Source organism: Balaenoptera musculus, chromosome 14 (assembly GCF_009873245.2).
Source record: "Balaenoptera musculus isolate JJ_BM4_2016_0621 chromosome 14, mBalMus1.pri.v3, whole genome shotgun sequence".
Lineage (NCBI taxonomy): Eukaryota > Metazoa > Chordata > Mammalia > Artiodactyla > Balaenopteridae > Balaenoptera > Balaenoptera musculus.
In genome coordinates, this window is record NC_045798.1 from 89,249,539 (window position 1) to 89,393,717 (window position 144,179).

Here is a 144,179-nt window from a genome sequence, read left to right on the forward strand (position 1 = left end):
GGCTTCATTCTTTGCAATAAGTTGTTCTATCATTTTATGATGTTGTTTAATCTTTCATTTAGCTTTTAAAATAATTCACATAGATCAAATTCAAAAGGAGCAAAGCCACACAGCAGAGTTTCTCCCACCTGTTTGCCAGCCCCTCTTCCTTCTCCCCAGGGGAAGCCAGTGGTGACCGTTTCTCCCAGAGCAGCTCCAGAGACACTCCAGAAAACGTGTGTGTTAGTCCTCTTAGTTTTCCTCTTGCCCTTGACTCCAGACTCCAATTAGCCTTAGAGGAAAAACTTTCCTGTTCTATTGTAGAGAGAGTTACAAAACTATTCTCCATAACTCATGAATGTTTATCATTTATACATCATTTAGCTTTCTCTTCTCCAGGGTGAGTAACCCCAATTACTTTATTTCTACTCACTGGCCATATCCATGGGGAGGACTTTATCTTCTCAGTGTCCTCATCCCAACTACCTGGTAGGTCACAAAAATGGGCAAGAAGATTGAAAATATGACAATGGTTGAGCTGATAATAACTACCTTAGAGCCCTAATGCTGGCTGTTATCTTCCATCGGGGGGTGTAACATCTTTGGCGGGGGGTGGTGAGACTGATCTCAAGATGAGTTTTTTTGGAAACTTTACTGCCCACTCTGTGGAGACCAGTCTGACTTGTACTGAGTCTCTCATGATCACTGGCACACAGACAACTGGGAAGTGAGTGTTTGCTAAAGGGACAGAGCTTGAGAAGTGTCCCCCAGTAACCTTACCAAGACGGTCCTGACTGGCGTCACAGGCGAACGTTTCCCAGTTCTTCGGGAATGGTGGTGGGCATCCTAATCCATCCACACTCTTCTATCTGCCCCCGCACTGGTGATTGGCAAGGTCCGTCTAGAAAGTGAGCAAGTTCCCAAGCCCCATTCCTTCCACTTACCCAAATTTCTGAAACTCCAGCTTGTGAGACTAAAAAACAAAACAACAGTAACTCATTGCTGAAGAAAGTCACAAGATTTTGATTCAGCCCTTCAGAGACATTTCCATCGGGAAAAGTGGATAAACACTGATTTTCAATTTAATTCAGTCCCCAAAGAAAAATTATGGCTTTGGGTTTGGTTTTGAATTCACTGAGTCTTTCTCTAAAATATTCTTCCAGAAGGGTCTGTATTCAGCAATGTTTTTCTGTCTTGACTAGTTCTTCTATCTGTGGGTGACCTTTCCCTTTCCTTGGCGATCTCTCCTTGAACTTGCACACAATGTTTCCTTAGTTAAGTGGGACTCTTTGATCTCAATGCCGCCTCATCCAGCGAGGGTCCACGGGGCGTATTTATGGGCACAGCGGCAAGCTGGAGCTCTCCAGCACCTCATGAGATTTCTGTTTTTGACGAAAATTAGATTTTTGTTGTTGCTGTTTCTTTTCATTCAGTCACCAAGATGCCGATTTTGATTCAGTAACTTTCATTTGGGGAAAACAAACCTTCCAAACTCTGAGGAGACTGAAGATGGGTGAAGAGAAAAAACGGAGGCAGAAGAAAGTTAAGGAGGCTTAATGGAAAACTGCAAGTCGGGAAGAAAAGCTTTTTAAAACGGAGGAAATTGTTTCTTTTGTATTTCCAGAATCCACGTGACGTGTGCAAAGATGTATCTAGAAAAGAGACAACACAGCCTCCAGAACACGTTTGCTCTGTGATCAGAACCCGAAAATGAGAGTCAACACAGATATTACACTCCACCGCCCTGAGTGTCGTCTCCATTAGGTAAACAATACGCACACAGACACCCGCCGTGTGTTTTGATCCACAGACTATGGGGCACATTCTTCTTTCCATGTCTGGTTCATCCTCGGCACTTACGCAGCTATTTGAACTGGCCTCGGTGGGCCTGTCCTGAGGGCACACCCGTTCTGGACCACCTGTACCTGCAGGACAATCCAGGTGATCTGCTAACGGCCCCCGGCCTGAACTAAGGACACAGAAGCAACAGGGGGTCTGAGTCTCTGTGCTAGAAAATTAATGGTAAAGCAGGAATTCACTTGCAGTCCCAGGGACCTTCCAAGGGCGAGCGTTTCTCCAACTTTAACATATACAAAAATCACCTAAACGGCTACTGAAAAAACTCAGACTCCTGCGCCTACTCTGAATGCCTGATTCTGTAGATCTGGTGAAGGGGCCAAGCAATGGCATTTAAACAGATTTTGTGGGGGTTCATGTGTGGCTTGTACTCAGGGCTCTGAGAAACCAGGGCTAGTCAGCGCCCCACCCCACCATTGCCATCTCCCCAGGACCCAGCACGGCCCCCCGTGGGAGACACCCCGTGTGCTTGCTTCCAAAGAGTGGATGCTGAGAACACAATGGGCCGAAGACCAAGTAGAGGGTACGCGGGCAGAGAGCCCCGTGAGGAAGGGTAGCGGGGCCCAGCTCTGAAGAGGGACCCCCTGCACCCAGGCCTCCCACACATCCTTCCCCACAGAGGCAATGAGGGCGGGCCCTGCACATGACCACACTTTACAGACAGGGGGAGGGGCTCGGGGAAGCAGACCTCTTGCCCACAAGACACAGAAGCGGCTGGAGCTGGAGAGATGAGATGCGGACCCGGGTCTACACTCCACAACACGCGGTGTGTTCTGCCTGCAGACGGCAAGACCCCAAAGGGCGACCGAGCTGCGAGCTACGTGATCGGCGTCTTGAAGCTGGCGGGTGAAATGTGCGCAGGGTCAGCGCCCCGGCAGGCCTGCGGAAACAACATCCTTGCCGTGTTCTGGACCATCCTGGGGGGATGCTGCAAGGTTTTCTTTAGCGTCCTTTCCTAAGAATACATTTGATTCGGGTGGAAGCCAAAAAAAGAGACGATCTATGACTCAAGCTCCTGGCGTGGTGAAGACGGAAAGAAGCAGCAGGTGACAACGCACCTGAGCAGGATAATAGGTGGTCTGCCACCGCTGACACCTGGTGCCACTTTGGCAGAGAGCGCTCGCGGCTCTGGCACTAAATTGCAGCCGCTGAGAAGAATGGCTGGAGCCGCAGTCAAGGCCCTGGATTAATGGAGCTTGAACAACTTCAAATACCGCTGAACAAGTTCTGACCACCTCTTGTAAAGTTTCTCCTCTGCGGGCTGGGTAAACAGCACACTGTCTCTTTAACTGATTTTATTTTTTTTTCCTTTCCTTTCCTTTTTTTTTTTTTTTTAGTTTAAAGATTACATTTAATATCTATTTCCCAGCAGTGTACAAACTGACATCATCTACTCATAAAAGCGGAATGCTTTGCTTTTTTAAGCTTCAAGCTGAATAACAAATTGCCACGGATGACAGCATAAAAGAATAACAGAATGGAATCAGAAGAAAATTCATTGCCAACAGAAGCCCCCCGCTGAGGAATTTCAATTTCATATAGTTAATTATCCCTGTCAGTTGGAAGAGCTGACAAAAAGCAGCCTTTGTTCTCGTTCTGCCTCCTGCTTTTCGCTCTCAATGAATCCCGGCATACAAATATGACTAATTGTCTTTGCAGCGCTCAAGAGCGCTGTATATAAATGTTCACGAACTGAAAATGATTTGGAGGGTATTCACACACTGATTTATGATATTTGAACACAACAGACATGCATAATTCAGGTGACCAGCGTTAGCACCCTCACACACCCGTATTACCGAGATTAAGCAAGATTCTCTTTTCACGTCCCTTTTTCACATCTGCTTTGTGAGAGTAACTCACTTTGCACCTATTAAAAGAGGAAGCATTATATGTCTGCTGTGGCTCATTGAAATTAGCATGAACAAGATTATCAGCATTTAAATAACATACGGGCAGTGAAGTGACTTGGGAGCGGGGGGTTTAGTGAGAGCAGAAAAATATTAGGGACTTTTGCAAAGCATGACAAGATCTCTCTGTGAAGGTTAAAGTTTGAGGTTTTTATCTCAGTTTGTTGGTGTGGTTTGGGGGATTTGCTTTGTGTTTTTGCTTTGTTTTGTTTCTTTTTTTTTTTTTTTTTGGCCCCTCGATCTTGATCAATGTTGTCAAAATGCTTTTCCATTAATGTAGCTAATGCTTTCATTGTCTTCTTTTAGTCAATGAAGGTAGAGTTTTCTCTCACTTTTTTTAACTTCAGCAACTTAAACTTTACGCTCTTTGTGGCAACAGCTGAACAAAATGTAAATGGGATTCAAAACATAATAAAGAGGAAATAACATTTAAGAGGACAAAGGCTTTCATCACTAGTAAATGAACGTTTCTAAAAATTATGTTTTCTCTGTTTTTTAACAAAATCATTTTTGCAATTATAATTTAAAGTTAACTCTAATTCAGAAAATGAAAGTTAGAGTTCTGCCCTAATTATGGCAGCCAAAGAGTCTGTTCAAACAAACCTACAAAACTACAACATTTATTAACTGTTACCAGATATGTGTAATTGCATGCTTGATCTAAACATATATTTTATTATCATCTGTGCTTTTTTGTTGCAAAAAATTAAAAAATGAAGCATGCTTTGGTCAGAGCTGAGTAGCCTCTTTAAAGTTTAGAGAATGAAAGCTATTCACTAACAAGTAGACATTTTTTGGAGTCTAATCATACTGTCAAGGTTACTAATAAAGGACCAATATGACATTCTAAAGGGCTTAGTATAAATTACTCCCCCAAAAAAGTGCTTTTGAGCAGTGAAAGAGATTTTTTTGTAAATTGCTTCTCCTGAATTTTTTTAGTGTGGGAACTTTAAAAAGTGTGCTTCCGGGGTAATTTTTATAGGAAAAGCAGCAATTCGAGATACATGCTTTTTACTCAAACACTGTCAGCTGCTGCTTACCTGTTAGAAACAGCTAAACGACCACCAAGCTCACATGCTCTTCTGTTGTCCAAATATGCGTTAGCTAGACTCCCGCCCAGATGCAGAAAATACCTCCTGGACCCGCCCCTCCAGTTACCCCACCCTCGGAATATCCATCTGGCTCTGAGGTGTTGGCACATTTTGTGCTTCTGTTCACGTCAGTGGCATGGCCCACAGAAGGGCCTCAGCACTGACTACAGAATTCTCTGTTCAGGGAATGAGGAGTAGTTTAACAAGAATTTTTAAAAATGCGAGCAGCAGGGTCTCATCAAGATCTGACTTTGGACGTGAAGTTGTACGTGCTGGCCCACTGCCGATACTGCAGAGGGAGAATCTCGTCATGTCGGTTCAGAATCTCTATCTCTGTGCTTCTGTATTTCCGCAAGGAAAAAACTACACGTGTGTGTGTGTCTGTGTGTGTATGTGCACCTCAGTACAAAAGATGTTTTGAGACAAAATGTAACTACATCCCTGAATTCACTACTAAATCCAAAAAGGCAACCCCCTTGAAAAAGAAAGAATATCATGAATCCAAGTGGCTCCTAAGTAGGGGTGAAGGTGCAGGACCGACAGTCATCACAGGTCTGAGAGGAAGCGCCCGCCGGCTGTTGAACGCGCACTAGCTTGAGTGTGACATTTGACAAAGTGTTCTCAGGATGGACTTAAAGGAAGAGGGCATCCTTCGCCGACTTTCCAAAAAGCAAACACCATCCTAAGTGTCACTGTCAAGTCATTCATCTCTTTGATAGAACAACAAATATTCATGAACTTTGGGGAAACTTTCTGAGAGCTCAAGTTATAAATTCCCAAAATGACACATTAAAACAATACAGTGAATTAAAGCTCAATCAAGAGAAAATAGGTTTGTTTGTTCTCAAAAGATATTTCAAGTTACCAGACGGAGTGGCGAGTTTGAGAGAGAAGAGTCTACGGTCAGAGGGAGACTCAGGGCAGCCATGGAACCAGCGGCGCCCGGACCATTCTCAGCTCCTGTCTTCCACCCTGAGCACAGCGCCATCTCCCACCTCCACAGCCTGAGCCTGGCCGTGGTGACACACCAGCAATGTGAACTGGAGGCCAGCAGTGGCCAAAGGACTAGGGCCCTGGACCGTCCAGGGGACCAAGAAGGGAAGCCCCAGCCAAGTGGGAAAACTGTGGGGAAAAGCACAGGGTGACGACCGTCAGCAATGGTAGGCGACCAGAGCAGGCGCGGGGAGGGGCAGGGGTGACCGTGGGCAGGATCTTCCCTGAGTCCCCCAGGACACAGCTCCTGCCATGGGGAGCTGGGGGTGCCCACAGGGTCCCGGGAGCTGGGGGTGACCAGCAAAGTGAGCGAGGAGGAGATGCTCCGTCTCCCTTGGTGTTCTCTGCGCATGATATTTCATACGTGGGCTATACGGAATTTTCTGTTAGTTAAGCTTTTTGTATAAACATATAATAAATACACTCAGATTTGCCTAGTCCCAGATTTGCTGGGCAGGGGGAAGCATGGCAACTGCTTCTAATCGCCTGGGAAAAGTCAAGTAAAAAAATGTTTGATTAAGGTGCTTTATAAAAGTTACACACTTTCAACTCTAAGCAGCTAGAAGGAAGGTGAGCCCTCCAGGCAGATCCTTCAGAACCTCCACATAGACAAGCGATGTATCTAGTTAAATGCCGTCACAGAGCTGCTTTCACCACACACAACATATGATGACGCTGACAATCAGTTTTACCAAAACTGACGGAACCTGGTTCTGGCCATTTTATTTGCATGGAAACTGTGGTTACTGGAAATTGTGTTTTCTCCTGAGGCAAGAATAGTGCTTAGTAAAGATGAACTCGTGAGAGCAATGTATTCCTTGAGAAAAACCTCAAGAATTCACAGAATCGTAGACTGTTTTTGTCAGAAGGTGATTGAAGATTTAGCTCACTGTGTCCAACTATTTTTTTTTACAGACTAGGAAACTATGGTCTGGGGGTAGTTCCCAAAAGCCACACCGTTGGCGGCCAACTAAACTCCATCCCAAGGTTCTTAATTTTTAGTGCAGTAAGAGCCCCGCAATGACGTTCTGCCTTACATTGCAGTGACAAGGACTTTAAATCAAACTGCGCTTATTTTCAAAGCTAGTGAAACTCCCATAGGTTTTGCGTTGCAAAGCTGCTTCATCACTTTCTCTGCCAAGATTTTAAAAATTTAAGGTTGTAATAGAACAATTGATCGCTGGGCCCCTCCAGGACATATCGCATTATGGCTGTTAGCAACACGAGGGCTGAGTGTCCAAATCCGGGCAAACACAGACCACAGCTGGAGAGAGAGCAGGCTGTATTGGGGGTTTTATTAAGGTACCAACAATTTTAATGGGACTGACTGCATTTTGGAATTTCATCTCAGGATGTATGTAGAGATGGGTGCGGTTCTCCCACACGGGGGTCACTGAGGGTCTCGTGAGCATGAAGACACAAGATGCCCCATTTCTGCCCCTGGGAGAAGCCGGCTGTTTGAAGGAGAGACTGACAGGGCAGCTCTGGGTCCGTGAGGACCACGGCAGCAGGCGATGCCCCGGCCCCTCCCCCAGGGCAGCACCAGAGGTCTCTGCTGTGGGAGGGGAAAGATTAATGGTGGGGAGTGGGGAGAAATAGAGAGACCGCTGAAGCCTAACTCATTAGCTGGCAACCTCCAGATGTTTTAACTGCCAAAATAAAAATTTGCTTTTCTTAAAATTATTTAAATTTTTACGTTGTGATCGTTACAGATTCATGTGCCATTGTAATAGATAGCACAGAGAGATTCTGCACACCCGTCCCCCAGCTTCTCCCAGGGATAACGTCTCACACACTCTAAAACAGCATCACAACCAGGAAACGGACATTGATGTAACCCATCCGTCTGCTTTTAGATTCCACCAGTTTGACATGACTTAGACCAGTGCAGTTTTATCATATGAGCATGTTGGTGTGACCAGGGCTCAGTCAAGATCAGAACAGCTCCAGGACCTGAGCTTGTCGCCTCCCTCCGTGACCCCAAGCCCTGAAACCACTAGTCTGTTCTCCAGATCCACGGGTTTGCATTTCAAAATGCCACGTGAATGGAATCAGACAGCTTGTAACGTTCCGAGATGGACTTTTCACACTCAGGACAATTCACTCGAGATCTGCCAGGCTGTTGCACGAATCAGCATCTTCTCTTTATTGCTGACTCGTGTCCCATGGCCCAGGGGTGCCATACTGGGTTTAACCTCTCACCTGTTGAAGGACACCTGGGTTGTTTCCAGTTTTTGCTGTTAAAGGGAAAGCTGTTGTGAACATTCGTGTACCGGTACCAAGTGAATGCAAATCTCCTTTCTCTGGGGTAAGTGCCCAAGGGCAATTGCTGGGCTCATGATAAGCATAGGTTTTGCAAGAAAATGACATCTTTTTACTTTCAGTCTGCCTATGTCACTGTATTTGAAGTGAGCTTCTTATAGACAAATGTTAGTTTGTGTTGTTTCCTTTTTTTAATCTCTTCTGCCAATCTCTGATTTTTAATTTTTGTATTTAGGCTGTTTACACTTAATTATTGATCTATTAGGGCTCAAGTGAGCCATTTAGTTTGTTTTTTCTTCTGTTTCTCATTTTTCTGTTTCTCTTTTCTTATTTTCCCATGGGCTACCTGAACATTTTTAGGAGTTCATCTTGATTTATTTACAGTGCCTTTTAGTATATCACTTTATATAGTTTTATTTGTTGCTCAGTATTATAATAGACATGCATAATTTATCGCAAAACTGGTATCAGTGTTTTACCACTTTAAGTACTGAAACTTTAATTCCACTAGGTCCCTTTAAATATAATTATGTTATTTTCTCTACATATATTGAGCACCACATCACATAGTGCTATAATTTTGCTTCAATAGCCAAGTATGATTTAAGTGCTCGTGAAGTCAGCATATTACATTTACCTTTATTTTTCTCTTTCTGGTTGTCTTTCCTTTCTGATGTCCCGAGCCTTCTTCAGTTATCACTTCCTCTGTTTGGAAAACTTCCTTTAGTCGTTCTTTAAGGGTAGGTTTTCTAGCAACAAATCCTCTTAGTTTTCCTTCGTCTGAGCATGGCTTGATTTCTCCTTCATTTCCAAAGGATATTGTCACTAGACAGAGAATTGAAATGTGCTGTGCCTCTTCCTTCTGGCTCTGCGGTTTCAGATGGGAAATCTGCTGTCCTTGGAGCCGGTGTGACCCCAGAGTAATGTCCTTTCTCTCTGGCTGCTTTCAGGATTTTTTCTTTCTCTTTAGTTTCAAAAGATTAATTAGAATGGCTCTTGGTGTAGATTTCTTTGGATTTATATAACTTAGGATTTGTTTAGCTTCTTGAATTTGTAGGTTTGTCTTTTGCTAAATTTGGGGGGTTTTCAGCAATTATTTCTTCAAATACTTATTCAGTTCATTCTCTCCTCTCCTTCTGGGAATCCAGTGATATAAATGTCAGCTCTTTTATTATTGTCCCACAGGTCCTGGAGGTTTTTTTTATAGTTTATTTTCTTTCTTTTCAGTTTAGGTAAATTCTATTGATCTGTCCTCAAGTTCACCAATTCTCTCCTCTGTCATCCCCATTCTACTATTGAGGCCATCCACCTGTTGTTTCTTTTTTTTTTTTTTTTTTGTATTTTTTAGTTCTATTATTTCCATGTGGTTCTTCTTTATAACTTCTACTTCTTTGATGAGATTTTCTACTTTTCATTTTTATCAAAAGAACTTGTAATGATTTGTTGAAGCATTTTCATAATGGCTGTTTTTAAATCCTTGTCGGATCATTTTAATATGTGATTCATCTCAGTGTTAGTGTCTGTTGATTATCTTTTCTCATTCATGTTACGATTTTCCCAGTACTTTGTACGCTGAGTGATTTTCAGCTGTATCCTGGATATTTGGGAGACTATATCATGGCCGTCTGGGTCCTGTTAAATCTTCTGTTTTTAGCAGGCAGTCCCACGTTGAGATGTAGTGCAAGGGCCAGGTGGCTGTGTGTGGTTTTTCCCCTGGGCCCCGCCAACACCACCCCTGCAAAAGTAGGGAACTGACTCCCACTGTCTTGCTCCTTTCAAGTGGGGGCTTGAGCTCCGGTCTGTGCTGGCTGCTGGTGACACCAGGTGGGGATTGGAGGGCATTCACACTGCTGAGCAAGGTCGAGTCTCTGCTCCCTCCTGAGTCCCACTGACATGATCCCAGCAGAGCAACAGGAACACACCCTACCCCCACTGGCTGGCAATTGAAAGTTAGCAATGTGTTCATGTGCTCAGCCTCACAGACAGCACCATGCAGCCTGCTTCATGGGAGTGGGTGATGGGGGTAAGGAGGGTATAAAAGGTCCACAGTCTCAGGCAGGAAGGAGCCTGTGTGGTTTTTCCTGGTTTGGCTGGAGTAACATTTTCTATTGCTGGCCATCCTTCGGCAGCCCTTTGGCTAAGGGGAACTGGCTTTTCTTGGAGGCTTTTTGTCCGTGCTTTTTGTCTGTGCCCATTGGCAGTTCTGGGCTGGGGGCTCTGAAGTGTCTGCCCATCCTCTAGGATGTCAAGTAGGCAGTAAGGAATTCACTGCCACATCACCCCAAGTCTCAAGCTCTCTAGCCAGTCTCACCGGCTTTCTTCTTTCCACCCTTTAGAGTCTTCTTATACTTATTTGTTGTGTTACGGTCAGAAATTTTACTTGTAAGAGGGGGAAATTAGGAGGAATGGAACTATTTCATCTTGGCCCAAACCAGAACATTTCCTTATAATTTTTAATCCATTAAAATAAAATGCAAAGGAAATAAAGAGATGTTGCCCATGAGTTAAATTTGCTACAGAAAAGCATTTCCAAATCTCAGCAATATTGACATTTGGTTATAACTGATTCTTTGCATGAGGCTGATCTGCATCCTCGACCTCCACCCATCTGATGCCAATAGCACCCGCCACCCCCACTGTGACAACCAGACATGTCTGCACACATCGCCAAGTGTCACCTAGGAGGCAAAATCACTCAATACTGAGAACTATGAACTCTGATCGATTGGAAATGTTTTATATACATACAGACATATATATCTAGGGTATTTTATTGATGCTCCTGGAAAAACTAACAAATTATGGCAAGTTTCTCAATATTTTAAAAATGTATGATAAATCGTTATCTTGCCAAGTTATCTGAAAAATGTTGTACGATGCAAGAGCTCTCTGATGGTTGCCTCTGAGACTGTGATCCCCCCATCAGGGACCCTAAACCATGTCCAACATTAGGTAACACACTCAACGAAGGGTCGTAAGTTTCCTTGCATGTCTAAGCGAATGGTGAGTTCAGCTCTCCTCTTGACATGAACCGTACCAGCAGTGATAACTTGTCTTTAGAGCCCAACTTGCCCACCACCTGCCCCCTCCCTCTGTCCCCAGGGCACCTGGGTTTATCTTCACTTGCACCATCTGTGCAAATGGGACCTTCCCTACTAAACAAATCTGAGATGTTGCCCCAGAGGTTTTCACACCAACTCCTGCAGAAGAGATTTCCACACAGTAGTTTATTTAAAGTTGCCAGTTTCCAGAGAACTTCTGGTCTAAACATGTTACATGCACAGAAAAAAAAAAATACACTCACAACCCCTATCAAATTATCAATCCCCTCAGCTCTGTCATATCAAAAGAGCCAGAACCTGAGGAAACACACCCAAAGGTAAACAAGAGCCACCCTGATGAAGCAGAATGGACCCTGCATTTGGGATCAGAAGACCTGGTTTTGTGTTTGTCTTTACCCCTGACTGTATGACATTTTTTTCCATGAGCCCCACTATCTTCATGTGTAAAAGAGCATAATAATACCACCTCCATGGCTACAGTGACATTTAGATTAAACAGCAAAGGTGACAAGATGGTCTAATCCATAGACAATTGTTCAAGGTGGGTTATTCTCACCCCCTCTTCTCAAAGCCCCTACACATTTACATTGCAGCGTATTGGTGGCTAAGATATATTATTGTATTTAGGTAACCAACGCATTAATTAATTAATTAATTAATTAATTAGTGATGTCACCAAAACAACATTTTTAATGTTTCAAATGCAGAGAGTTGTGTTAAGATATCTGCTAGGCTTGGGGATATAAAGTTACATAAGTCACAGTCACCGTCTCAAGGAGGTCATAACCACTCATTCATTTGTCTAAACTAATTATCATTGAGCACTATTGTTTACGCCTATGAGCACTGTTCTGGTGCTGGGAATGGATAGAACAATGGTCAAGACAGAGCCCTCTCCACAGAGAGCTTACAGCACAGGAGAGGAGAAAGGCAGCCTGGTGAGTGTGACAAGAGCGGGACCTCACGGTAAGTACTATAGGAACACCAGGCAAAGGGACAGGCCCCAGCTCAGGGAGTCAGGGAGGGCTTCCTGTAAGAAGGGAGACTCTAAATACAAACAGGGTTTAGGCAGGTGACTATAGGGGGACAGGTCATCTGGATAGATGAAAACCAAATAAAATGTGTAAACACAGAAGATACCCAATAAATGTGAGACAAATGATTGATTTGACTGACTGATTGGCTGACAATCAGATAAACTTTCTTTCCAGGAACTGGAGGAGAGTAGGGTGGGGAGGGAAAGAAAACAGCCTAGGGTCTCAGCAGCTACTGACAACATAAGAGCCTAGATTAAAGACCAACAGCATGAAGGATCACAGGGCATGAGTACCTAGAAAAAACAAACCAAAAAAATACAGAAAACCAAAGGGTCCTAATCTCCCCCATCTTCTCCCCCCAAAAGTCAAGAACCAGTATCTGCCTGGAGAAGATGCTGTCCAAGTCACTGGGGGTGGGAGTTCTTACTGAAGAAGACACATGGCAGGAAACCCAGAGGCAGCAAAATCATGTTCTTAGATGTCTAAGACTGAAATACATTAACATAAATTCAGGAGTCAGGGCAGGAAATCAGAGAAGAAGAGCAGGCCGGGGAGGCTGGCACCAGCGCTTGAGCAGGTGAAGAATCATTGAGAAGAAAAGGGATCTCGCTCACCTCGGTGGGTGGGCAAGTGTGTCCGCGTGTCTGAGAGAGCCCGGGCTCTGTGTCCCCCACACAGCCAGGGCCACTGAAATCCCCCTGGACAGAGACCCGCTGCACCAGCTCAGAGCAGGTGCCAGACGGGAGCAGGATGGTAACAGCTTACGTTCACCGAGCACTCACTGTATATCAGGCACTTGTCAAGGTGCTTTCATAAATTATCTCACTTAATTCTCACAACATACTAATAGAATGGTACTACTCTCACTTTACAGATGAGGAAACTAAGAAAAATGCTAAGTAATTTGCCCAAAGTCACACAGAGGTAGGCGGCAGAGGAGGGACTTCTGTCCAAAGAGACTGACATCTCTACATATATTCAGACACACACAACATTTGTACGTACACACCAGGCACATTTAAAAAGGAAAGAAGAGGAAACCAGAGAATCCCAGCAGCCGATAACCAGGGGCGTGTGGAACAGGAACAGGGCACAGCTGGTAGAGGCATAAGTCCAGAAGGGCGCCCCCTGCCCCCGACCCAGTTATGCTGCTGTCCATGGTCCTGGAGAGTGTGGCGTCCCGGGGCAGAGCTGTGCTTGCTAATCCTGCATCCCTAGGGGTCCTGCCCACAGGAATGCAGAACCAGATGAGGGAAGAGCCGCTGCAGAGAGAAAAGCGGGAGCAGGGAGGGAGGGTCCTGAAGGCACGGCCACTGTCGCGGCACACGGAGGGACAGCTCGTTTTCAAATACCCACGTGCAATATTTATTGCTGGAAAAATTGGCAAGAGTGCATCTTTGCTTTTCAGTTTCACTGTCGAAAAATAAAAATTAAAAAGGTGATCCTGAGCAGCACACTCTGAGAGCTGTGTCTGTGGGAGTTTCCTAGTTTTTCACCTTAGTCCTTGTCTCTCCTCCACGTATTGCCTCTGACACAACATCGTCCTAGTAACTAAAAAGCCAGGATAACACCCCGTTGGATGCATCCGAATGGCTGATTGCAGCCGCTCTGCCTGCGTTCCCGTTCCCAGCCCATCTTCAGTGCCTCGAGAGGTAAACGTTCCTTGTCTCTGTCCTGGAAACAGAGGTTCCCGTCCAGGCAGCTCGCTGAGCAACGGAGCACAGGAGGAGGAGCGGGAAAGACAGCGGAGCCTCGCGGACGGCCCACAGCTCGCGCTCTGGACACCGGGCAGATGTACGGGTACAACGGTTGGCAGTGGAAACACAAAGAGAAAGACTGCTCTTTCTATTATCCACACTCTTCCCAGGAGCTGTTTGCCTCGTTGCCATGGCACGGGCGGTGAGATTTCATAACTCTCCTCCTGCCTGCCATGTGCTTCCCCGCAACAATGCGAATTTAATCAGCCCAGACAGTCGGTCGGGTTTTGTCCATGTGAGTGGAATAAAACTTTTCTCACCAGCTAAACCCACAAAGTATCTAAAAGCCATAAATAATCGGTAGCCCTCCTAACTTGCACCTGCCTGCTCTGTTTGATCAGGGCTGCGAGGGGCAGAGAACAACCGCGGTTCCCATGCACTGCCTGCCTCTCCCGGCTGTGCTACCAATGTGTTTGCAGTGCAAAACATCCATTTTGGGTAGAGAAGTATTATTTCTGAACGGCAGAAATAATTCTGCTCCAAGCGATAATTTTCAGTGGAAAAATCTTCACAAATATTCCTTACACAGGGCAAAGAGAGTGACCAAAGAACAGAGAGATGAGAGGAAAATACATCAGAAAGATCATCTGAAAGGTTAGAGATGGCAGGAGTGAATTTCACTTGCATCATTAGAAATGGAAAGAGAGCACTGAAATTCCACCCTTTCCTTTAATGGTAAAAGATGCCAGTACCACTGGTCAGAAGAGCTGGTGACAGAGGACCCAGAACTGAATTTATTCGTCACACCTGGAGAGGTTATTGGAATTTTTTACGTCTTTTCAGAAAATAATCTGCCCTGTTTTGAAATGATACCATTACAATGTGATCAAGAGAAACTTCTTCTGTAAACAGTAACCTGATATTTGCATACATTAAAAGTATGGTGTTAGATTTAAATTTACAGTAGTGGATATTTAGATGTGTTTATTTTTATCTCTGTATTCTGATACAAGATTACTAAGTTTCCAAGACCCTGTTGAAACTATATTCACTTTATGGTCAAGTGACCATGAAATTCTTTACTGTGTTTTTAGTGGATTAAAGGGCCGAAAAATTATAAGACATGAAAAACACTTCTTTGACACAAAACTAGGAGATAGGATTATAATCAGTTTATCTGATGATCCATTTTTCAAATTAATAAGTGCATTTCCATTATAGATTACCAAAAGTCATTTTGCTTCTCAGTGAAAGAGCAGGAGAGAGAATTATTTAAGCTGTTTCTCAGTTCAGCTACAATTAAAGAATAAGAAACAAATAATGCGATATTTGAAAAATCATTTTTCTAAGGTGGTAGGCTACTAATCTAGAGTTCCACTTCAACAGAAGTCTTTGAAGGAGTGAAAGGCGTTATCAGAGGTTGGGAACCAGTCACAGCGGTCCGTGTTGCTGTCTTGTTACTTTACTCATAGCTGCCTCGCCTCCCCCGAGGCACAAGCCACCGTTTCCACCCACCTCTTCTGACCTTTGATGTGGCTGCCACGGGTTCCCTGTGGGAGACATTAACAAAAAATATCCTCATTTTTGAGTTGAGATCCTGCCCAGGGGATGTTTGTAAAGTGAGGGAAACCCCTAAGCCACCTGTGCATCTCACCTGGAACCTGGGCGCAGAGCATGGGGGGACCCTGTCGGACCCCCATGGGCTTGAATCCTGGTCATACCTGGGCAAGCATCTTGCAGACGGAATGCGGTAATGATCAGCCTCCCACAAAGCTACAGGGATTCTGTGAAATTAACCCACTGATTAAAGCAAAGGGAAGTCAGGGACGGTACCCTGAGTGCACCTCTCAAAAGACACTGAACAATGTTTAGTGACCTTGAATGAACAGCAGGTCTCAGGGCGAACACTGAGATTAAATACTTAATATCTGGCACATAGTACATGCCCATCATGGACTCTGCTTTCCCCGTAGAGTTTACATGCAAGTGAAAAGAAATAATTTCACCGGTAAGCGAGCTCTCGACTCCCATTTTGTTTGTGTTCAATAACCAGGAGTCTGGTGAACTGTATCGCCGCGGGGGAGAGATATACGTATTTAACATTATTTCCATTGGAATGCACCAGCTTTAACTTGTGGATTTTTTGAGCAACAAGAATAAAAAGGAAATTGGTCTTCATCTCTCACTATCACCTTGGCCAAACTCTGCACTGAGCAGAAAGGCAGAGAGGGAAGGAGGGGGAGAGAAGAGAGGCGGGGCCTCCCAGGCCGGAGGCAGGTGCTCACTGACGGCCCTGTCAGCTTGAAGAGGCATCATTATTCCCACCTGCAAAGGACGGAGCTGAGACTCCAAATGGTTAAATAGCAACACTCTGGGCCACAAGTCACATTCAACCAAAATGTCTGAAAGCACCTTGATCTTCAGTTCAGACTTGCTCCATCCCCCCGCGGGCCTGTGTCTCCAGCCGTCCCCTGGGCAGACCTGCTTCACCCGTTCTAGCAAACACTGCCTGTCCAGGTGGCGGTCTGGCTTGGCTCTTGGGATGCACAGGGTGCTGCCTTTTATCAGCGTCTTGGAGGATGAGGCAACACCGAGACAGTCGGGAGGGGAGGGGAGCGATGGCTCTGCCCAGATGCAGGTAGACACGGAGCGACGCGCTTCCAAGGCAGGTCTTCTGCTCGCACCTCCTCCAGTCAAGGTAAAACTCTTCCAACTCCGTCCCCCGAAAGGCAGCAGCCGCAGGGCCTCGCCGCTGGCCTCACACCAGCGCTGGGCAGCCAGAGCTGCAGCCTCCAGGGGCTCTGGGCCCGTCAGGCAGGCCAGGCAGTGAGCCCCCAGGCCCACCGGTGGCCCAGTTTCCTCCTACCTTGTCATGGGTGCCCAGAAGGGGTGCAGCAGAGACGCAGACCAAGGTGCCTGCACTTCTGGGGAACGTGTCAGAGAAGTGGGGGAGATGAGCTCAAGACAGGCCAGTGGAGGCTGAGAAGACCACCAATGAGAAGCAAAGATGTCCATCTCCCAACACCACATGCCATCATAGGAAATAATTCAGAAAGATGCAGTTAACAGGGGAAGGAGTGGGGGAAATTCTGTCCTAAAGAAGCACAGTCCTGTCAGCATAGGTGCTGCCCCTTTGGCCGACGAGGACAGGCAAGCCCACAGGCCGGTCCTGCCCCCAAACTCCACCAGGACACAGCCTCCAGGTGGTCTGCAGGAACATAATTAGCGCCCCAGCTTCCCACCAGGGACACCCGGCTGCCTGGAATGGTCCAAGGGTGGCACCCTGTCCCTTTTGTGCTTTGCTCTAGCACCTGATAAAAACAGCCCCCCGGGCACGGTCTCCACATGCACAGACGCTCTGAGTGAAGAAGCAGCAGCTCTAACTCAGGGACTCGCCTCTTCCATAGGCCGACCGTGATTAAAAGCAAGAGGAAATACCCCTACACACCTAGCCACTAGTCTGGTCTCACCCATCCCCTTGCTGGGCATGAAATCCAAAGAGCCCCATTTGCTGGCGGCCTAAGGAGACCCCACATCTGGATGCATGGCCGTGGTCTCCCTGAGGCTTAAATGGGTGAATTGAGGCTCTCAGAGAAGCACTGCTGTCTGTGATGGGAGCACAACCCTTGGCCACAGGACGCTCCCTGTACAGAAAGGATGCTGTTCCCTGTACAGCAAGGACGCTCCCTGTAGGGACTTCCCTGGCGGTCCAGTGGTTAAAGACTTCGCCTTCCAATGCAGAGGGTGCAGGTTCGATCCCCGGTCGGGGAGCTAAGATCCCACATGCCTCACGGCCAAAAAACCAAAACATAAAACAGAAGCAATATTGTAACAAGTTCAATAAAGACTTTAAAAATGGTCCACATTTTTTTTTAATCTTTAAAAAATAAAAAAGAATGCTCCCTGTACAACAAGGATATTCCCTGTGCAAGGATGATCCCGTAAGTAGAGCTTTGCTTTGCCAGTGCCTGGATGTCAGCTGCTGGGGTTCTTTTGCATAAACTTCCCTGAGCTGGGATTTCTGACAATGTTATGTCTATGTTTTGGTTGCTAGGGCTGCAGTAGCAAACTATTTCAAACTGTGAAATGTATTCTCTCACGGTTTGGAGGCCAGAGTCTGAGATCAAGGTGCTGGCGGGGTTGGTTCCTCCCGGGACTGAAAGAGAGAACGTGTCCCAGGCCTCTCCGCTCTCTGCTGGTCTGCTGGCTGCGGGATGCCTCAGCCCAGTCTCAGCCCTCACGGCCGTGCAGCGTGCTGACTTTGTGCGCATGTGTGTCTCTGGGTCCAAATATCTCCTTTTTATAAGGACACTGTCATGTCGGTTTAGGGCCCACCCTAATGACCTCATCTTGACCATCTGCAAACACCCCATTCCAAGTAAGGTCACATTCACAGGTACTAGGGGCAGGACTTTTGACTCATAAATTTGGGGGACACACCTGCACCCATAGCTGGAGGTATGAAAGACCCCTGAAGTAAGAGAACAGAGACGCGTGTGAGGGATTTCCACTTCAGAGATACCGGGGGGGGTGTTGAAGGGGCCCCTGGGTCTGGGAAGGGCATCCTGTCTGCCTTTCAGGCCCCTGCACTTTGAGGGGCTGCAGCCCCACACCCTGAGTCAGCCCACTGGTAACACAGCACCTTAGTGACAGCAGCCTGGCGAGGGCAGGACACCCAAAGGAATACGAGAAACCCCAAACCAGCTTCAGACGCTCTGAGCACAGCAGCAAGGTGGGTCCCAGATTCCAGAAGGATGGCATTCCCATCTTGACACCGCTTTGCTATTTATGAGATTCTAGTGTAAAAAGTCAAAAGAACCTGTGAAAAAAGAAAGGGGCCCTTTCCTGTGGAACTGTTCCTTTTTCACTCTTTTTACCCCACCTGCTCCTCCAGATTTCACACCATGAGGACCCATTCATCACCAGGGAGGGTTTGGGGGCAGCCCTGTGGCTTTTAGCGTGACAGGCACGGGAGGGGAGGAGGCGTCCGAGGGCCCAGCGCGGTGGCCAGCGGTCAGCGCTGCTGCAGCGCCCACCACAGGGTCCCACGGGCCCCCGCAGCTGCCCTACTGCAGACGCACACAGTCACAGGATGGGCACCCCACAGGAGACTCTGAATGGACGAGGAGACGGGAAGAGGGTCTCCTAGGTGGGCTCTGAATGGGCCCAGCCCCTGCGAACCACGAAGTGAGATTAAGGAACGGTCTCGGACACAGCAGCAAAGACCTAGAAAAAGAAATCTGGGGCCCTGGCAGGTCCGACTGTGAAAATGTGAGGCCTCCCATCTAGGCCCACTTCACGCAGCCTCCGGGCCAGCCAGGAAGACTTACCAGCCACAGTCAGGAGACTATTCCCGTATTAGCAATTCACTGTCAAACGGTAAAGGGTTTGCCAAAGAATAATAGATGCTTTACATTTTATGCATAACTAGTTCTGAGACCAGGGCTATAAAAGTTTTCTATTAACATGTAAGCACTAAGACAAGTTTTTTTTTAACTTGATAAATATACATAACTCCTTTACAATGGGGCTCTTGTATTGCTAATGGGGACCCTTAATGGAGAGTTATATTTCCAGGATTATATCTTTATTCAGTTGCAAATGATTTTTTTGGGGGGGGGAGTTTTAATACTCTGCTCCCTCTATGAATAATAGTATCATTTGAATGCAGGGGACACCTGGTCCCGGGAGGAGGACAGAGGGGGCCTACACGGACCTGGCAGCGCTGCCAACTTTGCATTTTCCCAGCCTTCCCTATCCTCTCCATTCAGCATCTAATTTCATTCTCCCTCAGCAAAATGCTAGACACTTGTAACTTTATTCTCCCTCTGCAAAAACTTGCTCTCTTGTAAGGAAAAAATCCTGGAAAAAAAAAAAATTCTCTTATCAATCTCTTCTTATATAGAGTCTAGTAATTTGAAGGCTGGCTAAAGTTTCAGGAAAAACCTTCCAATTAAATACTGTAAAAAGATAAAATAACAGTGGCCTTGCCTCTGCCCAATAGCTTTATTGAAGCGCTCTTTTGTTGATTTATTGTACATTAGCCACTGAGCCGTGCAAAGAACATTACGTTTCAGAAAGAGCTATTCGTACGCGGTCTGCATCCACTCCAAAAACAATCCAGCCTGTATTGCGTTTTGCAAATTTATACCAGGATGTTGGTTTAGAGTGTTTCCCTGAAAAGTTTTTCAAGTAAGTGTCTGCTTTCATGGGCGAGAGCGATTGAGGCACACAAACAAACCTTTGTTTCAAAACTCACAGATGTATGGCCGGGGCTGGGCTTTGTTTTCTCTTTAAGAAGTATTCTCAGATTTTTGTTTTGAGCACAACACAGGATTGTACCAAAAAAAAAAAAAAAAAAAAAAAAAATCAGCTTGAGGATGAATGTCTTGTATAATCTTCAGCTTTCCCAGATTTTCCCAGGGTTAATTTTTCTGCTCCAAACTTTGTGTGTTGGGTTGTCTTTGGGTGCTTTTTTGGTTTGTTTGTTTGTTTTGTTTTTTAAACTCAGGCCCACAGTGAAAAAGGAATTCTAGCTACTTCAGCTTCTAATGGCTTCGGGAAACTTCGTTCCAAAGCCATTCGGGGGTTTGCAAGCTCCATAAATATACTTCCGTTGGTGCTGTGATCTGCGTGCTGCTCTCCCCCTGCGCGGAGCCCTGCCCGAGACATCTATGAACACCAGGTTGGATGTCCTGGGGGCAAAGGAAAGCGGGGGTGACAAAATGTTTACACTCCAAGCCAGGCGTCCCTGGGGGCACAAAAACAACTCTCCCTCCCAAAGAGCACGTGAGCTGTTTTTATGTTCCGCGTGGTCACACGTTCAACTAAAAAATTCTTGTGCATAAGTGGTCGGGGGTGAGCAGTTAGGAGAAGAATCTCAAGGAGGCAAAGCCAGGCAGCGGAGGGTCATCCGCGGAGCAGGGAGCTGTCTGATGGGCCGGGGACTGGCACGGACGGCGGCCACCCCAGGCGGCCAAGGCTCAAGTCTGCATCCAAATACAGGTCAGGCACCCTTCCTCCTTCAGGTCAGGTCTACAGGACAAGCCTGCAGAGGAACAAGATTCTTGGGTGTCCAACCCACGGAGCCCGGGAGCCTGCAAATCCTGGCTGTGTTCACCTCCAGCTGACTGGGGGGGTCTCCCTTTGAAAGCATCCAGGTGTGAAAGGATGTCCCCACGTGTCAGGGTGGATGGAGGGGGAGGGCAGGTGTGGGCAAAACGCAGACACCAGACAGCCGGTGAGGGTGTGAGTTTAGGGGCAGCCGACTGAGCTGGGTTACAGCTGAGTTAAGGTTGGGTACTGTTCAGTTGCATTACACTTTAGTGACCACTGCTCATGTCTGTTTCATACTCCTATTCTATTTAGTTATTTTTATTTTATCTGACGCTCACAGCAACCCTACAAAGCTCAGATTTTCAATCCCATTTTCAAGATGAGGAAGTTGAGACCCGAGGGCACTTAAGTAATTTGCCCAAGGTCACCCAACTGGTATTCAGCAGGGCTGGCTTTCAAACCCAGGTCCTTCTAAGTCCAAATTCAACTTCTGTCCACGATGTGAACTCCCTCTGAGCTTTCCAAGTCCAAGGCAGTTGGGCAGTCATCCTCATTCCTCAGACTAAGGACGTGTTGGCTTTCATTCGTGTAGGCTCTTCCTTTTCTTCCTCACCCCTCACCCCCCGAAAATGATTTACTCGGCTCCTAGCTCTCATTGGGACGGCTAATTCTGGCTCTCCTCATTGAGACGGCTAATTCTGGCTCTCCATCAGCCTGAGCCTCTGCTTTTATTGTTTAAAGACCATGACTAAGTCGGGCTGTGCAAAATTGTACTGTGGTGTGAAAATTTAGTGTTGCTTTGTGACTCCAAAACTTCAACTCCATCAACTAGCAGAAGAGTCCTGTTCTCCTGGGACAGTCAAAGACATTGGTAATCGTCTTTGTGGTGTTACCTGGGACAGAAGGTTACGTCTAGAAGTGGGGTGTTGGGTTAGTCTCTCAGGAGAAGAGACAGGGACCCGGCAGGTGGGAGGTGGACCACCAGGTGAATGTACGTGATCAGAACCTGAAGGCTCTAGAGCTGACGGAGCCCACGGACGCAGAGTTGTCTCAAAGGAGAGTATTTCCACACGTGTCAGATGTGGTAGCACCCGCCCCTCACACCCGCAGCCTTCGCCGAAAACCACACAGGGGCATTCACTCCTCAGTTACTGATGGCAGTGCCATGAAATCAGTGAGTCTGAAAACAAATATCTGAAATTATGAATAAAATTTCAGAAGAGTCAAGGGCCCCTGGACGCATTTGCAAAGTTAAAGCAAGGCCCCTCCCACCCACCCCCCCATAAGGGGCTTGTCCAGGAGTCGCGAGTGGGGCTCACATTCCTAGAATCACCTTCAGAACCATTGGACGCTGCACGTGGCCGCCCTGTTGCCACATCACCTGCCCTTCAAGTCCTGCCAGCTTCGCTGAAACACCTGCTCTCCTGATCTTCACTCTCTGACAGTTTGGGGCCTGACACATCAAGTGATCCTAGCCATTTAAAACACTTATTGCCTCAAATCTGAGACTCATGGCCTACAATCTTTCTCTTCAGGAAACTCACACTCTTTCTGTGGGAGGTTAAAAACATAATTTTGTACTTCTACATTTTATAATATGTTGTTTTCGAAACCCCAAATCTCACCACCCTCGTCAGAGTCTCAGAACCCCCATGGCACTTCCAACATCTCCCGAGGATCAGAAGGACACAGGCAGCCCGAGACAGTGGAGACGTCACAGAATGCAAATCTGACCCCTCCCTCGAGCTCATACTCAGAATTCCAGGATTGCGCTTGGGAAATACCTCACCTGACATAATTTTCTGAGTTAACTTGCACTATTTCCAACACAAAAGCAAGGAGTTTCTTATCAGCTAAAAGTCAATTTTCCAACCATGAGCCATGTAATGAAAACCCCTTCTGAGCGCCGGGTAAGAATAAGGGCGGATATCGGGAGCACAGAAATCCATAATTACTTTTTTATTTGTCCCTTTCAAGGAAGAAACCAGGGTTCGCTCTCAAAATCATCACTCATCCTCTTTGGTGACAGCCCCCCTCAAAGCCAAGTGGTCACACAGAACGGGCTGGCTCGCAAGCCCCCAGTCACACCCGGCCGGACTCTGGCGCCAGGGCAGCCGATGTGACCGTCACAGCCACACACGTCCTCCGTCAGCTTCTGGGTCTGGGGACTCAGCAGCCACCGCCTGGCTCTCCCCCGGGCACCTGAGCCCCTGCCACCACCACCCACTGCTTCTGCTGCATCCCGCCCCCCCCACCCTGGAACGTTATGATCCTATGTCACATCCCCTATGCCTTTCCAAGGTAACACTTAGCCAATCCAGCAGACCGATCTCTGAGAATGCAAAAGGCCGAGGAAGCCACCAAGCCCCCAGGTGACACCTGTGTAGTGTGTGCTGTTCCCTCAGACTTGCTTTCAAACCACACGCCCAGTCATATCACCCAGTGGTCACCTGCCCCTGTCATCCTCACCCCTGGCTGCTTTCAGTTCTCAGCGTGTTATCAAGTGGATGCATTCATCCAGTGGGTCCTAAGAAAAGCCAGGATGGGAAGAACCGGGGTCATGGGGGGAAGCCTGGAGCAAAGCAGGCATCCTCACCTGCTGGGCGGAGGGGGGGGGATTCCCAACTTTTGGGGGGCCCTCCCCAAGGCTGCGTGCCAGTAAAAGAGTGGGTCGTGTCGTTTGCTGAAGCCTGGGGCCTTGCAGCGGTGTCTCGAGGCTGTGACCCTCTGGGGCCTCATGTTAACACGGGAGCGTGTTTTCTTCTGCCGAGGGTCCCTCGTTCCCCAGCTGAGTGCCGTGACGCTCACCTGTTCTCTGTCCTTATTCCCTCCCTGATGTACAGGAAGGCCACAGCTGGGGGCTTATATAAAACAGACATTCCTTTCTCCCAGTTCTGGAGGCTGGGAGTCTGAGATCCGGGTGCCGGCAGATTCCGTGTCTGGTGGAGACCCTTCCTGCACCCTGGGCGGCGTCTTCTTTCTGTGTCCTCACGTGGAAAAGGGCGGGTGCTCTCTGTTATCAGGGCACAAATCCCATTCGTGAGGGCCCCACCCTCATGACTTCATCGCCTCCCAAAGGGCCCACCTCCTGACACCATCACCTCAGGGGTAGGGTTTCAGCACAGGGATCTGGGGGGACACAGATGTTCCTTCCACAACAACCCTCACTGCCCTGACTGCCTCACGCCATCCACCCCCTCTCAGAGAGGAGGGAACGGAAATTTATCAGTATTATGCCTACGATTTTCAGCTCTGATAAACACAGATGTCCCAAATGATCCCGTGATCCTGTGGCATCACAGGAACCCCCGTGCTGGGTGACAGGTGACTGGTGGGTGCCCCGCCGAGCAGGGCTTCTTCTCAGGATGGAGAGCTTCATGCGGGGCTATCAGCATCTTACACTGAATTATTGGCTTCTGCCCTGATGCCTGTATTTTAGCCAACTTGAGTCCTGAAAAATTATTTTTATTCAGGTGACATCTGTGATAAAGAGCCCATCAATAAATATTTTCCACCTGAGAAATGTGCTCAGTCCACTCAAGGAACAAGAAAACCACGCCTGGTGCAGCTGTCCTGGAAGGTTCAGGAGAGGGAGCCTCGTGGGAACACAGGAGCTGGCCTGTTCCTCACCCGGGGCCGCTGGCCACTGAGGCGGTGGCTGTGTGGCACCACAGGTGGCAAGCCACAGTTCCTTGTCCACTGAGGACAGGCCGAAAGAAAGTGGTCTTCAGTCACCATGTTGAACCTCATGGGGCCATCATCCTTGACCCAGCGTCCTGGGTCCCTGGGACCTGTGAGGTCCCAGCACTGACCCCATGTCCCCGGGTAGGAGCTCCCAGCAGCACTCGGACTGGCCTGGGTCAGCCTGTGCCCCGAGGAGTGCTGCCCCCTCCAGACGGGGTGAACACCAGGTGGCTTCCAGGGTCCCTCCAAGCCTAGAGCCTCAGGCTCTGGAAAGAAGCAGGGACGGGTCTATCTCACTCCCAGGACTGCTGAGCCTCAGCACCCACCCCCACCTCCCCGGCCCACCTCCTCACAGCAACGGGAGCCCTGCTCCGCTTTGCAATGGCCGTCAGGGGCCTGAGTCCATGCTTCACAAACCTCACGGGCTGTGGTTGTCCTTCGGCGGGTTCCCTGACAGCCCAACTGCCTACAGACCACCCCCCCCCCACCTCCGTGCTTCCCAAGTGGCCTCACCTGCGCCTGTGGTCGTAACTATCCCAAGATCATGTCTCCAGCTCCCATCTCTCACCTACACTCCAGTCTCAACTGCCCTATCACGTCTGATACCTCCCACCCCACCCGCCCATCCCCTTCTCCCCGGCCACGCCCAGCTCATCAACAGCAAATCCCCTCTTCCTGTTCTGACCCAAAACCTGACGATCAGCCTCAGTTCTCCTCTCAGGCTGCACAGCAGATCCCATGCTGTTTGTCTCCAGATCACATCCAGACTAGCACCACCCCTCACCCACCCCGTCCAGTACCGCCTGGCCGCAGCCAAACCCCTCTCTCCTAAATATTCCAAACGCTGCTTGACCTTGCTCCACACGGTGTCTCGACTATCAGGTCTCCCTGCTCCGCAGCCAGACCCTCCAGCTACCCCGTCTCCCCACCCTCCCTGACCTCAGTCCCTCCCTTCCTGCTCTGTGGTTCCCCAGACTCACCAATCACGTTCCCCCACCCCGTGTCTGCACCTGCTCCCCCCCGGCTCAGGTGCCCCCGATTCCCCCGCGGCTCACTCCCTCCTGCCTGGAATGTCACAGAGCCCTGCTGACCACATCCCAAGCCCACACATCTCTCCCCCACAGACCGCCTGTGTCTCTCACGCTCATCACCACGGTCCTGCCGTGCGTTCCTTGGCCTGGTCACGTACAGCTTCTCTTCCCTGTGGGAACACAAGTTCCAAGAAGGTCGGGACATACTCCGTTCACTGCTAACTCCTCAACACCTAGGACCTGGCCCCTCCGCGGAGCTCGGTAAGCATCTGCCCAGTGGACGGATGGGTGGACGGAGGGAGGGAGGGCGGGTGGCGATGGAGCTGGTGCTGTACACCCACGTCACAGGCAGCCACCGGGCGGCGCAGTGGGAGGGAACTTCGGGGCCTGGGTGGGAGAGGTGTGGGGAAAACACAGTGGCGATGGACGGTGCGGACTGGGGGAGGGCGCCCCTGGGGCAGGTCCACGGGGAATCCGCTCAGGGTCGAGCCCCAGATCAGGCCCGTGTGCACAGCGAGCTGTGTTCAGGGGACACTGGGGTCCGATGCTCCAGGCCAAAGTGGGGAAAGGAGGACCTCCATGCCTCAAACTACCGCCTGAGAGGGTGGCTTTGGTCTCGGCCACTGGACTCACGATCTTTCCACAGTTCAGGTAGAGGCTTGTACCCAGCACCGTGCCCACGCTCACAGCACAGCCTTGCTGCTCACCTGTGGAGCTTTAATGAAAGATGCAGAACACTTCCTGGTCAATTCAACTCTTAGAAAATCCCACATTAACCAAGAAGCTGGGCAACCGAGAAGTCATCCCAGCTGTGGTTCTGTAGTGACCTTGCTGAGAAACACAACGTCCCCAGGGCCAGGCACCAAGACCCTCTGCCCGTGTGCAAACACCTTCCTGCTACCCTCAGGATTTAATTGGGAAAAGCACAAATATTCCAAACAGAACCACTTCTAAGAAACGAAGTTGATTCACTGAAAAACTTGTTCTTACAGCCCAACAATAAATGTCCAGAGAGCGGTTGGTCATTTCCTAGATGTTGTCCAGGAAATAGCTGCTTCTCCAGTCCCTGTTTTATATTGATTATTTCATGATTAACAACCTTAGATCTACAGGAATGGATATTACCATTTGTTTATAATTCTTTGGGTCCAGTTTGGGGAAGAAAAAAGGAGACGCGTATGAGAGAAAAGCAATTCAGACATCGCCCTCCACAGGCCCACCCTGTTCTGGGAAAGAGGAAGAAGCGGTCTGGTCACAACATTTCCATATAGTTAGGTTGAAAATGTGCATATGCAACACCCAGCAAGTCTACTTTTAACTGTTGACCCTGGAGAATGCCTCACATAGGTGCATGGGAAGTCACGTAAAGAATATTCTGTGCAGAACTGTTACAGAGAATGAAAAACTAGAAACCATCCAATGTCCGTTGGTAGAGGGACAGATCATAGTTCTCCAGGAGGTGAACTATGCAGCCATCAAAATGAATAAGAAACGGGGCAGGGGAGGGGGGAAGCGAGAGGGAGTGAGAGATCTACAGAGACGGCCCTTCAGAACCTAGTGTGGAGGTGGGTTTATAAAAGTAAAGCATCTGAGGGCTTCCCTGGTGGTGCAGTGGTTGAGAATCCGCTTGCCAATGCAGCGAACACAGGTTCAATCCCTGGTCCGGGAAGATCTCACATGCCGCGGAGCAACTAAGCCCGTGCTCCACAACTGCTGAGCCTGCGCTCTAGAGCCCACGAGCCACAACTACTGAAGCCTGCACGCCACAACTACTGAGGCCGCACACCACAACTACTGAGCCCGCGTGCCTAGAGCCCGTGCTCCACAACAAGAGAAGCCACCGCAACAAGAAGCCCGCACACCGCAAGGAAGAGTAGCCCCCGCTCGCCACAGCTAGAGAAAGCCCGCATGCAGCAACGAAGACCCAACGCAGCTAAAAATAAATAAATAAAATAAATAAATTTATTTTTAAAAAAAGTAAAGCGTCTGCGAACAGCATGCTGTCTGCAGGCTCACGGCTTTACAGGTAGTTTATCTTATGCCTCTTGTGAAGTAATAGGACTTCAAGGTAGATTGTAGTGAGTTAAATACGTATGTCATAAACCCCAAAGCTAATACTAAAATAAGTAAAAATAAAGTTATAGCTAATTAGCTAAAAGGAGATAAAGTAGAATGATTAAAAATTACCTGTTTGATCCAAAGGAAACTAGACAAAGAAGACAGAGGAACCAACTAGAGCTGGGCATTGAATTATACACTTTAAATGGGTGAATCGTGTGGCATGTGAATTACATCTCTGAAGCTGTTCTTAAAAAAAAGGAGCAGAACAAAAGTTGCTAACGGGTCTCACGACACTCCTCGGGGTCGGGGGGTAAAAAACGTGTGCTCCAGCCTCTCCAGCCAGAGGGGAGGAAAGTAAGCCTCAGGCTGGATGGGTGAAGCCGCAGGCATGCCGAAGGGCCAGGGGTGAAGGGTCAGTGCAGGGGTGAAGGGCCAGTGCAGGGGTGAAGGGCCAGTGCAGGGGTGAAGGCTGCTGGGCCGCTGGCTCCAGGCCGAGGAGAGAGCCCGGAGGGGTTTCATGCCCTCTGTAGCCGCTTCATGCTTCCTCAATGTGGTCCTTGCTAAAGTTTGTCTAACGAACACGGCTCCTTTGTTTACCAGGCACGGCTGAGCGCGCGACCAAGGTAAGAACAGGAAAGCCTCTCCACCTACGATATTTTACAGGAGATTTTTTTATTTAATCAGTTTTAGCATCACAATGATGCCCGCCCCACCCCCCCCCATAAAGGACCCCCAGCTCTTGATTATTATACTCTCTGCACGTGCACTGTGGAGACACCAGTCCAAGAGCAGGCCCTCAGCTCCCCCAGGACCAGGCAGGTCCTTCTCAGGAAGGGGATGCGGGACCATGGGCATCCTTCCTCTCCCCAAGGCGGGAACGCCACTTTCCCCACCCCCCCCTTTTGCTTTCTCCATCCAGACTAATTCTTGCTTGGGGTGCCTTTGAGCTCCACCGGCCTATGGAATTATATTTTTAACACTAGACCAAATTTGCAGTGAGCCCCCAGCCCCCAGGGTGGGAAGTTCCTAGGAAACCAGTTGCACTTTCCCTGACTATCAGTGCCCAATGCAGCCTCTCCGGTACTTTGTCCTGTCCCAGTGGTTGACCTACTGTCATTGCGGTTATCAAATTCCAGCGTGATAAATCAGCCCGGAAACGAATCTGTTTCTTCATTGATGAGATCTTTGCATGGGGAGATGGTTAGCTTAGGACACACATAAGGCAACCGTGGTTTCCCTGAGAATCACCAGAAAACTGAGCTTTTTTAAAAATTAAAATTCCTAAGACGTCCCTACAGAAAAGCACACAACCCCTATGCGTGGCCACGTAGGCTGTTGTCTCTCTTGCGGTCCACCCACACCCCATTCATAAGGCAGCTCTGGCCGGTTGAGGGACCCTGTGTAGACATTCTGCAGAGGCCACAAAACAGGCACCTTGAGAGCAGTCCTACCCTGAGGCCAAGGCGATCGGCTCCTCATTCTGTCGTATCCACCGCAGCGCCCTCTCCTCGCCCCATAAATCCAGACAAAGACTTGGACCCTTTTTACACACTGTCACCATGCTTCCTGAAATTGTCCATTCTAGCAAAATGCCTACAAGAGGTCTTTAAGTGCAGCTTTTTTTTTTTTTTTTTTTTTTTTTGGCAAATGGTGAAGGCAGGTTAGAGCTGGTCCAGGAAAACTCTGGTCTCATCAACCAGGCTGCATATCCCAGTACAGACGGCAGAAAACGGGCTGTGAGCACAGTGTGTGTAGACCACTGCCCGGGACACCTCCACACCCCAAACTCTGTAGTTACAAGGATCTGTCATTAAATGCTATTTACAATTCAATTATTTTAGGAGGGCAGCCCAGGATGTGGTTTCTGTTTGTTGTTTTTCCCCTTTATTTTTAATCATAGAAAAATATACATGACAAAATTTACCATTTGAACCATTTTTAAGCACTGTCGTGCAGCCATCACCACCTTCCATCCCCAAAACTTTTTTTCTCTTTCCAAACTGAGACTCTGTCCCCATTAAACCGTAACTCCCCATCCCCCGCCCCCCAGCCCCTGGATGAATTTGACTGCTCTGGGACCTCATACAAGTGGGATCAGACGGTATTTGTCATGTTGTAACTGGTTTATTTCACTCAGCATAGGTGACCCCCAGGGTCACCCACGTGGTGGCAGGTGTGAGAACTTCCTCCCTTTTTAGGGTGAGTAATGCCTAACTGTACAGATGGACACATTTTCTTATCCTTTTATCCAGGATTTTATATCTCTGTGACACAGACGTTTACTTGTCTTTGCAATATTCTTTTTTTTTAAACATCTTTATCGGAGTATAATTGCTTTACAATGGTGTGTTAGTTTCTGCTGTATAACAAAGTTAATCAGTTATACATATACATATGTTCCCATATCTCTTCCCTCTTGCATCTCCCTCCCTCCCACCCTCCCTATCCCACCCCTCTAGGTGGTCACAAAGCACCGAGCTGATCTCCCTGTGCTATGCGGTTGCTTCCCACTAGCTATCTGTTTTACATTTGGTAGTGTGTATATGTCCATGCCACTCTCTCACCTCGTCCCAGCTTACCCTTCCCCCTCCTTGTGTCCTCAAGTCCATTCTCTACATGTCTACATGTGTCTTTATTCCTGTCCTGCCTTCCTAGGTTCTTCAGAACCTTTTTTTTTTCTTAGATGCAATATTCTTGATGAAATTTTTCAAAAGATCTAAGGTGTTTTGAGCTCTTTTCACCGATTCTATCGCTAAAGGAGGAACACCAAGGTCTGGGGCTAAGCCAGAAAGTCAAGTCCACGTGCTGTGATGTCAGGGCTGAGAGAGATTGCCTGCTCCAACCACTTCCATCGGAGCAGGGGAAGCACTTCTGTGGTATGCAGAACTGGGCACTTTTATGGGTGTTATACGAAGGGAGTTAAATACGCAACACGCTGTGCTCTGTGTAGGGTCTGACCAGGAACGCTTGGTGTGCAGGATACTGAATATCATACACCCGGAAATGGAAGTTTTTGCCTCAATCTCCTAACTGCCCCCCTGCATCCCCTCCACCCCCTTCACACTCCATCCCAATGGTCCAGCCTTAACTCACAAGCAGGCTGCCCGCTTCCCTCAGGGATGCAAATGTGTTCCCAGCCCAACACGGCCCCTCCCTCAGGAGACCCTTCCTGCCCACCCTGCGCTCTACTCGACCTCTCTGGGCCTCAGTCCTCATCTTTAAAATGGGGAAAGGCCTCCTGTCTCTCTTAGGACTGTCGTGATGCCACATAAAATTACGGCTTAGCAAGTGCTCGAGACCTTAGCTCTGGGCTCCCATGCAGCCCACGGCCTGAGCCACACACTGAGACGGACCATCAGCGTGGTGTGTCGCTGTTTCTGAGCGCTTCCATCAGGAGACACACATTCTTAGCCATCACAACAGCTCCCAATCCAGGGCACACACAGCATCCCAAGCTCAGGGCCAAGCGTCACAGCCCGACGTCCCCATGGCGAGTGAGGTCTGACGGGTAAGGAAACCCGGCTCCCTGAGGGCCAGTCCCCTTCCAAGTTCAGGGCGGTGAAGTCCCACGCAGGGTCCCTGATGGCAGGTGGGGGTCTTCCCTCCACACCTAAGTGGGACCCGCCTCTAACCTGGACACACAGCGAGACACTGCCCAAAGGAGTCTGGTTCACTCAGACCCACTCGAGTTCATGCCATCCTGAATCCCAGCTCCCTGATCTCATTTACCAGGCCAGCCTCAGCTAGAAATTGTAATACCAAGACCTCAAACCCTTTATTCCCCAAATAAAAGTCTTTTTGAGGACACAACCAAGAAGGGCAGCAAAGCTCCATCCCTGGGAACAGAGGGCAGGTGATCACCCGATTCTCGCAGGTCCTGCCCTGGAGCGTTTCCTTACAACTTCATGATATTTTCATCAGCCAAACCAAGAGGAAGACTCCATTTCACCTCCTTCATTGGCAGGTAACACAAGCTGGACACAGAGAAGGCAGGACCACGCCACACACAGGGTCCAATCATCCCGAACATAAAATGTCCGAGCCTTATTTGAGGCTGGGGTGTGGAGGCACTTTGCATCAAAGACTGACAGCATCTTTGAGCTGAAGCTCTTTTGCAGGGGGAGAGTGGAGACACTCAGGCTGGTGTAGCTCCTGGGGCAGCAAGAGAGAAACCACCCCAGGACCAGCCTCCCCAGGTGCGAGCCATTTCCAGTGCACCTGTCACAGGGGAGTCCTTAGGGCCAAAAATACATGTGTGTATAAAATTGTATGTAACTGGGGGATGGCATGAATTGGGAGATTGGGATTAACACATACACACGACTATAAATACAATAGATAACCAACAAGGACCTACTGTAGAGCACAGGGAACTCTACTTAGTGCTCTGTGGTGACCTAAATGGGAAGGAAATCTAAAACAGAGTGGATACATGCATATGTACAGCTGATTCACTTTGCTGTACAGCAGAAACTAACACAACATTGTAAAGCAACTGTACTCCAATAAAAATTAATTAAAAATTACACGTAACTGCAGTATTACACAGTGTGTGCATGAACAACCACATATTATATATTTACAGACTTCGGGGGGCACCTGCCGTCACACGCGGCCTGTTCCTCAGTCACCCAGAGGAGCCTACGTTCTCTGTGCTTCTGGTCCCAGGGTGCCCACCTTGCTCTCCGGGGTCTCAGCCTGAACATTTTATGGTGGGCTCTCAGGAGCCCATGAAGCCCGTGGCCCCAGCACACCACCACCACAGGGCGGCTTGTCCGGGGTTACAGGGTAGTACTTTGTGGGTCTGGGCTGTCAGCTCGGTTCTGCATCTGTCCCTGAACTTCAGCACCTACAGGGTCGTTGAAAACACAGAATCTCAGCTCTGGTGAGAATACTGAAGATAATCTTGTCAAAACTCATGTCACAAATGAGAACTCAAGTGCTTTGCCTGCGGTCACAGCGTGAGCTCAGAACAGAGCTGGATTGGCTGATCTCTGCCTCCCAGACCAAGAAAAGAAAGTCCAAGAGAACATCACGACAGGCCCTAGATGTGATGCCAGGTTACACAAGTGAATCATGTCGAAGGACTCAGACAAAATAACTGCAGTGACAACCACAGCAGTAATAACAACAATACTTTGCAATTTGGCAAAGAGCAGCTCATGACTCACAAGCCCTCATCTCACTGAGCCCTCTTCCACACTCTGAAAGGCCCCCATCCACCCGGCGGACCTGGATCAGAGAGCCTAGCCGAGATCTCCAAAGTGGTAGATTTGGGGTTTGACCTCAAGTTTTTCCAAGTTTGTCACCACGTACTTTGGGGATTCGGTCCCCCTGGGGTCACCCAGAAGAGGCCCATCTCCGCACCTCCCACAAGCCAACTGTCCCATAGTGAGGAGAAGTGCCAATCAGATAAATCGGGATACAACGTGGGGTGCTTTGTGGGCTTGTATTGAAAGGCACCAGAGCCTCCCCAGAAAATGGCCAGCTCTGGACTCAGCGGGATCCCGCCCTGGAAGCCGTCCAGATGTCTCCCGTTACCAGCCCCAGAAAGGCAGATACGATACCTGGGATCCACACCAGGGTCTCTGGGGATGGTCCCGAAGATGGCATGATAGAGCGGCTCCCCTCACACAGACGACGGAAAGGAAAACCACCGTCCCATCTGGGACTGGAGTGAGGGGACATCTTACACTGAAAGGTAAAATTGTCTGCTGTGAAGGAGCAAAGGGCTTGGCCAGAGTCACCGTAAAGGATGTGACAATGCGTATCGTGCTGGTTTTAATGCACGCGTGGCATGAACACCTCCAAAACAGAGGCTAAGGTGTCACTGTCCTCTGGGAATGTCAGTGAGAAACAAAGAAGGTAAAATCAGCGGTGTCTGCTGGGCGTCTCCTCCTGGAGGTGGGGCTTTGGGCTATGGGCGGGGCTGCTAGTTGCACCGTATTCAAGTTCACGTGCTCCTGAGTCTCATACGAACCAGCCCTGAGCTGGTGAACCCCTCCCTCACCTTCATCTGGGTCCACAGGACAGCCCTGCAGAAGCCCAGGTGGCCTCCAGCTGTGTGGAGAGCTGCAAGGCCAGAAAGAAGAGGAGGGTAACAGTACCGCAAATGCTGCAAAGGTCTGAGAGGTCAACCCACAAAATCCATTCTTCTGTTACATGGATCGGATTCTGTAGGAAAACCTTAACAAGGGAAAGAAGTTCAAATCCACTTTCAAGAACCATGTCTCCTCCTTCCTAGGATCTAATAAAACACTTTGTGCCCCAAGGTGGCCTTTCTGTCCACACTGAAGAACCTGATGCCCATCAGCTTCAGTCCTGGGCATCCGCTGCTCAGGTTTCTCTGTGTCTCAGAAGCGCACGTGGGAGCCAGGAGCACGGACTCTCCCCGTGACAAGGCCACTCACCGCCTGCGTCACCCAGGCGTCACCGACATCACGCCGCCCCTCAGGCATCAGCATCTCGCAGACGGAGGACCCTCACCCTCACCCCTCACACACACCGCAGTGTGGTAGTCAGGGGGTCCCCGCCATGGGTGCCAGGCAGGGTCCCTCAGCTGGGAAAGAGCATCTCTGTCCTTGAGGAGAGAGAGGTGCTGCCGCGGGCGCGGGCCCTGGTGTGGACGGTCAGCAGGACGCAGGAAACCGGCTGCCCGCCGCCTGAAGGCCACCCGCCACCATAGCCAAGCAGAGGAGAGCAAAGTCAAAGACTGTATCACATTCCGAGGACCCAACCCTGACGCGGACGCGGCAGTGTTTCTCTCCTTCCCGCGAATGCTCCGAGCGCGTCGATAATCAGCAGACAACCTTGCAGCGGTCTAACGTCTCTTCACCAAGGTTGCCGAGCATCTCAGTCGAGACAGAACTGGGCAGCCGCAGCCCTGCCCGCCCCGACCCCCACAAGCCCCGGGATCCCGCCTGATGGGCGTCAATGAGCACCCTGGGCGGACGGGTCACACCCCAGAACCAAGGGTCGGGCTCGGCCCTGAGGAGTTGGTTACTTTTCCACTCCTGCTGCAATAACTGCCCCCAGCAAAAGGCTGAAAACCACACACACATATCCTCTTAGAGGTCTGGAGGCCGGAGTCCAAACCAGGCCCACTGGGCTACATCCAAGGCGTCCGCAGGACAGCTCCTTCCAGAGGCTCCGGGGACCGTCTCCGGTCCCTGTCCTTCCCGGCTTCCAGGGGCGGTTCCGTGGCTCCTGGGCCTGCGCCCCAGCGACCCTGCTCCCTCGCCCCCGTGATGACCCTTGTGAAGACACTGCGCCTGCCTGGACGGTCCAGGGTCACTCTCCGTCTCCACCACGTGAGGTGACACAGCTGCGGTCCCAGGCATCGGGATGTGGACGTCTCCATCCACCACGACCGACGCGCCATGCTCCCGCTCCAGCGCCGAGAGACGCAGGGCTGCACCCGCCTCTACGCCCCCGTCCGGGCGCCGGGCCTCCGCGGGGAACCTCGCCCCTTCGACCCGCCGACGGCAGCATGCCCCTCGACATCACCTGCCACCAGCTTCCCCGAGCCTCTGACCAGGACCCGGGGAGCCTGCTGTGAAAACCCGTCTCTCTAAGGCAGTGGGTCCCAAAATTACTTTGGAATTTTGGTGCAAAAGAACATTTTTTTCCTAAAGAAAAGTTGAGCAGAGCTCTAATAGGTAAAATAGCTCCAGTGCCGCTGACCTGGCTGAAATGGGGGAAGACGTGGGGTCTTCCTTGCTCTGCCCTCCCTGCTCACCTGCCCCACCTCGGAGGCCATCCGTGGGCGCCGCCGACAAACCCAGGGCTCCGGGACGAACCCGGAGGACCCTGTCCCAAAGGAATAGGCGGTGCCGCTCTGTCGCGACGTGAGCACCGCACAGGTCCGCCTGGAAGCCAGACGCGGACCGCCCAGCAGAGGAACAGCATCCAATCAAAGGCGTCTCTGAGCACTTACATCTTGGGGGGGGGCGGGGGGGGTCTCCGGAGCATGGGTGCCCATCCTGACACTCAGGTAAGGCCGTGGACACCACACCTGTCCTCCAAGGGCAGAGACCATACCCCTATTGGGCGTTTGACCCACGTGTGAGGGGCGTGAAAGACACTCACCCCGGCTGGAGGCCGAGGCCCCGGCAGTCAGGACTGCGGCTCCGGGTTCGAATCCAGCTCTGACCCATGTTAACCTGAGTCTGCACATGTTGCCAACCCCTCTAGGCCGCGGCGTCTTCATCGGTAAAACGTGACTTGTTGTGAGAGCTGAATGAGATAAACTGCTTAGACGCTGTGCGGAGCATAGTACGAACTCCATAAATATCAACCATCGTTTCTTTTTCTCGTTTTTTGCTCCATACAAATGGCTCCTCCTCTTGGCACCAACAACACCCAGTGCCCATGGCTAAGCCCCTGCCTCTAAGGGACCCAGTGTCGTCAGCTCCACCAGAGGTCTGGGTGTGAGTGCATCTAGCCACCTTGCAAAGCTGATCAAAGTCTATGACCTCCAGGTGGAACTGCTTCTCAACCACGCCAATTGCAAGACATCAACAGAATCTGCCTCTGAAAGTTGTCTTTACGGGGAAATCACGTCTCACTTTCAGGGAGACGTCATGAGACTATCCAGACCCCACGACGTGCAGCTCCCCTACGGCTGAAGGTGTGGAGGTGATGGTGGGAGCTGATGGGCTGTGGCCTGCAAGGGACCGCCACCCAGAAGAACATGCCAAGTGACAAGCGACCCTACGCGTTTTTTTACAAAAGGAAGTAACAGAACCCTGAGCTGAAAGTCCGTTGTTTCTAAGACCGCTTGGGGAAACCCTGTGTGATAGTGGCAGATTCCTCAAGGAACTCACAGCCAGGACTCAGACCTCCCCAGGACGGCGACAGCTATGAATCCGTTATTAGCAACATGTGCATTGTCGGAAACTATTATGCCTGACAAATGTCCACATTCTTCTCAGCTGGCTTAAGGAACTTTTAAAGAGGGCTCTTATAAATAAATAAATTAAATAAAACAAAATATTTCTAACTAAAAAAATAAAAATAAAGAGGGCTCTCGTTTGAGCTGTCATCCTCAAACATCATCGCCTTCAAGCAAATATTCACAGAGAAAGCACAGCAGGAACCACTAAGTACCCCCGAAGTGAGCAGAATTGTCCACTGAGCTCCACACAACAACCAAAAGTTATTACTTATGTTTATTGCCCAGGACTGACAAGCTCACCGTATCAAATGATACCACCAGGTCTGGACGGAAAGTAAATTTTCTCCCCACCCAGCCCCCTCGCTGGAAGAAGCCACCGCTGCCAGTTTATGGAGAATAATACTCCCAAGAATATGCATAAAAGGGTTTTTCTCCTAAAATAGTTAACATAGCACGCCATGTGTATTTTGGCTTTTTTGTTTTCTTGGTGATCTTCCCCTGCAAGGGCATGTAGAGCTGATTGAGATTTTTTTAGCACCTGGAGAGAGTGTTCCAGAAAATGGATGTACTATGAATTATTTCTCTAGCCTCCTCTTCATGGACATTTTTACTGTTTTCATCTTTTTCTATTAAAAATGACACAATGAATATCCACATACACCATTTCACACATGTTTAAATATGTGTATGTGATAAATTCCTGATGTAGTCAATGGGTCAAAGTATATGCAACGTACATGCAAATTTGTAATTTCATTAGACATTACCAAATCGCTATTGATAGACATTGGACCAATTTATATTATTACCAAAAATGAATTAACCCACCTGTTTCTCTACACTCTTTTGCCAAACCATTATGTTACCATTATTTTTGGTCTTTGCATATTTAATAGGTGAAAAAAATCTCCATAGTTTTAATGCATTTCTCTAGTTATGAGTGAGGTTGAGTCTAAGATCCATTTGTATTTCCGTATATATAAACCTTTCATATACATTTTTCTACTGGGTTGTTCCTTATTTTTTAAAAATTTATTTGTAGGTGATCTTCACCTACTAGGAAAATGAACCTTGTGTCTGTGATATGAATTACAAATATTTTCCCTAATTTGTCATTTGTCTTGTGATTTTGTTGTGTGTTATATTTGTCATTAAAAATGTTTGATTTTAATGTAGTCGAATTACTTAATCTATTTTTTTATATCTTCCAGGTTTGGTTTCATACTTAGAAAGACCCTCCCCATCCCAAGATTCAGGGAGAAAAATATGAAGTTTATGTTAAATACTTTTACAGTTTTATATTTATAATTTAAATCTTTGGTTCATTTAATATTTATTTTGGTGGGAGGTATGAAGTAGGAGTCCCATTTTATTAATTTATTTTTAAAAGAGTGCTATCCAGTGTCCCAGTATCTCTTATTGAGTACTCTGTCTTTATCATGTAATAAATTGCAGTGTGGGCTTGAGACTATTTCTGGACGTTCTCTTCTATGCCACAGACAACACCTAACTATCCAGTATCATTCAAGCACCACCTAACAGTAAAATTTAAGACCTAGCAATGCTAGATTGCACTTATTTTTTATGTATCCCTGCTAATTTTTCAATATAGTTTTGGAATTGCCCAGTGTGTTCTGTTGGGATTGTTACTAAGATTGCATTAAATTTGTAGGATAGTTTAGGAAGAAGTAATTCCTTACGATGAGTCTTCCCAAGTACAGATGCTTTTCCATTGTTCGATTCTTCTTTTCTATTCCACACTATGTTTTAAATTTTTAAACATAGAGACTTTGAGGGTTTTTTTAAAGTTTATTTTTAAAGTTTATCTCTTGGTATTTTTATGTTAATGGTTGCAACTGCAAATGGGCTCTTTCCTCCAATAATTCTAACTGGGCGTTTTTGGTATATATGAGCGGCATTAATTTCTATATATTTTATTCCTAACCACCTCACAAAATTCTCTTATTTGCAATAATCTTTCAATCTATTTTCTTGGATTTATCAAGTAAACAATCGTATTTCTGAAAACGGTGATAATTTTAACTCTTTCAAATTTTCAGAACTCGTTTCCTTGTCTCATTTAATTGTATTAGCTGGCGCCTCCAGCAGAGTATTAAATAATAGTGATGATAATTGGTTTCCCAGGCTCATTTTGTTCCTGCCTTAATGGGAATGCTTCCTGTGTTTCCCCATTACACACAGAGCCACATACTTAAAACCTATGTTCCAACACCAACGAAACATGTATCCGATCCCACAATAAAGGAGATATAGAATCATCTGTTTTAAATCATGTATGGAAGTTGGTATATATTATGTAGATGTTATATATATTATAAAGATGTATTAACAAGTGCTTTTTTAACACCTATGGAGATTTTTATTAATGTAGTGAATAATGTGAAAAATATGTTAATATTGAACCCCTAATGTTGAATTTTTGGATTCCTGAAATAAATCTCCATTGGTTAAGTTACATTATTTTTTAATATGCTACCAGACTCTGTTTTCTTATATTTCTTTGAGAATATTTGTTGCTTTTTATAAGTGAGGCTTGATCTGAAGTTTCTTCTTTTCTGCTATTTTTGTCTGATTTTGCTATCAATTTTTTTTTTAATTTACTTACTTTATTTATTTATTTTGGCTGTGTTAGGTCCTGGTTGCCGGGCACAGGCTTTCTCTAGTTGCGGTGAGCAGGGGGGCGACTCTTCATTGCGGTGCACGGGCTTCTCACTGCAGTGGCTTCTCTTGTTGCGGAGCACGGGCTCTACGCACACGTAGTTGTGGCACACGGGCTTAGTTGCTCCGCGGCATGTGGGATCTTCCTGAACCAGGGCTCGAACCCCTGTCCCCTGCATTGGCAGGTGGATTCTTAACCACTGTGCCACCAGGGAAGCCCCTTGCTATCAATTTTTAATCCATGAAAAGAATCTGAGAGTATACCTTGTATTCCCACACTATGACACAACTGAGTAGTGTTGCCAACATCTATTCATTAAAGGTTTAAGAGAATTTCCTGTGAAACCAGATCTGGCATATTTGTTCTGTTTCTCTATGTTTTATCTATCAATTGGTCCATTTATACTTTCTATACCTTCTAGACTCAGTGTTGGTAATTCATATTTCTAGAAAGCTCATACATTTCATTCAAGCTGTCAAACTGATTTGCACGGAGTTGAGCAGTTGAATTCTGAGTCTTTGCGTCTTTTCTCTATGAGTGATATGTCTGTTCATCTTCTCCTGGAGCAGGGTTGGTGAGGGTGGTGGGAAGAGATTATAAGTCATTTTTACCTTTTTTACTTTTTCTCCAAAAGAGCAACGTTTGAAAATATTTACTGATTTTCTGCTTTAAAATTTATTGATTACTACTGTTATCTTTAATTTATTCCTTTTGCTTTCCTAAAATTTACATAAGTGCTAATTTTTCTAAATTTTATGTTGAGTACTTAATTTATTTTAATCTTTCTTATTTATTTGTATGGTATAATTATTTAAGATTATGAATTTTCCTCTGAGCCCTGCTGTAGCTATATCCCATCAGTTCTAACATATCATTTTTATAATCATTATTTCTGAGAGATTCTGAGATTTCAGTTTTTATTCCCTTTTTTACCTGAGTTGTTTTTAATTATTTTTAATTGTTTTTTAATTTTCTAGGTAGTGAGATTTTTGTCTGTTTATCTTATGATTTTTGTGGATAATATGTGTTATGATTTTGTGGTTAATTTCTAGCTTTATTGCATTATGACCAGAGTATATAATCTGAACTGTTTCTTTATATATAGATATATATATTCTAACAGGTGTGAGGTAGTATCTCTTTGTGGTTTTGATTTGCATTTCCTCGATGATCAGAGATGTTAAGTCCCTTTTCATGTACCTATTGGCCATTTGTATATCTTCTCTGGAGAAAGTTTATTAAGGTCTTTTGTCTGTTTCTCAGTTGGGTTATTTGGTTATGTTTGGAGAGGTTGTTTGTTTGTTTGTTGTTACTGAGTTGTATGAGTTCCGTATATATTTCCAATATTAACCCCGTATCAGATATATGGTTTGCGAATACTTTCTCCCATTCCAGTGATTGTTTCTTTTGCTGTGCAGAGCTTGTTAGTTTGATGTAACCCCCCTTGTTTATTTTTGCCTTTGTTGTCTGTGCTTTTGGTGTCATACCCAAAAAATCATTGCCAAGACCAATTATGAAACTATTTTCTGATGAATATTCTTCACTTGCCATTTTTTCTATTTTTTCCTTTTTATAGTCTTTTTAAAATATAACCAGTGCTACCTCTTTCTTTTTATACCAAATATTTGCAGAAAATTTGTGCAGAGGAAGGACAAGGGCTGTGTTGCAGAGTAACAGAAATTCTTATGGAATAAGGCTATGTGTGTGTGAGTGTGTTATTTTAGCTCTCACTTCTCGCAGATCGGCAGCAAAAGGGCTACTCAGGATACAGAGCAACCCCCTTAACCTAACTCCATCAGCAGACAGTTACAGCCAGTGTGGTTTGAATGAGTCCTGTTCAACCCCACCTTCCAGACCTCATCCAGCCCATCTTAGTCCAACGAAGGTCAGCAGCAGCCCCTATACCTATTTCTTATTGTTCCAAACTCAACACCTTGCCAGGTGAGTTCAACTCTCCTGGGCTTGCCTGAGACCTGCCGCCATGCACGGACCCAGTTTTATCTCCATGACACTTGGCAGTCCTTCCTCACCCATCATTCCTCGGGTTGTAGGTGTCTTCTGATCTCACAGAAGATGCCATTTGTATTTCTGTTTCTCAACACTCTGGTTGTTTTGTGTGATTTCTGAGAGGAAAGAGGAATAGGCTGTCCTTATATGCCATCCTGTCTCAATGTTCAGTAGTTGTAGCCAATCCCCCTGAATTACTCGCGGGAGCTAATGGTCTGCCTCATCTGGCACAAAACAGATGAGCTCTGAGCAAGAGCCCTTTACAGATGCTACCCTGCCTGGTCCCAGAAAAGAGAGACCTAGGAGGTAGAGAGGTAAGGAGGAAAAGCTTTAGCAAACACCTTGGAAAAGATAAAGATACTGCATGTTTGTTTATAAGGGAGGACACCCTGGCAAAACACAGGCTTCCGGGGAAGGGAAAGAGCTCAACGGACAGCCCAGAACTTGTGAGGCTTGCTCCTTATCCACATTGGTCTAAGGTTGTTTGTAAGGTTGATGCAATATTTTCCCCGTTGAATACCTGCATCTGCATCCATCTGTAACCACCATGACATCAAGAGGGGGCAACATCTACCATCTAAGTTACCCTTTAAAGCAGCAGAACCCCTCACGACAACTGGGCTCACGGGTCTTTTATTGCCAAGTTCTGCGTCTAGAAGGTGCTCTCCCCGTCGCTGGGCTGGTCCAGGCCTCCCTTCCGCAGCGTCTGCTCTCGAAACGTCTGGCATCATTTCTCCACCAGCCCTGCTCCATGTGCGAGGAAGCCTAAATCTGACTGTTTGCACCTGCTGAGTTCCAGCTCCCGACTCTTTGCACCCAGAGGGCAGAATCCGACGGCGCAGCCCGCAAGGTCCAGGTCACAGGCGAAGGGTGGGGGGCTGGCTTGGCTGAGATCCTGCTTGCTCCATGGGGTTTGGGAACAGGGCTGCTGCTTTTCCTGCTCCTTGACACCACGTTCACAAGCAGATGACACCTAATTGGCTTGTTTAAAGCCCTGGTCAGAAGAGTCTGCTGGTCCGCCTGGCGCCCAGGCATGAGACACAGGCTGTGCTAACTACTCCAGACAAGAGATTAAGATCCGGGCTCGGGAAGGCTGAGACTTCATCAGGTCACATATAGTCTGGCTTGAGATCAAATTGAAAAATCAATTTAAACAGAACAAAAAAGCATGTCTATAATGCTGGAAAAAAACAGGGAAACAAATTACGGCTTCTCTTTGTAAGCCATCTCTGCCTGGCAAGCCCCCTTCCTCCTGTGGGGTCCCCCCACTCCCGTCTTGGCAACCTGGTTGTGAAGTTTGGCGGTAACAGATTTTCTTTTTCTTTTTTGCTGCTATTAATCTTTCATCGTGTAGCATTAGTGCACAATATGTCTGACACCCTAACTGTGTTCTACAATTAGTTTCCGAGTGACCATGTTAATAACACTGACATTAGCCGTGTTCATCTGAGGATTATGCTGCAGTAACCTCCTGACTCGATCTGGTGTTTGTAATTAAAGGGTTTGGATCTCAGTGATGCGGGACATGGTACCCCAAGGTAAGGATGCAAAGATGTATTTCTTATCCCCAAGACCCCCACTGCCTTTGAAACTCAGTTAAACAGAATTTTACTGTTTTGAATACTATTGAATAGAATATTATATTTTTCTCCTCTGTGAGGAATTTGCAAAACCTAGTTGAGTTGTTGATATACAGGATATGAGCCTAATAAATATTACCTGAAATTGATTATACTATGAATCCACTGGGAGGAACAAGAGAATAATTGTTAATGCATTATTAGCTACTGGCAAAATACTATACATTTTACTACACAGATTATATATCCTGGCACACGTGGTTCTATTGCATTGTTTATTTGCCAGCTTGGTAGTTATTTTCGAGGGTTTTCCATTGGTATTACCCTGGATTGCAAAGCTCAATTAATACAATTTCTAAAATAAGGGTTCTAGAATGATGCTCTCTAGACAGGCAAAGATGGTCATTGTGTAATATACTCCAACCGGTGTCCACTAATTACTGCTTCAAAGCACATTTCATCTTCAAATAGTTATTTTCTCAGAAGATAGTAATTTTAAATATGATTTCTAGCATTTTCTAATCTTTCACAGATATTCCTGTGCAGGGAATTTAATTTTCTAAGTACAATCCACAAAAAATAGAAGGAAAGTATGCAATTCCTGCTCCAGGTGACTCCAATAAACAGGGGACGCAATGGGTTCCCGACTCAGATTCATGGACCGGGCAGCATACAGACGGACTCACATTGAAGGAAAAGGAATTCAGCTGAAGGAAAATGAATTCGGCACACAGCTTGTGGTGTCACGGCCGCCTGGGTCCCCAGCCTCTGCGCCCTCTGAGCTCCCAGTTTAAGCCCTGGACCCTCAGTTGCAGACCCTGTGACCACAAGCAAGAGGCACCATGGCTGCTATGGCCTCTTCTTCAGGGCCATCCTCACCTGGTGCCAACCTGCAGTCATCACCTGGGACCTACTGGTCATCACCTGGTACCCACTGGTCATCACCTAGGGCCTATCAGTCATACTGGTACCTACTGGTCATCACCTGGGGCCTATTGGCCATCACCTGGTACCCACTGGTCATCACCTGGTACCTACTGGTCATCACCTGGGGCCTATTGGTCATCACCTGGGATCCACTGGTCATCACCTGGGACCCAGCGGTCATCAGTGTCCCAGGAACCAAAGGCTCCACAGCCCTGGCATCTTTCTCCCAGGAATATTCTCGAGGATGAAATTTTGTCAGCATATACTAAGAATTTTTAAAACAAAAACCCAGCTTGCTGTGAGCACCTCTTGTGAACATTCTGTTTGAGCAGAGTCCAAATATATTTTAAAACCCCAAATTCCATGCATTTTACAAATTACTTTTTGTTGTTGTTGATGTGTGTGCTTTTTTTTATTTTTGGTAATGCTTAAGCATGTGGTTCCCTCTATAGGGTTTTTCTAAATCTTAGTCCCTTCAGCTGCCAGAAATTAAAACAAAAAGACTGTATGACGCTCTTGTTCTGATTCCTGAGGTTTCAGAAAGGAAACTATTGTTAACGACAAATTACATTGAATAACTCACTTGGTATGGGTTTTTCACTCAATTCTAATTATTAATAATTACCCTAAAGTTTTGAGCTGGGTGTAAAAAGGAATAGCCTTGTTCCTGCCCACCAAAAGAGCAGGCCACCTTCCCTTCCTACCCCCGGTGGACCCTCCTGAGAAAGAGGAAGGGGAGGGAATGGTTACATGCCTTGTTTTATGAAATGAATACATTCGTGGGCTATTGCACCAACTGTATCTTATCTTTTATGAACCAGAAGAATGAACAGGACCCCAGCAGTAAATCCTTTGATGCAGGAAACACTCTTTGCACATAATCATCATTTAACTCATCTGGAGGGTTTTAATCATATTTTTGTGTGTTGGGTTTTAGTAAAGTAGGACAACTCCATAATTAAGCATGAATATTAGGCAGGAAGATCCAAGGAACCTGCCTCGTGGGCCTGGGGGCAGCCTCGGCCTTGAACTGTGGTATCCGGAGCGCCCTGACACAGCTGGCCATCCCATGGCCCGCCTGCACCTTCTGGAGCATCTCGTGGCCCGCCTTCACCGTCTGCAGCATCACGCTGGCCAGCACGGGCCAGCATCCCGCTGCGGCCAAACTGAGGTCCGAGAACTGTCCCAATACCCAGACCCCTTCTAGCTTCGAACAGCCATATCCGTTAAGAACATGGGCTCATCTTAGTTCAGATTTGGAATCTACAAAAATTTAAAACAAGGTGGAAGTTACGCTAGATGCAGAATATTCAGTTCTTTAAATTGTTTTCCCAAAAGAGAAAAGAGATAGGTTTCTGTTGATAGGGTACTGATGAAGTTTCACAGATTTTGGACTTTTGCTTTACTTTGGTTTCTTTCTTCTTCCTTTTTCATTTTTTTTTTTTTGAGTCTATCGATTTGAACCAGACAATGGAGGTGAGAACTCACGTGGTCACCTCACAGCCCAGCGAGCCGTGAGCCAGAAAAGAAACAGCCGCGAACAGTGGTGTCTTATCGTGACAATGACAGCACCACACCTGCGTCCTGCTCCGAGACCCTGGTGGGGCAGCTGGCGAAAAAGTCACCTCTGAAGGCCCGAGCCTTTGGCGGGAACCTGCCAGCCAGGCTACGCCGCCTCTGGGCAGCATTTCAGGGAGATACGATGAAACTCAGTTGCTGGCTCGGATCGGCAGAATCGGAATTTATGAGATTAGTGATGGAGCGAGACTGGCAGAGTCATCCTGATACAAACCCCGTCAGAATGAAAGGGGGAGCTGAGATTCCTCCTCGCTTTCCCTCCCACTGCTGCAGCACTGTATTTAATTGACTTACAATTTTTCCCTAATATCATTCTTTATGAAACCTGCCTTGAGCAATGGATCCGTGATTGTTCACCGAGGGTCGGGCCTCATTTGTTCCTGTAGATTGTGCCTAATTAACGTTAACTTGTCTGTACATAAAAAGTACAATAGGCTGTCCTTTCCAATTTAATTCCGACAGTTTAATCGAATCTGTATTCTTTCAAAAATAATTAGATCATTTACACTTCATTAACATGTAATGTAATGTTGAGACATTCATCATAATGATTTCTTATTTTTCTTGTGCAATATTATCTCCTCTAATGAAACTGTTAACGCCATGCATGCCTTAATTAGCTGTATCATATCACTGGTGATTTCTGAAGAAAGCCACGTTTTTACAGATGAAACTGAATTATCTCGGTAGGTACATTTTCAGCAGAATCTGTTCTTATCTTGTTGAGAAACACCTTCCGGCCTCCCAGCCTCGGTGCCGCGGGCGCCCTCACGGTGGCTTCACCCAGGCCTGGAAGGGAAGAAGGGTGTGCGCTTCTTCACTGGGTCGTGCTGGAGCAGACCCGCACCCAGGGCGCTCACTCGCAGGTTGCCACGTGCACTGCGGCCTGGAGGGCACGGCTGTCAGGCAGCAGGCCTCGCCCGGCTTGGACAGTGGAGAGGTCAGCCCAGTGGACGTGTGCGTGGCCTGGAGCAAACAGGTGAAGCCGCAGGTTCACCTGGCTCAGAAGTAAGGCCACTTAGCAGGCTGGGGCCACCCTCCACCGCGTGCTTCCTTACACCGCGTACCCTGTACAGTGTCTTCAGACACGGCGCCAAGTAGTCGTGGGAAGGGCCCCACCGGATCCGGAGCGGAGCATTCACCTGGGGCTGGTCCCGCAGGACAGGTGAGTGGGTGGGAAGGACCCCCGGTGTTCAGCCATAGGTCAGTTTGTTTAGGAGGAGGGGGTGGGGTGAATAAGCTGCCCCTCCCAGAAGGAACAGCTGCTGGAGAAATGGGGTCTCCACTCCTCAGGCACCCAAGCACACCCGCAGCCCTCCCCTCCCTAGCCCCCAGCAGCCCTTGTGGGAGCAGAGAAGCTTCCGGGCACAGGTGCCTGAGGGGATGAGGCTGAGCTGGGCAGTGAAGGGGCCCAAGTCTCACCTCAGAGATGAGGGTCCTGGGGTTGACAGCATGACCTCTTACAGCTCAGTGACCTGGTCAGCGCCCAGGACGAGCGCCGGGCAGCTCAGGCCACAGTCGGCCTGCAGGGCGCCTCGTTCTGGAGAGTTCCGTGGCTACTGGCTAGAGGCCAGCCCCACTTCTGCCAGGACAGGCGGACGGACACCCCGGAGCCGGGTCCACCCAGCACTTCAGCCCAGTGCTGCCGCATGAGAATGCGGTCCAGGTGGACCCTGGATTGCACACCGGGGAACACGAGCCCCTGTTACCAGAGAGCCGCTGCGTCTGGAAGCTGATTAAGAGGAAAAGCAGCCTATGAAATTGCATTTGAGCACAAGCGGAACGCAGGCGAATGCCCGCGGAGAGACTGTTGGAAAGGTCCGGCCCGCTCGGTCCCTCGGGCTGAGGACGATGGGGGAGGTCTGGCTGCATTCGTGCAGGACCCCGTGTCCCGCTCAGGCACGCAGCCCCTCCCCAGGCGGCAGGCGTGCGCTTCCTCAGCGAGTTTAGGTTCAGCCTCTGGGCACCGACGCCCCATGAGCGTCTGGCCTGTTCTGAGGACCTCAGCCGCCCCGGGCCTGCGCCTGTCTCCCGTACCCTTGCCCCTCCTGCCTTTCCCTCCGCTCTCAGACACACCTCATCTCCCCAGTTAGACAGGCAGTCTCCCCCGACGCCCCGACCCCCCTCCCCGCCCGGCTCCTCCCCGGAGCCCCTGCAGCCCCACCGTCAAGTTCAGCCTTGCTTTTGCGTCCTCACCTCCTTGCATCTTCTCCTGCGTTACAGCAGGGAGCCGAGCCTCCTCGTCCTGGCCCCGCTCTGTGACTTCCCCGGAGCCACGCCCCCCGACTCTCCACCTCCCAGACACCGGCTCACCCTCGGGCATAGGCCACACCCCCGTCTGCCAGAGCATCAGTGCCGCTCTGCGTCCCAAATTCCACGCTCTCTCCCCTGAGACACCGTCCGGATCCAGAGCTTTAACTACTTCTGTGCGATCGGCCCCCAAACACACTTTCCAAGGCCCCCAGCAGACCCCACGTGCTCTGACCGGCCAGATGCCCCATGCCCACCCACGCCTGGTCTCCTGGTGAACAGCAAGGGCGCCCCAGGGTCCCGGCCTGGAACCCAGGGTCACTGTGACTTCCCCTCCCCGCCCACTCCCCTTCAACCAGACTCCAGGCCCCGCAGGCCACCCCCCTTCTCCCCAACAGCCCTGCCATGTTTTACACCTGCTCGTGCCTAACTGAATGACTGCACCCCTGCACTCCGGTCCTTCTTCAATCAGGATCTATCGAAAGTGCAACTTCATGAAATCGATCCTCTGCCAGCGGTCCCTCAGCGGCTCCCCATACCTCTCAGGACAAAATTTCACCCCCGACTCAACCCCCAGAAAGCCCCCTGCTCAGACTACTGCCCACCTCTAGCTCATCCACATAAACTCTTTCCTCCTTGCCTCAAGGCCTTCACAATGCTGTTCCCTCTGCCTAAAAGGCCTGCCCCCGGATTATTACCCAACTCCTTCTCATCCTTCAAAACATAGCTCAAATGGTGCCTCCTCCAGAAAGATTTTCCAGACGTCAAGTCTAATTCAGATGATGCTATTTTCTCCAAATGAGCGGTTCAGAGGAAATAGCTTTTCTTACGTCGTCATTTAGCTCCTACCACTCTAGATACGAATCGGTAAATTCTTAATATAAAATGTGCTCTGGACTCAAATGGATTTTCCACACCAACTAGTAAGAAGGGAGCACAGACAGCCCGAAGACGTGGATTTAAGTCCCAGTTCTGCCCAGTACTAGCTGCTATGTGCCTCCTTTAACCTTTCTGAGTCTCAGCATTTTCATGTGTAAAGGGGCATTACAGTATCTACTCAGGACGGGTGGAGACGGGCCATGCCCCCCATGTCGGGAGGTCGTGTAGTCGTGTGATCTCACACCTGCATCGTGTTCTGGTCACAGGACATGAAACCCGGGCGCCTGCCGTGGTGTCACCCACTCGGCTTGCGCAGAAACTAGAACCAGACCACGAGGCGGGAAGCAGAAAAAACATGGCCAGGAAAAATCTGTTCTTTAACCTAAAGATGGTCTATGCACACGCTGTCCTTACTGTTCTGAAACTGGCATGAAAAGAGCAAGACACGTTCATGCCAACCTGGGTCTGCGGCTGCCCTGGTGTCTGCAGACACGGCTCTCGTCCTAAGACAGGACCTCTCCATCCCCATCAAGCTGGTTACGTGCACAGGATCTAAAAGCACAAAAGCTGGGAAACCAAAGCCAGAGTGGAACAAAACAGGAACCCCCGAGACAATGTGACAACCCTAAACCCGTCTTCTCTGTCCAGAGAAACGCATGGTCTCGGTGGGGTGAACACATAACCACGCCGTCACCCCATGGGTCCCTTGAATTTGCCGCTGGAGTTCTTGGCTCTGGGGGTGGGACCACCGGACACACTGACGAATGACAAGTGCTCAGACCAGGCCCGCATGTCGCGCCTTTGCCGCGGTGTCTGCTGCTTCCGGATCTCCTTCGACTCATTCTATCTTTTGCCCACCACTAAATAAACAAACACCATAAAGAGAGTTTTATTTGGGCAAAGGCAACAGAGGACAGTGTGGGGTATGACAACTGCAAGGTTATTTAGGCGCCTTTTGTTTACCTTCTCCGCCTTAGCCGGGCGCGAGGAGGAGAGCAGGGTGACCGGAGGATGGCTCGCAGAGGTATAGCCAAATATCTCCCCCAAACACGGAGCCCTTCGAAAGCGGTGCGGCATAATTGTCCTGCAAAACGTTTGGAGAATCCAGGCTACTAATTAACCGCTAGTGCATCAATTAGCTGTAATAGCTGTAATAATACACAAACAATGGTATGAAGTTATGCACCGCTGTGCTGCGCTCTCCATTTGGTGAGCTTTTCTTCTTCTAAGCTTTGGCTTTGAAGATTTAAGTTAATAATTTATCCCTAATGAATTTAGCCTTTCTGTTTCTCCAGGACGCAGGGTATTTAAACGACTGAAAGAAAGCATGCTATTAACACAATTTTGCTTTAAAGAAAACTTTCACCATTAAGAACAATATTTTCATATGGATGTTTCCACGTTCAATTTCCAGAGGTGTGTGGATGAGGTTAGCTAGTTGGGCAAAGACATTGGAAAGGGGTCGGGGTGGGGTGAAAGTATACAAACTTCATTTTTCTTTGGTCGGTGATTTGACATTTCATGCAAATTTAGTTCGTCTCCTATAAGATCTATAAGCTTATGCAATACCTACATAACCTGTGAATAAAAGTAGCTCACAATAAAGCAGAATTGTTCATAAGCGTAATTTTTTTTTTTTGGATGGGAGAAAATGATCAGAGAAGTAAGTATATTGCCTGAAACAAATTCCAAATAATAAAAAAACCTTCCAAGAGGCATCTCCAGCCGTCCACACGCCACACAGACTTCCTCATAAACGGGAACCCGGAGCAGGCTCTCTCTCCTCCGCATCTTCCTTCCCTCCGCGCTGCCGGCACCCCCAGGCCCGTTCTGATGTGCACCTGTCCCTTCTCTCTTTGATGAGCCGGCACATGAAGTCAGGACCTGCCGACTGAACCACAGCCCATGCACCTGTGTTCTCGACGAAGAGAGAAGCACAAGGTCCCGCACGTGAGGAGGCCGGAGCGGGACGCAGCGGGCCGGCCAGGGCAGCCAGTTCAGAGAAAAACCAACTCGGTAGCTTTCAAATACTTAACATCACCAAATTCTTACGCTTGAGAAGTGTGTTTAGAACAGCGTGAAAATGCTCCAGTGTGAAGCCGGGGGAGGCCTGGGTATGAGTGAGGTCCCCGAACTTCAGCCCCCCATGACCGTCCCCACCCTGAGGTCCCACTTCATATGTAGACCTAAGTAAGCAAAATAAACACAAACCAGGTGGGAGAGGGTTTAGTTTTTTTAAAACATTTTATGTGGAAATAACTATGGATTCCAGGAAATGGCAAAGACAGTACAGAAATGTCCTGCTTACTGGTTTTCCCTTTTTTTATTGAAGTATAGTTGACATATAATACTGTATTATTTTCGGGTACACAACATAGTGATTCAACATTTCTGTGCATTACGAAGTGATCACCACAGTTAAGTCCGGTTACCATGTCACCATGCAAAGTTATGACAATATTCCTGACTATATTCCCTAAGCTGTGAATTATTTATGACATCCCTGTGACTTGTTTATTTCATAGCTGGAAGTTTGTGCCTCTTAATCCCCTTCCCTTATTTCATCCAACCCCCCACCCACTTCCCTCCAACAACAACCTGTTTGTTCTCTGTATCTATGAATCTGTTTCTGTTTTGTTTGTTCATTTGTTTTGTTTTTTAGATTCCACGTATAAGTGAAATCACAAAGTGTTTGTCTTACTCTGACTTATTCACTTAGCCTAATGCCCTCTAGTTTCATCTGTGATGTTGCAAATCACAAGATTCCATTGTTTACAGCAGAGTAATATTCCACGGTGTATAAAAACCACTTCTTTATCCATTCACCCACCAATGGCTTTAGCTCTGAAGTGAGTCCCTTGCAGGCAACATAGATTTGGGTCTTGTTTTGTAACCATTCAGCCACTCTCTGTCTTTTGATTGGAGCACTTGGTCTATTGACATTTAAAGTAATTATTGATAAGTATGTACTTATTGCCATTTTGTTGATTGTTTTCTGGTTGTTTTTATAGTTCTCTCATCCTGTCTTCCTCTCTTCTTCTCTTCCCTTATGATTTGATGACTCTCTTTAGTATTATGTTTGTATTCCTTTCTCTTTATTTTTTGTGTATATAATAAAGGTTTGTGGTTACCGTGAAGTTCACATATAACAACCTATGTATGTAGCAATGTGCTTTAAGTTGATGGTCACTTACATTCGAGCACATTCTAAAAGCACTAACATTTTTACTCTCCCCCCACGTTTTATGTTTTGGACATCATATTTTACATCTTTTTGTTGTGTGTATTGCTTAACTAATTATTTTAAATGTAGGTGATTTTACTACTTTTGTCTTTTAACTTTTATACTAGTTTTACAGGTGGTTGATCCACTATCTTTACTATATGTTTGCCTTTACCAGTGAGACTTTTTTCTTTCATAATTTTTTTTGTTTCTAGTTATGACCTTTTCTTTTCTGTTTAAAGGAGTCCCCTTAACATTTCTTGTAAGGGCAACTTAGAAGCGATGAACTCCTTTAGCTTTTGCTTGTCTGGGAAACCCTTTATCTCTCCTTCAGCTCTAATTGATAACCTTGCTGGGTAGAGTATTCTTGGTTGTAGGTTTTTTTCCTTTCATCACTTTGTGCTTGTTTCTTCTGACCTGCAGAGCTTCTGCTGAAATATCAGCTGATAATCTAATGGGGGTTCCCTTGTACAATACATAGCTAGTTGTTTTTCTCTTGCTGCTTTTAAGATTCTCTTTTTATCTTTAACTTTTGACATTTTAATTATGATGTGTCTTAGTACGGATCTTTTTAGTTAAATTTGTTTGGGACTCTCTGTGCTTCCTGGACTTGGACATCTGTTTTCTTCCCCAGGTTAGGGAATTTTTCAGCCGTTATTTCTTCAAATAGGTTTTCTGTCCCCTTCTCTCTCTCCTCTCCTTCCGCGACCCCTTTAATGTCAGTGTTAGTGCCCTCCATGTTGTCCCAGAGGCCCCTTAAACTATCTGCATTTTAAAAAATCTTTTTTTCTTTTTGCTGTTCCAATTGGGTGATTTCCACCGCCTTGTCCAAGGGGCCGGTGGTGGAGATATGGGTCCTCGGAGGGTGAAGCCTTCCAGGGCATCACGCAGGGTCCTCCTGAAGGCTTACGTCTTGGGCATCAGAAGAGGCTGCTCTGGACATTTTATCTGCGAACAGGCTTTTTCAGACGTGAGTCCCCACACACATCACTTTGTTTCTACTTCAAAGTGTGGCTCCCAGTGGCACCTCAGGCCCGTTTGTGTCACAGGGTAGAAGTCGAGTCGTCACTTTTAATCCAAACGAGGAGATTTCAGTGTAAGAACAAAGTATTCGTCCACAACCGCAGTGCAAGGGAAATAACATTAGCATTTGTCTATTGGGGTTATACAGCTTTGAGAACTTATTATATTCACTTTTGTGGTTTTCTGTATTTTTTTCTACTTTACAAGATAACATCACTTATATGTATATAAGCAATTTAAATAGAACGGGCCTGGGCCTCAGGAAGGAGAAGAAATAACAACGCACAGGCACGGACACATCGGACGCACTCGGTCTCGTACACTTGGCCATTTGCCTGGGGCCTTCTTGTGTTTTTCAAACAGAGAAGAAATTCCTCATCCGCCAGAGGGTTTGCCAGGCCTGCTCTGCCGAAGGAGCTTGACCACAGCAGAAAAAGTGGAAAGAGAATCAGAAGGCCCGAGGCTCAGTGGGCCCGGCCACATCTGACCATTTCCTGGGAAAGGCGGGCCACGCCTGCAGGGACTCACACGGTTCACCTTTGCTCCAGCTGAGGCCCTGGGGAAGGAAGAGCACACGGTCTTCGTTCTCCTTTTTCCTTTTGTGTCTTTGCCCTGGTAACCCACACAGGTGAGGCCTCTGTGCGGAGCTTCCTGGGCAGGTGCCCCCAGGACAGCTGGAGGGGGGACAGGAGCCCAGGGACTGGGGGGGCCCCCTCCCACCTGCTGCTCCGTGGGCCACGGGCGGCCCTGCAGATGCGGCTTTCTCTGTGGGCCGGAGGGGAATGCGTCAGCAGAGTCGCCCCAGCCTCAGGAGTGACGCTCTCTGGTTCTGAGCCGGGGCTGGAACTGGGCCACCACCCGTCCTGAAGCGGACGCGTCCCTGACCATCAGCTCCCCCACGAGAGCTGCCGGCCTTGCCTCTGCTCGTAACTCTACTTTCCAAAAGCACGCTGTCGATTTCACCTACAGTTCACGCTCCTCTTGGAAAGGACGGTGGAGGTCAAGACAGGGAAGGGTAGTTCAGCCGCCGTGGGCGCCGTGCGGGGCCCAGGTGGGGATGGCACCCCGAGCGCCGCGGCCGCTGACCGGGACCCGCTCTGACCCAGGAGACCCCCGGCCTCCCACTGAGGCTGCCCACCCCCCAACACCCCGCAGTCACCGCAGCCCTCAAAGAATCGTTCCCGGAGTGTGAAGATGTGGGAGAAGGTAAGACTTAGAGAAAATAATTTAAAACAGGTGATAAAGAGAAGAAAACTCTTGGAATGTAATGAACATTATGAGATGAAAGACCTGTGACCGATGAGGTGTGACCTGGCGACCTGCGTCCCATGGCCGCAGGGCCTCCTGGCCTGCTCTGCAGGTGAGCCCCAGCCCCGGTCCATCAAGCTCCCGGCCCTGCTCTCTGGGTCCCGACGCCCGGCTCAGTTGGGGTGAAGGTTGGACGCGCCCATAGATGGGGTCTCTCAGCCCCCTGCATGTGCCTCTGTGATGGAGACCAGGGGGAGTACCCTCTGCCCGTCCCCGCCCCTGTCACCAGGCGCTGGCCCAGCCCTGCTCCCCCAACCCCCGTCCCCAGCTCTAGGTTCTGTGCACTCAGCCGTGCTGCCAGCGTGCCGTCCAGGAAGGGCCCGGCCACATGGCCGACCTCGCCTGCATCGGGAGCATCCTACGGACAGAGGTGTAGGCCCTGCGCCCCCCGCTCCGTCCTCGCTGGCGCTTGGGGACCCTGCTGAACCACCGCGGAGCCTCCAGAGCCCGGGGGTCAGCCCACGCGGTGCAGGTGCTCCCACGGTGACCCTGGCCACGCCGTGGCCACCAGACTGCAGCCACCTGGAGCTGACAGCAGCTCCGCAGTGGCAGCCAGAGGACGTCAGGGGGTCTGAGCTCTGCGGCCCCAGCGCGGGAGGAAGGGCCCGAGGGCGCTCACCGGCCCTGAAGGTGGCTCCACGCCCGTTTCCACCCGTGCTTGGATCGGGAGCACCAGTTCTGTGTCGGATGTGACCAGAACCAAAGGCCCAGGTCTCACTAGATAAAGCGGCCACGGTGAGACCACAGGGCCACGTCCCTTCCACGTGACACCCAACAACCTCGCAGGCAGCTCCTTGCACACGATTGATTTCCCGCAGAGTTTTGTCTGAAAGATGCTTCTAGATTATGGCAAGAAAGCATCCTCTAATCCTCCTGCCAATGTCATTATGTTAGCAGACAGGCCTCTCACGGCTGATTGATAACATTTAACTCCAAGCATATTTCAGCTCCAGGCACAGCCGCCGGCCTCTGAGTGAGGCCGCCCCTGCGCTCCGCTTGTTTGCCGAGCGCACGCCGTGTTTGCGGGGGAATTTGTAAGGTGGGTGTGCGGGAGGCTGTTATGGATTTGCTATCTTAGCCTGAAATGTGGGCCGCTGATTATGTGATTAAATCGATCATCATTTCTGCCCGGATCCCGTGCTTCCTGACCCATCTCCTGGCCACGGCGGGGGCAGAACTATGAGCTCCAGCACCGGGCCTGAAGCGCTTCGTTGCAGAGAAAATGCCAAAGTCCTGGCAGGCGGCTTCCAAATCTCTTTAGAAAGCAAAATATTATAACAGGTCTTCGGGTAACTAAGCAAGCAGCCTTTGTTGTCAGGAGGGAACGTGGCAGGTGGGGGAGAGGGGCCATCTGGTCGATGGAACTGTTGATCCTGGCTTTACCTGGGGCCATGCAGAGCCTCCGGTCCATATTCAGGAGGTAGAGACCCTCTCGTTCTATGGACGTGATTTACATTGCACGACACGGGGCTCACTTCTGCGCCCGGTGGGTTTGCAGGAGGGCACGTCACGGCTCACAGCTCCCCCCCTCCTTCTTCTCCGGTCTCAGACCCCAGGGGAGGGAACCCCACCCAAACCCAGGAGGGGAGTGCGAGCCCCGCCCCAGGGGACACAGACGTCCCCCCTTCTCGACCTTTTGGCTCTGGACCATCCTTAGGAGGGCTCTACCGTTTGACAGCAAAAGGCATCAGAAATGCTGTCCATCATCTTTCACGTGTCAGTCTGTGCTCAGCTCAGCTCTGGGGACTTTTCCCTCCCTCCCGCCCCTCCAGGCTCCCAGGTAACTGAACGGCTCCTCTTTGCTAGCAAGTTGTACCCCTCGGCTCTCAGCAGGAAAATCTGGGACAACTCAATCTCCCAGCGGAAATTGCTGTGACCCCAACAGATCTTTTAAAAATCAGAACATCTGGTCAGTCACCTTCTCCCATATGGGTAAACAGAGCTGAGTTAATAAGGCCACATCAGGGGCTTCCCTGGTGGCGCAGTGGTTGAGAATCTGCCTGCCAATGCAGGGGACACGGGTTCGAGCCCTGGTCTGGGAAGATCCCACATGCCACGGAGCAACTGGGCCCGTGAGCCACAATTACTGAGCCTGTGCGTCTGGAGCCTGTGCTCCGCAACAAGAGAGGCTGCGATAGTGAGAGGCCCGCGCACCGCGATGAAGAGTGGCCCCCGCTTGCCACAACTAGAGAAAGCCCTCGCACAGAAACGAAGACCCAACACAGCCATAAATAAATAAATAAATAAATAAATAAATAAATAAATAAATAAATAAATAAAACAATGTTTAAAAAAAAAAAAAAATAAGGCCACATCAGGAAACTGGGGAAGCAGGTAGATTTAACGGTTACAGGATGGCGCTGGGCTAGTGTGTCAGCCCCGGGAAGGCGCATGGGGCGGGAACAACCGTGCTCATCAGTCCTTTTAAACAGCAAATCGCTCATAAGCATGAAAATATTACTTTTTAAAAAAGTAAGACAGCTGCTGGGATTGTGTTCCTCACTTTGTGAAAGGCAAGCTTCCTGAGCTTCCTGCCCTGAAAAACAGTTCAGTACTTATTAGGCTTATGCAATCATCATTGTAATTACTATTTATCTATTGGGAATCGGGCTTTTTTTTTAAAAAAAGTATTATTTTGCTGCAAGAGGGGACCAGGGCAGGGAGAAGCTTCCGTGGCTCATGACCCAGAGGCCACCCCCAGGATCCTCGAGACGGGAGTCGGAGGTCCCCTCTGCCTTTCCCAGCAGGAGGCGGCTGCTGGGTGTCACAAACAGGACTGCCTCCCCAGTGCCCGCAAGAGGCTGGGCTCTTTCACTCCGAGCTGGCGGTGTGTTTCCATAAAACAGAAGCGTTTCCGGGCGGCCGACCGCTCCAGCACTCTGGTCAAGCTGTTCCTCTGGGCAGCATCGGGTCACTGCAGGGCCCCAGCCGCTGCCTTCCCACTGTCCTCCCAGGCCCCTGTCCCCCCGGCCCGCTCCCCAGGGTCGAGGGCTCTGCCCCTCCCCGTCCCGCTGCGTGCGGAGCACAGGTTTGAAACAAGTCTAAGGACATCCCCAGACAGGGGCCGTCTTCCCCCAGTGTGTGTTTGGGGGGAGGAGGGATGGCTCTTTGTCACTTGTTTTATCAAACTCTACGGTGAGTTAGTTGACACTCCCAGGAGGTCACCTACCCTTTAAGATCGTCCACGGTCTCGGTAAGCAGCCGTGAGAGACCAAACTGCAGAGCAAGTACCTACACCAGCAACAAATTATCTAAAATGAAAAAGGAATCCTGTCGCTGAAAACTCAACCGATAATTTAGAACTTTTTCTCCGCAGAGATGACACGTGGGCCCGAGTGACCCCCAGTGTGAGCGGCACGGAGCCTAAGAAAACCCAACCCGCGGGTCCCGCTAGGGTTTCCCTCCTCCTCTCTCTCCTTCCAGACACTCCCCAGGGACAACTTTACAGCAGGACTTGTCTCAGACTTCCGGAGTCGGCCCCAGCGCCTGGCTGGGCACCCACCTGTCGGGCCGGGCATCCCCATCCGTCACCCAGACGTCCCCAAGCCGGCGCCCGTGGGAAGTGGCCCGAAGGGTCACCTGGGTCTTTCAGGAGCCCCACCTGGACCCAGAGCTTGAGGCCCGCCCAGAATGAAGGCTGAGGGAGAGGAGACAACCTCGCTGGCCCTCTTCTCACCCCGTGACCCCTTCTGTCTGCCAGTCACCCTGACGGCCGTGGCACCCGGAGTCCGTGGGGGGACAGAGCAAAGGCCGGGCCGGGAGGCTGCCAGCGTGAGGAACCCCGTCCACAGAGGGTAAAGCCAGGCAGCCCCACCGCCTCTGCAAACAGTGAAGAAAATCCACCCGACTCAGCCTTCTAGTATCTTACAGAATTTCCTTTTCTTCATTTCTCTCTGACGAAAGCGCACGTTGTCCAAACTTTAAATCGTGAGTGAAACTAACTTGGAAACTCTGGACCTCTTGGGCTGTATATACACACACAAGTATAATGCAAATACAGCTTCCTGGTGAGTCATGATCAACCAGAACTAACAAGGGCTGTGCCTACTCTGACTCTTTTCAGGAATTGTGAAAACAAGACACGGGATTAGAAAGGATCAGTGCTGGGCAAAGTGACAGCAGGATCCTGAAGAAACAGACGACCCTGGCCTTGACCAGCCTACAAACCCGCCCTGCCTCCGGGACCCCAGCTCTTCTGAGTGCACGTGACCCCCAAGGGACCTCACCCCCCCCAAAGCACACCTCTAAGGAGGGGCCTGCTGGCGGTTGACTGTGTCGGTGGTAAACCAATGATAAGATCTGCATTCGAATAACTAAAATAAATAAAGGCACATCAACAAAAACAACCGCCTTCTACTCTTGGAGAACGATTTGGTCCATGTCATACTCACCACTGTGTTTTAGATTTTCTCCAGTGCACAGGTTCTGGTGTAATTTATTTTAGATGCCAAAAAGCACATTATTTGGCAATTGTATCACTCCAGGTATAATAAAAAAAAAAAATCTTCCATTATTGTGTGTCATTTGGTTAAGTCTCCATCAAACCCTTTTCAAATTCAAAGCAGCCAGCTCCACACTAAGTAACTACAGCCCAGAATTAGTGATCACGTTTTTTTTCCTCAGAGTTAATTGAAACTGATGTGTTTTGAAATCATAGTGGGGGTCTCTCGAGAAAAGGGCTGTGTGTTATTCAGTCGGGGGCATAAAGCAGCCAGAGTCAGCACGACTCCGCCACCAGGACCAGTCCTGTTGGCACCGGTGGGCCCCGCACTGCAGCCTCTCCCAGTGGATAAATATTTAAATTATATGTATGTCAACGTACAGAGCAACCTGAAAGGAACCTGTTCTTTCTCCTTCTGTCATCGGGCTGTGAGTCCTGAATAAATCTCCAGGTCAGCGGAGACGCCCTTTCCAAATCACAGAGTAGCTGACCTCTTGTGGCAGACCTTCCCTTCTTCTTCGCCCTGAGACTAATTTCTCCAGGCTTAGAGGGGCATTTCCAATTAACAGCAACGTCATTTTCGATCACAGTTTCAACGCTAAGGTGTAAACGTCGGAACACTCAGCGGCAGTGATCCACAAGCGCAGGAAGGGAAGTGCACGCATCTCATTGGCTGGTTCCAGCCAGGTCCACTTTCTAGAATTCCACGCCAGCTGCACTCCATACATTTTTCACAATGATCATGAAGTTCCTTTTATTTTATTCTTATTCCTCCGCCCCTTTGGCTGCTTCTGGCGTTTCTTCATGACACGTGAAGTACATCTGTGCTACAAAATCCGTTAGGAAACACTTCCAGACCCATCACGGCACCGTAATTTGAATTGAATGGAACGATACCCCAGCCAGTTAATGTGAGGATATTTGAGTCTGTTAAGCAACCCAGTGGCCAGGTCCCATTTCCAGCACTGCACAGGTAAACAGATTACCTGGTGAGCAGCTCCATCTTAACGGGGTGTGGTCCTTCTGGTGCCGAGCTCCACGGTGGGTACCACAGTGCGCGTTTGGGAAGAGGAGATTTGGTTCTTAGCGCAACCAAAAATACCCAGAGAGCTGGGGAGGTTGGGAGGCTCGTGAGGTGCCCGTGTCTGGGGCACTTCTGAGAGGTGTGATTGGCTCCACAAGCAGATTTCAGGTATTCGATGGAGAAGGACCCGCTGTTGGCCTCAAGTTACCAGCAGTCCGGGATTTAGCTGACGTGACCTGCAATGTGCTCAGGAGATGCTTCTGGGACCCAGGACCAGAACCCCCAAACCTTTCTCCCTACCCACAAACCAAATAGAATTCTCAAAACCTTGTCACCACCTTGTAAAAAACTCTTTACTTGTTCAGGTTGCCGGGTTCATCCTCCTGTCTTTGTGGATGAGGCCGAAGTTAGAGTGAGTACGAAGCCGGTGGACGGGGCCACAGGCAGAGCAGGGACCTCGGTCGGGAGGGGCTGACGGGGGCCCCCATGGTCCCTACTTACCTTCCTCAGCCACCACCCCCCGTGCAGGTGCGACGAGGAACTCACGCTGTGCTTTGTTTCACAAAAGGATGCGATCAGGTGCTCACCTGGCCTGTGACACAGGAGAGCAGGCCCTGGGGAGGGTCCCCGTCGCCCACCCGCCCACGGGATCTAGGGGCCCGATGCGCTTCCGAGCTGCTCAGCGTCCGTCTGCGGTGACTCTGCCTCCTGGAAACCTGGTTACTGTGGGCAGCTGAGAAAGGGCGCCTCTCAACGCTGATTATCTCTGGGCAAATCTACAGCTTCACGGTTTTTAAATGTAAATAAACCTTATAGTTTAGTTTTTAATTTAATTTAACCCTCAATCCTCACCTTCCAATGAATGTCAACCAAGAATGTAGTGGTTTCTTTTTTGGACAAGAGCAGAAGTCCAGTCCGAGTCTTTGCTACAAAATGCGTGTTTAGCCAAAAGTTGTTTCTGGGACTCTCTCCTCCTCCCCACCCCATTTCCCATCCTCACCAGGAAGGTTGATGAGACAGAAAGTGCGCAGTGGATACAGAAGCTGGTGACACTGTTAAGATGTAACTTCTCCATCGGCAAGACTGTGTCTCCGGGACGTCCCAGACTATCCTGTCCCTGCTCAGAGAGCGCAGCTGTCAGACGGCGGAGCCGGTAGGCAGCTCCCGGACCCCGCACGAGGCCAGCATCAGGCGAGTGCGTGGTGGCAGGAAGTTGGTCATTGTCTTTGGCTCTGGCGTCACTGATTTTCAAAAAGCTGAGGATCTCCTGGATCAGAAAGCAGTTGTCAAGAAACTGCTCTCTCCTGGAGATATTCTTTTAAGAGATAAACAGGCACGTGCACGCCTGCACACACACACCGACAACAACAAGTAGAAATCAGACACGTGGGCTTCCCTGGTGGCGCAGTGGTTGAGAATCTGCCTGCCAATGCAGGGGACACGGGTTCGAGCCCTGGTCTGGGAAGATCCCACATGCCGCGGAGCAACTAGGCCCGTGAGCCACAGCTACTGAGCCTGCGCGTCTGGAGCCTGTGCTCCGCAACAAGAGAGGCCGCGACAGTGAGAGGCCCGCGCACCGCGATGAAGAGTGGCCCCCGCTTGCCGCAACCAGAGAAAGCCCTCGCACAGAAACGAAGACCCAACGCAGCCAAAAATAAATAAATAAATAAATAATTAAAAAAAAAAAAAACAACCTAGCTTCAATTTAAGTTTTTTTAAAAAAAAAGAAATTAGACACGTGAGTGTGAAGGTAAAACTACGCAGACGTGCAGAAGGCAAGCATGATTGCAGATAAATGTCCAGAGAGTAATGGCGGGGGGGCGGGTAGGGGGAAGGACGCAGAGGTCAAGGATGCGACAGTCGCCTCCCCTGCCATCCCGGGGGGGCCAGCCGTCTCACCACCACCCCGTCCTGGGGGCTCCTGGAAAGACTTGGGGGACGTGGGAGATGGATCTGTCTGTGCTGGCAGCTGAGAGAGGCCTTTCCGCACACGAGACATCGAGATAGGCTGGGAAGGGAAACCTCCCATACCCTAAAATCCTGCCTGGCCGATGATCGGAACAGGTAAATGGCATCCGTCTTACAAACCCCACACTGCTCAGTGGGTGTTTAACACTGAGCACAGCAAACCAAGATTCCCGAGCTTCCGTCTCACTTGTCAGCAGTCACAGAAACAACCGCTCATTTAGGAGGGTTTTCTTGGGGGTGAGGATGGAGGTATTTGTGTTTAGCAATTTGAACGAACTAGTGAATTGTGATGAATGACCTCCTCACGTTAGGGGTATTCAGATAAGTGCTTCTAGGGATTTATATTTATGACAAAACCATTTAATATAACTCGCACCTTCGCTGACGAACCAAAAGTTATCGTTTCTTCTCGGTATAAATATTTAACAAATTAGTGAGCTACTTTGTGGTCCATGTAATCTCTTGTTCACGATGGTCTCGTTTACCTGGCAAATTTTAGTTGTAAATTATCAGCATGGCCTTTCAGTCTCCAATTTATTTTTTTGGTCTGGTTTGGGTTTGGATTTTTAATGATAACACCAGACTGGCTTGCATGGAAGAATTTGGCCCATTTTCACTGTTTTAATAAGATTGTTGCTGATGGAATTATACATAATTGAACCTATTCCAATATTTATCATCTCAAAAATCCCATCCCCAAGCATTTCAAGAGTCAAACATCTCCACCAAAAAAACCGCGGAGTTTCACGACCCACAGCAAAATGGGTGTGGACGTGCCCCCAGCTGTGCCAAAGCTCCCAAGAGGCAGGCGTCCCTCCTGGCAATTCCCATTCGAGGATTCGTCCCCATAAAGCAGAGAGCACTTAGTCACGAGCCGGCCTTTTTATTGTTAAAAAGAAGACAATGCCCGTGAGGGCGACGCTGAACCCCTGCCCGGCTCCTCACGGTGTGCGGAGGGGCAACACCTTCTACGCTGTTGGTCTGGGATACGCGCCCCCGCCCCCAGGTCTCTTTCCAAACGCTACTCCTTCCAAGGGCCAGCGATGCTCTGCACAGCCTTCTCCGGGCAGATGATCCGTCTCTCTCGGAAAGTGTTCTTCCTTCTCAAACACCTCTCGTGTGTCCTAGCCCAGCGCTGACTGATGAGACAGCCCATCAGCTGAGCCTGAGCGCTGAGGGGAGGGAGCCCGGCGGCCAGGGGATCAGATGGAGGGACTGCACGTGGCCACTGTCCCAGGCCAGACGCGGTGTCCGGTGGCACTGGCACAGCCGCACCTTCCTGGGCCGCCTTCCTGCGGGACTGCGGGTGTGGACAGAGGGCGGGGCTGGAGCCTCCCTGGTCCTCGGTGGGTCCACCTCATCCCTGCAGCCCCTGGCACTCGGCTCTCCCGGACCCCGCTGCGCCGTGGCCTCCAGAGCAGCTCGGGGTCGAGGGAGATGGTCACCACTCCCAGGCGCTCGGACCTGGGTCCCCCCATCCCCGCCCCGTCCTTCGATCGAGGGTCTCAAATGTCCTCTGCCTACAGCCCTCAGTATGCGGTGAATTTTCACGGCACCCTTAGGCCCCCCAAAACAGCAAATCATTCCCTTTATCTAGAGGCCAGGTCCAAACAACTTGATGGTATTCACGTGCTAACAAGTAGTAGCCATTTGGAAAAACAACACAGGCAGCCGTAAAGGAGAACGGCTGTTCCTTCCTCCTTAACCACGACCACCTACGATGGGGCGTGTGCTCTTGCAGGCTCCCCCGCAGCTTCTCAGCCCTCGGACCCACAGGGCACCCACCTCAAGTCCTGCCCCCGCTGACCGTCCGGCACCAGGTCTTTATCCAGAGTCTCCACGTGCTTCCAGCACAAAGGCGTTGGCTGAGTGCTGTGTCCGGAGGGCGGGCTTTCCGTGCCGCCGGGGAGGGCGGGGTGGTGGCCTCGGTACCGGATCCTGAGACAAAACTGAGCCAGTGGCAGGGCAGGGAGGACCGGCGTGGCGGACGGGACGCAGGACCGGGAGGGCAAGGGGTCGGGTGGCTCACACCTGGGGGAAGGGGGCTCCTGAGAGGACAGTCACCCCAGGGTCAGAGGCGGGACAGGCAAGACCCTGAGACCGCCTTCAGCCAGCTTCCACGCCTCCTCCCTGGCCCTGAGAGGCTGGGGACTGGAAGGGCCCATCCGCTCACATCACACAAGGGGGCTGAGGTCCGGCGGGGGGTGCTCTGTGCCCGAAGATGCCACTTGGATTATTTCGAACCTGCTTAAGGTGACGCCTAGATGAACAGTCCCCTGGCAAGGCAGGGCCGCGTTTCCTTTCTTACAACCTTAACAACAAAAGCTGCCGTGCACACGACGACCTCCTAACCCTAAGCCTCAGCTCCTCTGGCCTCGGGCGCCTGGCGCCAGCGCCGCCCCAACCTTTTCAAAGCACAGGCCTGATAGAGCCATCCTTTGCCGTGACCTCGCTGCGGCTCCCCAGTGTCCTGACAGCAATGTTCCCCTTGTGGCTCTGACGTCCCCTTGGGCCCCAGACTCCTCTTCTTCCAGCCAACAACTACAACGAGACGGAGAAGACCTGGTGCTGGTTCCCACCTCAGCCGGCGCAGACAGCATCGCATCGTTTATGCTCAAATCCCACTGGCAAGAACCAGAAGCATGGACACATCTAGGTAGGGGACGGGGCAGGACACGCAGCCCCTGGCCGGCAGCCACGTCTGAGGACACGGTAACACGTGGACGGGGACACACAGGCATGGGGACAGCTGGTCATTTCTGCCACAGCCTCTGGCCCTGGACCACACATACGACCCTAACTTCATCACCCAAGTCCCGGCTCACTGCATCCAGCTCAGGCCCCAGGCTCTCGGGCGATACGAAGCCCCATCAGGGCCCAGATGTGCCTCCCACTGCCCAGAGGCCTGTGAACCCCGGACGGGTGTGGTCGGCCCCTGCCTCCACCTCAGGGACCCTGCTGGGCCCATCACCTCCATGGCCGCATCTGAAGTCGTGCCGGGGAAAGGAGCCCTACTTGTGCAGGTGTGGGGTCCGATGGGGACGCTAGGCTTGGGCTCTCTGGGACCTCTTAGTCTGGGTGTCCTGGCCCTCCCTGAGCAAAGCCCACGGAGGATCGCAGCCGTGGGCCTTCCGGGTCCCAGGAAGCAGCGGCAGGGGTCTTACACACTCCGCGGGCCCGCGGTGTGCCCTGCTTGTCTGCGCATCTCCCCGCCCGCCAGCCTCCACCCTGAGACCCTCTGAGACACGGGCAGGAAAGCGCTCAGCCCGGGCTGGCACAGAGTGACGAGAAGTCTTCGTAATCCAAACTGCTTTTCAGGCTTATCTCTTACCTTTTAGGATCCAGAAGCAATTTCTTCCAACCCCGTGAAGCTCTGACGCCTCACCTGGGTTTTTCTTCCATTTCCACCTGAAACCCACCAGCTATCATCCGAGCTCACCTTCTGCTCGTAAAGCCCCGCCGGCGACGGCCGTGGCAGCCAGCAAACACTAACATCCTGGGCCTCCCCGAAGACCCCGCTGCAGCCAGAGGCTCCGTGACAAGGAGGCCTGCCTTCCAAGACATTGCGGGCGACAGTTTTGCCAAACGTTCTGCCAGGGCTTAATGGGCCTCTCCAGCCCTCTGGCCTGCAGCGCCAACCTCACCATCCATCAACATACCGCCAGAACGAGGCCGTAGTTTCAGGTTTTTATCACACCTGCACCCACTTCCAAAATGAACAAAAAATAAGCTTCCAAATTCCAGTGGCTTCACCCATCTATTTCCCATTCACTTAGCAATCCTATATGGCTATTTCCGTCGGCTGCTGGCCGCCCTCCACATGGCCGTTCTGGGGGCCAGGCTCCCTCCACCTGTGGCGTAACCCTCCTCCCCGGCTTCAGACGCCCCTCACAGCCGTGGTGGGCAAAGACCACCAACTTCCTAACACGTTGGCCTGGAAGGGACAGACGCAGCGTCCCCTCCACTCCATCAGCGAGAACTAGTCACTGGGCTCAGCCCACATGCAGGGGGTGGGGTGCAGAGCTGCAAACGAGCCCCCCGTGGACACTGTCCCCGGCAACAGCTCCCGCTACACCGTGGATGAAGAAACCCCAATCTCTGAAGCCACCTCTGCAAAGAGGAGCATAAAAAAATTCAAAAGAATCGCTGCTTGTGGTTCTCAGATTTTTCTGTGCACGAGAATCAACATAGAGTCTAAATAAAAACGCAGACCCCTCACTCCATACCCAGGGGTTTGGATCCAACAGGTCTGAACCTAGGGCCCGAGGTTCTGCACTTTTGACTAGTACCCACAGGAGGGTCTGCTGAGGGTACTTTGAGAATGCAACAATAGGGAGTCTAAAACGATTAATAAAAGATTGATAAATCGCATTGATCCATAGAGAGGAGGACTCACTGCGGCTCCAGAGCATTAGTTTCTAGAGGGCCCAGCACGGTCTCAAGGGTCTCTCCGGCTCTGTGCCTCGTGACCTGGGGAAAGAAAGCGTCATTCATGGTCACTTCGGTGGGAAAGCCTGGAGACCACAAGGTCACCTCCTCACTGGGAGAAGCAGAAGAGCGCATTTTTAACTGAGTGGTCACACATCCTGCTCAAACTTTGCTCCACACTTTCTAAACAAACACATCTTCCTAAAAACAGCTCCCGCTCGGTTTGGAACATTTTGCCTGCAGATTTCAAAGTACATCCAGTCTCTTCATGGCACACAATGAACACCTACCAAAGGCTCAGCCTTGTGCTAAACACAGGAGCTAGACAGAGGAAAACCAAATTTGCGCTTGGAAACCAAGTCTTCCAGGCAGGGTGGCCTGTAGGAACCGAATGGTGACACGACAGGTGCCAGGAGAGAAGCACGAATTACGTTTGGGGAGACCGGCAAGGAAAGCGGTGTGTGCGGCGGCTTAGGCGTTCTTGGGATGTTCACTAAGCTTCACTGCCTACGTGGAAAGGGCACATGTACTTGTTTAATGACAGTCAGTACCCAAGAGCAAAGGAAGGTATCAGACAACATAAAATGACAAGTGTATAGTGTCAACGAGGCAGAGAAACGGGAAATTTTGAGAAAGGGATTTGCATTTTTCATTATTTCTAGACAGGGTGGTATCGCAGTGGCAGCATGACACCTAAAAATAAGACAACAGAGAAGAAATTCGTTCCAGCACCCCCATCAGCAACTTGCCATCTTTGGACAACTCACAACTTTGGACAACTCATCTCGTTCATCCCTCCCTGTCTGTTGAACAGAGGTGCTAACTTCTTTCTCCCATGAAGATGCTGGCGGGGGCGGGGGGGGGGCGGCGCAGGGGAAAGACGGTTGCTAAGGTAACAGCTGGATTCAGACTCTCTTTCCATCCCCATCCCCAGTTTGCCCTCCCTTCAAGGCCTTCAGACCCTTTTTCTAGCCCCGGAGCTGTCCGTGGTCCTCACATTTTCTGGGCACATCCTCTGAAGTATTGACTTAACACTTCAGCTAAACTTTTCTTTGCATAAAATGTAATTACCCGTTCCCCTAACACAAGAGTGCAGAAAACATTAGTAGGACTTCCATGTGGGTCAAATTGCAGCAGAGATAACTGCTGGTGAGCCTGAAGGCTTGGTCCTCTGGAAACTTTATTTGCTATTAATCATCCAAGCAGCAGAAAAATAGGATAGGAAGTTTTAATTGTCCTGACAGCCAGGGTTTCAAAGTGTGGAGACATTTGAGGCTGTCTGACATAAGTATCAGATGAGCTAAAGTCACCAAGGAGAACGAGCATGTAAGTGCAAGGAAGGATGTTCTCTTTTTTAAAAAAGATGGACCTTGATGTTTCTCCCCCATGATTTCGGGCAAAATGCACCGTTACAGCCTGTTTACAATATACTCAGAATGTAAGAGAGTGGAGACTGGTGCTTTACAGGGCATCTTGGGATATTCAAAAAATTAAATCCTTTCTACGTCTGTCCTGCAGAAACACGGCTCTGAGATGCGGAAGCAGAGGGTTTACGTGGCAGTGCTCCTGAGCGGGGGTGCGGGGGGACGGCAGAAGTCCAACCATGGTGCAACAGCCCCAGAGACCCCCGTGTGGGAGGAGCTCTGCGGAGAAGACGGCCCTGAGCACTGCGCCACTAAAGCGAGCGGGCACTTGTAGGCTGCGTTGGGCGGCTCCACCACCCGGTCTCCGGATGCGGCTGCCCCAGGGCGGGTCCCTGCGCGTGTCCACCCTCTGACTTCTTACCGCTGCTAGCTGTCGTCTGTTTCTCCTGCTGTTAAAATGACCTTTCAGTGCGTTTGCCAAAACCTCCCCCAGCGACTCAGGAGTCTGGTCACTGGAGACCTCCCTCTGCCGCCCATCTGGACCTCAAATCCTCCTGACTGCTTAGAGTTCGTTGCAAGTGTTCTCAGTCAAATAGATGGAGAATGAAAGTACAAAACTTTATCTTCTTCTTCTAATGTGATATTTTATGTACAGAATTATGTTAGGATAAAACATTCTCTGTGCTCAATAAAACAGCTGATTTAAAGCTTAGCAGGAAATATCTTGGTTTCTTGGCTAAGACCAGCTGCTAAAGGACAGTAAAACATTTATATGCAGGAGAACACACATCCAACTCACCCAATCTTGCAAAAATATTCTTTAATATCCATGTGTCATTTCTTTTGAAAGACTGAGGGTAAAGATATATGGTGCCTGTAAAGATGTTTTTTCCAAGAGTTTCTTATTTTCCCATTATTTTTAAGTTAGCTGATTCCACTGACAATTTTTTAGCTTTCTACATCTAGAGATATACCGTGTCTCTGTTTAAATATATGAACTTATAATGACGCTCTACAAGATTATTTCAAAAAATTTATATTAATATTTGGTTTTCTGAATCACAAGACAGTGTTCTAAGTGGACAAAAATCTTAGAGTAGTCCCTTCAAGTGGACACTAGTCAATCACATTATTGAGTTCCAAAGGTACAAAGAAGTGCACGAGAAAAATGTTATGAACTTGAATAGAAAATAAAATGACACCAGACATATGAATATTTCCTGGATGAATCCTGGTAACAAGATTTAATTTCAACAGACATTTTCAGCCAAGCTTTATACAGGAACTGTATTGATACATATTAGGACGAGTATAAAGGTTCCTAACTCCCACCATGAATGATGGGAGGAAGGGGTGTCACTTCCTTAAGGAAAAAATCCAATTAATGAACATAGAAGAAGTGAGAGAAACAGGAGATCACCATTACAACACCTCCCTAATGATGGTCAAGGCAAGATCCATCATGAGATGTGAAATTGGTGAGAAAGGTTTCAGAAGAAACTGAATATTTGTATAATTTCAAGTTTCACCCCCTCCCCAAGGTATTTATTCTTACAAAGGGAAAGACAGTAACTTTACTGTGGAGAAATCTGGCAGACGCCACCTTAATCGAGAGATCAAGGTTACATCACCCGCAGTGAGATACAGAGACACCACGTACCTTCCGATACGATGCCCTGAAAATCAGACACCACATCCTGGGCACTCTTGCCAAAAATGCATGACTTCAATCTAATCAGGACGAAGCATCAGACAAACACAAACTGAGGGACCTTCTACAAAGCAACTGCCGGGATTCGTCACAAGTGCCAAGGGCGCGAGAGACAAGGACTTTCTCCCGCACCACAGACGGGAGCCTGGGAGCTGTGACCCCAAATGCAGCAGGGGACCCAGGCCTGATCCCAGCCAGGAGAAGGGCGTCATTAGGAAAGCCAGTGACATGGGGCAAGGTCTGCAGGTTAGTGACAGCCCTGCACCGAAGTTAAGGTCTTCGTTTCACTACTGTCCCCTTGTAGCGGTCACCAGCAACATCGGAGGAGCACGCGGGAACTCTGCACGATTTTTGCAACTTTTCTCTGAGTCTAAAATTATTTCAAAATTAAAAAAATTAACTAGCCAAACACCTCGTGCTGCAGTTATGCTGATTTCCGGGGAGCCTCTTCAACGTGATCATAGGGCACATCGCCAACAGTACTTCATCCGGGAAGGAAAGCGGGTTCACACCATGACAGGGAGAGGAAAGAGGCTGTGAGGACCCCAGATAACATCTGATCGCTGAAACCCCAAACCACCGCGGGAGCTTCTGGCCCTCCGCACCGCGCCCTGCAGCAGAATTTCTTCCGCTCCCACCTTCGAGGGAGGCGGCCGTTTTGACTGCAAGACGGGGACAAACATACCAGTGAGTAAAAGGTCAAATGGGAGTGGAACCATGGCTGAGGGAAACAGGACATTCGGGGAGAGCCAGGACACAGCGAGACCGTGGGTGCTCCTGACTCGGGCCCTCGCGCACCCTGGGTCCCTCACTCACCTCACAGACGGCAAATGCCAGCCGGAGCTTCCGTTTAAAAGGGGAGACATTAAACACGGCACAAAGCACATCGTGGCGCATATTCAGAAGCACTAGAGAGACAAAGTGCCTTTTTATCCCATTGAGAAGGGTCAAAACAGTATCGCTTCCGAAACGGGGGCCAGAGGGCAAAATGCCTGGGGTTGAGGGTGTGAAGAAGGCTGGACACTGGACGCTGGACAGCAGGAGGAGACAGAGACCATGGCTGATGCCCTCACCCCGCCCCCCCCAGACCCCTGCAGGCGCATTTCAAACAAGCCCCTCCCACGTGACCTCCCACGATGCTGACCGGCAGAGAGGGACAGCCCGGTGGGGTCCGGGACGTGGTTCAACGTCGCGATGCCCACCCTGAAGCCGCTCGTGTTTCTAACACTGGGCACAGGGACCCTCAGATTAACACTCAGAAATGTTGTTTCCAAATGATTCAAATTCCACCCAGAAGAAAGGTGACGGAAATGCTAGCTCCGTACCACCCCCAAGCTATGGCCAGCAGCTGGACCAGACAGAGATGGTCATCGGTGCATCTCTACAGGCACTGGCTGAAAGGAGACGAAACCTTTCCTGCATTATTCGAAACAAAAGGAAAATGACATTTTCAAAGTAAACTGCCTACAAGTCTGTCCAGTAAAGGAAAACTAGCTCCGTGGAGGCCGCACAGTTTATTGGGGATGTTAAAGAGATGTTGCTGGTCTCTGGGCCTCTAACATCATTTGTGGCAAAAGGGAGAACCCTGAAATATTTATATGAATATAAGATGAAACTTAACCAATGGGGCCTACTTCGATTACAGGTATTTTCATGTTACTGCTAAGCTGAAGTCCTCTCTCAATATTTTATAGGCTGCAATTCCGGCCTGCGCACCATTACACCCCTGGCTTCTCCCACAAATGCTGCCTGTCATTTACGATGTGATAGATGTGCCGTTGGAAGTTATACAGAAAAGAAAAAAAAAAAACACTTTCACATTTTACGCTGGGATATTTTTTACAGTGCATTAGTGGTGTGAAGATAATACTAGATTTGTTGATAAGTTTCGGAAAATATTTTTCTTCCTCCCAAAATATTTCCATAATTATAAATAATCAAAGCATAGAAATTGTAGCTACACTGACTCTTTTTTTAAATTTTTATTGGAGTATAGCTGATTTACAATGTTGTATTAGTTTCAGGTGTACAGCAAAGTGAATCTGTTATTCATATAGGCCATTACAGAGTATTGAGTAGAGTTCCCTGTGCTATACGGTGGGTCCTTATTAGTTATCTATTTTATATATAGTAGTGTGTGTATGTCAATCCCAATCTCCCAATTGACCCCTCCCCTCCCTTATCCCCTACGCTGACTCTTTAATACCATACCGTGTCATTACAGGTTGTTTTTCACCGTCACTCTTGATATGGTTTCAATGCTCAACACACCCCTTGGTCCTTTTCAAAGACAGAGAGAGAACCTCTTTGAAGGAAAAGGAACCCGACAGTCCCACAGAACAGCAGGTCGGTCTTTGCACCGAGGGAGGGTGCAGGGGACAGTCTGCTCTCAATGTCCCCACCTCTCCCTAGTTAGCGTTAACGAGAGTCACACATGCGTATCCAGAAACAGGCCCTGTAATGTTTCAGTTAATGTGGGGTAAGTTACAGTACAGGAAATATCAACGCTTCTTAAAATGAATTCAACAAGCTGTGAGGCTCTATCACCAACACAAGTATTAGAAACCCAGCTCGTGCCCAAGGCCGTCGCCGCCCCGCCAACCCCTCCGTGGCCACGAGGTCCGCTTGCCCGGCACCTGCTGGGGTCAGAGGTCAGCACCAGCATCACGACCCCAGCGGGCACCCCGAGAAGTGAGCTCGTGGCCCGGAGCCCCTCGACATGCAGGGCCCCCGCGCCCCCTGGGCCTGACCTTCTCCTGCACCTCACAGCCTCCCTGCCAGGCTCAGACAAGGGTCCTGACTTCAGGGTCACTGCTCATGTCTGGAGTTTGGTCCTACCCTCCCTAGGATAATGATGCCTCAATCCAACACACCCAAACCAAAGCTGTGGTCTTCCCAACAAGACCCAGAGCTCTGCCCCGCGAATGGTACCCAACCCAAGATGCGATGCAGAGGAACGCCAGGACCACACATCTCACCGACTTCTCCTGCCCTCCCCCACCCCACCCCACAGCCAGTCTACACGAGTGCGCTTGGTTTTACAGCCTAAATTCTACTGAGACCGGTTTGGACGGAAATCACCGTAAGGTGCAGCCCACGGCCCCTGCCTCTCGGCTCAGACCTGAGACCAGGAAAGCAGGTCTGCTGGGCCCACCCGCCGTGATACAGCCTCAGGCCCTGCGCTCTGCGTCATTCGGGACAGTCCCCCACGTTGTCCAGCCTCACTGCAAACAACAGAAACGCGCCCTGGGCTACAGGCAGGCCACGAGGCTCAGAGAAGCCCCCAGGATGGCCTGCTGGCTGGGGTAGAGCAGGGCACGGAGCCCCGGGGTCTTTGCCAGATCCCACCTTGTTTCTCTGCTTCCTTCAAGAGAAGTTACCAAGGAAGACGCTCCCAGGCCACTGGCTCAGGACCATGTGTTGGGAGAGCAAGTCCAGAAGGGAGAAGCATGCTCACCTGAGGGGTTGCCAAGGGAAGGTGGGCGTGCCCAAGCCTCCGCCCAGCCCACCCTCATGGACAAGGGCACAGACTCCGCCCCATCCTGAGGAAACAGGTAAGGAGCTCACCTTGATCGTGACCTCCTCCCCCTCACGTCCTATCACCCAGCAACCGCCTCCCCTGGAAAGTCACAGGAACTTGTTCATTCATCCGAGAGATCCTCACAGAGCTGCCAGCCCCGTTCTAGGCGCTGGGAAACCACAGAAGTAACTCGAATGTTCTCACAGAGACGGACAAGACCAGAAGCAAGTTCGTCTCGGTGGTGACGTGGTGCCGGGGGCTGTAAGGAGATGGAGTGGGAGCCCCGAGAGCCGGCGAGTGGGAAGGCGGAGCGCAAGCCTGACCCCAGGCGCAGGGCCAGGTGGCAGGAGGGAAGGGCAGAGGCCCGAGGCCCCAGCCACCAGGCAGCCATCAGGGCTGGGCTGGGGACAAGAAGGAGGAAACACACAGACCCCGCAGCCTTCTCATGGACGCCAAGACAGCTCGGCGTGAACTGGAGCTGTCTCCCTGCCCTCGGTGACGCCCCAGGCCTCAGGGCACGGGTGCTTCGGGGAGCAGTGGGGGGGTCCTCTCACTGCCCGTTCTTATGTGAACGAACCCACATTGAGAAGCCCTCGGGCCTGAAGAGCTTTTCCATATCCGCACACACCTGAGGTCAGAAGGCATGTCTGTCTTGACACCAGGGAACCAGAGCTCAGAGGGGCCACACTCTCTAGGGAGCCACAGAGCCGGGATTCCAGGCCCGCGTCTGGGTTCCGACCCTGTGCTCGTGCTGGCGTCTCCCCGCGTCTCCCTAGAGACCGTCCAGTCCCTCCACCTCCAGGACCCCCTGGACCTGTCTACACAGTGGTCATCCCACCAGGATGAGTGCGCCCATATCACCCAGACCTCCAGGGTGAGGAGGGTCCGCCCTTTCTCTTTTCAGCTCACCTGGCCCACAGGTGCCAGGACGCCCTGCAGAGCACAGATGAACTGATCTGAGGACGGTCGCAAGGGGAGCAGTGGCACCAGCGGGGCAGGGCGCATCCCCAGCGTGAAATGCAGAACAAACTGAAGCCCAAGGGCTGGATCTGGAAGGTCAGTGTCTAGAAGGCAAGCTCAGGGCGGAGCTGGGAGGAGGGAGGAGTGGACAGAGGGCCACGGTCCTCAGGGAGAGGCTGCTCAGCAAAGCCTCCAAGGCCAAGGCTGATGAGTCCCCACCCTGACACGGGCTCCACCCAGATCCCGAAATCCCGCGGTCTCTGTGCCACCCTCGCCTGTTTCCTGCACGTGTCCAGGGACCTAAGAGGTGTGCGTTTCCCCCAGCCAAGGAGCTTTAGAGTTTGCCAAGTACCTACTGCAGGAGGGGGATGGTCATGTATGAAATAAACAGACACATTTGCTGTGACTCCAAAACTGAGTACATTCCACACTTGGGAAGGAGCTAGGTTTGGCGAAAATCAACTTAATGCATTTTCCAAAGTCTCCAAAAAGGTCCTTGGGTAGAAGAGTTACAGCGAGACTTGCCCGCGGTCTCTCCCTCCCTCCCTTTTTTCTCTGAGGTCTCCCTCGTTGCTGGGAACCTGGAACAAAATGTGGGACCAGTACCTGCAACCTGGTGAGGTTGTCAGGGGCGCCCTCTGCCCGGGGTCCCGGGGAGGTTGGCAGCTTGCTCCCAGGCGGCCCCCATGGGTCCCTTCATGGAGGAATCGGACACCGTGCGGAGCCGCAGAGGAGACAGCTGCCCCCGTGGCCCGGGCTGGCGCGGAGGAAGGGGAGTGAGGTCACCACCATCGGAGCTGCCACTCAGGAGCAGACAGGACACAGACATCGCAAGACAAGGAGCTCCCGCTCGCCAGGAAGCGCCGTCTGGCTGACGCTTTTTTTTTTAACGCTATTGATTCTATCCCCCAAAGGTCACGAATTACAGGAGGAATTATTCTTAAGATATTTGCTGAGCCCGACCTCTTCTAATGATTTTCCTACCACTGGCCAGTGGGTCCAGGAGGCTTTTTGCTGCTTGACTGTTGTTAAAAGCCCCTGCCCTCTGTAGTCACCCAGCTTCTTGGGGAAGATGCAGATGAGTCCACGGGGTGGGGGGCGAGTTAGCTGGATAAACCGTGTTCTGTCCACAGCCTGGGCTCAGACGCTCCCTTCCTGGGACACAGGAGGCCTCTCTCAGTGGGCGTGGGTCTCCTGAGTGGGGACCCTCTGCACAAAAGCAGCACACGCACTTGAGACACTTCAGAGCCTGACACTGTGGTTTCACTGCAAACACAAGTACAAAAGGCCTCAAATGTCCCCAGAAGGCCCACGTTAAAGCACGTTGCGTAGAATAAGGCCAGTTTCAGGCAGGTCACCCAATGGAGAACAGATGGCAGCTCAGAAGTGATGCTGAGTTACTCACTGGTGTCCCGGGGGCTTTCGCTCCCTTGAGCTGTTTAGAACCAACAAGTAGAGCTTGGGAGGAAGCAGCTGAGGGAGGCATAGTCCGATGCGCCCACACAGACACTGTCCTAACTTGCCCCCTGGGCGAATTGCGGAATTTGTTATCTTTATTGTAAGAGGCTTATTATGTTTCTTTTTGTGATCACTTGAAGTTTGGTAAATGATACAATACAATTTATTATTTATACAGTGTCCTTCACAGAGAGTATCACAGAATGTTTTGCAGGAGGAGTGAGACAGAGAAGCAGACCACGCTGCAGAGTTGGCAAGACCCTCCAGCAACAGGGGCGGAAGCCACAGGGTGGCCCGAGGAGCTGCGCTCTGTCCTGTGTCCCGGTTTCCATCTGGGCCCGCCCATCCTTAAAGGGCCCAAAAGACACACCTGCGGACGCCTGTGGGGACGCAAGCGTGGACAGCGGCCCACGGTGTGTCCACCGCCTTCGGGTCTCAGCCAAGGATGGTGTCCCTGAGATTCATCCATTAAAACAAGCACCGAGGTAGGACTTCAAAGCTGTGGGAGCGCCACTCGACTCTTCGGGGTCTTTGATTTTGTCATCGTGGTGGCATTTATTCTCAGAGGCAGATCAGATTAATTTTACTGCAGCTGAAAATCATGCAAATACAGTTGAGAAAGAGGCACTTAATTCTTTATTGCTCTTGCACACGACACAAACAGCAGCCCTCCAGTACGAGCGCTGGCAGGCAGTTTTAGTGTTACTCCATGATACAGTACATCATGATGTTAATTTTCCACATTACTTTATTCCTTCTCCAGACCATATTTTACAACAGAGAAAACAAACTGCTTGTAATTACACCGCATGCCAGGACAAATTAAGTAAACACGCATTTTTTAATGCTTCAGGCTGTTAGGGTAGAAAACAAAGGACTTCGGTTAAGGTCAATATTAGAGTTATGCAACTGCCCAGGGATAAAGAAGACAAGCCCTGATTGAATGTGGGCGAAGAGGAAATGGTTCCATTCAACGCCACAGAGCTAGATCCTAGAAAATAATACTGCCAGTGAGGCCAAGGCGTTTTTCCTATTTTATATTCATTTCCTGGGAGATTAATGCTAATGCCAATAATTAAAAAATAATAACAAACTAACAGGAAAATCCATTGTGTCCTTAACAAGGACATAAGTCAACTAAAAGTAAGCCCACTGTCCTCTACACCTGCCTCTGGAACTTATGTCTAAACAAATACATGGCAATCAGTAAGACCCCCATACCTGAGCAGCTATGTTTTTCTTTCCTGTTCCTTCCTGCAAAATATTAGTTGACAATCATACCGAATGTTCAGAGTTGAGGAAATGCGGAATTAAGAAAGGATCCAGGGGGCACGAATGTTTTTAACAAGCCAGTGCAACGAAAAAGAACATTGTAAATGCCCGGCAAGATTGGGGAAGGTCAGAAATAAGTGTTTCTCCTTCTAGGCGTCCCGCATCCCGCCACGGCAGCCAAGACAGAAGGAGGAAGCGGCATCGCCAAGAAGGTGCAGAAACAGACACGAAACCTTTGGTGTCACCAGACTGCTGATGAGCACACACGCAGGCCGTGCGCCTTTGGTGGCCGTGGCCGCGCTCTCAGCCTCACTCCAGCTTCGCCAAGACACGTGCTTTGGTTTTCCCTAGAAGACAGAAATATTTGACTTCTCCTCCTTTTCAGGAGTTTCCTAGACATCAGACACAGTCCATCCTCTTGGATCACGGATTCCGTATTTGCAATTCACTCACCCCCTAAAACATGCTGTCACCTCAAATCAACGCTCAGGGCCTCGTGGTCCTTTGCAGACGCACAGAGACGCCGAGGTGCCCGTCCCAGCTGACAGCGAACAGGTGACGCCTGCCTCCTGCTCCAGCTCTTAGACGGGAAACACATGTCCTCTTCAGGGTCCATTCAGGGCCACGTTTCTCAAATTTTCAAGCTTTTTCTTCGTGATTTCACTGTTTACAACTGTCCCGTGTGTGATGCTGGTGGGCTGGCGGGTGTTCTGAGCACAGGAAGGCCGTGACGTCCCTCCTGCAGAGAACACGTGTGTTAGATGAGCCTCCTTCAGGGCGAGTTGCAGCGATGTTGGCCCTGAGCTCCACGGGCGTGGCTCCACGGTACGTGGTAAAGAAGGCGCCCGGGGGTCCTGGACCCTGGCTGTGCAGCTCTGAGCACCACCGCTCAGCCCTCCTTCCCAACAGCCGCAAACAGCGGGGAAAATCACTGCAAACTGTCTGGGCTGGCCTCATAATTATCATTAGCATACGTCATATATTCATAACATTATCTATTGTGTCTATTATACATACACACAGAGAGAACCTGCAGTCCACATCCAATTTCTCACAGCGTGAGGAGTGAGACGTCAAGCAAGCTCAAAATAACACTTCCCCTTTGCCTGTATTTCATTACAGCCTTAAAATTCACTAAAACCCCAGGTCAACGTTGCTCAGCTAACTTCTAAGTCCAGGATTTCCAGGTGTTTTATAATCCCATAACTGGCGATTAAAGTTGTTTTTGCAAAAGCCGACATGCAGGTCCCTGCATGGGTCCCCGGCAGTCACACAGGTGGACGCACGGCCTCTTCTTAATCTGACCGCCCACTTGATGCTTCAGTTTCACAAGGCAAAAATGAGGGCGTCTTATCTTCAGTAATGAGGACAGAGCTGGGGTCGACAATGAGGAATTCCGGCTAACGTGGGTTTACTTTTAGCCGTTTACACCAGACCCTTCCTCTGTTGAACAAGGACCTTGTTGGTTTTGCCCCATCCTTCCCTAGAGAGCCATCTGATTCATTCAGGGCAAGGAAGACTTGAACTTAAAATTAAAAAAAAAAAAATACTCCATTGGCCATTTCTCATATCTGTAAACTCCGATGGAAAGGCTATTTAAAGAATTGAGCCTCTGGAACGATCCACCCAGAAGGCTCAGCACCGTGCCAGGATTTGAAGTGGTTTGTCTCAGCTCCAAGTGTTTTCTGCCGTCCCCAGTGTTTTCCAGCCTGAGATTGTGGGCGTGAAAAATGGTCATTGTGGGAGGACCAACTCCCTCCAAATTACTCCAGCAGGCAGTAGCCATGACAGCATCACTGTCACGTCGGCCAGGGTCCTGCGCTGCTCACAAACGGTGGGTCAGGATGTGCACGGCGCCCCCCGGAGCATCACGACAGCTCCCAGGACCCGCGGCACCGCCCGCCTGCTGCAGGGGCTGTTGTCGTTGTGAGATGTGACCCTCAGTTATTTAAATTCTTACCTCTGAGATAACAGTATTTTGGTAATGGATACGACACAACACCAGATAATATGCAGCGAAATCAACCCAGCCCAATGGCACGTACACACTCACACTCATATATTCACATACATGCACGCACACACACGTTCACATACATGCACACATGCACGCACACACACAAACGTACATGCACGTACACACATGCATACATGCACGCACACACACATTCACATACATACGCACACACGTGTACACAAACACGCATGCACACATTCACATACATGCACGTACACACATGCATACATGCACGCACACACACATTCACATACATGCACACACGCACACACGCAAACACATGCACACGTTCACATACATGCACACGTACACACAACCACACATACACACATGCACACACACGCACACACGTGTACACAAACACACATGCACACATTCACATACATGCATGTACACACATGCATGCATACACGTACACAAACACATGCACACATTCACATACATGCCCATACACACATGCATGCACACACACACACACATTTATCTGCCAGAGGTAAGTCTGAGAAATGTTTTGTGCACATTTGAACCTTCACAGGTGCGGGCGGGGACCAGGCAGCACCACTCGGGGCTGCGTTTAACCCCTCTGCGTTGTTATTATTACCATACAGGCCACTCCTAAAGAGCGCCCTGTGCTAGCACGGCGCCTGAGGGTCCTCGCACTTTTCCCACGCCCCGCACCGTGTCGCAGGGCCTGGAGTGACTGTGGCTGCTTTGTGGGCGAAAGCTCCATGACCCAGAGACGGGCAGGGAACCGTGAGCCTATCTCCCCTTGGCAGGTTCTGACCACAGCGGCCCCTTCCAGCATCGCCCTTGGTGGCCGCGGTGTCTGTGACCCACACCCATCCCCCGGGGAAGGCGAGCAGCCCGTCAGAGCCCTAAAATCTCGGAGAGCTTAGATCAGTCTTGTTTTGCTCCCTGACAAGCCTAGTATCCTGACATGCACAAAAATACTTTACCTGGAGAATCGTTTCAGAATTCTATCCATCAAAGAATTTGCCAAAGATTCGCATGCACGGAAAGGCACCAGACGCACACCCGATATGATCGCAGGGCTACAGGTGAGAGCAGCCCCTGGGGACCTGCCGCTCCAGCAGCCTCACCTTACAGACGAGGTGAATGAGAACCGAGATAGCGCCATCAAATACCCCCCGCCCGGATCTTCTTCTTTCCTGGAGGTGTCTGCTGGGAAATATGTCAATTCGGCCATGCGATAAAATCAGAGTTTCCTGGGCCCAGAACAACAGCAGCCTCAGAAGATCATCCACGCAGACGGGACAGAATTTGAGACTGAGATCTGGGGAACTTCTCCAACTCCACACGATTATCCAAAGAGACATGCTCACAGATACTGGCGAGTCCTGTTCCCTTCTGGTCCCCGACTCAGGTAAACAGAAACCTGAGGACTCGTCCCAAGGAAAGCTCTAGAACAGACTTGAGTCCTGTATCAGTGACCTCGTGAGAAACCCAGGCAAATTGCAGGATCAGAAGGGGATTTGGAGCCACAGATACTCGGGAAGATGAAGAGCCCGGTGTTCTCCTGTCCAGAACCCGCTGGCACACGGACTCCCCTTCTAAACCTGACCCTGCAGGTTTGCACAGTACCCTCCGCCCCCATTCCCCCTTCCCCCCCATCCTGAACCGCGTGGAGGCCCAGGCACCTCACACCCGTGTCTCTGCGAAGCTGCCTCAACCATCACAGCCGCTTCTAATCCTGGGACACCGGCCAGCTGGTACCCACTGGAGACCCAGGGCAGGTCTCTACCCCTCCGGGCCCCTGACACCCCAGCCAGGGGTTCACCCATGCTTTCTGCACCCGTCAATCATCTTTAGTGCTGAGTGGGCCAGGCTTTTCTGCAACTTTCTGCTTCTCTCTCTCTTTTAAACCAACCACTCCTTGAGACTAGGCATGTACCTTATTTATTCTTCTCTTTCCAAGGCCAAGACACACGGTGGTCTCAGCAAATGGGCACGGAAAGAGTCAGGGTGTGGATTAGCCAGGCTTTCCGTTCGACATCGGGGGCGTATGGCAGGTGCTGGAAACCAGGAGGCCGGGTGATGGCTCAAGTTAGGCGTTAACTCAGCTGTATTAATTACAGTTCTCCGTGGAATGCTGCCAGGCTAGACATTTAGAAGATTAAGGTCAGGGTAAGATTAAAAGAGGAAAGAGTGAAAAAGGAAGGAAGAAGGAGGGCGGGATCTGCCGATCTGTTGTTCAGAGACTTAACACCTATCAGTGAAAAATATTTACAACATGTACGGAGAGAGAGAGAACTTAAAATATTTACCACACACCATCTGAAATATGCATCCGATATTAAAAAGGAGAAAGAAAACATTACATAGAAAACCTAAGAAAGAAAACATATACAAGAATAACAATTTACACTGCAATAAGATTCTATTCTTTAAAACAATATTACCTCGAATTTCTTTCAAGGGAGAAAAAAGTAAGTTCCCCAGTAAATATGAGATGCAACGCACGGTTTGTTTAAATTCGATTTACACACAGCTTTTCTGGGGACGATCGGTGAGGAGCAGGGTGAGGCCCGCGCACCAGACACGCAGCAGTAAGTGTCCTGGCCTGAGTGGGGCGGGCATGGCCGCTAGAGGGGCCTCTGCTGGACTCAGAGCCCAGGGTGTGGACGAATCCTGCGGGACGGCCTGGGACTCCAGGCTGTTGGAACCCAGAGCCCCTGCTGGGAAGCGTCGGTCCCTCACTCACCAACCCTGCCCCCTCACCTTGCAAGGGGCTGGGGTCTGGGCGGCTCAGGTGGTCTGGATGTCACAGTCCCTTTAGTGCTTCAGACGGGCCGGCGAGCGTGGGCCCCGTCCGGCCGAGGACACAGCGAGGTCTGCGCTCCTTGCCGGGCTCACGTCCACTCAACCCACTTCCTCCTCCACGTGGGAACACTGGCCGAGGTTCTCCTGTGGGACGGGCATGTTATGCACGGCCAGCAAGGGCCTCAGAGGCCCTGCAGGAAAGGGGCTCGGTGAAGTAGCAGCACACAGAGTCGCATCGTGACAAAGTGCCACAGGGACGCTGAACGGCAGGGTCGCAGGAACGGCCGAGGCCCAACCTGGTCCCTGCAGGTGACTGTACAAAACAAAAGTAGAAGCTTTCTGAAGAATGCGGTGCTCCGACACCTGTTTCATCCTCGTCCGTTGCTTTTTATTTTGTTTCTATGTAAATGCTGGTTGCGTGCACCACTGGGTCATGAACCCAGTAGTTTGAAAATCACGGGCTGGGGGGACCTGGGAAGTTTTCCTGGGGAGCCGCTGCTCTGGGACGATGCCCAGGGTTGGGGTTGTGTGAGGAGAGCCCCCGGGGGCTCCGGCGCCCCTCCCGTCCTTCGCACCCCTGAGGATCTTCCAGCACGTTGGCTCGGGGGGAGCCTCTCCCCGTGGGGTCGGCTGCCTGCCTGAGCCGGGGGTCCCACACGGTCCTGGATCTGCTGGCCTCCCAACGCTCACACACAGGCGGCCTGACCTCGGCCTGCTCGGTGGAGGTGGTTGAGGTCATTGCACAAGCTCCCGCCTCGGAGGTTTGGGGACGGAAGACATGACCGGCGTCACCAGCGAGGCCAAAACCCGCTGCAGGTGCTGGGTGGGGTTATTTAAGGACGGGATCGTAGGTGATTTGCCCACATTTCCAGGACCAGCCAAGGGGCAAGGCTGAGAGCGGACGCTGCTCTTTTGGTGTCTGGACAGCGTGTTTGCTGCCCCCTCGGCTGGCTGAGCTCCTGTTGCCGCTATAACCGACCTCCGCGTGGACTCTCTGTCCTCACGTGGTAGCATCGTCACGGTTTCCGTCACCCTGCCGTCTCCCCACCACCCTGCTCCCCCTGGAACCCAGGGAGATCACCGCCAGATGGAAGGGCATGCTTTGGAAATCAAAGTCTTCTTTCATCTGTCATTGGACAGCTAGTAAATTTTCGAAGTCAAAGATATGGCTCAAATTTTAGCAACCAAATACACGTGAAGAAGAAAGTTATTACTCATCCAACTAACTGAATTTTGGAAGACTTGGCTTTCCTGCTGATTTGCATGGCCTGATGTTGATTTTGTCATAGATCCTGTCAAATAACACACAATACTGTGTGTCCCATTATGGTAACGTATTTTAACATAATCAATCAGCCTCCTGGAGGTTAAATAGCACTAAATTGAAAAATCCAGAGCTATTGGGTCTTAAGATGGTACAGATGACATGAATTCTTAAAATTTTTGTCCTCTAGAGCATTGCTGATTTTCAGAATGGACATGTCCTGTTTACAAGAAACTCCCAAGCTTCACGCAGCCTTGTGACCGTGACGGAAGAGGCCCCTGCTCGGCCCCCTCGGCGGCTCCTGGAGGGGATGGCACCACCGGTCACTACATCTCGCCCACGAGGTCGTCCGAGTCGCCATGTTAACGAGAAGCTGCGTGGTCCCTACTGCCCGGCAGGTCCTCACTGAGGCAATCCCTGCCCCAGGACCTCAAAAGACAAGAATTCCATTTTTTAAAAATCTAGTTAACATATCAAAGAGCAGTAAATGTGCAAATTGCCGTTCCAAGGGTTCCTTTATTGCCTTTCCTTTTCAGATGCCCTCCCGGCCCCCTCCGCCCGGCCCCTCTGACAAGGTTACTCGCTGGCGGGAAGAGCGAGCTATTTATGCTCCTCAGATGTTTACCTTCAGCAAAGACACTTCAAAGAGCGCTTGCGGGTCTCTCCCTGGCCCAGCAAACACTTAAAACCTATTGCTGTGATGGATGGAGCCCCTCTCCAGATTTAATAAATAGACGCCGCGCCTGCTTCTCTTTTAGGGCAGCTGTTTTCCTAATGGGCTCACAGCTCACGGGTGGCCCGGCTGGCACAGCTTGAGAATTAGGCAAGGCTGCAATGACAACCCAGGGCCTTCTTTTTATTTCTTCCCCCCAAGTCTCGCGTCTCAGAGCCGGACGGTTTGTTAATGTTTCCCGCCCAAGCATTCCACAATATTGACTTAATCTTTCTATGGAAGATGATTCCCATAAAGATTACTCGTTCTTCTTCTAATATCGAGTTGCCCAAATAGGTCTGATGAGCATCCTTAATTGAGCAGAGAATGTAAATACATCTAAACTTTGCCTCACCAAACACATAAGTTGCTCCGAAAGCTTGATGACATCAGTAGCTCCCAGGAGGATATACAAGGGGCAGAGTCCGTCTGAACAGCACAGATTTAAACGCTAACTCACACCAGCCAGGCTTCCCTCCTGCGGCCGCAGAGGGCTTGGAGAGGCTCGTGAGCAGGGGGCTTTGTTCAGGCCGTAAACAGCATCGTTTCTCGATGTCCATCATAACCGAAGGGCCCAAGTCACACTGTACCCAGGACCCTCTGGGACACTCACTCAGCTTCATAATCTTTATATCATTGACCCCTTTTAAAAATAAAGAAACTGAGGCTGGGAGAGGCTAAACGTCTTGTCCAGGATCACTCGGCAGCCTGATATTCCAACCAATTTCTGAACTTGGAATCATGCTCTCTGATCACCTGACACCACGTCCTCAACGCGAGGATGACTGAGAAGAGGGGGCGCACCCTCCAACCACATTCAGCTCCGAGACGCTAGTTTCAATGCTAACTGAGCCCCGTGAGACGGAGGTGTGTTCCCTACGAGGACAGGTGCCCCTAAGATGCTTCAGAACAGCCAGGGCTGTGCATTGCAACAACAGAAAAGAATTTTGAACGGAGTCTATCATTTCCAAAATTTGTTAGTTTCCTGGACTGAAAATCAACACCCAGCTGCAACCATGTGAGTCGGATTTTGTGTTTGTGGAGGAGCTGCCTGGTGCTTTGGGTTGTGTTTCTGTTGCAGCTGCAGAGCCAGGGTTCTGGGAAGAAGCGTGAAGCCCGGTTACTCTAGATAGTTCCACCAACAGGAACCCTACCAGCAGGAGGACAGGACAGCACGCGGCCGGGGCCACAGCGGACACCCCAGGAGGGGTGACTCGGGCAGTTAAATCCTCCTATGCCTGTGCGTTGAGGGCAACAGAAAAAATTAATTCAGGAAATGAATGACGCTTTTGTGTCATTTCTACGTACTAGTTAGTTCTAAGTTACTTAGAAATGTAACCACAGATGAGAAAAAATAAAACTTGATCTTCCAAGAGAAAAAACAAATGTTTGGCCAACCAGTGGTGGGTCAAACCCTGAAAGATCGAGAGACCTGGCAAATTCCTCCGCGGATCCCTCCACCCCTGGCCTGGCCCGGCCCCCAGCAGTGCTCGGGCATAGCCTGAGCCTTTTCCCAGGGACCGTCACATCCAAGATGAGTCCCCAGGTTTCATTCAGAGGTTTTCCCGTGACTTTCCGTCTTGGAGTCACACGTGCGTGAGGATTAGGAAACGGATGGAACGGGGACTGCATGTTCTCGACGTTGATGTCCCCTCTCGGGGTCACCAGGGCGGCGCGGCCCCTGGTCCACATCATCCCGTGACCCCAGCCATCGCAGCAGACGCACCTTCCAGAACAAAACCGGCGGCCAAGCCCACTGCTCTCGGTGCGTCTGGCACCGTCCTAGATTCCAAGGACAGGAACCCCACAGACCTCACAGGGACCTGTGCAGTGGGCCCTGTGCTGTGCCTCTTTACACGTGGGGAAACTGAGGCACGGAGGTTAAGCCGTCTGCCCGGGGCCATGGGTCTCGTGGCAAAGCCAGCACTTGAACCCAGAAGTCTGGCTCCTAGGTCGGGTCACTTAATTGCTGCGCTAGGCTCATAAGTGATCAACTGGCCTAGGTGTCTGTGTCCAGAATCTCCATCCATTGGGAGCTCATGTGCGGACTAATCCCCAGAGCGTCCCGACCTACAGAGGAGAGTGGGTTTCTCCGGGCTGCTGTCACCCAGGGGACATTCCAGAAGCTTCTTTCCCTTACCTCGAGGCTCCACGATGCACTGTGGGGCTGCAAGCACGCCAGCCATCCCCCCTCATTCCACCACTGCCCCTCCTCACGTCAAGGCTGCACTTCAAGGTCAAGCTGCCAACTCCAGCCCCCTCTGTCCTCACATGGCTGTGTCTCTGGAAAGGGGCCTCATCTCTGTGGCTCCAGGACCCCCCATGCTGGTCCCCCCCTACGGTCTGTCCTCCATCCGCTCAGCCCACATACCCCACTGAGCGCCAACTGTGTGCCGGACACATTACGGGCAGGAGAGCAGAGCCCCACTTGGGAGGGGCCCTCAGGGCCCCCCACAGAGGCAGGCGTGCGTGTCCTCTACCCTGTCAATGGCAGGGTGACACTGGGGACATGGGAACAGAAACCAGGGACCTGTCTCTGTGCCCAAACACAGGTCATTAACTCAAATCTTCAAATTAGTTCTGCCAAGTGGTGGTACGTTGTATTTGACTACTATCGTCCTAAAAGAGAGAGATGGTTAAGATATCGTATGCTGGAATAAAATCCAAGTCCTACAGTAGCAATTTTAAGACACTGTGATGATTATGTGGTTAATCCTATTATCATTCAATAAACAGTATTTGTTTTTCTTTAAGAGGAAAGCTTTGGGGAAAAAGGATTTGATAAATTCAGAGTTAGGACAATGCTCTCTAAATAGACATCAGAACCGCAGAATAAGCCGAATCCCCAAGACGGAACAGAGGTGGCATCAGCAAGGGTCAAATAACAATTGCTAAGCTCAGTAAAAGTTCATGTACGCTGACGCGTGCAGAAAGGGGCGTGTGTGTGTCTGTGCGTGTCTGTGTGAGTCTGTGTGTCTGTGTGTCTGTACTCCATAGCACGTTCATTTTGCAATCTTAAAATATAAGCGCAAGGGTAATAAATGAACTTAACTTACCATGACATGAGTTCACTGGAAAAGACTGAACTTTCTGAGGCCCAAGGACAGTCAGTGGATGAAAGCGGGAGCGCGGGTCGGGGGCAGCTGCTCACACAGGCTGCACAATTCTGCTTCAGGTGCGTTTGATGAAAGCATAAGTTGTAGTATTGTAGCTAAATGACAAAGTGTTTGTCAGAAAGATCAGTTTGTAATTGAAATGCAAATTTAATTAAAAAGAGAGAAAAATACTCGTCACACTCCTAATGAAATGAGGGGTGTTGTGTGCGTTCGGCTGAGAACCAGCCTTGAAGAGTCTCTAGGAAAATGCGGGTGTTGCTGCCCAAAGATGTGCTTCCTCTGATTTTACAGAAAAAGGGGGGGCTCCTGATGGCTGTGTCCTTTAGGTCAAGTTGGACGAGAAGGGGCAGAGCGCTGCAGCAGCGTCTACACGGCCCACACAGCCTGCCCGGGCCTGCCCAAGCTGGTCCCTCCACCACGCGGACCCACGCCTGCTCGCGCTTCCAAAACACTTCCCAGGCCGCTGCCCGAGGGCCACGCCACAGCCGGGCCAGGGCCATGCCCAGCGACCTCCATCCACGAGACCTGCTCCCGCTCCGGTAATACTCACTGTCTGTGCTTTTTCCTGGGCGTTTGTGGCCTTCCCTCTCATCTGTGAGCAAAGGACCTGGAGGTGGGGGCTCACCAGGTGGCCAGGGACAGGCAACGAAAAAGCTGGGACTGAGGTTTGCCGTCACCTGAGGCGCAGGTGCGAGATCAATCTCATGAAACCCCAGCAGGGCCTCTGCCTGGAAACACTGGTGACCAGCATCACTCCTCGGGTCCTGGCACCTTTGAAGACCCAAAGCCAGAAGCCTCCTTTCACGAGGACCCGAGGACAAGGACCCTGGTGTCACGTGGAGCTCTATGCAGGGTGGGCGGGCCAGCTGGGGGTGGGGGGGGGTGCTGGGTGGGACGGGCCTGGAAGGCCACCAGCGGGGCACCAGCTCCGCCCCACACTTGGGCCATAAGGAAGGCGCAGGAGGGCAGGCATCTCCAGAGGGGCCGGCCAGCACGGGCTTGTCCCCTGGACGTAGCTCAGTCCCGCCATCCTCCACAGAACCTCGTCCTGGAAGCGGGGGGTCCCGTCCCCGGCAAAGCAGAAGCTAACGAGAAGGGCCTGGCCGGTGCCTCGGGGGACATCAAGGTCCCAGGTTCCACTCCCCAGCCAGGTCCACCCCTGGGTCTGGTGAGGATCCAGAGGGCCTTGCAGGAGGGTCTGCAGAGTCAGAGGGACATCCGGGACACCGGCTCCCTGCCCTGGACACTCTGCCAGCGGAACACCTGCATCATAGTGTCATAAAAAGTCAATGGCATGAGCGCAGCCCGGCCGACGCGGGCCGGGGCGCAGCGGGTTTCAGGGTCCTCTTCCTGACCGGCGGCTCCTTCAGGACCTCGGGATCACGAGCGCAGGCCCCGCCAAGGGCCCCCCTCAGACACCGCACAGGCTCAGGGGATGGTGTGCAAACACCCCCAGGGATGAATTCTGCACGGGAGAAAATAGAGTCCATTTTTGTTTTAACTGAACTGATGAGTTGGAATGCAGGTACAGCCGTCAAAATCCAAGATGCGCAATTTTTAAATATATGAGAATTTGCTCATCTGCACCAGAGGTGCCACAGCCCGGCCTCAGGTGCGGGGAGGGCACCTCCCCTCTAGCCCCGACTCTGCCCCACACACCCTCAGCTCCAGGCAGCCAGGGGCCAGGCCTCGGCCCGCGTGACAGGCCTGGCACGTGGCTGCGGTCGGAGCCCTTGCTTCCCCACCTTCCTAGGGTGACACTCAAACAATTCAGATTTGGACACACAAACAGCTGGCAGTTTTCGCCTCCCCTCCGTGTGGCCTCGGCGAAGGCACCTCCCTCACCGCCCCCTCCTGTGGGTTTCCTCCTACTTCTCCTCCGGCCCCTAATCTCTCTCTTTTTCACTGTAACACAATATGGTGCCTTTTTTAAAAGGGCCATATAATCTTATTTCTTCTCTTTTGTGACTATTTCAGAAAGAACATAATAACCATCTATGACCTAACAGCTCAGGATAATCAGATAATAGACACAATCTCGTGGGATTTTTTTTGATTTCTGGGAACAGGAAATGTGTGGTGCTTTTAGGGCTTGGTTCCAGGGTCTGGCCCCAGAACTCCCTGAGCACAAGCCTGATGCTCAGAAAGCTGCAGAATCCACCTGTCTGGAGCCCTCGTGTGGGTCCCTAGAGGTGAAGTGACCTGGTGTCCTCACGCACACGACAGCTGCTGATGCACGAGCCGTGGGGCAGGCGGGCGGCCAGCCACAGGGGCATGGGGAGTGGGTGGGTAGCCCACCGCAGCCTGGCCTGAACTGGCAAAGCAGCGTCAGCACAAAGTCAGGAAAGCCCTTTCGTTTGAGGGGAGCGATGCTGTCTGGGTGAACCAGTCTCCACTGCGATCATCCCCAGGGGGTGTGCCCGAGAAAGCGTGGGGAGCACATCCTCTGACCTGCGGCTTCTCCAAGCTCCACCGGTGACTGGCTGTTTGTGCCTGGGCTGGGATCTCGGGGTGCAAGGCTGAGCTGTTGGGAGCCTGGGGTGCAGGGCTGAGCTGTCGGGATCTCGGGGTGCAGGGCTGAGCTGTCGGGATCTCGGGGTGCAGGGCCGAGCTGTCCGGATCTCGGGGTGCAGGGCCGAGCTGTCCGGATCTCGGGGTGCAGGGCTGAGCTGTAGGGATCTCGGGGTGCAGGGCCGAGCTGTCGGGATCTCGGGGTGCAGGGCCGAGCTGTCGGGATCTCGGGGTGCAGGGCTGAGCTGTAGGGAGCTAGGGGTGCAGGGCCGAGCTGTCGGGATCTCGGGGTGCAGGGCCGAGCTGTCCGGATCTCGGGGTGCAGGGCCGAGCTGTCCGGATCTCGGGGTGCAGGGCCGAGCTGTAGGGATCTCGGGGTGCAGGGCTGAGCTGTCGGGATCTCGGGGTGCAGGGCCGAGCTGTCCGGATCTCGGGGTGCAGGGCTGAGCTGTAGGGATCTCGGGGTGCAGGGCTGAGCTGTAGGGATCTCGGGGTGCAGGGCCGAGCTGTCGGGATCTCGGGGTGCAGGGCCGAGCTGTCGGGATCTCGGGGTGCAGGGCTGAGCTGTAGGGAGCTAGGGGTGCAGGGTCGAGCTGTCGGGATCTCGGGGTGCAGGGCCGAGCTGTCCGGATCTCGGGGTGCAGGGCCGAGCTGTCCGGATCTCGGGGTGCAGGGCCGAGCTGTAGGGATCTCGGGGTGCAGGGCCGAGCTGTCCGGATCTCGGGGTGCAGGGCTGAGCTGTAGGGATCTCGGGGTGCAGGGCCGAGCTGTCGGGATCTCGGGGTGCAGGGCCGAGCTGTCCGGATCTCGGGGTGCAGGGCCGAGCTGTCGGGATCTCGGGGTGCAGGGCCGAGCTGTCGGGATCTCGGGGTGCAGGGTCGAGCTGTCAGGATCTCGGGGTGCAGGGCCGAGCTGTCAGGATCTCGGGGTGCAGGGTCGAGCTGTCCGGATCTCGGGGTGCAGGGCCGAGCTGTCAGGATCTCGGGGTGCAGGGCCGAGCTGTCGGGATCTCGGGGTGCAGGGCCGAGCTGTCCGGATCTCGGGGTGCAGGGCCGAGCTGTCGGGATCTCGGGGTGCAGGGCCGAGCTGTCCGGATCTCGGGGTGCAGGGCCGAGCTGTCGGGATCTCGGGGTGCAGGGCCGAGCTGTCCGGATCTCGGGGTGCAGGGCCGAGCTGTCCGGATCTCGGGGTGCAGGGCCGAGCTGCCCGGATCTCGGGGTGCAGGGCTGGCCTGGTGCTGTCGGGCTCCTGTGCTCATCAGCGGTCAGGCCCCGCCTCTTCCGTGTGTGTGAGCTGAGGGACCCTCCTAGTCCTCGGAGGCAGCTCACGTCTGAACCACCTGTTCTGTCGTGGGAACCTCCCAGCAGGGGCCTCCTGGCTGCCCGCAAGGTGGTCGCTGACTGACGGGGATCAACACATCCATCTCAAGTTCAGGACACACATAGCAGCAAGTAGCATGACAAGCAGAGCTCCGAGGGCCAGTGTGACACCACACAGCCCTGGAGACCAGGGGTCCCTGTGTCCGAGCTGCGTGCTGGGCTCTGCGGCTGCTTTGCCCACGAAGGGATCGTCGCCTCGTGTGGGAACCAGCACTTGCATCCCGTCACTGTGCGGAAATCGACGCGCTGGCTGTTCCTGCACATGCCCAGAGCACACGTCCTCTTTAGTCAGAATGAATCCCGTTCTGTGTCCCGAAGGCCGCTTCTCATTAATGGAACCGTTGTAATTAAGAATAGAAAAAAAAAAAAATGCGAGAAATGTAAAATTCAAAAGTCCAGTTGCGGCTGCAAGATAATTATTAGCCTTCTGATTATAACCATTTCTTACCTATATTCCTTGTTGCCTTGTCATTAGCGTGGCCTATGGCCATCACCACTGGAGTCGATATTTACGAACAATGAATTTCCTGAAAGTGAGAGCAATTAGCCGGGCTGCGTCCACTTGACCACAAGTGAGCCCAGGAATGAGCCCAGTCGCCAAAAAGGATCATGAAAACGGGGCTGGCGTCGGGCAGGGTTAGCGGGCTGTCCCCACTCACCTGGGAGGCTGTGCACCTGGGCGTCAGCATGGAGGCGGGTCACTCATATTCTGCACCTTTGGGAAAAGTTGGGCTTCTTTCAGGTGGTTTACTAATGCTCGCTCTCTTTTTTTTTTTTTAATAAGTTAGGCCCAAGGTGCTTTTTTTTTTTTTAACAGAATTCCTTTATTTTTATTATTTATTTATTTATTTTTGGCTGTGTTGGGTCTTCGTTGCTGTGCGAGGGCTTTCTCCAGTTGCGGCGAGCGGGGGCCACTCTTCATCGCGGTGCGCGGGCCTCTCACTGTCGCGGCCTCTCTTGTTGCAGAGCACAGGCTCCAGACGCGCAGGCTCAGTAATTGTGGCTCACGGGCCCAGTTGCTCCGCGGCATGTGGGATCTTCCCAGACCAGGGCTCGAACCCGTGTCCCCTGCATTGGCAGGCGGATTCTCAACCACTGCGCCACCAGGGAAGCCCCGCTCACTCTCTTTAAAAACTCAACTTGGTTCCCACTCTGCGCCCACTGTTGGGTGGACGAGGGCTCCCAGTTTGTGACTTGGAGACACCACCCCCACAGAAGAGCTGCCAGGTGTCAGGGCACCATGGTCCTGCTGGAGTGGCCGCTGTCAGCTCACCCGAGGGCACAGGGCGCTCGTAGCCCGTCCGCCCGTCCCCCACCCCCTGCTGCCACCCCTGCAGCCCGTGACAATTAAATCTGCGGGTGGAGGGAAGTCACCTCACGCCACTCCGCTGTAATTGTAGCTTGCTGCCGATGTCCAGCTCCGACAGGCTCCATCTCGTCTGCCCCTTGGCACTGTGGCATTTATTTATAACCTCAAGAACATCTCAAACCCAGCAGCTGGCACGGATGCCAGGGTGGGTGATGGGTACACTGTGGGAAGTTAGCCAGGCAAACAGCAGAACAATGGACAGTCGTGTAAATTTCCCAGAAACGTCACAGGTGGCCTCGGCAGAGACGCGCACAAGGGTGCTGCTTCCCCGCTCAGCCCACGTCGACGGGGTCTCCAGCTCAGCCGCCTGCCACCCAGGTCCCCGTCCCTGGAAGCGCGGGGCTCTCGCCCTGGCTTCCAGTCACCTGCTCGTCCTCACCCCACCTTTTCTCTCCTTTTTCTCACGGGCTCCTCTGCTCATGACTTGCAGCGCCAACCTGCAATATTTTATATTCCCTCTGCCTGCCAAGGTGATGCGTCACAGACCTGCCACGTGGAAAATTGGTAAAAGACGCCACAGCCTTATGCAGAAAAGAGCCTGGCACGGGGAAGGTCTCAGACGCTCACAATGAGGATCAAAGCAAGTGATTCCCGCCACGTCCTCCTTGAAGGCGAACACAGACAGAAGATTCTATCCAGTCCTGTTCTTCTTAAATAAAGCCGGAGCCATGTCATACCCCTGAGAAAATTATGAGGAGAAGTGAGGCTAGATGCCAGGTATTTGAAAGATGAATCACTCAAATTACAAGAAAATTTGCATTTTATGTATAATATCCCACTTTCAATAACTTATTATTGAGCTTTGCAAAATCACACTTTATCATATAATTTAATGCATAAATTGCTACTACGCTTACTGCGATTGCATGGGCATCTTTGGAGTGTGAGAAAGGGAGCACAGTCTCTGGGGGAAATGATTCCTATTCCTGCCGATCTGCGGGTTAGTGTGTTCATCTGAGAAATGGGTTCACTGCCCCCAGCCTCAGCAGCACATTGCAGCGGCCTCTGCTGCTCCGAGAAGGGCCGTCCGTCCGTTCTGAGGCCCCTGTGTGTCCGTATGTACTTTATCAGGGTCTCGGCTCTGAGGGGTAGTCGGCCAGCTTTCGACAGATGCTGCTTCTCTCCGCTGGAGCGTGGTCCTTCACTGCGTCTCCAGGCAAACGACGCTGCAGGAGAGCGTGTAATGGTGGGAAAGGCTTACAACGTGTTAAATGGTTAGAGCAGGAGCCACGTTCCCAGTGTTACAAAAGCATGAGAGATACAAATGCACACACGTAAGGAGCCTTGAAGGAGACACAGCACATCCTCAGGTCAGCATCTCTGCCCGTTCCTCCTTCTTTGTGCTCTCCGACCTCTCGAGACCTCTTTCCTGCCGCGTTCAGTACATTCAACCAGAGAGAAACCATGAACGTTGCTGGTGTGTTTTCCAAAGACCACACCTCCTCCTGTCCCCATCCCATCCTCCGGTTTGAGTAGAACCCCGCGGATTTCTGCATCACTGAGAAATACTCTTATTAGAGCTCGTTTGCTGAAAGAACCAAGAATGTTATCCTTCTTTCTGCCGTAAGAGCGAGCAGAGCCCGCTTCCTAGCAGAGCCAGAGACCACAGGAACTTTGTCCGCTGGGGGCGGGTGCCGGTCCGGAGGAAGGAGGCATCGGAAGTGGAGAAATGGGCCAGGGGGGAGGTTCCCGGCGGGACCAGGAGAACATCAGGGAGGGACATTCCGGAGCCTCAGGGGGCCTGGTCCGCGGTCCCTGCCACACCGGCTCGTCGCCCCTGTCAAAGCCGGGCCGCAGGTGTAAGAGGAGCTGGTGATGGGGGTCAGCTTGCACAAAGCCAGCCGCCAGGCGTTCACAGCCTTGGTTTCAGCTCGAGCACGAAGGGCCAGACACGGACAGCCCAGTACCCCGTCCAGCCTGGGTCCCCAGACGCCCCGCCTGGCCCACGGGCGGCATGAAGGTGAAGTCGGGCAGGTGGGCAAGCGGCCCGGGGCAGGGGGTGGGTCTCGTCCTGCGACCACAGTCTGTGCACATCCTGGTCAGGCTGAGAAACTGATTCAGGGCGAAACAGACCTCGACTGGTTCCCTGGAAAGCGGCAGGACCTGTGATGACACAGTCACAGTCTTGGGGAAATGGGTGTTAATTGCGGTCTAGACGTTTTATTACACAGAGAGGCATTGGTCACTGACCATCTCTTTCTTTACAGAGAAACCCTGGGTCAGCTGAATTGTCTGTTCCAAGGATAAGAGCCCAGGCCCAGAGCGTCTAGGACTGAGAACTCAGAGCCCCACTCACCAAATTCCAGGGCGGCTTCCAGGAGAAAAGCGAGGGCAGGTTGCCTTGGGGCTGGGGACCAAGTCCATTCCGTGGGTAGAGATTTCCCTGATTGTGACATGCAGACTAATCCACTGTGACTTCCAACAGATCCCTCCACACATGTGACTTCTTTTCAGCTTACATACTGTTTTCTTCTCATCCTTCTTGCACTAGTTTTTTTTTTAATCACTTTTCAACCACCCACTCCAGAGGCACGGGCCTTGTTTGGAGTTTGAGATGTAATGGTGAAAACAGTGGAAAGGGGCTTCTCTTCCTGCTCCAACGGGGCCCAGGTCGGCCTGCCCCACTCCTGGACCCTCCACACCGCCCTGCTCAGACCCTGACTCTGGGCCAAAATCACGGGTGGGGACCACACCAGGCTTCCTGTGGGTTTTTCCTCCTTCAACCATAACTGCAAAAGAAGAGGTGGGAGGGAGGGCCAGAGGCAGGAGGGAGGCCGGCGGCGGGATTTGCAGGGAAAGGACACGCGAGACTTTCCTGCTCCTGCAGGGTCTCCTCTGCCTCCTCAAGACCCTCACCCATGAGAGCCGCAAACCACACCTGGGGACCTGAAGTGAACTGGAGGCTTTCCTCCACCTTAAATGAAGGCCCTGCGGCCACTTTCCAGGCCTGAGCCCCCCGTGGCCAAGCCTCCAGCCGTGGCCCACAGGACACTTCCTTCAGGGCTCAGCCGAAGCTCTGCAAGGCTTCTGAGCAGCCCAGCACCGGGCTCCCAGAGCCTCACCCCGGAGGCGGCCCCAGGCCCCGACGTGCATGCGGAGGGTCCCCGCCGGCCCGAGGGGTCTCCCCGGGCCACTGCCACTGCAGACCTCACAACCAGTCAGGTTGCCTTGCACCCACAGACTTGGGAACCCCTGTTCCCTTGGCTCCTTGGCGATTAGCAAGTGCCAGTCAGCAGGTGGCGTTGGCATCGACGCGGTGGAATTAGATTTTATTCTGGGGTGTTCTCGGGAGTGACAAAGGGTGAGTCACAGAGGTCTGTGTATGCAGTCATTTTGCAAAGCCATCTCAAGACTGAACATTTGTAAAACGCTGTAGGCCCCCAAAAGGGGGATTGAGATCAAGGCAAGGGCCCCGGGGCCCGGGTGGTACCACGTGACGCCCAAGTACTTCTCTCCGACTTTGCAACTGGCAACCCCCAGTCAGGGTCCACAGGCTGTGACCTCAGTCGCATCCACTCTAAAAAAAGTGCAGGTTCTTTGTCCCAAGCACCAAAGTTCTCAGTCTGGTTCTGTGTCTTGCTAATTAGGGAATGTCGCCTCTTGGATCTGCCCCGGCGCGTGTACGCTGCTCCAGGGCACGGGCGACCTTGTTACCCTTTGGTGTGAGGCCGGGCATCTGTCCAATTCATGGAGAACCCCGTCAAAGGCTGTGAACGTGTTCTGGCTGGAAAATGCCAAAGGCGGTGGGAGAGCGACGTGTCCCTCAGACTGTCCACAGGACGAGCTTGTCTCCTCAGGTGTGCGGAGGGCAGAAGAGGCCAGTTCTGAGGGTCCTGCCGGGAGCGGGGACCCTCCTGCAGCATGCCCAGGTCCTGTCCAGAGCCCCGCCTTCGGGAAACCCACCTCAGCTGTGTGCTTACTGCCTGAAAGCACTGAAGGAAGCAGAGAATTTTTTCATTCAAAGGAAAATGCTCTTGATTTATTTTGACTTTTTTCGTGTTTTTAACAACTTTATAATAATATAACTTACAGGCAGCCCTCTGTATCGGTGGGTTCCCCATCCATGGGTTCAACCAACCTCGGATGGAAAATATTTAGAAAAAAAGATTCCATAAAGTTCCAAAAAGCAAATTTGAATTTTCCGTGCGCCGGCAACTATTTACAGAGCACCGGCATTGTATTAGGTATTATAAGTAACCTAGAGATGATTGGGTGTATGTGGGAGGATGCGTGTAGGTTATATGCATATACTGGGCCATTTTATATAAGGGACTTGAGCATCGTCGGATTTAGGTACTCAAGGGGATACTGGAACCGACGTCCCACGGATACCAAGGGACGACTACACATCCCATAAAGTTCAGTTCCATGTGCACATTCAATGTTTTCAATATATTCTTGGAATTATGCAACCGCCATCACATGCTAATTTTAGAATATTTTCATCACTCCAGAAAGGAAGTTTACACCCATGAGCAGTCACCCCATTCCCCCACCCACCCTCTGGGCAACGACTCATCTACCTTCTGTCTCCACATCTGCTCTTCTGGACATTTTACAGAAATGCGCTCACACAGTAGATGGTCTCTTCCGGCTCCTTCCCCTGAGCAGAACGTTTTCAAGGTTCACTCCTTTCCATGGCCAAGCAATACACCGCCGCACGGATGGGGCCCGTGCCACTGATCCTTTGTCAGCTGATGGACGCCACATCCGGGCTGTCTCGACTTTGGGACTCTGGTGAGCAAAGCTGCTGTGAACGTTCTCGTGCAAGCTTTGTTTGAGCACACACGTTCGTTTCTCTCAGGGTTCTCTCCCTAAGAGTGGAATCTCTGGGTCGTGCGGTAACTCTACATTTAACATTTTTGGGAAACTTCTGTTGACTTTTATAGCTGTTGAACTCCAGGACTGCTGAGAACACCTTTCCTTTTGCGAGCTCTCTCTGTCTCTCTCTGTTTGTCTCTCTCTCTGTCTCTGTCTCTCTATCTGTCTCTGTCTCTCGTTGTCTCCCTCTCTGTCTCTCTGTCTCTGTTTCTCTGTCTCTCTGTCTTTCTGTAACTCTCTCTGTCTCTCTGTCTCTCTCATCTCTGTCTCTCTGTCTCTGTTTGTGTCTCTCATTCTCTGAGAGATAAGCCCCTGCTGATCTGCAGCTCTGGTTCTCGTCTGCACATCACAAAACTACAGCAAGACCCTCCAGTTCTGCTGCACAAAGTCTCTGGACCCACAGGAGCACAAGTCTCAATTAACCCGAGTTAACCCAAGTGTGGCCACAATGGCCCAGGACAATGGGTGTTGTTTTATTTCTTAATCCTCCCAGGGTCCTGAGAATGGGCCCCAGCTTGAAATGACCTGAGAGGCACTTGCCCCAGACCCAACTTGAAGCGTCTCAGTGACGCAAGGGCTTTTATCCTTAAGCTCTGTACATTCCTTCTAGGCGTAATCTGTTCCTAACAAGGTACCTGCTTTTGCTAATTCTTTTCTTCTGAAAAAAGCAGTGGAAAAGGAGTTGATGATTTACAATTCATGTTTGCAGGAAGAAAAATTACTTTTCAACAAGCAAAAGAAGACGAGAAATGTGGTGATTTGCGCTCAGCCTGAGATGCAGTGATCTTGTAAAATCCTCCTTTTCACTCACGGCTTTGCAAAAACAGCTTCCCCCGGTTTGAGTCCTGCAAACGCCCTGCTTGCTGAGCCGCTGTCCCGAGCCCGCAAGCCCCTTCCCAGCCACCGAGTGTCAGAGGTTTTAACCAAGTTATCAAGCGAGTAAACGAAGTCATTGTACAAACAGGGCCGCCAGCCGCGGGATGTTTTCTGTCGCTCGACAAGGAATCCGCCCAGGGCAGCAGTCACCGTGCGTGGGGGCGGAGCCCAGCTCTGTCCCCACGGGGCCCGAAGGTCCCGGGAGAGGCAGGGTCCTCGGAGCTGCCCGTCCACCGGGGGCTCAAACTCGGCGTCCTCTCCACTCCTCTCCGGACCCCAGGTCTCCCGGGAACCAGTGTGAAGCCCTCCCCGGCTGTTCCCAGGGGAAGGCCCAGCGTGCGACCCCACAGAGGCCACCACAGCCAGAGGGCCCAGCCTCACCTGGGTGCAGAGAGGGTCCCCGCCCTGGCCGGGCCACACCAGGGCCAGGCCCGGCACATGCGGGCTCCTGGGATCCATCGAGGACAAAGCAGCGTCCTGCCCTCGTGCAGCGTGCGTTTTAGCAGGCTTCACTGGGGTCGAATCCTCTACAGCCTGAGTCAGTAACGCACCTGCAGGTGACAGCACCCACGACGGTGACACCCTTAGTTCATGTTAATTGAGCATCTGCTGTGCACGAGACCTTCCATCTCAGCTCTGACAGCAGACCGTGGAGTGGTCATTCTGTCCATCAGTTGGCCTCTCGTGCTTCCAGGCTCATCTCCGCACCAGGGGAGAGAGAGGAGCAGGGCCGGCAGACTCTGTGGGCAGACTCACCAACAAAGTGACGCGGTAACATCTGAGTCGCCATCCTGCCCCCAGGTTCTCCACAAACGCTCCCACCCCCGTGACCTGATCACCTCCCAAAGGCCCCACCTCCTAACGCCATCACCTTGGGAGTTGAGATTCCAGCCTATACGTTTGGAGGAGGGGCCACAGACACTCAATCTATAAGAGCCGTACCCAGATATTTGGTCAAACACTATTCTAGATGATCTGGGAAGGTATTTTTTTGGATGAGATTAACATTTAAGTCTCTACTTTGAGTAAAGCAGGTTGCTCTCCATAATGTGAGTGGGCCTTGCCCCGTCAGTTGAAGGCTAACCCCCCAGAGAGCAGGGACTGTGCCAGCAGACAGCGGTCAGACTCGAGATCTGACCTTCCCTGGTCTCCAGCCGGCCCGACCGACGTTGGACCTGCAGCCCAGAGCCACGCAGGACGCTCAGCTCCTTACGGTCCCTCTCTCCCTCTCTCCCTCTTTATATACGCCGTTCTCTCTCTATATATAGGCTCTGTTTCTCTGGAGAACCCTTGCTAATATCTTCATATGTACAAGATTTTCCTTAAACCATCATGCTTATAAAATCTAAACCAAAAGAAAGCATATCAAAGGTAAGGGAAATAATTTGAAATCAAGATGTAAAAATGGACTATATATTCCATTGTCTCAATGTTTCTTCTTTAATATTTTCAAAGAAGAATGTAAAATATAGATAGTTAATTGCTGATTTCTCTTAGCTTAAATCATTTGTGAGATCACAATTTTTGGACCAGAAACTTTTAAGTTTCCTTTCAAAATTAAGGTTCTCAGTTTTATGACTAATTGGGTTTAGGTATTAGGTAGTATTGATCATTAGAACTTTTTTAAGTGAGTTCTTTGGAGAAGCGATCATTTTGTAACATAGAGAAATACCAAATCACTATGTTCCCCACCAGGAACTAACATAGCGTTGTAGGTAAATTACACTTCAACAAACAAACAAACCCATATAAAAAGAGATCAAATCTGTGGTTACCAAGGTGGGGAGTTTTGGAGGGGAAATTGGGAAAAGGTGGTCAAAAGGTACAAAGTTTCAGTTATAAGATAAATAAGTACTAGGGATGTAATGTACAACATGATAAATATAATAACATTGCTGAATGTTATACATGAAAGCTGTTAAGGAAATAAACCCTAAGAGGAAGAAGTAGTTTTTCTACTTTTATTTTGTATATATATGAGATGATAGATGTTCACTAAACTGTGGTCATCATTTCCTAATGTATATAAATCAAACCATTATGCTGTACACCTTAAACTTGCATCGTGCTCTATGTCAATTTTATCTCAATAAAACTGGAAGAAAAAAAGTGAGTTCTTTGGAGGATGTTTCCCTTTCCCAAACATGAATTCAGAAACTTAAGAGTGTTAATAAACAAAAAGATAAACATTAAACAGCTTGACTACTGCATATCTCATAGTTTATATCTACTTATATATTATTTTTTTCCCCAAAAAAGATTTAAGGCAACTAGCAAAGATGCATACAACAGACCAAAATGTTATAAAATACTAAAAATAAGGAAAATGAAACTGAGAGGAAATAACGCGGAAACACACAGCAGAGTGAGGAGGGAAGGGGTTCCACTTGTCTGGGACCCAGCTCCTTTCCTACAACCGTGTCGGGGTCAGGCGTGTGGGTGACGGGATGTCCAGGGGGCACCGAGAGGGAAGACCCCGCCAGGCAGAGCCGGCGTGGAGAGAGCCCGGTGTCCCCACGTCACGCCAGACACAGCCCTGCTGGGAGACAGCCCCCAGGGAGCCACGCCGCGTGTGAGCGATTACATCTCCCCGCCACCTCTAATTGGATTAGGGGGGGCTCCTGACCCAGTCGAGAGAATCAAAGCCTGACCACCGACCTACGACAGAGATGCGCGCCTGCACACTCCTTGGCTACGTCATCTGAGTTCAGAAGTTCCAAGAAAAGGAGGCAGTTGACGGTTGGAGCTGGAAACCTAAGGCATCGGGTGGTGAGACAGAGGGGCTGGCCAAGCTGTGAGGGGTCGTGTGGGTGAGGTGGGCTTCGCAGAGACAGGGAGAGAGACAGAGAGAGAGACAGCGAGGGCCAGCGGAGACGAGGAAGCAGGGGACACCCTCTCGGGATGCCCTCGGTTCTGGCGCCGGCGTCAGGTCCTCACTGCCCCACGAAGAAATGAACTAAAGCCATCCTCCCCCGACGGCTGTGCGGCTCTGCTCGCGCCTTCGAACGAGCCCGATGAACGTACTAACTATAGGAAAGCATCTCCTGGGAAGATACAGACCAAAATGGCAGGAATTTCTCGCTGGTGGAAAATGTGATTTTCATTCTTTTTGTCTCTCTCCTGCCCCCGTACTTTATAGGTTGTCAGTACGTTTGTCATCAGAAGCATCAAGTTCTATGAGCACGAGCCGTTTTTCACCCTCAGAACTGAAATCAGACGTGCAGTCGTGCAACCAGGGCAAAACCCACGTGGATTTGGCAGTGGCTGCGAGCAGGCCCCCCGGGGCACCGGGCAGGGGCGTGGAGACAGGTGCTACCCCGGGGAAGCCAGAGACCCGGGGTCACTGCCAGGAGTGGCCACAGTCAGAGCTGGGGACATGGGCGTGGATGGACACTGGGGGCAGGAGAGGCCGTGACCACACGCAGGGCAGGAGGAGGGCAACCAGGGGTCCAGAGCACAGGCTCGGGGCACCGCCTGTGGATGCCCATGTGGGAGGGGGCGGGGCCGGGGGTCGCGGGGGCCTCCACACACCCGCACGGGGCTCGTCTCCCGTGGGATCGTAACCGCAGGGGAAGCAAGTCCACAAGGCCTGTGTGAAGAAAAGGGAGCCTGAGGCTACAAGTGCCGACCACGCCCCCCATGGGCCACGGAAGGGAGATGACAGTGTCCCTGCCACGGTAGGCCATCACACCGGGGAGAAGTGACTGCACGGCGACAGCAGGTTGGGACCCCCGCCCAGCAGGCAGGTGCACACGGGTTCTCATGACAAGGCCACGGCTGACCAGGTGGCAGGTCCCGTTATGACCCGCAGATCACAGATGAGGGAACCAACGTGCAGTGCGTGCCCAGGGCCACCCGACCGACGACCCGCAGGGCCAGAGTTGAGGACAACTGAGAGAAACACAAAGGGGGTGCGGGGCTCCAGATATGAGCAAGAGTCGTTCTCATAGAGCCCTTCCTTAGGTTCACAGATGAGCTACCTGCCTGACAGCTGGTTAATGACATGCAGATGAGGACAAACATGCCTGCGAGATCGGGACCCACGTCTCCCAAACCCGTTTGGCCTGTGTCTAATGGGCTTCGGGCTTGAAAGTCCTTTTCTCTGCAGTGACCAACACCTATGTTCTGAGCAACAGTCACCTGAAACAGCCGCCCCCCCGGGATCCCTCTCAAGGCCCCGCACGGCCGCTGGTCCAGGATTTTGCTGAGCGGCGGCTTTCCATCCCCAGGCACATTTGTCGGTAGATCAGGCTCCCAGGGAAGCTCTGTCCTTGAAGACGATCATTTCTGATCGATTAGCCTGAGCTCCGATAGTAGCTGGTATCAGAAATCACGTAATAATGTCGGAAATCTTACAGTCAGCATCCTACAGGAAATCCTCTTTCCATCACAAAAACCAAAAAAAATTCTGCTTCCATGCCCCACATTTACCTTAAAAAGCTGTGAGTAAAATCATCTCAGAGAGTCAGCATGAGATCATTGACAAAAGCAGGTGCTTTAGAATCGGGAACCCCAGGCCTCGTCATGCCTTGGACAAGGCCCAGAACTTCCATGAGCCTCAGTTTCTTCAGCTGTAAAATGGACACCTTCCCTAAATGGAAAGGCTGTCATGCGGACTAGAAATTATATATATAGTGTGGGAGGACTTCTATATTTTATTTTATTTTATTTTTATTATGTGCATCAAAACTTGTAAGAATCAAACTGCATGAGTCTGAGGTACTCCTTTCATGAGAATCGGGGATAATTTCATAATTGGCCACATTTACATATTCTCACGCATTTAAAGTAAAAGGAAGCACACCGTTGCCTCACTGAACATTAGTGATCAGAGCAGTTGAACACGTGATGTATTCGCGAATACTTCCCAAGTTATGTATTTGTACGCATGTAAAAACAGATGTAAAACATATTTGGAAGTTCTCTGTCAAAGGAAATTTCCTTCAACTGTACTGAAAATGTTCCAATATGTGATTAAAATGTTTTTGCCACGTATATTGTCGAGCTCATCACTTTACGGTCTGTGGGCATGTTTAGGGTGTCACAGAATGGAATCCCCTGTCATTATAACTTATGATGGATTACAGATAAACAATATGATGTATGCCTGCTCAGAGCATTCTCTGTAAGCAGCCAGATTGTAAATCATCCTGATTTGTGGGTCAAACATCCCGGTCGCAGCTACTCGACTCAACTCTTGTACAAACGACACATCCATGAATGTGTGGCTGTGTGCCAATAAAACTTTATTTGTGGACACTGACATGGGAACGTCACATAATCAGGAAATTTCACATGTCAGGAAATTTCATTCTTCTTTGGATTTTTTTCATCCATTAAAAAAAATTTCAAAAAATCCTTCTTAGGCTGTGGGACGTACAGAACCCTGCAGCTGGCTGCATTGGCCGCCCACCAACCCAGAATGTTGTTTATTATATGATCAGATTCTCTGTAATGTTCCTCTTTCATATTTGCATGAGCAGAAAAATGTCAACTTATAAATGGATTTCTTCAAGGTGAAAATGTAAAATGTCTTACCATAAACTCAAGTTATCCTCTACAACCCGACAAGCAAACCCCTGGTGCTGGCAGAACGCGTTCCGATTTGGACCTGCAGGGACGGGGAGTGGAGATGCGCCGGTGGGTCCTGAGCTGAGAGGGGAGGGACTGCGGGAGGCGGCACAGCGGCCTTCACAGGATGGAGAGCTGAGGAGAGGCCGGCCCCTCCTGCCTGCAGCTCCGCATCCCCGTCCGGCGGCCTCACCCTCCTGCCCGGACTCCAGCCCTACAGTCCCGGCCAGTGCAGCCCACCCATCCCCACGCCAAGCCCCACTCCAGGTGTGCAGCCCATGAGGCCCAGGGACCGTCCCCCTTGTCACCCCCATGCTGCCACAGTCCTGACCCAGCTGGGGCGTCAGGGCTCCGGGGGCTCATGTCTAACAGGTCAGAGCGAGGTCGACACCTCCTGTGGCAGCTCCCGCCTGGGTGTATCCTCACACCTCCAACGTAGAAGACTTTGCAAAAGCCTCAGTTAAAATCGCAAAATGTTGAGAAAGCTTTGCTAAAACGCGTTGCTTTTCTGGATAATTTAGTAACTGGGATGTGAAAGAGAAAAGAGAAAGATCGAACAGTAATCAGAAAAATACAAAAAGAATTACACTGAAATTTAAATTGTGTGGAACAAGTTCAGGCCTTTTGAGAATTAATAAAGGGCAACGAGCAAGGACGTCTCGTCAGGGAGTGTGTGTGTGGGCGCACGTGTGCGCATGAGAGAGTCCACGCCCCCCCCGCAGACCCCCGCCCTCCTGCTCCCCTTACGGCCCCGCCCAGCAGAGGAGAGCCGGCGGGGCCTCCACCGCACGCCATTGGAAGCAGAGTCACAGACCCTGGGCTCTGGCTCCTGGGCTGTCCAGGGCGTAAAGGGGAAGTCGGTGAATAAATGTGCAGGGAGGTGACAAGTGACCTGAAGACTTGAAGAAGTAGCAGGTGACTTGAGAGGACACATGGGCTGCAGTCGGGAAGGTCGGGAACGTTTCTACAGGAGAGGGGTCCCTAATGGACCTGCTGGACGGGGACAGGGGCGAGTGGACACTGTGTGCAGAGGATGGGACGGGAGCCAAGGGGGCTCACGGTCCCCTGTCCTCAGCCAAGGGGGGATGAAGGGACCTGAGCGTCCTCGGGGGGCAGCCCCGCCGGGACAGTCTCAGCCCCTTACGGCTCCCTGGGCAGCTGTGACGTGTGACAGGAGGGTCATAGCTCAGGTGTGATGAGCGAGACCCGCCAGGTGGCCACGCGCCTGTGGAGTCACAGGGGCTGTGACTCCGGCCGCGTCCGCGCACCCACACCGGCCTCTGGGGTCAGAGGCAGAAGGTCCCCCGCGTCGCAGTGGGGACACGGGACGAATCCATCACCAACATGGTCCCCGAGCAGCGGGCGCCATCCGAGGGGATCCGTCTCTCGGCGCCAGCCCGGCCTCCCCTGGGCTCCGGACCGGGGACCCGCTGCTTCGCTCCAGACCCGGCCCTGCACCCTTCAAGCCGGCCAGTGCATCTCTTGCAGGACCGGTCAAGGCCGGCGCCTTTATTCCCGCGCAGGGCGTCTGGATCCCTGTCCCGATTGTTCCCTGTCTCCCCGGTGACACGGAGTCACTCGGCTTCAGCTGGAGACGCAGCGGAGAAACGCAAAGCGGCTTAGCATCCCCCAGCCTGCAGATTAAGTGCCTCTTCAAAGATGCCAGCCCAGACGTGGCCGCGGCAGGCCCGCTCCCCCGGCAGCAGCCGGGAGCCACATCCGCCCCCGCGGCAGGTTCCCCGTGCCAGGAGCAGGAACGAAAGCTGCCTTCCTAGGGGCGGGCGTTTGTGCGGACGCATAATTTTCTGTTTACATTACAAAAGGGCAAGCTTGCGTGTTTTCATTACTGACAGAGAGAGAAAGGCAAGGTGCTCTCCCGTCAGCAACTCCTGCCTTTCGCAGGCGGCGGCGGTGTTGGCAGCAGTCGGAGTCGCCCTCCGCAAGCCCCACCCGCCCCCACACCCACACACACGCACGCACACAGCCACGCACATCCACACACACACGCACACACCCACACGCCCACACACACCCACATACGCAACCCACCCAGACGCCCCACCACACCCACACACACTCACGCAACCCACACCCACGCACACCCACACACGCGCGCACGCACACCCACCCACACCCCCCACACACACGCACACACACCCACACCCCACACCCACACGCACACCCACCCACACACGCACGCACACCGACGCCCCACCACACCCACACACGCCCACGCACACCCACACGTGCGTGCGCTCGCACACCCACGCACACACACCTGCACACCCACACACCCCCACTCCCCCATGCACACCCACACGTGTGCGCGCACACACCCACGTGCACCCACACACACCCACGAACACCCACACACGCACACCCACGCACACCCCTCCCACTCCCCCACATCCCCCGACAAGTCACTCTGCCGCCTGGACAGTTCAATCATCCGCCAGCATCCAAATTCACATTCTAAACAAGGCGCACTGCTCTATGAAGCTCAAAAAAAAAGAAATACTATTCTCAACTCTTTCTTGCTGGTGGATTCCAACAGATAGAAATTCAAGCATCAGAAAGCACGCTGTTGGAGTCCTGGGTGGTGAGTCAAATTTTAAAAGGATTCAGAACTACTCACTCCAATTTAGCAGATTAGTAGCAACCAAAGTGCACTGTCTCTGACAACCGCCCGTGTTGGGAGAATTTCTTTGAAGTCTGAGCCACAAAAAGCCACATCTATTTATAAGCTTTGGTCTTGTTGCCAATATAAGTTGAGACATCTCCAATCATTGGCTTTGGCTTATGGCGAAGTTAACTTTTTTGTCTGTAATCCAGATGTGATCCTTAGAAACTAAGTTATTAGCTACACTCCTGAGGAAAAACTCAGAAAATGCCTATTCAGCTAGCAGGAAACTTCTCTTTAGGCTGTTTCGAATGTGCCACATTTTTCCAAGGGCACCTCTGTTTTGTTACATAGCTTTGTCTGTGGATTATCAGCCGACAGGAATGAGAATAGGCACTTTCGTGGACAGATGCAACGGTGGACAAATTTCACTCAAAATACTGGACAACAAAAGAAACTTCAGATTCGGCACTTGCAAAATGACTTGTTGTCACAGAGCGTCACCTTTCAGAGAGCGTCTGCTGAGAGCTTAGCCCCCCCGTGAGCTCCCATCGCGGGCAGGGGACACGTGGAGCAGGTCGCATTCCGGGGAACGTGGTCCTGGATAAACTTGAGCAGTTGCATCGTGAGGGGAGACGACGCAGCACAAAGAGTGAAGGTCAGGGCTTCCCTGGTGCGGCAGTGGTTGAGAATCTGCCTGCCAATGCAGGGGACACGGGTTTGAGCCCTGGTCCAGGAAGATCCCACATGCCGCAGAGCAACTAGGCCCGTGAGCCACAACTACTGAGCCTGCGCGTCTGGAGCCTGTGCTCCGCAACAAGAGAGGCCGCGATAGTGAGAGGCCCGCGCACCGCGATGAAGAGTGGCCCCCGCTTGCCGCAACTAGAGAAAGCCCTCGCACAGAAACAAAGACCCAACACAGCCAAAAATAAATAAATAAATAAATAAATAAAAATTTAAACAACAGTAAATATATATTAAAAAAAAAAAGAGTGAAGGCCAGACCTGATGGCAAAACAACACGGGAAGATGCATCAAGTGGTTCTTTTTTCAACTGAGGTGTAACTGGCGTACAGTATTACATTAGTTTCAAGGTGTGTAACACAATGATTGAATATTTGTATATACTGCGAAACGGAAACGATCGCCACAATACGTCTAGTTAACATTCATCACCAAACATGTTACAAGTTTTTTTCTAGCCATGAGAAGTTTCAAGATTTACTCTCAGCGACTATCAAATATGCAACACAGTATTAACTATAATAATAATAATTTCTTCTTAAATGTACACTTTTGAGGTGTTACCCTTAGAACCCTGAGACTTCCTCGGGACCAGAGATTGTATTTCCTAGACTGTTACTAATAAGTACAAGACTTAACCTGAACTCCTCAGAAACATCTGCTGGTGGACGAAGATAGGGCGTGTGACCCAGCCTCCGACACGGGTGCACTAGGTCACAGGCCGTGGGCAGGTCCGTCTCGCCGTGAGCGGAAAGGTTCTGCTCTCTGGAACAAACCCCCTCTTGTTGATCCTCTGTCCCTGAGAATCAGGCCACTTCTCTTCTGAGATGTGAAAGCGTGTATTACGCCCGTACGTGCCACGTCCCAGGCGCACAGCTCAGCCATGGTTCCAGCAGCTCCGCGGCCAGCGGGGTCACGCGTCCGGGCAGTGGCTCCCGTAAGGCTTCGCGGGTGGATGGGATCTACAGCTCACGCTGAGCCAGAGCCCGAGGCTGAGAACTGTGGGGAGAGCATGTGGGAGGACTTCCCTGAGGACGTCTGAGAAAAGAAAGACATCTTTGCTGCCCAACTTCCCCATTTCCCGGCAGCCGGCGGCTCATCTCCTTGCCCCTGCGTCAGGGACCTCACGTTTCCTGGGGGCAGTGGGAAGAGCTCTACAGCCCTCCCATTTCTCCCATTACAGGAAGGAAAAGGGGGGAGAGTTGGGCTAAGAGCTGGAGCTCGTCGGAGGCCCTGGGACCACGGTCTCTGTTCAGGATGGGAGGGTGGGCGGTGAGGCCCCTACAGCGCCCAGGGCTGGGGGGGCAGGCGATGGTGTCTGTCCCCAGAACCAGGTACGTGGTCCAGGTGGCCACGAGTCTAACTCCGCAGCTGCCCGCTCTTTCCCTGGTGGGTGAAATGACGCTAACAACGCGATTCCCGTTAAAGATGATCGTGTGCAAGAGTTCTCGGGAGAACATAGTGTCTGGTACCCGCATGACCTCTATTCGGGGAAAGTCGTCTGGACAAAAATGCCCCCCAAAGAAAGACACACGTTTCATCTATTCCTGGAATCAAAGTGGTCTCGACTGCACATCAGAGGAGATGCAAGGTGTCCAGTGATGACCGAGTGAAACCGCTGGGGAGAACTCAGTGCCGTCACACCCTCCACCCTGTGCCCACACACACACACGATGAGAGACACGAGAGGATTTAAATTTGCTGATTTAAATCTTCAGAGCGAAGAGGAGGCACTCAGGCGGGTCCTGCCCTCTGCCCCTCGCGCCAGGCGGGGCTGCCACACGGCCAGCGACCCTGCACTGCAGCGTCGCGGCCGGCAGGGCTGCTGCAGAAAGGGGGCTGTGAATATTCAAAGCATCACGCGGAGGCCAGCAGCACAGCGGGACAGGACCTGAAGCCCTCCCGGTCCTCACGGAACACGAGTCTTTACTCTTCTCCGGAGCCAAGAAAACCCCGAGTGGGTCCCAGGAGCAAGTGGGAGCCTCCGCTGTCCCCAGCAGACTGACGTCTCCTCTGGCATCAGGAGCTCCTAATGGTGACTCTGTTTTCACATGTCACCCTGGGTGCCAGCTCTTGCTCTCTCTTCATTTCCTGTGTCTCTCAACCACGACAGCACATTTCCGCAAAAGCCACACAACAGGCACTAAGCATAAAAGATGGTAAAACTGAGTTCGACGAAGCAAAAGCCCAAGGACAGAAGCGTGGTGTCCGAGCCGCTCCTCCATGGACGGAGGGGGTAGCGTCAGGAGCGCGGACCCCCTCCCATGGAATCCACGCCCCAGGGCACCAAGCGCTGGCGGGAAGGCCGTTTTCGGGTCACGGGCCTCTCCAGCGCCGTCTGCCTCTTCCCCATCAGACCCCGTGAGCCCCTGGGAAGAAACACTGGGTCAGGGCCCTCCCCAGGCTCGGGGGGACTCGGAAGAAAACGCCCCCTCAGAGCCCTTTCTGTTGTAGAAAGTGACTTTTGACTGAAAACTGTTCCGGGGATGGGTCTTTAGGGACAAATGCCATCAAATCTGGTTTCCAAACAAATACAGTTTCATGGAGTTAAAGGTTTCCATGTGGATGAAAATCAGCACTTTGGAACAATTTCTCCCCAACGAGCCATTGATATCAATCCCCTTGGAATTTCTGCAGATACACATTTCCCAAAGTGGATGCTCAAAGTGGCCCGGGACATATGGGGGCGGCTCAAAAAATCCTCCTCTGGACAAACGAGGCTGGGAACTAACCAACTTAGTCCAACCCAGTTAACCCGGCCGCGTTCACACGTCCAGTGTTTCCACAGCTCGGACGTGGAAGAACCAGCTGTCTCTCTGGACCCCATGGGCACGGCCACTGCCAAGGGCGGGCACAGAAAACGAGGAGGAGGGTCAGCCGGACACTCAGGGCACACGGGGCAGGGAGGGGACATGTTTGGGCTCCACGTGCCACGCCTGGGGCTGATGCACCTCGTGGTGACGGCAGCTTTGCCCTGAAACCTCACCAAGATGCACTGGTGCTTCCCGGGCACACCCTGCCTGTGGCCACAAGTCCAGGACAGGCCCTCAGGGGTCTACGTCCACCACACCCCTGACGTCCCCACCCTTCAGCTCTGACAGAAGCAGAGCGTCGGCCTGGAGCCCAGGCCAAACACGGCTCACCTGCCACTGACCACCCACAGAGAATGCTGCCCAGGCCCGGGCGCCCCGAGGTTGGGCAGCTCTGGTGGCATCTCAGCTTGTCACTCGCAGAAAATGGGCTGCACATCGAGGCTATGGAGAATTTGAAAAATGGACTGTTCATTTCTAGTTTCATGTCACTGTTTTACTAAGACCATAAAGAACAGAGCACAGGGCAGAAAAACCGGGATCCAAACAAGGAAACACGGATCCCCTCTCCATTTGGCGAGTTTCTACGTGGCCGTAAAATCACTTCTCTCTCTCCACCTCAATATCTCTATTATTTCATCAGAAAAAAAAGAAGAAATCTTTATGTCTCTCTCTCCCCCTCATGTGACCCTTAAGGACAAAAAAGTCTATGAGGAAGGAGATCTGGCTCCAGCCCAGCCTGGAGCCCGGGCCTCGGGAATCCCTGAATGTCACAAGCCGGCTTCCTTGTCTGTAACCCAGGACTCACCACGCCGGCTCCACAGAGACCTCACATCACAGGAGGCGCCAGAGACGGGCCTGGGAAACAGCGCGGTGCCGTACAGAATGCGTCTGCTGTGACTAAAGGTGACAAGAACCAACAACGTCTCAAAGCGTTCTCTCCTCCCTACTGGGAAGGCTGTGCACACGTGTCTGTGTGCATGTACGCATCTGTGTGTACACGTGCACGTGTGTATGCTTGTGCGCATACATGTGTGTATGCCTGTGTGCGTGTTTGCACATTTGTACATGCGTGTTGTGGTTCATTAATGTGTATGCATGTCTGTGTATATACACGTGACTTGTGGATCGTGTGTACATACATGCCCGTGTATATACATGTGTCTGTGTGTAAACGTGTGTGCACGCGTGTCTTGTGTGTGTCCGTGCCTGTGCGTGCCCGTGTGCCTGTGTGTGCCCGTGTATGTACACATGTGCACGTGTGCGTGCCGAATCGTCTGTCCGCGCGCACACCCGTGTTGGTCCCCGCGGCAAGCGCGGGGTTTGTGGTCCTGAAGACCGGCTCTGACACCCTCCTCCGGCTGCCTGGCCTCGGTGTGGTACCCAGCTTCGGACTTGCCCTCAGCTTCCACCGTTTGGGGGATGGTCCGGACCCCGGGAACTCCCTCTGAGTAACCAGTAAGTCATGATAAATCATACGGTGACACTTTAAATCACCACGAAGTCCAGTTTTTAGTAAGAATGCCTACTACGACATTCAGTGAAAAAGCATGAGACAAGAGTAACGCATGGTCTCTGCTGTGCATGAAATAGAAAAAGTAACTGAGAGAAAACACAAGAAAACGGGTTTGTTGGGAGATGAACAATTCCTTTTATTTTATTCTGCCTCTGAGAATGTTTCAGTTTTTATGCAGTGATCACACAGTAATGTGTTACAAAAGGAGAAAGCAAAAGGCCACTTTTGACGCAGGGGCCGGGGAGCACGCAGCCTCCCTGGGGACCGTGCGGGGGGCAAGTTCACGTTGAGTGAGAGGCAGAGGGCCAGCTGCGCGGGGACGGGGAGCCGTGGGGGCCGGGTCTGGCCTCTGCACCTGCCCGTGGGCCCAGCAAAGAGATTTCATGTTATTATTTTCTGACCCCCAAGCTCACTCTGACACCCACTCTGCCACGTTGCGTGCGAATGTGAGTCGGGACTCTGGCCCCTCCCACCACTGTCCCCGGGGAGTGAGGCCGGCTGCTGGGCTCCCGCCGGGGCCACACTGGGGCCACACTGGTCCCGCCCGCGCTAGGCTGGGAGCAGCAGATCTGAGGCCTCGGGGCCCCCAGCCAGCGGAGGCGCCCAGACTCTTCGGATTCCAACACACAACAGGGCCCTCGCCCCACGACAGGGCCCTCACACTGCTGCCCCACGAGCCCTCCCCGGGGTCACCGTGGACACAGGAAAAGGAATTACTGTGGCCATAAGCGGACAATCTGCGTCCCTCCCAGAGGCCAATCTGCAGCTGAAAGAGGACAGGACGATATCCCCTGTCCCCAGGGCGCTCGTTTCCTTCCCGGGTCCCCCCGCCACGGCACCCTTTGTCCACCATAAACCCCAGTGCCCCCCTAAACGGCCCCGAGGGTTTTCATGCCAACTCTCTGAAGGGCTGTTTATTTGCCTCAAGTACAACCAGCCATGTTGATGACACTCCCAGTTTGGAACAAACATGCTAAACAAAGTTACCCAGGAGAACAGCGTGTTTTTTATTGCAGGAATGGCACACACAGGGCGGCATTCAGAAAGCTGTATTTACCACTAGTTCAATCAAGTCTTTAGTGAGCACCTACTGTGTACCACCATCATACTGGGTATTGGGCATGAGAAGATGAAAAAGACACAACAGCCCATCCAGAGGCCAAAGCATACACACACACACACACACACACACGAATTGCTGCGGCTCATAAATGCCACAAGGAGGGAGCGTGGAGGCCGAGCCCGGGCCTGGCGTCCACACGAGGAGCCCAGGCTCCCGAAAGCGTTGCCGGCTTCTTCTGAGTCAAACTTAAGTACAGAAAAAGCAGATTGCTTCAAAGAGGATTTAACTTTATAACACAGACCATTTCTGAAACCAGCCCTTCCCACCGCGTGGAAATGTCACCTGGGTGCCCAGGGCGGACAGGCCTGGCTATGCAAAGCATGAGGCTGCGTCTTGAGGCTCGAGGGGCATGAAGCTTTATCAGACACAGGAAGAACCACCTTAGCACCTGCGGGATGCCAGGATCCCACGGCAAACGCGCTTACTAAGTGACAGCGCGCCCTTGGTCTCCATAAACGTATAATATCATAACCCGTGCTGGGAGGCGGGGAGGCACGTTTAATACCTAATGCTCTAGTGGTTCCCCACCTGAAAGATTTCAAGAGACAATTAGGGAAAATAAAAGCAGAATGGACAGTTACGAAAAGCAAATTGGAGGGTACAGACAAATTGAATTATTCTAATAAGATGTCTCTTTGACAGTTTTCTTCATCAGGCCCAAACGTGACTGCTAATTAAGTTATTCCACTGTAAAGGAGAACGTGTATCACTTTTTTTTTTTTAAAGAACCACTTTATAACCTTTAGTCCCATTCCTGCTTTGGGCCACAGGGGTGTAAACCTGTAATTAACAACTTCTTTATTGCTTCCTCAATAGTAATTGCCATGTATAGCCTTAAGGTAGTGAGAATAAAATCCGTTCTCCCCCTCCTCCGCTCTCCTCCCCACGTTCAACCGGGCGCCCTGGTTGGTATTCGATCTCGCCAAGATTTCACCTTTCACAAAACCTCGTGCTCACCGGGCAGTTCCTGCACCGTGACCTCCCCTCAAGGCGATCAATACGTCCGCTGTAATAATTCCCTCCTTGCAGAGAAGCCTGGAAAGAAAAGGGGGAAAAGAAAAAACATACAGGCCGGGCTGAGATTAGATTATCAATTATCAGGAAACTGTCTGCCACTTCAAAGGGCCGGGAGCTGGGGAAAGCACAGTTTATCGTGACTGTAAGAGTCCTCAATTATTTCCAAGTCGCCCAGATGTGGAGCAGCATGGGGCCGGGGGGGCGGGCCTCGATGGGAAAGTGGGGAAGCGGCGCTTCCTCTGGAATGCGAGTTGTCGGTCCTGGGTCAGAAGTGACAACACGGGGACACTGGGTGTGCTGGCCGCCAGCACCTCCGCCCAGCCACTCACGTCCACTCGGGGCCGGCACTTCTTCAAGGACACTAGGACGCTCTCACCCCCTCCCTGAAACTCCAGCTTTCACGCTGGTCAACAGATGGCAAAGAGCACGTCCAAGGATGCCGCCGCCACGGTCCGCAAAGCTGCAGGGCCTACGGCCTGGAGGACACAGGCGACGGGGACACACCAGCCTGGAAGCAGAGCGTCAGGGACTGACATCACTCTCTGATTAGAATTCGGGGGACTTTTTTGGGTTTTGCTTATTTTGGGCTTTTTCCAGTGGGATTACTGAGACCTTGATTTGACCCACGGTATCTTAGAACTAACCAGAACAATGGAAAATTAATGTAATGTTTATCAATACAGAGAAAAGTCCTCTGGCTAAAAAGATACCAAATAAAAAACAATTAAGTTCTCCTGCGGTCACGGGGCTGGTTAATGAACAGCCCTTGCTGTGCGCTGAGCACCAGCGTGGAATTCCTTCCACAGCTGCTGCCAGCCGGCCCGGCCTCCGCTTCCCCGAGCCCACCTGCTCTGGAGGGCGAGCCGTCCACACTCCGCAGGGCCCGGCCCTGCCGCCCAGTCGGAACCCGGTCTGAGTTGGTGAAAACGGGACACCACAAGCAGCAAGCCCTGCTCCTCTCTGGCTTCTGTGTGTCTGGGGCGGGCGGTGGGGGAGGCGCGTTCAGAGGGGCAGCACCTTTCCTCCCAACAGAGAAGAAAGAGCCAGCTTTCCGTTGCCCTCCCCCATTTTAATCTTCACGGACTCCAATTCCCAAATTACTATTTTTTAGGGCACAGCCTCTCAGAGAGAGCGCCCTGCACGTTCTTATTTCATCATTTGTTTCCAGCTTTTAAATCCACTGTGTGTGTCAGTGTAGCTTGAATAAATGAAATATGTAGAACCTTCCTTTCTCATTTTATTTTTGAGTTGGGGGAAGGATCTCTATCTATGGGGGGGAAAACACACAATTATTTCTAAAAACTGAGAAAGGATAAAGCAATATTCTTTTTAATAAGACCAGCCATAATCCCAGCATCCAGGGGCAATCCACGTAACACTTGGTCATATTTCAATCTGCTCTCCAGTTATTTTTACATTTTGACATCATACGGTTCTTATCATTTTAACTCTACTTTTTTCAAAAAACGTAAACATTTTCCATGTCCTTGAAAGCTCTACAGATAACTTTAAAGACACCGCAATAGTCTGTCATATAGAAAGTAGTGGTTAGAGACACTCAGTACTACCTTGCGTCAGTCACCCCGGGAGGTGGCCGCTTTCCTGGGCCTTTCTGTGATCTGATCGCAGGTCTTCGCAAGGACCCGATGGTCCCCGTGTTACAGATGACAGACTGTGGAGCAAAGATGTCTCGTCCAAGATCTCGCGGTAAGTAACCAAGATGCCTGCAGGGGCTTACGGTTCCCAAGCCAGCTCTCACTCTCCATCCTCAGCCCGGAGCTGGCTCCACCCTTTCACTCTGTTTGAACATCGAAATTGTTTCCAGTTTTTCACGGCGCAGATCTCATTTTCATGTGTCCAACTTCTTCCCGCTACCCAAAATGTATCCAGAACCATAGAGAGGTAGCCAAGTTGATTTGTTTTACTTCCTTTCTTGTTTCCCGTTGCAACAGTGAACTGGCAGTGCAGCGGGTGGGACCCAGGTGGGAGAGAAAAACAGAAGCAAAGAACCTAGACGGTCTATGAAACAGAGAACCACAAAAACAAACAAACAAACAACACAGAGTCCTTGAACTGACCAAGGCTGTGACCTGGGCGTCAGGGAGAGACCAGTCTGGCCTTCTGCAAGTTGTAAATTAACTGCTACACCAGGCCCAGGAGGGGACAGAACCACCTGTGACTTCGGGGCAGAAAGGGCCACTCAGACCTCTTGCCTCTGCCTGCCTGGGGGCTGCAGCGTCTGTGCCGTCAGAACAACGTGCTGGCAGAGATGGTTTCAGACGATGCTGCCTCACTTTAGAGTATCTATAGCTCAGGTTTTCAGAAGGGCCAACCAACCCAGAGGAAAATAAAGGGCAGACGTCACTCTGGAAACCAACCCTCAGCCGTGTGTCTGGAGGCCACGGCCGCCAGGAAGCCCCTCACGGGCGGGCGTCCACATCATCAGAGCCGCGATTTAATGGCTACCCGTCGACATCCTTGTTAGCATTTCAAGAAAAAGCATTCAAGCGAATGGATTTCCCTTCACACTTTAAAACTGACGACAAGGCAGCACAGAGATGCGCCTGTGTTTTCTGAACAGACGCGCTGAGCATCCTTCTCTGGCCCGGCAGCCCGTCTGGCATCTTCGTAATCCAAACCACTAAAAACTTCTTACAAAACTAAAGCTCAGCTCCCTCTTTTGCGACGACTTTTTTTTTTTTTTGCTACCTTTTAATGAGCCAAATTGCTAGTCCAGACATGCTAGAGAAGGAGCAAGTGCCAAGTGGAGAGACGCTTGGCTTTTATGTGTGTGCCTCTTTGAGATAAAATAAAATGATACGTAATCTTGAGTTATGTCATGATGCAAAATGCTGTGGTTTCCTGGAAAATGTGGAGCTAATCAGTTATTCATTTAGGAATTAACTAGAGCATCAGTTGTCAGATTAAACTCCTTTAAAATTCCCAGTTTCCCTTTCAGGGTGTTAACACTCCAAGTATACTGAGTCCTTTGTGTATATTTAAGCAGGAAAGAGGAGAAGGCTTTCTCATGCGCAAACGGAAAAAGAAAACAAAAGTATCCTTTGCTGCTGTTGTCCAGCCCTCACTTGGTGATTTGCCGCAGTGGCTCAGATTCAAAGCCGCAGAGACACACTCGGCCACATGTGTGCCCAACAGGCAGAACCGACAACTGCCCCAAACGCCAGAGGCGGATGTCAGTGGGGGATTGTGCCCTCCTCGGCGTCATTCTTCCCCGTGTCCACCCCCAAAGCCAGTTAATCGCCGCGTCCACCCCTCCAACTCCCCACCCCACTTTCTCCACACACTGTAAACTGTAAACATGCTTCCTTGATGAGCTTCGTTGCTTCAAAACAGCCAGTCTTAGCCCAGTGTTGTCTTGAAATACATAACCTAGAAACTGTAAAAGATCACACTACTTATTTTTGGCAAAGATGTTACACAATTTTCTATCGCTACCCATGCAATAGCTATGTCTACACAGGTATTTTATGTGGCTTCATATGCATTTGCATCAGGTGAGGACCACGGATTTTCCTTTTCTGTCTCCATTTACTTGGTTTGGCCGTGTGTCCTGAGTGTCTTCTAGAGGCCACGTGTGCAGGTGAGAGGAGGACACTGGCAGCTGGGAGCTGCCTGAGTGGAACCAGGGGGACCAGGCATAGGTTTTGATTCCATGACTTAGTATACACTCAAGAACTGCGGATAAAGATTTCAACTTTTAAAAAAAAAAAAAAAACGGTTTAAAGCGGCTGGAAACATTTTAGAAATTTCTGTACTTTTTCTTCTTCCCCCACGTATTTAGTTTGGTATTTTTAAAACTTTGTAGTATCTATCATGTTTTGTCTAGATGCTTTTAAAGAAAGAATTTCTTCCCAGGTTTGTGAGCCTTTAGAGGGAAGCCTGGCTGTGTTTCTCCATTTGTGTGGGTGGTGCCGTAAACGTTCCTTTTTTATTCAAATCTTCCTGGGATCGAGTAAAGCTCTGAAGCCACTGGCAAAGAAGTAGTAACAGATGTGACTGGCCGTAAGGGGTCAACATGAGAAACAGGAGTTTGAGCTAAGGCTTTTTAATATAAATAATAATTCGCACTTGCTGAGAGCAACTGGGTTAAAACAGTCATTATATACGACACACAAAGGTAAAAACCTGGGAATGAAGGCTTAGTTTGTAAATCATCCTAGAAAGTTCTAGCATATAGAACAAGTCACGTACAAAGTTTATCCATCTAAGTATACGGTGAATATTCATATGTATTTGCCAGCGTGTCACTGACGACCAAATACTGGTAGTTCCTTTTCCAATCAGTGGTCACTGGCATCACAGGGACACTTACATGGATAGGAGATCTGGGCCTGACAAAGTGGTAAATGTTCTCTTTGTGGATATTATTTTCCTTCCTGGAGCTAATAATTCACATCATTTTGACGTGGTAAGCATTCCTAATACTGAAAGTTAAATCAGAACCCATTGGGTTGGGAACCAGAGTGCCATAGACAGAAATCAATTTTCTCAATGTTAAAAGACCGCCACTGCTTAATGCATGTTATCCGAGCATGTCTCATGTCTACCACAAAAATACCACATTTTATATTACTTATAAGATATGATTGTATTCACAGTAACCAAGACATGGAAACAACCTAAGTGTCCATCGACAGATGAATGGATGAAGAAGATGTGGCACATATATACAATGGAATACTACTCAGCCATAAAAAGAACGAAATAATGCCATTCAGGGCAACATGGGTGGACCCAGAGATGATCATACTAAGTGAAGTAAGCCAGACGGAGAAAGACAAACACCATATGATATCACGTATATGTGGAAGCTAAAATATGACACTAATGAACCTATCTACAAAACAGAAACAGACTCACAGACAGAGAGAACAGACTGGTGAAGGGAGGGTTGGGGAGGGATGGATTGGGAGTTTGGGGTTAGCAGATGCAAACCAGTATATAATGAATGGATAAACAACAAGGTCCTACTGTACAGCACAGGGCACTGTATACAATTTCCTGTGATAAACCATAATGGAAAAGAATATAAAAAAGAATGTCTCTATGTGTATAACTGAGTCACTTGGCCGTACAGCAGTAATTAACACAACATTGTAAATCAAATATACTTCAATATAAAAATAAATTAATAAAAAAAGATATGATTGTGAAGCAACGAGACTAACAGGTTTAAACAAATGCACTGATTTAAATATGCAAACACACAGTTATCCAGGAAGCCGGGTGGTCTTCCTGTTTCTCTCCTCTAACCAAAGCCTCCCCAGGGAGCCTGCTTCCGAGTGAGTCGTCTTCAGAGCCACCGGAAACCAGCCTCCTCTCTCACGGCTGCCCTGGATTTGGCCCAAGTGGTCCCGCAACCTCAAGGCGCCCTGCTCATCACAGCTGGTCCTGGGTGCCTCTCTGCTCACACAGCATGACACTCGGCCCACGGGGCTCTGCCCGCAGCGATGGGCAGCGGGGCAGCTCTGCATTCAGATCGTATCCTTGAGCAACGGAAGTTTCTTTTGACCAAATGTACAACCAGGCTCAGAAGTGACTGTTCCGAAGAAGGCTCTATTTGGATGCATAAATTCTATGTTTGTTAAGTAAACCTGTCTCTTTCTCGTCATACCTTCCATGCCTTCAGAAAGCCCGTACGGCAGAGTGAGTATTTCATCCTAATTTCAAGATTTAAATTACTACTGTTATGTATACAACATTTTTTACTGGTTTTATTATTAATGATGAAAACAGCAGCTAATATTGAATAACACACTAAAGCGCTGTCCACACGTCCCCTCACTCTGTCCTCACAACGACCCCGTGAGACAGGAATCCCAATCCCCCCCACTTTTCACAGGAGAAAACTGAGCACAGAGGCGCCTGGACGCCCCACTCTGACGTGAGCAGGGGCAGCGGGGAGGCCGTCCGGGACACAGACCCACCAGAGGCTCAGAACCCATGGGAAGGAGCAGCCCGTGGTGGGCAGCCCCGCCAGGGTCACACCACCTCCCGGCCACGGCCTCGCGGGCCAGCAGGTGGCACAGGGTGTTGGTGGGCTCTCCTGGGCCCCTGCCGAGCTGCAGGAGGCCTGTGGTCCCCAGGGAATGAGACAGTCGGGGGGCGCAGGGGCCGAAGCCTCCGTCTACACCCACGTTCTGCGAGCTCAGCTCAGCCGATGCAGCCAGCCAGCCCCCAAAGACCCCGGGTGCCCGTGGGAGACCAGACGCCCTGGGACCCTGGGCTCGTCTGTGAAGCAGCATCACGGCCACGGCAGCCAAGACACACGCGCCTCACAACCGCCCTCAGGGCTCAGGGCCTCCCGGCGCCTGTGGGCTGATGACCGGCCTTGGAGCCAGAGAGCCGGTTCCCGTCCCACCCACTCACCAGGCAGCAGCACCCCGAGCCGCCGAGTCCCGGCGGCAGAATGAGGTTAACGCGGATCGCCCACCTCCCAGCGCTGCCGGGCCAGGGGAGGAGCGATGCACGTACGGGAGCCCCACGGAGCCTGTCGGTCGTGGGTCCTCGGAAGACGGCCGTCCCCAGACCGCAGTCCTTTGGCGGTTGTCCAGATCACGCTACGCTGAACTCTGACAGTTACGGGGTAGGAGAGCGCGACTTTTATTCATTCAACAAACAACTGAAACACAAAAAGTGTGTTTGACACCGGAATAGTCCCCGAATCAGCACTCTCCTCACAGAGATTCAGATGCTCGGCCCCAGGAGACCCGACTGGACTTCTTACAATGAAACACTTCGGTCTTCAGGCAGCTCAGTCAAATCCCTTTACAACAAACCCTATGCAGGACCGCTCTACAGAAGGAAAGGGCAACCTATTCCCAGCAGAGGCCGCGCTGGCTTCGAACAGGATTTGGTGCGGCTACGTTTCACAGGCACCAAGGGCGCTGAGCCCTTGGGGTTTTGCCAGGGGGTGGCGGTTATTTGTTTGGTTTTTGAAAGACCTTAACCTACATAAGGCTTGGGAAATCAAGAGCCTGAGAGAGAAACTAGAGAAAGCTGTGGACCCACAGTGATGGCGTCAGCTCCGTTAACGGGTCTATTAACTGGTGATGTAAACAGCGAGGCAGCCCAAGGGTGGCCGCCACCCCCGGAGCACATGTGTTTGGGCCGAGCCGGGACCTCAGCGGGGGCGGCGGAGGTCCCTGCCTGAGCCCTGCCGGGGGCTCGAGGACAGGCTGCTCCGAAGAGACTCACAAATGTGAGTCAGGCCTCCCTTTATTGAGTGCCAAGTGATAAGCACAAAAGCTTCCCGATTCTAACTCGTGGGAGAAAGGGCTCTAAACTCTCATTCAGAAGACCGCGCTCCGGGTCTTCTACCAGAAGCGATCCCCCCAACCGTGGCACGTCCCCCTACCAGGTAGCAGTTACCTTATCTGTGAAATGAAAATAACTACGCGAAGTGTAAAGCCCAAGGCAGACCCAGGCCCTCGTGGCCGGAGGGTCCAGGGCTGCCCAGACCCTGCTGGGCTCCTTCCTGGGCCTCCCATCCCAGGGCACTTCCTGCGGCCTTGCTTTCAGTCAGAGGTCAATTCTCACTTAGCTGCCGCTGAGAACACACCCAAAGCTTTTCTTCCCAGAGTTTACACACTTTTCCCAGAAGCTCTTGTTTTTTGTTTTTAAGGCTAAAAAGCCTTTAGGTTTCAAATAAATTAATACCTGAAAAAATGATTCCAATAATAAGCAGGGCATACTTTCAGTTCAATTTAACAAATTTCAGGGAGCGTTGTCTATACAGGGATGTACATATTTCAGGAGACGATAAGAAAGGGCAACGCTTTCTGCCTGCAGTGAGTTTGCGATTTAGGGAAAAGCAGTAGGGGTTGGGGAAGCCAAGATAACACACACGCGAGAGGCAGAGGGAGATAAATGCTCTGAAAGGAGGAGGAAGAGGACACCCGGAGAATTCGGAGGCTCATGGGTCACATCCAGCCAGAAAACGCAGCAAGTGTGGACAGGGGTCCGCCTGTGCCGAGGGGCCTGAAAGCGGGAGAGGCTTCCTAAGTAGAGGATGGAGGAGACCAAGGCCCCGCAGGCGAGACGAGGCTCCCCAGCTCCACCCACCCTGCTGGCCACGCGGGTCATGCCAGGCATACTCCTAGCGACAGCAACTCAGGTAGGAAAACAGGTGAGGCAGCAAAGGCAAGAAGCCTCTGAAATCAAAGGTGAATGCAAAGCGCAGAGAGCAAGACTCTGTTAAGACGCTCTCCTCGTCACACGGGCGCCCCCAAAGCATTGACTTAGAAACGGATGTGCTTCCATACGACCAGTTTTCTCAAAGAATTTCCAAGGAAGCCCCTGATTTCGTTCCACCTTCTTAGTTATTTCACGTGGAAGGGCAGAGGCTCCAGGGCGCCATCCCAGGAACTCATTACCTGCATTGAAATCCTCGGTTCTCTATTTTACGTCCACCTCAGCAGAACATAAGAAGTTATTCATGCTGCACCTGTGAATGCTAAGTGGTACACAATTTGCAAATGTCTGGGAATTGTGCAAATATTTGGCCTCACTGTGAGCAATCTTGAAAGGTGCTCCATTAATCCCCAGGTCCTAATCAGGACGATCCCAGGAGCGATGCCACCATTTGCAGCAGGAATTGTGGAGCTTCGTCATAAGAGGTGTCTGGTTTAGAATTCAGCTTAACTCGGAAAACACGCATCTACATGGAGTAACAAAGGCAAGCAAGGAAAACTAATGGCAAGCATGCAAAATGACAAGGGAGCTTGTACCTCTAGAGTGGAAAAGGTTCTAAAGTATTTTCGCTGCAATTTGCATTGTAGTTTATAAGATTTATCAGTTCTCATTCAGGTCTCCAAAAATACAATGGAGAACTTGATATTAATTGGAACATTAATAATGCATTTCTAAGCTAAATGATGTCCCTGGGATTTCAAAGAAAATTTCAGAAGTGCATGGCTGAAGTGCTCCACGTAACCAGACATGCCGAGCCCTTCATCAGGAATTCATTTGAATGGATTTTTCCTTCATCACGTGCATGGGCACTCTGTAAATTGGTGGATAAAGCAAATGCATTTGTGTAAACTGGTTTGATTAGCACCTCTTGCCCTTCCAAATGAGGGAATAACATTCTGTAATTCTCTAACAGAAGCTATTTCAATCAGGTCTATTCAATATGCACTGCATCCCTTAAAGATTCCAGTTTTATTAAAAGCCAAACAATTACATAACCCAGGACATTCCACAAACGAGAAGGAATCGTTAGTTTCCTTCTTCGCAGAGGCTGTGAATCACTGGAAATTTACCCCCCAAAGCGATGAAATATCAACAGCATCCAATTCTGGGCATTATCTCACCCCGAGTGCAGACACTCCTCAAGGCACTGAGCCCCAGCCTGCCCTCTCTCACTTTTACCTTCTGTTGGGTTACACTCAGCCTCAAGCTTTCACGAGTTCTCTGAGAAGACGGACCTTGTCCGAAGCTTCCCTGGAGTGGCCCCAACAGGACCACAGCACGAAGGGTCAGGTCGGGACTGCGGCTCACCTGGCTGCCATGGCAGCAGCACCTCCAGCTCAGGTTGGAGCTCTTCCTTTGCCCTCTGTGCCCACAGCCAGGGAGGTGTGGGCCCGGGACAAGGGGCCCACTTCTCCCACGGTCACCGAATGTCAAAGTCTGAGGCTTGGGGACCATGAGAAAGCTCTTGGGTCTGAGTTCAGTCCAGATGATACATCCAGGTTCCTGCCATCCTTGCCCACATGGCCCATCTGTCTGTCCTTCCCAACTGCCTGTCTGGCCGACTTCAGGCCCTGACACCAGGTGCAGAAGGAACGGCCCTTTTTTTTTTTTTTAACGTGATAATCCATTTATTTATTTATTTATTTATTTACGGCTGTGTTGGGTCTTCGTTTCTGTGCGAGGGTTTTCTCTAGTTGCAGCAAGCGGGGGCCACTCTTCATCGCAGTGCGCCGGCCTCTCACTATCGCGGCCTCTCTTGTTGCGGAGCACAAGCTCCAGATGCGCAGGCTCAGTAATTGTGGCTCACGGGCCTAGCTGCTCCGTGGCATGTGGGATCTTCCCAGACCAGGGCTCGAACCCGTGTCCTCTGCATTGGCAGGCAGACTCTCAACCACTGCGCCGCCAGGGAAGCCCGGAACGGCCCTTTGTGACAGCGTCTTACCAGCTCCACAAGTGCTGAAGGCCAAGCCCCGTAAAATAGCCCCTTATTATAGATCCCTCGCAGCGGTTCTAACTCTCTGCTTGGACCCTGACACACGTATTACTGAGAGGCAAAACCTGGGAGTGGACCAAATGCCCTTCAGCTAGGAGAAGGGCTGAGTACTTCCTGCTGTATCTACATTAGGAAGTACACAGAACCTCAAGAGGGAACGAACTGCAGCAAATCACCACAATGGGGTGAATTGTGTCATCACAACGTTGAACCAAGAAGCCAGACCAAAAAAACGCAGACTCCGTGAGTCACCATGTTTGGTCCCAAAACCACAGAACTGAGGCAGACCATTAGAAGTTGGGACAGCGCTTACCTTTCAGGAGAAAGAAGATCAGGACCAAGCTCTGGTGCGGTTTCTGTGATCCCCTTCTCTGTCTCGGCGGTCATTAAATGGATCTGAACTTTTGGACAATTTACTGAACTGTGCTTTTACGTTTTGCTCACTTTTCTGTATGCATGTTATTCTTCAATTGAAAAAAATTAGTGCAAACAGAAAACAAAAACAAAACCCTGTGAGGTGGTGGACCCCGTATGGACGGAGCTCTGCTCCCCGCAGGGCAGAGGTGTGGAAGGAAGGGAGCGGAGATGCCTTCCCGGTGCCCCCGTCCTGGTGTGATTTGGATTATCTTCCCTGAACTTACTCCTGCTCTGCCATCTTCCTTCTCAGTTTTCTTCAGCGTCTGATACACTATGAATTTGTCAAAACAAGCATTCATCTTACTGTTTTATATAATCCAAATAGCAGCCCCAGTCACATGAAATACACGAGGAGTGAGAGAATAAATACCAATATTTCTCGTATTTAGAATGGAATTTCCTGCTTCATTCAGATTCATGCTACCTGAATTACCATCTCTTGGAGTGTAAGAAAACTGTACAACAGACCTTACACAGAGCGCTCAGGAGGCGTGTGTGAACACAGCTGCGGCATCAGAGCTCTGGTGGTGGACGGCGCCCAGCGAGCCTGCTCTGGGGGACAGACAGACAGTGGCCTGTGGGCTAGGACACCTCCCCCCAGGGCTCGCTTTCTTTCCAATGTATTCTATTGCTAATTATACCAATATAGCTAAGAAGAAACATCATATAAACACCTCCAGAAGTGCTAAAGGCCTTTGACAAAATTCAACCATCATTCTTAATGGAAACACTCAATGAAACACGCATAGGTGGGTATTTCCGCAACATAATTAAATACATCTTAACCCAAATGCCGACATCATGCTTTTTTAATATAAATGGTATGTATTTAAGGTGTACCACGTGATGTTTTGATATATGTATGCATTGTGAAATGACTACTACAGTCAAGCTAATTAACACTTATCATCTCACATAATTACCATTGTGTGCGTGTGTGTGTGTGTGTGTGTGTGTCTATGTGTGTGTGTGTGTGTGGTGAACACTTAAGATCTATGCTCTTAGCAAATTTCAAATACGGTATTGTGCCACCATGCTATACATTAGACTCTAGAATTCATCCATCCCGTATAACTGAAACACTGTGCCCTTTCACCAACATCTCCCCACTCACCCTCCCCCGACCCCTGGTAACCACTGTTCTCTGCTTCTATGAGTTTGACTTTCTTAGATTCCACTTTAAGTGAGATTACCCAGTATTTTTCTTCTGTGTCTGGCTTATTTCACTGAGCATATTCACAATAGCCAAGATATGGAAACAACCTAAATGTCCATCAATGGATGAATGGATAAAGAAACTGTGATAGATAGATAGATACATAGAGAGAGAGATAGAGAGACAGATGGAATAGAGTATTATTCATCCTAAAAACAGAAGGCAATCCTGCCATTTTCAACCACAGGGATGAACCTGGAGCACGTTATACTAAGTAAGCAGTTTTGGAGCCAAGCTTCGTCATGAGGGTCGACGTGTGGTGACTGCAGAAAGCTCTACTGAGGACTGAGTAGGGGAATGATAGCAAAAGCACCTTAGAAAGTGCTTTCCGAATGCAAGGGGTTATTGTTGGTAAAACTCAGCCCCCAGCCCGTAACCCACCGGCTCCCAGCGAAGCGGGGAAGAAGACGGGTTCCCCCCGGCCCTGTCCAGCTGTGACCTAATTCCCCGTGTGCTTCTCATCAAACTTCCCGTTTACACAGGACTTCTCAGGTGCAGTTGTGACCTGGGGCACACAACGTCCTCTGGCCCTTCTCAAAAGGCGTCATTACTTTAGGAAAATCAAAAAGTCACAAGAAAGAAAGATAACAGAGACAGGAAGATCAGGGGCTGCTTAGAACAGGGAGCTGGTAATCAAATCACTGCAATGTCATTAACACAGACGGTTACTCCAACTTCAAGATTGTATCATGTCTTCTTGATCCATATTCACTTTTTTATACTTAAAAAAAAACTAGAATAAAACCCCAATAGTAGCATCATTCATAATAGCCTAAATGTGGAAACAACCCAAATGCCACCAGCTCACGAATGGATGGTGGAACGCCCATATGACGGAGCATTCTTCAGCAAAGAATAAAAAGGAATGAAGTGCTGATAAATGCTACCAAGTGGATGAACTTTGAAAACATTGTGCTGAGCAGAAATCAGCCCCAAAAGGTCACATATGATATGATTCCGTTTATGTGAACTGCCTGCAATGGGCCAGTCTACAGACACAGTTGCTGGTCACCAGGGGCTGGAAGGTCGGGGGTAATGGGAAGTGACCGTGAAAGGGCACGGGGTCTCTTTTGGAGTGACAGGAATGTTCTGAATTCAGTTGTGGTGACAGCTGCACAAATCTGAGAGCGCTAAAGCCCCGGAAATGTGCACTTTCAGTGCTCGAACTCTATGCCGTGTGAATTATATCTCAATAAAGCTGTCATTGAAATAAATAAAGACAAACCCAACTCTTTGATTCCGGCCTTGTTGGGGTGACTGTTATCAATTGATCTACAGCGTCTGGAATGTTTGACAAACAGATTTTTCTCATACATTATACATTTAACTTAACACAGCACTACTCACGGGCACCTGGAAAGCATGCAGGTCCCTCCGTCACCAGGGGTGAGAGCTCTGCAAATGAACCACAGGACGGTTCAGTGAAGCAGGTAATGGGTCGTCTGGAGCACCAGAACCTCTGGGGAGCGCGTGTGGTTACCCATATGGGCTGGCTCATTACGGCTGCCAGGAGCGGTGGTGTAGGTGCCCGTGAGAACCGGAAGGCAAGGCTCTGCACAGGACACACACATCTCCACCACACGCGCCACAAGCCTGCGTGGCCGCGGCCTCCACGTGCACCCGCTGTGCCCAGCATACGCACTGTCCGGGGTGGGGGGCGGCGAGCAGTCAGGATGTCCTCTGTCCCCTCCCCCCGTCTATCCTCTCCGGCCACATCATTTAAGCAGGTACACACGATCTACGGGGCCTGACGGTTCATGGGTTTGTTTCCATGGCCCCATCCTTGGCCAGAAGTTGGTGCTGGCCTCTGAGGACCTTCCAGGCAGGAATATTTTCTTGAAAGAGCTCCTCGGGGGGTTTCTGGCGGCAGCCCCTCCCCGGCAGACAGCAGACCGGGCCTCTCAGGGCTGGGAGTTCCCTGCACTCGTAGAGGAAACGCGCCAGCACCTCTGGAGATGGGACAGAAGGACCTGCCCGCGAGCTTCTGAAAAAACTTGGACTCAGGATCGTGGCCAATGTCGGCCGTCGGCTTTGCTGCCGCCAACACAGGCTCCCAGGACAGGCGCCCTGGGCCATCCCAAACCCAGGCTTTCTCTCTCTCCTTCCATGATTCCCGGGCTCTGGCCTGACCCCAAGTGAGCCCAGAGCTCTGAAAAACCGAATCCCCGCTGGAAAACCAAAAGGCACCCGTGACAAACTCGAAGCGCAGCGAGCTGGCCCAGACCCCCAGCCGTCAGGCCTCACTAAGACAAACAAGAAGGTTCTGCAGCTGTGCGTCCATTAGGGTTCCAGCCACTTCCCAACAGCACTCAGGTCAGTGGGCTGTACGGGCTCTAAAACTCAGGAGGCAAGCCTCCCCCCGGCCCCCCCCCTCCTCTGTCACACGTGCCAACCATCCGCAATCAGCCACCCCACGCATTTGGAGAACTCACTTTAGCTCATGCACCTTTGGTCCATACAGAGAAGGATACAATTAGCAACGTGAGGTTTCAAAGCAATAGATCCACCATCATCTTCTACAAACGGTGGTCTGACCTCCCCCGGGCGGCCACCCCCAGGCGGGAACAGAGAGCCAAGCAGAGGCTCAAGCCCCGCGCCCAAGGGGGTGCCCGGCTGGCTCCTTGGCCTGCAGCCCGAGGGGGCTCGGTCCAGGCTCGTCACCACCGGAGGGACAGGAGCGAGAAGACGTAGAGGCCTTGGCCTCATGGATGCGGCTCTGAGTCCCAGCTCGGCCATCATTGTGGGTATGATGCTGTTGGGTCAAGTCCACAGGCTGCTTCTCTGTAACCCGGAACCGGAAGAATAAAAGGGCAGCCTCGAGCACCCAGGTGAGGGACAGCACACGCGATGGTTCCGTCTTTCCCTGGGAGAGAACGACTTCTAGAAAGGACCCCAGAGCCACCGCTTCTACCCCGGGGGATGGCGGGCGAGTGGAGGGGAGGCCGCGCTCCTGGTCCTGTGTGGCCTGACGGGCTGCCCGTCTCCGTGCAGCTGGCAGGAAGCTCTGGTCCTCACCCTCCCTCCATCTACACTGGCAGCAATTCGATGCTTGGAGCAGAGGCGATGTGGAAAGGAGTCACAGGACGTGGGGAGAGGATACACGGCACCAAGGGCAGTGCTGGGAGACACGGCCGCCCCGACACAAGGGTCAACCAGCAACGTCGGTCCAGAGGCATGGGAGGCCCTGGTGTGAGAGGCAAAGTCGGCGGACCCTCGGGAATTCAGAGCTCAGCAGAGGCAGCACTAAAGTAAGAGCCACCGAAACGGTCACAACCCAGACGCTGGCACCAAACTGCCCCGCCCTCTGATCCGCTTGTCCGTCGGCTTCTCTAACCCCCCAACCACCCGGAAAGGGGGGCACCCGCTCCGCAGGGAGCAGCCTCACAACAGGCCCTGCTGGCTGACCACCCAGGACGAGTGACCATCGGGCTGGCCGTTCAGGATGCCGACCGTCGGGGCTGGCTGACCGTCGGGGCAGCACCTGCGCAAGGACAGCTGCAGGCGTTGAGGCTTCTCAGCACTCTCCCAAGTCAGGCTCTCTTTCCCTGATGCCCAAATGCCCCTCCGCTCACATCTGAGGACTCAGCGCCACAGACGCCAGCCTCACAGGAGCTGCTGTCCGTCTACTCACGTCGCTTAGACTGGCTATCAAGCGGTCACCTCTCTGGTTCTGAAAACCTCACTCTAAAGAAGCTGGTTTATTTCAGGATTTCAAACGTTTCATAGAGTCTTTCCCCTGCTCTTTTGTACCCTAATATATCAGCAAGCATAGAAATAAAGTTACTACAGGCAGCTGGCCTAAATTACTCTTCCAGCCTCTCTGTGAACGCTTTCTGTGGGTTGCAGAATATGCATATTTTCTGCGCTCCACATTTGGCTGATAGATGTTGCTGTGGGCACTGGGTAGTACGGTTAAAAATGTTTCTCTTTCATTTCTGAGTCTTTAATTTTATGTTTGAGCTCAGCATAAAAATAGCTTATAATTGCTTTTTGACAGTAATAAGCCTAAGATTGTGACTCAAAATTTTGAGATATTATGTTCTTTTGTAATTGTATTCAATGAAAACATAGTTCAATATGGAACTTAAAAAAAATTCCAGCTTGTGCAGTGCCTAGATTCCACTGACACCATTAAAGTTACAGCGAGAGCTGGCGCCTCAAGAGGATGGATCAGGGTCCACACTTACTCTCCAACGGAGCCCATTTCCACCAAGAGAAAGGCCGTCCCCTTGCAGAAGCTGCAATGGATAAAGGAGAACATTTAGAACCTTCCACCACCCTTCCTGACGCCCAGCCTGCGTTGCACCTGCGGCATCACAGAGCCAGCAGCAGCAAGGACTCTAAGTCTTACTTCCTCTAAAGGACAAACTGACTGGAAAGTTCGCGTATTGCATAAAAGTGTACAATGTAAATAAAATAAAGTTAGAATGTAAAAGCCAAAAGTATGCAGTGCTTTCCACGCATGAATTAAGACTGATATGGCTCTAAGCAGCAAAGACATTACCCAGAGATGGTGTGAGGTACACAAACCAAACAGAATAGTCTAGGAATATGAAAGCAAAATCTATCATGAAGTCCCATAAACATCAATTCTGCATAGACTTTTCATTTCTTCGTTGGTTGTCAAGTTTCTTCCATAAAACACAGGTGCACAAGTGTCCCCCCTTTACATTTCAGTGAACAGCCGTGGTGGGAGGTGGTGGGGAACGGGATCTAGGAAGCTACCAGAATTTAGAAACTGCCGCTCTCATATTTATTAAATTCACATCATGGCCATTGTTCTCAGGAGCAAGATATAACATGGAATCGTTTTCAGATACATAGACTATCATCTGATAGTTAGGAAAGAGAGGTGGTATTAATAGCTAAAGTCCACGAGAATAAAGCCTTTAACTGAATAATGTTTTTCAAGGCCAGCATCTCTGCTGTAACGGTTAGGTTCTCTGCACACAGACAGCTCAGAACCTCAGGATCTGTGCCCCCGTTTCAGACCAAACAAGCAGGGCTCTGCCACTTTCATCACAAACTGAACAGAGCAACCAAAATTCTCCTTTCTAAGCTTCAAAAAGCAATGGAGTGATTTTTTTCATGCTCAACATAGGAAACAGTTAATGAGAAATCATTCATTTCCAATAAATTACACATTTTTAAACACTGGGAGTATATGAAATGAGACAATACGGGCAAAGAACAGAACACATGAGGCGGCACCCGGTGGCATCTGTGGTGAGGATGGTGGTGACAATGATACCCATCTCAGGGCTGGTGGAGACCTCAGGACATGGTCAAGCCTGGTGTCTCTGTCTGGGGTCTCCGTTCACAGGCAGATGCCCTGGAATTCGGGCATTTCTGCATTTCTTACATCACTGATGTCAGCAGCAATGCAATTTGAGGTTCCAGCTACTCTCCTTTTTTTTTTTTTTTTTTTTGGCCATGCCGCATGGCTTACGGGATCTTAGTTCCCCAACCAGGGATCAAACCTGCAGTGGAAGCACAGAGTCCTAACCAGTGGACCACCAGGGAATTCCCTCTCCTGGTTTCTTCTTTAAAAGTTTGTTTGGTTTTTTTTACTCATTATATTAGGTAATGCTAGTTGCCGTTTAAAAACTAACCCATCTTCATAAATATAACTTTCTCTAACGTGCCAAATATCATCAACCTCTTTAGGTATTCAGAGTTTGCCCAGAATTTTTTTCAATAACAAGAAAACACTTTTTTTTACTACAATGAACAATATTGAGTTGTAATAACTGTCTGCCCTGAATAGTTCTGTCTGTCTCACCGGCACGCACGTCCCCCCTCCCAGGGACGCATCACCCGTGCTCTGTCTGGGGTGCAGCTGTTCTGGACTGACACACAGCAGAGAAATGAGGCTAATTATGTAACAAGGGAACCACTCAAACTTTTATAAACAGTAATATAGACACAACTTCCATTTCTCTGAAAGTGGAGCAGGAAATGACAATTCTGTTCATACCAGTACCAAATGTTCACTTTTACACGGGGGTTTTACAATCTAGAGGATTGCAAATCTAATGCCATATTCGTGCTGCAAATTACTCTCCTTGGCATCGAAACATCACCGCAATTAAACCTGCAGTAAAGTGTTACACAAAAGCCCTGTTTCCAGCAGAACCCTGAGGCTCCTCGGGACGCCAGGCAGTGAGGGCTGAGCCATCAATTCCATCGTCCACTTTTATTCCCTGCTCAACAGTCCTCTGTGGTTTGTTCTTGACTTTCTGCAGCATGGGTTTGCATTCCCCAGGGCCGGGTCCACTGCAGAGAACCCAGGTATTCCCCGCCCCCAGCCCTTGATTTCCATGATCCGTTAGGTATACACACCTCTTCCAGCACCTACGCACCTGGCCAGGTACATTTCATCACTTTCCAACTCTAGGAAGCAGGTGATTTCAGGTCTTAGAACTATGTTTCCAATTCCTTTACCGTTAGATCAGGAAGCCAGTCACCCGGCACCTCCTGAGTGCTCTGTGTTAGGCACAAGAACATAAGAAAGACAGACGCAGTCTCCGGTCTCGGGAAACGTACCTTCTAGTGAGGATGAGTGACGTCAACCCAAAGAGCAAGTGTGCTGAGTCCCCTGTGGGCGAAGAGTGGAGGGAAGCGTCAGAGGGCGCGGACGGGTCAGCAAGCACACACACCACGTGGGCAGAGCTGGGACAGGCCGCGGTGTCGGCTCTCGGAAAACTCGCTCGTCTGCTCATGGAGGGTCTGGCGCCCTGTGAGATCCGGCTGAGAAAGGACCCTTGCAGCAAATACTGGGTCCTGCCTGCTTTGTTCCACCCCGGTGCCCAATCCAGGACCCTGACGGGCATCCTGGCTTCCGGCCTTCCTCTGGGTTCCACCTCCAATCAGCCTCACCCCCTCCGTTCTCTCCCAGGATAGCCTCCACCTGCACGCTCTCCCCGACTGAGCGCCGTCGCCTGGACAGCTGCCTCGGTCTGAAGCTGCCCTTTCCCCACCATTCTTGCCCTCTGATCTACCTTCCAGCCACATGGGCTATTCTAGAACACGAATATCCCGTCACCCTCCCCGCTCAAAACCTTTCCGAGGCTCAAGATGACTCCAAATGACTCCAAGGCACACCTGCCTCTCCGGCTCCTGACTCACCTGGCAAGTGCGTCTCACGCCCACGTAAAGCGACTCTCGCCCAGGGTCTCCCTGGTCCCCGTGCCTGTTGCCCCACTGCTCTGCTATTAGAGGTGGGCACATCCAGGTGTGGTGGTCAGAGAGCAGCTCCAAACTCAGACTGCCTGTGTTCACAGGCTCCAGCCTGGCTAGTGAGTGACCGTGGACAGGCACACGGCCTCGAGTGCCAGGGTGCATCCATCCTGGACCAACTGGGCAACAATCGATGTGGATGACCATCACTGATGCATAAGATAATGTCCGTGTGCAGCTGTCAAACCCAACCACCCCTGAGGGAGGGAGCAGGTAGAGCTACGGCTCCCACAGGAGGGTAAGCACGGTGGGCATCTGGCATAGGGCACCTGGGGCCTAACGCACCCAAGAAACTGGGCCACTTCAAACCCAAATGCCCCATTATCCCAGGACCTGCAGCCTACCAAGCCCCATGACCTGAGCCCCAGCAGGGCGGACATGGCCCCTGGGGAGGGGCAGCCCTGGAGGAGGCGACCGTGGGCACCGCTGGGCTGTGAGGGCTTCCGTGCGTGCGTGTGAGGGTGTGTCCTTTCGCTTCTTCTTTTTCTTCTTTATTTCTCTTTTTTGTTTTTGAGAGAGAGAGAGCAATAAAGAGAAACTTCTCCAAAATGGCAGTAACTTGTTGCCCTCCTGTATCTATCAGACGCTGAATTCCCACGATAGCTTATGAGATTTAAATACAGGTCCAAACACTAGGTTTGCATCTGTGCCAGAGGGAAGTTCAAGGCCAGAGGGTAACCAGAGCTTGAGAATGCTATACTTGGTTCCTAAACTTGCAAATATATAATATGGTATAAGAAGGAATGAACAAAGAGATAAGAAATCTTCTGAGGTTCTCAGCAGCAAATTCAAACTCAAACCAGAAGCCACAAACTCAGCCCCAGGACTGAGCTGGAAGGAAACGCACAGAAGGACCCTTTGAGAGCCTTCCCAGATGCCCCAACGTCATTCCCAACGGCTCAGTAAGAATCAGCTGTGGCCTGCGAAAGGGACTAAGAGTCATGAGGGATCTTGGCTCCAGTAGCCCAGTGGGGGACCCCAGAGTGTCCTGTCCACCGAAATACCATTTCACATCACGCTCTGCACTTACAAACGGGGGGGGGGGGGGGAAAAATTTAAAGGATCCTTTTAAATTCTCGAGACTCTACAATTTAAACCCTGGGAAAAATAAAGGGACATGAGAAGGGCTCCTAAGGGTGAGGACGACACAGCAAACTCACAACAAACCCCTTCACTGACCCACGTCCCAAGCTGGGGGCAGGCTCACCCATGTCACTGTGAGCTGTGTGTTCTGGAAAGAAAGGGCAAGTGTGGGGATGAACAGCACACGCCGTGAAATTTCAGGATGACACACATGAGTGAGACATAAAACAGACTCGGAAGGTTTAGCCGGAAGTCGGGAAAGCATAGTGCGAACCAATACACTGGGCAGAAACGATTTAAAGTATAAAAACGGGGGCTTCCCTGGTGGCGCAGTGGTTAAGAATCCGCCTGCCAATGCAGGGGACACGGGTTCGAGCCCTGGTCCCGGAAGATCCCATATGCCGCGGAGCAACTAAGCCCGTGCACCACAATTAGTGAGCCTGCGCTCTAGAGCCTGTGAGCCACAACTACTGAAGCCCTCGTGCCTAGAGCCTGTGCTCCGCAAAAAGAGAAGCCACTGCGATGAGAAGCCTGCGCACCGCAACGAAGAGTAGCCCCCGCTCGCTGCAACCAGAGAAAGCCCGCGTGCAGCAACGAAGACCCAACACAGCCAAAAATAAATAAATAAATTTAAAAAAAAAAAAAAAAACGGAACAAATACAGCTAAGAAAACGGGGCGAATGCTGCTAAGGGAACACGGGCGTTGGGAGGCCGTGCAGCCCAGACGTCGCTCGGCGTCAGCCGCCGTGAGGAGGGGAGGGATGTCCTGTCTGTTGCAACCTGTCTCACCGACATCTGGATATCATCGTTCAGTTTGGGAACAAATCAAAGGAAGGAAAACTAAACTTCAGCAGGTTTGACATATTGGTGTCAATTTGGTTTAAAAAAAGCTTGAGAGAGAAACAGGAATGGCTTAGTAAGTAACAACTAGAAAAGTTGTATTATCACAGTATCAATGAATCTCTAAAGCAAAAACCCCAACCAAATAAAAAGGCTCAGAGCCTGTCACCAGAAGTTTAATAGTATGGCTAGGATGAAATGGAACCCCAAAGTCGGCACCAAATATCAGAAACTTTTCCTTGAGAAAGACTAGTAGTCTGTTTAATTGTCTTCCGCGGGAAAAGAAAGAAGCCTCATCATCTGCAGGAGTTTTCAAAATGGGCCAAATAAAACCCTAAAAATAGGCTCTGGAAGAATCCAGCACGTGAGCCTGAGGGACGGAGCCAATGACCTACAGTCCTTTCCCATTGTTACTGGCTCTGCTCCTGCAGCTTCAGAGTACCCCACGCTTATGTACCAAGGGTGGAAAATTGCGCTTAAGGATACAACATAGTGGATCTGGGAGGGTATCCTATTTAAAGGAGAGATTTTTTTTCCCATCTCTTCGTTTTTTGTACCTGATGTGTGCTTTCAAGGTGCTTCTATCTGAGATGGTAATAAAATATTTGATGAGTATATCTGTAGTTGGTCTACAATTAGACATCCAGATAACATGGAATTCCAAAACAAATACAAATTCTAATCATTTTTTTAATTTAAATTTCCCTTAATTCTTGCGACAATTTTGAATCTTCTCCACAGACTACTGGGTTTTATGATATGACACTGAGTTTAAAAGATAGTTTCCATACTAAACAGTACAAGAAATATATTTTGGTAACATGCACAAACATTTCATAGTCTCAACATCACTCAGCTGCATGTGATAAAGCTGAAATTGTACTGATGTCTCAAATATAATGTAACACACATATGAAAACAGATCTAGAACATACATAATAAATCCGGTTTTTAAAGTTTTTTTTTTTTTTTTTAATCATTGTTAGACTGCTTTCCAGGAATCTGAATCTTTTCCACTTCAGCAGAAGTTACTCGTCAGGAAATCCAGCTGAAGCTACAACCCCCTGGATGGACAGGCTTCTGAGACGGTGATGTTTCACACCAGCTCTTTGCGTGCCCACCTCCTTACACTGGATTTTAAATCGGTTTAAAAACATATGAGTAGATAACTATGCAGTTGGATTTAGTTGGGGGTCATATTAAAAATTTGCATGTACTGAAACAAAAAGATGTCTTTGGTTAAAAAAAAATTTAAGGAAACAAACAAATAGTATTATATGTCATAACCCTATTTTTTTAAAGTGTGAATGTTGAATGCATAGGGTAAAAAGTCCAAAAAGAAACACATCAAAATGTTAGCAGTGTTATCTTTAGATTGCAGTATTTATCTGTGTATCTTTACAGCTTTACAACTAGGAAGTCTGAAACCTTTAGGTTCACATGCGAGGCCCTGGATAAAGCCCTCCTTTGCAGCGTCTCACCTACCCTTGTCCCCCTGGAATCCTCCACGGAGCGCTTTCCCTCTTAGAAGCGCCTATCAGCCGTTCACCTTCCTGCAGAACATCCCAGAACTCATGGGAGAATCTAGAGGGCAGCAAAAATAGCAGCTCTGTGCTTGCCCCTTTAAAAAAAACCCATCGTTTCTACGGCTCTGCTCACCAGAGACCACAGGAGAAGGCGGGTGGTGTCATCAGGGCCCCAGGCACAGGCGTGGCAGCTGCATCCGAGGTCAGACAACAGCTGAAAGGACGGCCCGGGCGTCCAGCTGGCTCCCACGGGCCCCAGCCGTGTCTGCCGCCACCTCGCGTTCTCACTCCTTCTTTTAACCCTCCATGCCCGCCCCGCGGAGCTTCATGACGTGCGGGTGCTTGACGGATCGAGTGGGCGTACTGAAGCACCCCTCACGTCGGAGAACCCGTGGAGCATCTGGACGGGAGGGCCACCTGCACCCACGACGGGCTGCCGGCCACCCCTCGCTCCACCCAGACACACAACGGGGGCGCAGGGGGCAATGAGACGCAGTAGGTAGTGCAAAACTGTGATGGCGCCAGGCGACAGGAAGCCCCGCGAGGATGGTGGCTTGGAGCAGGACAGGGCGGGACACGCAACCCTGGAGCGGCCCGGAGGCGGCTTCCACCCAGCCCTTCCTTCCCCGACACCAGCCCGGACCATTGGTGACGGGGACGCTGGGCTGCGGTGGGCACGGCTGGCGGGGGCAGGAGCACCCCTCCCCGAGGACCCCCTCCTGCCACGTGCACTGGGCAGTCACATCGGAGAGTGACTGTCCCTGGGTAGCAGCGTGTGGGCAGAGGGTCTAGGAAGGCCTGGTGTCGCCCCACCCTGGGATCCCCGCACGTCAAGTCACCGGGAGGAGGTCTGCCTTGTTTCCCACCCAGAGCGCGTCCACTCCCAAGCGACCAGAAGGTGAGTTCACAAGACGTCGGAGGTGCTCCAGGACTAAGGAAGACAGACAGTAAATAACAAAAAGGAGAAATACATGAGAAGTAGAAGGAATGAAACCGGCAAGAAGAACTTAGAAGAAGCACAATCGTTCCCTTCAAAGAACCAAGGGAGATGTTAGGAGGATGAGAAAGAGTAAAGATCAAGATCGTGACCCCAGAGAGGGCAGGTGTCACATCCCTGTCAAAGTAAAGAGCTCACTGAAGGGGCGGAAGAGCCAGTGGGGACCAAGGGGCGTCCCCAGGGGACCCGGCCATGCACCTCCCAGCAGAGGCATCCGAGGGGCCCAGCCCCAGGGGGCGGAGGGGAGAGAGAATGACCAAGACAGCCCAGAGTCGGGATACAAGTCCTCAAACTAAAAGGGTGTGTGAAGCACAAATGGGAAAGATGAGGGGAAATCTGCCCTTACCTCCACGGTGAACCAGGACCGTTTGCGGAGAGACCCCAGGACCACAAGCGGGGAGGCCAAGCCCCCTTCCCACCCCAGTCCCACAGCCGGTGACCTTCTGTCTGACGACCCTGCAGGCAGGCAGGACTGGCCTCGGGACCAAGAGACCCTGTGTCGGAAAGTGCTTGGAGTTTTGGAGATGAAATGAGAGGTAAATGCAAAACAAAGTGTTTACTAAATCAGAGCCATTTCGGAAAAACGTTCACTGCTGGTATATCAGCCTGTATTTCATCATCTACCCAGAGTATGTGTTTCCAGTAGAAACAAAATTCTACTTTAACATTACCTTTGAAATTAAAGTTTCCAGAGTCTTACCATGAAATTTATGTCAAATTAATTTCTGGGACTCAATGAAGCTTAAAATGAATTCATAATGAGGTGCATTTAAGAGGTGTATATAGGGGTTTGGAAGGGCTGATCAAAGAGGTCCCCTTCCTGCCATTAACTCTGATTTCATGATTATGACACATTTTATCCAGCACACAACACATAATCTAAGAAATGATATGCTTTTACAATTCCTGTATATGCAGAATGTGTGACCAAATGGAAGTTGAATATTGCTACATTATTATTATCATTATTAGTTAATTGAGTATCGACAACGTGCACACTTACATGAGATACAATGAAGAGATAGTTCCTGTGCTGGAGATTTATATTTTAATTTAGACATACTTATAATTCCAATATAACACGTACAACCTGAGAAAATGATTGTCTCAAAAGTGCAAGATTTCCTGAAATATGTGCTTACAATCGTCACGCTTCCAACTAGATGTCGACAGAGAGTTATATTTAAGAAATTCTGCTTTCAAATAAAATAAGGTATTTTCTAATCTTCACATGTAAATATTAAAAACTTTAAAAGCATATCTTAAATAAATTCAGCTTCTTCAGAAAATGAAATGTGGAGTGCTATAAAGATAGTGGAAAATGTGCACAATTTCTGAATCCACTTCTCATGCATTGGATACTTTGATTTCATGATTACTCCATTTAAGCTGAGAAGCTAAAAATGGAATACATTGTTTAATTTAGTTCAGACACAGTATCCTAATGATATATACAAGATTTATATCACTGTGTATTCCACCTTCCTAAACAACACACATTCAAGCAGAAACAGACAAACGATAGCATTTGTGGCCGGAGCATCGTTACATAGACCATTTCATTCCATCACCATCTGGAGAAAATACCCAGTGACGACAGTTCCCAACTACTCCAGGACACAGACGGCAGGAATCACCCGGCTCTAAGCTGCTCCCTGAAACAAACCCTCCCCAACCGGAACTGACTGGGCAACCCCTCGGGTTGTCAGGTGGCACCCCTGCCTTCGGCCCCCAGAAACAGGGTGTAGGAAACAAGGAGCCCGTGCGTCGCTCTTTCAAAGACTTGTGGGTAAGAACCACATATTCCACAAGAAGCACAACGTCCTCTCTGCCAGGAATGACGTACTTTTCCTTCCAACATCGGGACTGTGCTTTCACAGAACGATTGTTATTTTGTCAATCATATAACAGTGGGATGTTACTCACATTCATATATTTACACATACAGATGCAATGTTGCTCATATAAATAAAAAAGAGAATTAGATAATCATCTAATCATACAGAAAATTCACAAGATAGACGTGAGTCCTGAGAGTGACCACCTATCACCTGTGTTGAGCACCGGGAAGTCACAGCCAGCTGCCCAGGGCCCTGGACGCGTGGGGACCCCCTGGCCTCCCTGTGGGGAAGCCCCTCCCCACCTCCCCACACCCTCCAGCCCTGCCTTCTCTGCCCCTTGGACTGACATTGTCTCTTTCTCCGATGTTTTGTTCTTTTAGCGAAAACCTGGAACAAGTCATGATATAAATACGTGTAAAATTAGCTAAATAAAACCTTAAACACTCGTTTCATCTCTACCATGAACAGAAAAAAACCTGAATTTTTTGACTAACTAGAGGAGCCATATCTTCATTTCCATCCTTCAAAATTTGCAAAATCTAAATTAATAGATATTTTATTAAATGTCTATAAAACATTGTATCAACTCACTTTATTAACTGTTCAACTGAGTATTCATAAAACTTTCATTGCTTGTGAGAACAATTTATACATTGGTTGGATATTCTCACCTCCCAATATTCCTGAATATGCACCAGCATTGCCAAGAAACCGGGCCAATTATCAATTAACCAGGTACCACATTTTGAAAAATGATTGGCCCTTACATATTTACAAATTAAAACATCATTGTTTCTGGGCACCAGAACATGACACTGGAAAAAAAAAAAAAAAGCCATGGCTCACTGAGATATAACACCCGTGAAATCGGCAAATCAGGGCATAAAATATTTACATGCCTACCAGTTGCCATGAAATAACTATCTGGACAGTTCCTCCTGACTCTCCCCTGCTGCCCCAGGTCATCCTGGTACTAACCCAGGACTCCTGTTCTGCCCCAGGCCCTCCTGTTCTGCCCCTGGTCTGCATGATATGGAACTGAGGCTTGGAATTGGTGGCAAAGGAAAGCCTCATTTTGAACAATTCTTTTCTGCTGCAACAAGACATATTTGCCCCCAACATTCTTAAAACAAAAGCCAGTAAAAATATGCTTCCAAGAAAATCCTGCAACCATAATAGATAACAACAAAAATTGGCTGGAAAAATGTTTTGTGATACATCCAAATCTTCAGAGTTTGGGGCTTTTTTTTTCATCCAGCAATGGAAACTGCTTAAACTACTCTTCATCTCTAGAAGCATTAATCCTTTCTACCCGCTCCATGTGAAGAGAACAGAAGTAAACAGCTGTGAAGGGGACATTTCCAGGTACAAAGCAAGACTGCAGACGCTGACTGTGAGACAGGCTGGGACCTGGGACCAGGGACCCTCTGCTGCAGTGCTTGCACCTGGACCAACATGAGGGACTAAAAATAACTGCATGAACAATAAGACACAAAAAGGCCAAAACCCAACTGCCACTTCCGAGGTGCTGGGGGCAAAAGCAGGGTCCTGCGCACGATCCCTGCACACGGCACCACCAGGGGGTGGGCAGACCGCCTAAGCCAGCCCTCCAGCCCCACCCTCACGCCATTTAAGGGACCAGCCCGCCCCCCTCGGGGAGCAGCAAGGGCACCTGCTACGTGGCCTCACTGCCCCCTGCTGCAGCAGGGGCCCCAGTAACGCCCTGCCTGCATTCCTCATCTGGCCTCTTATCAATTTCTATTGACGAAAGAGTCCAAGGACCCAGGTGGGTAACAAGAGCCCCCTCCTGCCACCCCACACCTCTGCCCTCGTGGGAATATAGCAGGTCAGCCGTGTACACACCACAGAGAAGTGGTCGGCCAGCAGCTCACACCAAGAACTGCTCCCAGGGACACGCTGATTCCCTAATTTAGTGCGTGGTTTCCCATGAAGGCTCCTGTGGTCTCAGTGCTGTGTCCCCCCCGAACTCAGATGCTGAAGTCCTAACCCCCAGAGGTGCCGCTGATGGGAGGGGGGCCTTGGGGAGGATGGAGTCTCACAGTGGGATCAGTGTTCTTACCAAAGACACCCAGAGAGACCCTCACTCACCCCTTGTCCATGTGAGGGAAGGACGGGGAGTCTGAGCCCTGGAAGAGGGTCCTCACGGACCGGGCGGGCGTCCTTATCTCAGGCTCCGGACTCCAGAGCTGGGAGCAGGACACGTCTGTTGTTGCTAAGCCCCCATCTGCGCTGTTGCATCACCGCAGCCTGAACTGACTGAGACTGACGGTGGCCAAAGCTCTTCCATCCCAGATCCCAAACTTGTGTTCTCATTTCATGTTAAAATTTGAAAACCTGCGGGACAGTTGGCCCTAAATCTGCTGTTGACATCTCAGCAAAGTGTCCACACCACCTTCCAACGGGGAGCCCAAGAGGACAACCCACCCGCAAAGAACAAACGCGGAACAGGGAGGGGTTTGAAAACGGAAGATGAGGAGGAGCACGTGGGGCCCGGGAGGTGGCCCCCCAGGGACTCTGCGGCCCCCGTGTGGCCCGCCCATGGCCCTTTCCCTCCTGCCGCCAGGCAGCCCCAGGCTCGGGGTCACAGTCGTCAGGTGCCTCCGGGAGTGACTTCGGCCTTTCCCAGAGCCAGGAGCTCTGAGCCCGGCCCAGGGTGAGGGCTGTAAGGCGCAGCCCTCCCGCCGGCAGCCTGGGCCACCCCGCGGCACCTCTCCCGGCTCTGCTCCTGGCCAGTGGGCGGACACAGAGGGTTCTGGAACCTACGGCCCAGCGCAGGAGCCTCTCACAGGCCCCCCTTCGGCAAGCAGACCTCACAGCCCCACCTGTCTCCTCTCCCTGTCACAGGTGTCCCCCCAACGAAGCTTTTGGTGTCTTTTTCCCAGGTGACCCGGAGGACACAGATGGGGGAAACCCCTCTTCACGTTCACTGACCTCCACGGAGATTCCAAAGGACCCTCGGTTTGGGGGGCAGACAGTGAGGAAACGCAGTGGCACCAGCGGGGCCCACGTCCGCGTCCGAGCTGGAAATCACGGCCCCTTCCCGTCACTGGTTCACACCCACGCGATAACCTGGAACTGAACTCCTGACGCTCGTTGGTACTGGAAGTTGCGGTGACTGCTACCCGGGCTGCAGGTCTTGTCATACGATCGCTGACTAAAAGCATCTCTTATAGATACACCGTATGTATCACCTTGACTCTCACATCTTAATAACTAACTCGTATGTCAGTACAATTTGCTTCCTTTGAACTCATACGTATTTTATTTTGCGCATTTTAAAGCATTCTTCTGACGGGACCCACGGCTTCACCAAAGGCACAGGTGGTGGTTTCGGACTCTGCCCTGAAGCCGCCACGTTCACCTCCCCGCCGCCCAAAGGATGGTGAGGGGGAAGAGACGTTCAGGACGCCTGCACAGGACAACGTCTGCAGGAAGGCGAGTGAGGTTACGCTCCCGATTCCTCTCGAGTCGGCCCCAAGTGCGAAGGCAGAACAGAGCTCCCGCCAAGGCCCGTTCTCTGAGCTGGACTGGGGCTGCGGGAGCCCTCCAGGCGCTGCGCCACCTCGCCTGCCATCCCGCTGGCCCCCGGGCCTCCACCAGGTGCAGCCCCGCACTTGCGGGACCCCTTGAGCACCCTCCCGTCCACCCTCGGGGCCTGTCTGGGGCAACCAAACCGCCACGCCCCCGAAGGGCATCCCTGTTCAACCCCAGGACCTGCTTTCCTGCTTCAGGGTGCCCACACTGGCCCCCGGGAGCACCAGCGCCCCCACTGCACCTGGCTCCCCCTCCTGAGGGCTTGCACAGCCTCACCATCATCTGCTGCCTTTGCCCAGCGGCTCTCAGCACGTCCTGGGCTCCGGCCGGAGCCACCCACAGAGGCGGCAGCTTCCAAGCCGTTCCCAGCAGGCCCTCGTGCTCTCCGGGCTGCAGCAGGCATGCCAAGGGCACCGCCCCCCCACCTCCTCCCCCTGCTCCAGGCCCACCCTGTCTTCCTTTGCCCGGGCTCGCTCGCCTGCCTCTGCCCCGCACCTGATGTGTGAAGCGCCCGCGGCGCCTGGTGGGCCGGGCCCATGCGACAGGACGGCGGCCCCAGGCAAGCAGCTACATCCGTGTGGTGCCCACGCACCCCCGACAGCCCATCTGCGCGTTCTTCCTGAGTGTCGACAGCACACAGCAGAGCGCGGCCCGCCGTAGGCTCGATCCCGCGGTTCAAAAATCAGCGCCCATCCTCGTTCATGGAGATCTCCAAGCGAGCCTGCCAACTTGGTCATCTCTGCAGAGCTGCTGCACAGACCCAACCCCTCCAGTTAAGAGCGAAGGCGCAGAACCGCGTAGCACCAGCCCCTCCCCAGCCTCCACGCCCACGACTGAGGGCGGGCTGTTATGGATCCAATGCCCCGTTCCGATTGTCTGTGTGGAAACTAGGTGAGGCCTTGCAGAAGGAAGCCGGTAGTTATCCCGTCACACGGCAGCGTCGGGGTTTCCACACGTGCTGGAGCCAAAAGGCATCAGCTGAGATAGAGGGTGCATCCTCCAGTCACCACGGAGGCCTCTCGAACCTCCCCTCCTGTGTCTCTACCGCTGGCCCGTCAGGACCGCGGACTTGACCCCGTGGCTCAGGCAGGGCCCCCGACACCTGTCCGTCTGTGTGGCGTCCACACAGCAGCAGGAATCGGCTGTGACCACACGGAGCTCATCGCGGGGCTACCGGCCTCCCGCTCGAGGTGCACGCGGGCCTGAACTTCACCTTGGGCGTGCGAGCCCCAGCGGCAGGGCTTTTCCAGATGAATTCGAACCTGGGCCCCGGTCCCAACTCTGACCTCCGTTGCCCGGTTTCATCCCCAGCCTAGCAGACATGTTGCAAGGCTGGGAGAGAGGCCTGCAGGGTCCAATGCACGTGGGCGCCCGGCAGGACACAGCTCCGTACAGCACTGGCCCCAGAGCCCGGGGCCCATGAGCCCCTTCTCTCCAACCTGACATGTGACTCTGCTCTCCTCTGTCTTCCCTGAACCTGAGAGCTACGAACACAGACTCCTTGCTCTTACGCAGTGAGGAAGTGGGGCACGCGGAAAGGGAACCGGGAGTCCAGGCACACCTGCACGGAGGACTAGCGTTCATGCTGCCCCGACCCGCAGCGGTACCTGCAGTGCCGACCCGCACCCCGACCCGGTGTCCAAGACACCCCCAGTCCTCGGCACCTGCACCCGAGCAGGGGCCAGGTGTGGGGGGGGGGGGTGCAGCCTCGTGGGACTGAGCCCTTAACCTGCGGCTCTGACTCTGATTCCGGGTAGATGGTGTCAGAACCGAGTTAAAATATAAACTGTAAAATGGGTGTTTCATCGGATCCCTGACAAGTAACCGACATTTTCTCTAACAAAGTAATGTTTCAGGCTTGCATTGCAGGTGATGAGACGGAAACTGAACTATAAATGAACTGCTTATATTTCTTTTATCTCAGAGCAATTACACCTCAAGTGCATCAAGCCAACCACCTAAACGAATCCCAGGGAACCTCGACGTAGTCCTGAAGTCAGATACCTCCCATCCCCCCCAGAATGGTGGAGAAGTTAAAGGAGAACAGGGGGTACATTTTATTTCTCCACCCTTCCCTCCAAACCCTCCCCCAGTTAGATTTCCCATCAATGGAGAGAATTATAAATGCATTCACCTGGTCAGACACCTATTAGGTAATCTCTAAACTGAGATACACCTGGTTCTATTGGCATCTAATCCTCAATCCAGAGACAAGAGAGCTATGCTTTCCAAAACCACTCCCATGACGCCATACAGCCCGACCTATTAGGTAATCACTAAACTGAGGTACACCTGGTTCTATTGGCATCTAATCCTCAATCCAGAGACGAGAGCTATGTTTTCCAAAACTGCTCCGATGACGCCATGCAGCCGGACCTATTAGGTAATCTCTAAACTGAGATACACCTGGTTCAATTGGCATCTAATCCTCAATCCAGAGACGAGAGAGCTATGCTTTCCAAAACCGCTCCGATGACGCCATACAGCCCGACCTATTAGGTAATCTCTAAACTGAGATACACCTGGTTCTATTGGCATCTAATCCTCAATCCAGAGACGAGAGAGCTATGTTTTCCAAAACCGCTCCGATGACGCCATACAGCCCGACCTATTAGGTAATCTCTAAACTGAGATACACCTGGTTCTATTGGCAACTAATCCTCAATCCAGAGACGAGAGTGCTATGCTTTCCAAAACCGCTCCGATGACGCCATACAGCCCGACCTATTAGGTAATCTCTAAACTGAGATACACCTGGTTCTATTGGCATCTAATCCTCAATCCAGAGACGAGA